Source organism: Corylus avellana, chromosome 7, assembly GCF_965113065.1.
Source record: "Corylus avellana chromosome 7, dhCorAvel1.hap1.2, whole genome shotgun sequence".
Lineage (NCBI taxonomy): Eukaryota > Viridiplantae > Streptophyta > Magnoliopsida > Fagales > Betulaceae > Corylus > Corylus avellana.
Window position 1 is genome coordinate 19394819 of NC_142496.1, and position 144179 is coordinate 19538997.

The window sequence follows — 144179 nt, forward strand, 5'->3', positions numbered from 1 at the left end:
GTCATGCCTTCTGCATCTGAGATTATTGATGGACGGACCGCTGAAACATTCGGACTAGGAGGTTCATGAGTTTTATCAGACATATCAACTTGCTCCCCCTCAACCTAAGGTTCTTCTTCTGCAAAATGCTCCTTGGTAGTTTCATCATCGATGACAACATTTACTGATTCCATTACTGACTTGGTCCTTTTGTTATATACACGATTGGCTCGACTTGTATTGGAATATCCAAGAAAAATTCCTTCGTCACTCTTTGCATCAAACTTCCCCAAGTTCTCCCTATCACGAAGAATGTAACATGCACTTCCGAAAACCCGAAAGTATTTGACAGTGGGTTTCTTGCCTCGCCATAGCTCATAAGGTGTCTTGGTAGTTGTTGGTCTGAGAAAAACTCGATTAACAATATGACATGCCGTATGGACTGCTTCTCCCCAAAAATGTTGTGTCAAATCCTTAGCATGTATCATCACTCTAACCATTTCTTGTATGACTCGATTTTTCCGTTCAACTACTCCATTTTGTTAAGGAGTTATGGGGGATGAGAATTCTTGTTTGATACCTTGTTGAGCACAATAATTTTCAAAACTTGAGTTCTCGAATTCTCTGCCATGATCGCTCCTGATCCGCTTGATGAGATAGTCTTGTTCATTTTGTATCTTATGAAACAAGATCTGAGCTTGTTCAAAGGCTTCAGATTTTTCTCTTAACAAAATTACCCATGTATATCGAGAGAAGTCATCTACGATCACCATAATGTATTTCTTGCCTCCCAAACTAGCTGTCTGTGTAGGGCCCATGAGATCCATGTGAAGAAGCTCTAAGTTTCGAGAGGTAACAATACCTGAGATCTTTTTGTGAGGAGTTCTAGTTTGTTTTCAAAATTGACATGGGCCACATTTTCCTTTATCAGCCTGATGAATCTTGGGTAAATCAGCTATGGCTTCTGTTTTTGAAATTCTGACCAGATCATGAAAATTTAGATGCCCCAACCGTTGATGCCACAATTCTCCAGTGTCCAGGGTTGCCTTATTGCATCTTATTGGAGAAGTTAATGAGAGACAATAGCAGTTGTCAACAGTGCGCTCTCCTCCCATCAACCATTTTCCTTGAGAATCAAATATGCTGCATTCTTTGTTAGAAAACTGGACCACTAGATCATAATCACAAAATTGACTGATGCTCAATAAATTTGCCCAGAGTCCTTCAACATACAGCACTTCTTGTGGAGTAGGAGCACCGGAAATTTTCACAATTCCTTGACCGATCACCTTCGATTTGCTGCCATCTCCATAAGTGATGCTTCCACCTCCTTTGCCTTCTTTAAGCTCTTTGAATAGAGACTTATCACCTATCATATGTTTTGAACAACCACTATCCAGAAACTACAAGCAAGAGTTAAGCACACTTAAGGCAGTATGAGCAACAAGACATAGATGATCTTTCTTTTTAACCCAGACCTGTTCCTTTTGAGGAGGAATTTGCACATCCTTGTCAATCAAATTAGACATATCTTTTATATCAACAGAATTTGACAAAACAGCTAACTTCTCACTAATAAGTTTCACTTGAGCAGTTAAAACTTTTAGTTGATTCCCAATTCCAGGTTCATCTAGTCTAGGAATATTCTTCTGAGACCATGATTGTTTAGCCCTAATTTGAAAACAGTTTGGTCGAGTATGACCTTTGACACCACAGTGAAAACAAGTAGGGATGAAGTTAGTCCTTATCGGAACTTTGAATTTCAACTTATTTTTCTTGGTCACATCTTCTGAACTTTCTTGAGGTAAGCAAGAATTCTCAATTGCCACATCTTTCATTTTATGTTTCACAAACATGATTTTAGAAGTGGTTGCAACATTTGAAGAAGATGAATGAACATGTTTATTAAAACCCAATCCAGTCCTATCATGTGAATGTTTCTGATTCCTTAACATTTGATTCAATTTATCACTAGAAAATTTCTTTAAATGATCATTCGAATCATTCAAGTCCTTTTCCAGAGATTTCACTTTAGCAATCAGCATGAGGTTTTCAGAAGTCAAAGTGTTTCGAATAGCTAAACATTCATCCATAGATTTCATTAATCTTTCTTTTTCAAGTTCAGCTTCTTTCAGATTTTTCCTATTCATCTTGTTCAATTTATCACATTCCACAAACAAGTTACTATAAGCAGTCTGTAAATCCACCTCATCATCAGATTCAATTTCAGATTCGTTTATCATATGAGGTGAGTTCACAGTCTTATAATAATTATCATAAGTAGTAAAAGCTAAATAATTCACTCCTCCTTCAACTTCTTCTTCGGATTTTTCATCATCCGATTCATCACTCTGAGTGACATTGAAAGCTTTACCTTTGGATTTTTTCAGATTAGCACATTCAATTCAAATATGACCCCGACCCCCACATTTATGACATTTTTGTCCACTAGTGAACTTATCTTTCTGATCAGTCTCTAAGTTCTCACGTGGATTACTTCTAAATTCACCTTTAGGTTTCACAGGAATTTTTGCGTCACGATTTTTAAACCTTCCATTCACAGGTGTAAAAAATTTTCTAAATTTTTTAGCAAACAGGGCAAATTCTTCATCATCCCCAGAATCCTCATCAGATGACCCACAAGAATTGACTTTAACATTTTTTGCTTTGAGAGCAATGTTTTTAGTTTTCTTGAGTTTGGGTAGAATTAGCTCAAAGGTCTGAAGAGAACCTACAAGTTCTTCTACTCTCATAGTATCTAAGTCTTTGCTCTGTTGTATAGCAACAATTTGGGGAATAAACTTCTCAGGCAAAGATCTTAAGATTTTTTTCACCACTTTAACATCATCCATTTTCTTTCCCAAATTAATGGTAGAGTTTCTAATGACACTAAGCTTTGAATAGAATTCATCAAAAGTTTCATCTTCCTGCATTCTAATCTCCTCAAACTGAGAAACCAACATTTGAATTTTTGAAGTTCTAACAACCTTAGTTCCTTCATGTGTGATTTCTAAAGTTTCCCAAGCTTCCTTAGCTATTTCACATCTAGAAATTCTAGAAAATTCCTCATTTGAAACAGAGATGTAAATAGCATTTATAGCTTTGTCATACGCAGTAGCATTATTCTTTTCCTCCGTTGTCCATTCAGGTATTGCTTTGTCTGGACGTGTCCATCAAGATTCAACAACATGCCAAACATTAATGGATTTAAAGTAAGCTCTCATACGAATTTTTCAAAGCGTATAATTTGTTCCGTCAAAGACGGGAAGAGAATTAGGAGCAACCGTAAGAAACATTTGATATGGAGTCTTGGATCACACTCAGGAAACAAAATTCCTTCATAGAGTGAACCTGCTCTGATACCAATTGAAAATTCTAAAACGACTCCAAACAACACCTATCCAAATGTCTAGGTATTTCACATAAATTATTCAGAAAAAGATCTAACCTAACAATTAAAAGATCCACCAAATATAGATATGAACTAAGCAATTAAGAACACAGATATTTGGTTACGAAGAGGAAACCCTTTAGAGAACTCTCTAAATGTAAAACCTCTCTGGGGCAGCCAAACTCAGGAAATCAATTCACTATAAGAAGAATCAGGAATACAAGAAGAATTACAAAACCTTTGACTCTTCCTCGCACATGACAAGTGACCCACTTGACTTCTACCTCAGTAGCCATTTTCAGAACATCTGGCACAATTTTTCTAAACGATTTCCTTTCACTGGAACTCCGATTAGCTTCACGTATTTTCTTTTCACAAATAATCTTGAACAATATCTCTCACTCTAAGCACTCAAATTTTTCTCACAAAATACGTACCTTTGTAAAGCAAAATAAAGTGTTTAAATAGAAAAAATTAATCCATCAGCAGCCATGTCCGGATAGGGCTAATCTGGGGTCCGGACATGGCTAGGGTTACATATGCGTAACCTAGTGATGTCCGGACCTCCAACTCTTGTGTCCGGACATCTCACAAAAATAAGGCTTTCTGAAAATGAGGTCCGGACCCAGCTTCTGGCGATCCGGACCTCTCCTTCAAAATCCAGTTTCTGGAAATCAGGTCAGGACCCAGCTTCTGGCTGTCCGGACCTGCTCGGTAAAAAGCTGTTTCTAGAAATTAGGTCTGGAGCCAACGTCTGGCGGTCCGGACCTGCTCTTCAAAGCACACTTGCTGGTTTTTGTGTCCGGACCCGGCTTCTGGGGGTCCGGACATGCCTCTAGAATCTGCTTTCTGAAACTTGTTGAGATGCTCATTTTCAACAACGTACATCCAAACCGAATGTGCCAAAACCTAAACTAACAGTATCCATATAATTAATTGCTATACTATATATATATAATATATACTCCTCTTTTACTCTGCATTATAAGAGCTTTTTGCTCTGCGATAAAATCCTCAGATTTCCGTTAAAAAAAAAAAATGGTTGTTTATAGACATATAGATATGGATCCATATATATTATAAATTACAATCGTACATTGACTGCATATTGAGTAATATAAATGTACGTATGATTTGGGTACTTAATTATGTGACTCAATGATTTCAAATACTTAATAATATTATTCATGTACAATGATAGTGTGATTTGTAGTCTTTCATTTATTTTTAACGGAAGGTTATGGCTATCTTTTATACTTATATGTCCCACAATAAAAATGTACGTGATCACATTTTTACTGTGGGAATATAAGTATAAAATTAAAATGTGGTTTCATTTTGAGTATTAATAGTATCTCACTTAGAAATATGCTATGCGTTCTCCTACTCCTGAGTAGATATAATTATGTCTAAAAACCAGGGATGGGAAATATTTTCCAAGTTAATTTCCTTTTTTATTTATTATTATTATTATTATTTAATTAAGATACTATAGTGACGTGGCACAAGTGGCATGTCACCATGTGCCACGTCACCCCATTGGTGACGTGCCAGCTGGTCACACGTCACCAATGGGCATTGAGAACGTGCGCCATGAGCTGGCTTCCTCTTTCTCTCTTTTTCTTTCTTCTTCCCTCTTTTTTCTTCCTCCCGCTCTACCTTCTTCTTTCTTCTTCCCTTTTTCTCTCTTTTTCTTTCTTCTTGTCTCTGCGCTCTCACGCCTAGTATACCCCCCAACTCCCTCTTCTCTCAGATGGGAAGAAGAAATAGAAAAGGAGAAGAGAAAAGAAGAGAAGATAAGAAGAAAAGAAAAAAAAAAAGAAGAGAAGATCTGCTTCTTTTTTTTTTTTTTTTTTTTTTTTTTTTTTTTGCTCCTGGGTTTGGGTTTTTGAAATTTTTCTGGTTGGTTTGGTTTGTTTTTTCAGGTTAAATCCATTTGGGGAACGGACATCCTCTACTCTAATGGGTAATTTTTCTGTCATTGGTCTTAGCTTTCGAATGTTCTTTGCTCCTGATTTTGGGTACTCTCCAACTCCACACAGTGAGTAGTAAAATTTGATTCCAAGTTCAAAACTTTAGATTTTGTTTACATTTGATTGATCTATTGTTGCATGCACAGATGGAAGTTCCTCCATGATCTGAAAATTATTCATGGTTAGACATGAATAATTTGTCGAAAAGAAGCTGCCTCTCCAAATGCAGAGACCAGAAAAAAAAAAAAAAAAAAAATCAAAATTCATGGTCAGACTGCAAATCAAAAAATCAAAATTTAAAACAGAAAATACGATCCTCTAAAATTGAAAAGAAAAACAAAAAAAGAAAAAAATCCAGAATTTTTTTTTTAATTATTATTATTTTTAATAATTTTTTAAACTTTAGTAACGTGTGATTTTTGACACGTCACCCTATGGTGACGTGTCAAATCTGACACGTTACTAAATTTTTAGTAACGTTGCAAGTTTGCCACGTCACTAAAGGGTAATGTCTCAAAAATCACAAGTTACTAAAGTCTCAATAGTGACACCAAGTTTTTTGACCCGCCACATACATTGCTAATGACACATCACTAACGGGTGGTCAATAAATCTTCAATTTTTTGTAGTGATAATAAAAGTCTCAGTATTCTATATTATCATTTTACTTATGTTTCATTATTCTTTAAAACCCTCATATAATATCTTAATTCCTTGAGACTAATAAGGGTATTTTATAATTTTCAAATATTTAGTTTTTTCAATTGTTACATCCCACTATCCTTACAGAAATTTCCTCCCCAAAATTTGCTAACCATCTCATAGATATAATATTCAATACTCAATCATGGTGTTCACCTATCTACACTTTTTACTTAGAAATGCTATGAGGAAGTCTCCAAGGGGTAGCTCAATCGGTTGGAGACCACGTTTTATGAAGCGAAGGTCACTAGTTCAAATCTCTTCTCCCCCTCTTATGTGGACATGTAAAAAAAAACAAACAAAAAAAATGCTTTGAGGGAGAAAAAAGTTACTTTTCAAGCAATCCTTTCATCTTCGCACCTAGACTCCTCAAACTAATAAAACAGTAAAAGAAATTCAATTTACATAAATTTGTTATAGCTCGTTCGAACAAGTACGAGGCTCATTCGAACAAGTAAGTGGCTTGCTCAAACCTGGTTAGGGTTTCACTATCTACTAACTCGAATTCACAACATCCTCCGCAGTGCGTTCGAACTTAACTTTGGATGAGTTATCGAACGAACGCTTCTATGAAGATCTCATTCATACGGGACTTCGGACAAGACAGAGAATGGGTCATTTTGCCAAATTGATATTCCTTCTACCCAACTCGATCTCATTCGAACTTGACATCGAACGAGTCTTCAGACGAGCAATTTTGCCAACTTGATATTCCCATATGCATCGAACATAACCAAGGACGAGGATATGAATGAGCTATCATATCTTCATTAAACCACCTCTCGTTCGAACGTGATATCGAACGAGACTGCAGACCAGCAATACTGCCAGTCCATTATTAAGTAATTATGATTAAAAATTTCCAATGGCGGAGCCACATTAGGATCTAGGCCTCAAAAGTTTTAAAATTTCGTATTGAAAATTTCAATTGAGGATTTTCATATTCCATCAAAACTGAATTGCTCTACTATTTGCCGCACTAAAATCAAGTATTTATCATTGTCTGAGTGTTTACATACACCTATTTGTTATACTCTGCTACTACACCCACTAAAAATAAAGCAATATCAGAGTGATCGTAAAAACTACCTTGGTAATTAATGGTTTTCAGGTTACAACATCAAAGTAAGCAATGATCATTATGTTCTAAAGAGTGTATACTGCAATTTTAGACACTTTATTTTTGTATTTTTGCGTGTTTTTTTTGTACTATAATGTCTACACTACAAGAAATTTGGTCATTAGCAACCAACTTATTAGCGGCGACCCCAAAGTTGCCGCTAATGAGAGGCCATTAGCGGCAACTTCATTGTCGCCGCTAATAGCGGACGCTAAATACCAAAATAGTTGATATTTAGCAGCAACACTAATAGCGGCAACATGTGTTGCCGCTATTTACAACCCATCAGCGGCCACCTTACCAAGTTGCCGCTGTTAGGCACTCAATAGCGGCGACTCGAGTTGCCGCTATTTAAACACAATTAGTGGCAACAATCCATTGCCGCTATTATGAGCGCAACAGCGGCAACTTCAAAAGTTGCCGCTATTAGAGGATCAATAGCGGCAACTTTGGTAGTTGCAGCTAATCGTCCTGACAAAAAACAAATAAAAAAATACTTGTCCTAATAGCGGCAACATAAAGTTGCCGCTATTAAGGGCCTAATAGCGGCAACGTTAAAAGTTGCCGCTATTGGAGGATCAATAGCGGCAACTTTGGTAGTTGCCGCTAATCGTCCAGACAAAAAACAAATAAAAAAATACTTGTCCTAATAGCGGCAACATAAAGTTGCCGCTATTAGGGGCCTAATAGCGGCAACGTTAAAAGTTGCCGCTATTGGAGGATCAATAGCGGCAACTTTGGTAGTTGCCGCTAATCGTCCAGACAAAAAACAAATAAAAAAATACTTGTCCTAATAGCGGCAACATAAAGTTGCCGCTATTAGGGGCCTAATAGCAGCAACGTTAAAAGTTGCCGCTATTGGAGGATCAATAGCGGCAACTTTGGTAGTTGCCGCTAATCGTCCAGACAAAAAAAAATAAAAAAATACTTGGCCTAGTAGCGGCAACATATTGTTGCCGCTATTAAGGTCCTAATAGCGGCAACTTTTTAGAGATCAATAGCGGCAACTTTGGTAGTTGCCGCTATTCGTCCAGACAAAAAAACAAATAAAAAACTACTTGGCCTATTAGCGGCAACATAAAGTTGCCGCTAATAGCGGCAACTTTCAAGGTGGCCGCTATTAAGTGCCTAATAGCGGCAACTTTAAAAAGTTGCCGCTATTGATCCCTCAATAGTGGCAACCTTAGTATTTGCCGCTATTTACCACTGAAAAAAAAAAATAAAAAAATAATAATAATAATTAATTAATTAATTAATTAATTAATTAAATTTTAAATATTGGGGCAATGCTAGTGACCTTACATATATAATAGAAAAGATTATTTACCAAAAATTCACCTCCAATAATATGTCATTATTTCTTTTATATTAATTATTGGTGAATTTTTTCTATTTTCTATTCTTATTTTTTATAAAAAAATCAATATTTATTTTTTCCTTTTAAAGAGAACAAATTCTCGTATTAATTATTATTGAAGTTTTCTATTTCTTATTCTTATTTAAATGTTTGATCGAACAATCGACCGATCTTAGTGAATTAATTCAATTGATCGTGATAGGATCAAATGATCGATCAATCAAGGTGAATTAGTTCGATTGATCGTGATAAGAACAAATGATTGATCGAACATCCAATTGATCCTAATGAATTAGTTCGATTGATCATGATAAGATCAAATGTTCGATCAAACATCCGATCGATTTAAATGAATTAGTTCGATTGATCGTGATATGTTTAAATGATCGATTAAATATCCGATCGATCCTAATGAATTAGTTCGATTGATCGTGATAGGATCAAATGTTCTATCAAACATCCGATCGATCTAAATGCTTTAGTTCGATTGATCGTGATATATTTAAATGATCGATTAAACATCCGATCGATCCTAATGAATTAGTTCGATTAATCGTGATAGGATCAGATGTTCGATCAAACATCTAATCGATCCTAGTGAATTAGCTCGATTGATCTTGATATAATCAAATGTTCGATCGATCTTACTAAATTAATTCGATTGATCGTGATAGGATCAAATTATCGGTTAAACATCCGATTGATCCTACTGAATTAATTCGATTGATCGTGATAAGATCAAATGATCGATCAAACATCCGATCGATCCAGGTAAATTAGTTGGATTGATCGTGATAGGATCAAACGATCGATCAAACATTTGATCGATCCTAAGGAATTAGTTCGATTGATCACGATATGATCAAATGATTGGTCAAACATCTGATCGATCCTTGTGAATTAGTTCGATTGATCGTGATAGGATCAAATGCTCAAATAAATATCCGATCGATCCTAATGAATTAGTTCGATTGATCGTGATAGGATTAAATGTTCGATCAAACATCCGATCGATCCTAGTGAATTAGTTCGATTGATCATGATATGATCAATTGATAGATCAAACTGGATATAATTGAAGGTTTGTAAGCTTTTTATATTATCTTAGTGCCTTAGTTATATTGATCTTATATTATCTTTGGATTTTGTATTATTTTATAATTAATTATAAGATAAATATCAACTTAATTATTTTTATCATAAAAATTTATTAAACGAAATTTTTTAGTTAATAGTATAATAATAAGAACATATTACAAGAGAAAATTTTTTTAAAAAAATAATAATAATAAATAAAAAAAATTAAAAAATTGTAAGTATAATTTTTTTATAAAAAAAAAATACCTCAAATAGCGGCAACATATTGGATCGCCGCTATTTGAGATAATTAGCGGCGACTGTAGTCGCCGCTATTGATTGTACCAAATAAAATTAGCCATCTCTGAAATTGGCGCTAATTTTCTGAAATTTTCATACAATTTTTTTTTTTTGTTTTCTGACTCAAAGTTCCAAAATCACTCTCTCTCTTGGTGCCGGCACCAGTGGCGCACTCGTCACTGGTGCCGGCCACTTCTCTCTTTTCCTTCCGATCTGATATTTTCCCCGTTCCCTCCGTCATCCATGTTCGGATCGTAAGCTAAGAGCATGCCCAGCGAGTTCGGCGAAACCCATTCGTAGCCAAATTTTACCGGGTGAACTCAAAAAACCCCCCCTACAGCAAGTTCAGACAAACATATCTCGCCATTTCTTTTCTTGACATTCTTAATTCCAGGTCATTCTCTCCCTCTTCGCGCAGCTCTGTTTGGTTCTATAAAATTTTGTTTGTATTCCTTTTTATGTGTCTTAATGGCCTTACAGTCTCTGCGATTTGGTGTTTGATTTTAGTTTTGGTTGACACTGCGTTGCTGCTCTGCAAAACACCGGTGGGAACACGACAAAAATACCAGTCCGTAAAATCTCTCTCTTGTAGTGGTTAGTCTTATGCAACCTCTACTGGAACCTGGTAACACATTTCGGATTTAACGTTGATAGCTTTGTCCCCTATGAATGTTTGGTACAATAAAATTTTACTCTGTATTGGTTATGTCTTTTCATTTCTGGGACTCTCTCTCACTCTCACTCTCTCTCACTCTCTCTCTCGATCTCACTCCGAGAAACAGCGAAATCAACAAGACAGGAAGAGGAAGAAGAAGAAGGAGAAGGAGAAGATAGACGGACCTAGATCGAATCGAATCAGATTCGACCCACATACGCACATCCTCCTGGTATGTACGTGGGTCATTGTGTATTTTCGTGTTTTGGGGCTGTTTATGGATCTGGGTCTTTGTTTTTGTCCCCTGTAATTTTGAGTTGAGCTTGCATATGTTGTTTTCTTTTCTGTGAACATTGGCTTTGACGGTGAAATGATGTCTTTTTATATGGGTATTTTATCTTTCGGCTAATTTTGAATTACCTCATATGGGGTTTCCTTGTTTGTTTTTTTCTTAATGATTATTGGTGATCTTCAAGGTGTTTCTATATTTTGGTTAAAAATTGAGGGATGATTATACTTTAACATGAGTGCCACTTTCGTCCTGACATTTTCAATTTTAAAATTAGTCGTTGGATTTTAGATTTGTGACAAATCAATCATTTTATTAGAATTTGTCTAGAGAAAATCTAAAGTATGAATGCCGATTTGCAGTAGATCAAGAGAACCAAGTATATCGAAGATTAATGTCATTTGTTTGAAACCGCTTTTGGAGAGAAGGATCATCATCTATTCTCTATTACCTTGGATTTTACATTTGTTAAAAAACAATGATGCATTAGTCTACAGCTTTACAGGCAATTTAGCTGAGTTTTTTAGTTTGCTGGGGAGAAACTTAGAGGTATGGGTTTGACGGGATGAAAATCCAGAAATCTTTCTATAGTATCTCTGCATTTTTTGGTAGTTATTGGTAGTAAAGAAAAATGCAAATATCAATTTGCAGTAGAGCAAGAGAACCAAGTAAATCTAAGATTTATTAACTGTCATTTGTTTGAAACCACTTTTGGAGAGAACAATGGTCGGTCACCTTCAGACGTTTTCTTGCCATTGGAAGTCTCTCTGTATTTAGGGAAATAGGAGATTTTGATGCTTTTCTTTGTTTTTATTCTTTTCCAATGTTAATATTTGATTTTTGTCAGTGGGTTTGGTGAATCTGAGGGGAATCAGATTATCAACAAGTTTGCAGTGAGATCACCGTCGAGTTCAATGATTGCTCTAAATAACTGCTACTTTCATGCCCTTAAATACACCACCCCATGTGAATTGTGTATTGACATTCCATGTAAATGCTGTGGAATATCATGTGATTTGTTTTGTTTTGGCAATTACAATCATGTGTTCTTTGATGATGTTACTCTGCTTTTAGCTTCGGGATTCAAACTTTATCCTACACATAATCTGCAATATGATTTGCTAAATAGGTTCAATCTCTGCCATCATTGCTTTTAGATTTGCTATATGATTTGTTATTCAATTTTTGAAGCATCATAATGGATGCAAGCCCTAGAACTTCGGTCTAGGTATTCACATATTTAATAAGCCAACGAGAATCCTCAATTAGAAGCTTAGCATTGGCAATTCTTTTAGACCAAGACTTTGAAGAATTTTTAACCCTTGACAGGATGAAATCTCATGGATACTCTCAGGGCCTTTGCTTGCCCCTTTGCCTCCAACATTTGGCAAAGCCTTTTCAGGGCTGAAAAGCCTTCAGACCTACAAAGCCTTCAGACCTAGCTCAATTTTTAACCAACAACTGAGCTGGCATTGATGAAGGTGTTTATACCAAAACTCAACAAATCATTCTTACTCTAGGCAGGGTAATAAATGTGTAGGGCATCTTTGTAGAATGTAAGAGTAATCACTACCAAGCCTTTGAGTAATGAATTGTATGATTGAGCTCACTTTTGCCTATTCAGCACCAGAGCATATGTTTTACTTCTTAGTGAGTTGAATGGTAAGTTCAAACTAGACGCATGCATGCTAGGATGAACTGAAAAATAGACACCCTTCCTATAGCACCCATAATTGAGGATTAATAGAGATTTAATATGCATCAACATAACATTTTTGCCTTCTGCACCATTGCCGGTATCCTCTTGTAATTCAAACTTACTTTGTCAACAGAAATTCAGAAGCGTAATGAGACAAAAAGCCTTTTCATTTCTAATGTATTTTTATAAGTTGAAAAAAGAAGAATGACTCTTTTGGACAAATCTGATGTGTCTTTAATAGAATAAGCAAAGAATGAAGATGTATTTTTTCCCCTAAAAGTTGGATCAACATAGGTGCTAGTTTTGCTCATTCAAATTCCATGGCTACTTATTGCATTAATTGTGCTCAAAGACAAGAAACTTCATCAAGGAAAAAGTAAAAGATGTTACAATATGTCAAGGAAATATATTTTAATCATTACAGATAATTGCATGACAAATTACTTAGAAGCATATACCTGCTGTATTTAATGCTAAAAGAAAAAAATAGACACCAATGCAATATACTACTATATTTATCCAGAAGAGTGTTCCAGTTGAACTGTATCCTACATTTTCAAGAACTGTAGAGTGGGACAATCTGTAAGCCCATATCAATAACAACATTTAGCAAAAGCAGGACCACACAAGGAAGAAGTCTAGTTCAACATGCTACTCCCAAGCGGTCAAAGTAGTGGTCAAAGTAGTGGTTCGACATGTTTATCAAGTTGAGTAAACATTGCAAGAGAGTAATATTGTTATATAACAATATTTCATTTTTAAGTGTATACAGGATGGTACGAGTGGAAGATGTGTAAGGAGTTGTGGCGCTAAAGGACTCAAATAAAGATGGGTACGTTAAATTCAATTTAATACTAGAATAGTTCATAACTTATGGTTTCAGGTAACAATTTAATTCTATTTCTCCTATGCTTGGATCCTGGGAAAGAGTAACAATTTGTTGTTCTCCTATGCTTAGTTTAAGGTAATATTTTGTTTTTGTTTTTGTTTTTTCGATTTTCACTGCAATCATACAGGGGGAGAGATTTGATGCTATTGCTTCAACTCAGTTATTATTTATTTTTTATTTTTGGATGAATAAGCAACTTCATTTTGTATTTTTGAATTTATTCCTAGGATTTGGGAGGAAGAAGTCATTTATAGCTCGCATTAGGTGCAATTAATAAGAGTTTGTGTTGTTTTGTGAATTTTGAAATGATCTCTGAGTTGATCACAGAGTATGAATTTCTATGTGAACACTATTTCTATGTAGACGAGGGTCTCAAGGCTTTAGATAAACTTACTCGTGTGGACTTGTGTGAACACTATTCCGAACAAGCTTCTCTATGGCTCTCTTATTTTCAGTTCTTAAGAGACTTGTCTGGACAGATGCGAACACGTTTCCGAATGAGTGTCTCGGTGGTTCCTTATAATACTGGTCGTCTTGGCGTTAAAGGACGAGTTTATGATCCTTTGTATTTCACAACTTTGACGGATTTTGACATTTAGTCCTAATTACAAACCTACCCCACCAAGTGTTACTTACATGCACTTGTTTTGAACACCAAATCAGCCAAAAAAAACCTAACAATTTACTAAAAAAAAAAAAGCAACTTGCATTCTGGAAATTTGTGAATTATTTGAGAATTTTGTTTTTATGCTTCCAAATTCAATTTCTACACATTCAGCTATCTCTTTATCTCATTTGTTCTAACACTAGAACCTTATTCTTTTCTTAATAAAGACATTCTCTTATCCTTTTCGTATTAGATCATCATTCTATTAACCTGCTTTGCTTTTCCTGGTGAATTAATTCCCATCGTATGATATGAACAGGTGAAGCTTTGACTTGAATGGTTATTTTGAGCTTGTCATTCAATTACCAAATGACTGCTGTTTACAGTTGCATAACCTTTTTTTTTTTTTGACAGCTGAACTGGTTGAATCTGCTGTTCAGGGCCTGAGAGAAGAATTTGGGGAGCAGCATGTGTGGGTACCTCCACAGGGACTTTTGAAAATTTTCTTCTGTTTTTGCTACCACTGTCATTTTTCCCTTAATGTTTTCTCCCTGGCTTAAGCTGTTGTTTTACTTCATGCTGCTGATTCTGAATCACTCCTTTCTTCACAGGGTACTAAATGTGATGTTAAAGACGGACAGGATTTGAAGGATTTAGTTGCATTTGCACAAGGAGAACTGAAATACATTGACATATGGGTATTAATTCTAGATCTTTTCCTCTTTGTTACTCTATTTGCTTAATGTTAAATTCTAGTTATTTCTCTTAAGCTGGTTAAAATCATGGGTTAGTTTTTCTTGCTGATTATAAATTTGTGCTTGGTGTTAAAAATGATTTTTAGCTGGATATTTATGGGTTTACCGGATAGTTTGAGATTTATGACTTATTCGTATATAATGACGCATACTGCTATCTATGGGTATAGGATTACTTGCTGAATGACATGAAGTTAGCCTGAACAGTCTTTTGAACAGTTAGAGGAGCATAAATCTTTCGAATAATCATGAAGAACTGAAAGATGATAAGTCATAGTCTAGCAAAATAATCGGTCAAGAAAATAATTCTTCAGCTAGTGGTCCTCCGTATATGCTTTGTTTTTCATGGTATTGAGTGGGATTGTATTTTTTTTTTTTTTTCTTCTTTCTCTTAGGAATCTCACAGTCATGGATTAGGTGTGTGTTTGATTATGTGTTTATATACCTGTTGGGCCTCTCCACCTACAAACTTAAGCTTTTGGGTTAATGCTTTAACATGGTATTAAAGCTCGGTTTGTTTGTTCTTGGACTCCATGTCAAAGGCCTATTTATCTTTGTTTTCATTTTGATTGGGTAATTGGACGAATTTGTCTCTGTTTGGAATGTTAGTGTATCCACAACTCTTGATTGCGTGTGTGCTTTATATGGGTTAATGTATTTTGTTGGCCTCTTGAACCACTAGTTTAGCATTTGGTTTAGATGCTTTAAAACTTTCAATTTTGCCCATTTTGGATCGATGCTAAGATTCAAATTGAAAACCCACTTGTGAATGAGTTCATCCAAAATTGCTCTTTTTCTTTTTTCTGTTACTGTTTTTTAACTTTTGATGTGCTACTTTGAGCAGATTTAGTTCTGTGTTTACGACTTACCCTATGTTGAGAATGATGCAGATTAATAACGCAGGATCAAATGCATATAGCTATAAACCACTGGCAGAAGCTTCAGATGAAGATCTTATGTGAGCTTCCGTACACTTTTCTATCCCCTGTTAATGGCCAGCTTCTGAGTTATTTATAATATGGACTCTTTCTGTGCAGTGAAGTTGTAACTACAAACACCCTTGGTTTGATGATATGTTGCCGAGAGGTATAATTGTTTTTTCTTAAGTGGCCTGTCGAAGATATATTGTCACATGTGCATGTTGACTGATCCTTCAGGCAATAAAGATGATGTTAAACCAGCATCGAGGGGGTCATATTTTCAACATTGATGGGGCTGGTTCAGATGGAAGACCAACACCTAGGTACCCTTTTAGCTTACTTCAGTGTTACTCTCTAAACCAGCTAAAAAAATTTGATTGCTATTTTGTCTTTCTCATGCTGCTGCTTACCTTTTGCAGCCTATTAGTTTGGTTAGACAATGCACATAATATGATGGTCCTACTAATCTAATGATGCCCTTTCTTTTTCTTTTTTTTTCCTGGGGGAATAGTTAAAAATATCACAGTAAAGAACATGGAGGGGGTGATATATGATGTAATTTGATTTATTTTGTTTACAGATCCTCTATAAGACTTGTTAAAACCTGCACCTCGGCATTTAAGTAGGTGTTGGTGGTTACCAAGTTGATATGGTGAGTTGGTGTCCCCAGTACAGACTTAATATCCATCTAGGTTCTGTAATTACCATTGTTAACGTTCATATTGGCTATTGGTTTTCTAGGGATTTGACCATCATTTCTAGTGGGAAAGTTGTCTCTTGTCAGTGTGACTGTGATGTGTAGCACTACATTTTTCCATTTATGTACTAATCTTTGATACATGGCATTTGTAAACAAGTATGTCCCCCAGAAAGCAGAAACATATGGTACATTTCTGCTGATCCAAATATATATGAAGCTTAATGTTCAGCTCATGTTCATTAAAGGGCTTTTCTTTGATTCAATGAAAATGGAAAAGAAAGAATTTCTTAGTTGTTTTCATACTGGGAGAAAATTGTGGGGAAAATTGTGGCAAAAGCCAATTATCCACCCTATGGGATTGATTTCCCCTAGGGGCCTACGGGAAGGTTTACCAACGGTCGTAATATCGTCGATTTCATTGGTCTGCATTTTGCTCTTTCTCATTACATTATTATTATATTATATGGTACGGTTGCCAAAGTATGATATATATATATATATATGCTTAATTTTGAATACTTTCTCACATTACAGCTGAATCTCTGGGATTCGTTAATTTCATTCCACCCTTTGCTACTGCTAGAGGCAGGGAAATACTCAAAGGTGTCAATTATGCATCTGGCCGTGCGGGAATTCGCAACGAAACTGGACAAACCCAGGTACGGTAGCATGCATGTTATAAGTAGAGACAATTGTAATACTGTTGAGCAGAAACTTCACCAAAATCTCCTCAATTTTCATGCGTTTTGAGATGGGTCTACTCCCATCTCTTTCTTGGTCTATTATAAACTAGTTGACAGGCCTTGTGATTTAGCAGTTAATATGTACCTTGGCATATAATTGAAAAGCTTAAGTAATTTTATATTTTGGATTGTGTATTACCATGGCAATCAAATCTTTAGCCAAAGTCATGTAACCTTTGCCATAGAAACTTCTGTCTGCCTACCCCTGTCAAATGTAGAATAGTATTTAGGTAATAAATCATGATAAATTACTCATTTTCACTTTTAATTGTCGGTTCTAAGTGGTGGTGTGTGTAATGTAGGTTATGGATATTATTTTTAAAGATACAGATAAAACTTGGCTTGTAAAATTATTTTTTTCATCAAATTACAAACTGATAAGATTGTATTGAAGTTACAAACCTCTTCCTTTCATGCTTCTATGTTGCTTAAAATTGACTGAATCTTGATTGCTGATTGACTAAGATTAAATAGAAAGTTGCACTCTTCTACTCCATGAGGAGGTATATAGCTGTTTGAACATGACCCTTTTTCAGTAATGTATTTTTCTTGTATTCTTGCTTTTGAATAATGTTATTCTGGAGTTTTTTCTTTCTTAGTTCAAGTGTGTAGTGTTTGCATATATATATATATATATATATATATATATATATATATATATATATATATATATATATATATATGTGCTTTTTTTCTTTTTCTTTTTTTTTTCTCCAATAGCGGCGACCCTTAGGTTGCCGCTATTGAGTTTCTATTTTTTAATTCATTAGCGGCAACTCCTAAGTTGCTGCTAATTACAGACAAATAGCGGCAACTTTCAGTTGCCGCTAATGATAGAGGAATAGCGGCAACTGTAAGTTGCCGCTATTGACCTTTTCCATTTTTTTTTTTAATTTTCTTACTATAGTCGCCGGTAATACTGGATAAATAGCGGCAACTATGGGTTGCCGCTAATGATAGAGCAATAGCGGCAACTCCAAGTTGCCGCTATTGACTTTTTTTATTTTTATTTTTTTAATTTTCTTATATCATTAGCGGCGAGTTTATGTCGCCGCTAATGACATACAAATAGCGGCAACTTTAAGGTTGCCGCTAATGATATACAATAGCGGCAACCTTAGAACCATTTTGAACCATTTTTTCCGGCAAAAAAAAAATGTATTAGCGGCAACTCTAAGTCGCCGCTAATGACATACAAATAGCGGCAACGTTGAAAGTCGCCGGTATTTAGCTTCACCGTCCACTTACTACCAACCACCAAATAGCGGCCGCGGGTCGCCGGTATTTGTGAATAGCAGCAAGTTTTTCCTCATTAGCGGCAACTTGGAGTCGCCGCTAATGACCATAATTTTTGTAGTGCTACGTGTTAGTTTACTTAATATATCAATTTTTGTACATATTTATGAATTTTGATAAATATAGTATTTGTGATACATATATTATGTTATAAACTAACTATTTCATTTTTATTTCGAATTTTTTGTATATAGCAGAAATATAGTACATGAAAAGAACAAAACAAATAAAAAAAATAAAAAGTATTTTGTCATTACATTTTAGTTCATCCCCTCAAACATGAATTTATGGCTCCGCATGTCAGCTACTTACGCATATAAAGAAGTTATTCGGTTGAAAATATTACTTGGTGAATTGGGCCAAGCAATATACAGTGATTGTTCACTATGATAGACATAGTGCGTTGCATTTGGCGAAAAAACCCTATATTTTATGCATGGACTAAACACATTAATGTTCAATATCACTTCATTGGCGAAACAATAGATGATGAGTTGATCATAGTGCAGAAGATCTATGAGAGTATTGCAGATATTTTGACAAAACGTGTAGCTAGCAAGAGAGAATTTTGTGTGGGGTAGAGCTTCTCTCGGACCTGTTATCACTTAACGGATGCAGCATGTACGTTGTGGTAATCTTGAAATGTTAAAATCCTAATAGTTTTAGGATTAGAAATCCTATTATCTTTTTGGTAGGATTGTGTATCCTCTTAGGATTAGAGTCCTATTTTTCTTTATTGTGAATCCCAATTTCCTTTTACCTATTGAAAAACCTAATATGACTCCAAACAACACCTAGAAGGGGGTTAGGTTGAATAGGTGTAAGTAAAAAATACACAAAATTAAAATATTAAACAATCACAATCAATTATTCACCAAAATATGTAAAACAATAAATCAAAGAGACAGACATTTTGGTTACGAAGAGGAAATCATTTAGAGAGCTCTCTAAAATGTAAAATCTCTCTGGGATAGCAAAACCCAAGAAATCACTAAATCAGTAGAATAACGAGAAATTACACAATGTCGAAGACTTACACAACCTATACACTTGACACTCATTTGTACTAGACAAGCGACCCACTTGTCTGCTAACGTAGTAGTTCTCCCAGAACTTCTGGACTGTTCCTTCTACGTGATCTCCCTTCACTGGAATTTCGGTTGACTTCAATTGCTTAATCACCAAGGACGATCAACTGATCATTCTAAGAGAAAGAATTAATGTTCTATAACAAAGACTCTCTTAGCACAAAACTTGCGAACTCTAGCTGCAGAATTCGTAGTTATACAGATCTGTAGAGATCCATATATATATAGACTAAGATTACTTTAATATACATATTCTTGATTGCATTATGTACAGATATTCTTGATTGTATTTTTCTTATAATTGCTTGTCTTGCATAATATACACTTTTTTCAACTCTCTTCTCTTCCTACATTGTTAATGTTTTGGTTTTGAAGTTTAACGATCTCTAAGAAGGAAAAGGAAAAAAAGTTTGCTTTTATTTATTTCTTTGTCTTGGGAAAGAACCATTCCATAGGGAGGAAGTTATCTTGCATATTTTGTTAGCGTAAAGATGTCAAATCATTGCAAGTGGTATTATACATTAGGAGTATATTATCTTTCTGTAAAGCATATGATTTTAAAGATATCAATTTATATATGAATCATGGCGTAAATGACCCAGTTTACGCCCACCAACCAAAAAAGGACAACTCAGCTTATTTCAACTTACAAAATGAACTTAACTCACCAGATTATACCATCTGCAAAATGAAACCCATCATTTCTCTCTTCAGATTTTCGCATGCACCCACCACTCATCCAGCTAGAACAGGCCGCCACCCATGACCAGCCCGATCCTCCGCCCAACCAGCTTCAAAAATCCAACGCCGCCCAGCCCACTGCATGGCCGGTGCAGGCCGCACCCACTGCCACCCACGACCAGCCCGATCCTCCGCCCAACCAGCTTCAAAAATCCAACGCCGCCCAGCCCACCGCATGGCTGGTGCAGGCCGCACCCACCGCCCTCTCCCAACCGGGCGGAACAAGCTGGCACCCACACCCAGGCCACTCCACCCGTCCAGCCGCCTGCCATCGCCCAGCCTGAAATCGCTTGTTTGATCCCCTGTTGGAAGGCTATTGGAATCTTGGGTGTGGGGCATGTTTTAGTTGCGATGTAGTTTGTATTCTTTGATTCGAAATGGGTTGTTGTACATGGAGTTATAAAGGACACAAGTGTGAATAAGCTGACATCTGCTGGTTGCAGTGTGAAAATTTGTATTTGCCCAATCTGGGTTTGCCCGATTCTCAGATTTTTACTCTTTTTCTTTTTTTTTTTTTACATCAATTTGTAGTGCAAACATGTGATGGAATTTGTGTAGTTGTAGTGGATTGATTTGTTTTGTGATTATAGGTAGCAAGTCCACATAGATTTCTCAGATTTTGTCTCTTTTTTTGGGTTATTTTGTTGCTGGAATGGTTTTTTTCTAATTCCTTCGGCCGGAGCAACGGTGGTGAACCGTCGGAGTAGCTTAGCGGGGTGGGCTTGGCAAAGCTGGGCGGTGTGATCTTGGCAGAGCTGGGCGGCGTGGGCTTGGCAAAGCTGGGCGGGGTGGCGTTTGGAGGTGCGTGGTTTGGGCAGTGGAGTTTGGCATATGATCTTGTGCATCCAAGCTTATTTTGTAAGTTGAGATAATCTGAGATAGCAACATTTTAGTGGAAGGCAGAAAACATGAGTTTTCTGCCTTGACCGTATAGCAGCACCTCTCCTTTTTATTTATGTAATTATTAGAAGTTTTCCATGTTAAAGAGTGTAGAACAATCCACCTCAGGCCAACAATTGATGGGTATACAAGATGAATCATCTATCCATTCTATTCAATTTTGTTGGGTTTTAGAATATTTGGTTCGAGTTGGATTAATTCACTATGGATGGAAAGCGACTACCCATAAACTTCATGAAAAATGTTTTACGTTCCTTTTACATTGCTTTGTATTTTTATTTTTATTTTTCCTTGAAAGCTGTTTACATGTTAGGAATTTGCTTTTTTGGTTTTAAGATTTATTGATGAATGCTGTGGGATTTGCTTCCTGAGTTCTAAAATTTGCTTATCCAATCTCAAGTTGAAGGACAAGGCTTGATTGAAAAATGACCATCATACTGATAACCTTTGGATAATAATATACTCATTTGGATTATTATTAAAAGTTTCTGTTCATCTGCTTGTCGCTAGTTTCTATACATTTTCAAACACTAGCTGTGGGTACTAATGTTGTTCTGTACTGTAGTGTGGTGTGGTTTAATGTATTTTCATTAGATCTGGTTCTTTTATGTCCTTATTGTAGGAAGCTGAGCTTGCTAGAGAGAAGACAAATGGACACAAGCTGGACAGGTCTCATATTTTTGCTGTGAACATATGTCTTACAGAGTATGGTTTGAAGGGCAGCAGGGGAATCTTTTTGAAGACTAGTTAATCTCAATAACTACCAAGTGTTACTAGGATAAGAAACTTTTCTTCTCTTTTCTAATGAAATTCTTCTTTATTGACACTTATTTTGTGCATATGTACTTGCATAGCTATTTTTCTTTAGGTATAGTAGGACTTGGAGAAAAATAGAAATTCAAAATACAAATCTTTCTAGACCTGTCACATAGAAACAATTGAGATTATAATGTGATCTCCTGCACAGTTTTTATTTTCAGATTTTAAATTTTCCTTTTCAATAGTTATGTGAGCATAATATATATATATATATATATATATATATATATATATATATATATATATAATTTAATGTAAATCATATTTTACTCAAATAGGGTGTGAACATACTTGTATGATGTAAGAGTTTAATGGTAAGTTTGGCCTATTATAACTACTATATATATAAATAAAATCCATAATTAATTAATTATTATTATTTTCTTTTTTTTAAAAAAAAAATTCTCATATCATTAGCGGCGACCCCCATGTCACCGCTAATGATAGAGGAATAGCGGTGACTCTTGGTCGCTGTTATTGATCCTTTTTTTTTTTTTTTTTTAATTTTCTCATATTATTAGCGGTGACCTCAAACTTGCTGCTAATGATAGTGGAATAGCAGCGACTCTTAGTCGCCACTATTGATTTTTTATTTTTATTTTTTAAATTTTTTTCATATCATTAGCAGCGACCCTAGGGTTATTTCGAACCTATTTTTGCGGTGACAAAAAAAGTCATTAGCGGCAACTTTAATGAGGGGTCATTAACGGCGGCCCTAAAAGTCGCCGCTATTTTGCATTGCGTCCGATTACTAGCGGCAACCAAATAGCGGCCACTTGTCTCTGCTATTAGTAAATAGCGGCCATTTTTGGGTCAAATTCGAAGCTAATGACCAAATTTTTTTATAGAGTAAAGACCCCTAGTCTAATCAACACATAATCTATTTGAAAATAGACTTAAAATACACGGGGTGTCCGGACGGGAAGTAAGCTCATCCAGACAGAACTAGGTAAAAAACGCTAAACCCTAGTTCTCTAGCATGGCGCTTCCGGACGGCTTGCAGACGAGACTCTCGGGTTTTCTTGTTCAGTCATCTCGTTCGAACGGTTTGCAGACGAAGTTGCATACGAGGCTCTTGGGTTTTCTTGGTCAACCATCTCGTCCAAACGGTCTTCAAACGAAGTTGCAGACGAGGCTTCGGATTTAACCATTTTCTCATTCACACACTGCATACTTAAACCGAACATGTTAACTACAAGTATTTTATTCACTCGAATCCAGCCAAGGCAAAAATAAAACTAACACATATAAATAAAGTTCATTTAAATAGGCTACTATACACTCATTGTACTATATAGATAGGTTGAAGTTTTACAGCGACAAAGAAAGAGGGGAAGCGAAGCACACAATATTTTTTTGTCAAAGTTTTCCTTCCAACTGGGTTGGAGCAACATTCTTCAACCTAATCTATACATGTGACATGTGTCCCTTAAACATATAAGATGCACATGTTTTTTTAATAGTAGGGACAAAGTTAGAATAAATTTTATTAAAAACCCATGTGCATCTCACATGTTATTAAAAAAAATGATACATGTCACTTTTATAAACTAAATTGAAGGAAATTCTTCTAATCCAATTTAGAGGGAAACTTAATCCATATTTTTTTTGGGTAAAGTCCATATACTCCTCTCAAACTACCACTAAATTGACAATGTCCTCCCCAAACTTTCAATTGTGACAATGTCCCCTCCAAACTGCCAAAAATTTGACAATGTCTCCTTCAATGCTAGCAAAAAGACAAAAATGATCCTAAATATTTGTCAATAAGACAAAAATATTCCAATAAATTCAATATATATATATATTTTAGAATTTCCACTCCCTTTTCATTAAAAAAAAAATTAAATTTAGTTTTTTTTAATTATTTAATTTTATTAAGGGCATTTTCGTCATTATGGGAGACATTGTCAATTGGGCAATAGTTTGAGGAGGGTTACGTGGACTTTTACTTTCTTTTTTTTTTTTCTTTTTTTCTTTTTTTTTTTTTAGTAGCAAAGAAGAAGAAACACCGTTATTGCCATCCTGTGGACATAGCCAATCTCGCCGAACAACATTAAAGTCTGGTGTTTTAATACTTGTTTCTTCTTCTTTGTTGATATTTGTGTGGTGTCAATTCTAACAAATGGCTCATGTTTCTCTTTTTCTCAATTAAAGCTTATAATCAATACTCAACAGCTATGATGAAACAAAATTTGCTTGCTCATAACGTCTTTTTAGCAGCACAGGCATGCTGTCACAATCTATAATTGATCACATAGTTATGTTGGTCTTCAAGGATAAATGCGTAATAATTAAAAATAAATAAAATGATTGGCTTCTTTTTTATTTTTAACACACAATGTTCAGAAAAATTTGCAGGCATGCTACTTGGAATCAAATTAGAATCATGGCTTTTTTTCTAAGAAAAAAAAGGCAAAGAGATCAACAAAGTGACGTAACCCTAATAATACCCGTTCGTTGAAAACCAGTAACAAGAAAAGCCTAGATAATGGTTCAATGTGCTCCATTCAGTCTAGTTGAGCCAATAACTTGACACAATCCCATCAAAACATTAATAAAATCGAAGCTAGTTTACACTAATCAATCATGAGAATTTTCATTGCAGAGTCGGACTCAAATACATTACTTGGATAAGAGACACAGAAAGCAGAGAAACATGCCTATTGTCATAAGCAGAAATCATACATCAAACATAACTGATTTTGGCTACTCTATTGTTTTCCTTACTAATCAGATTTCAAACCCAAAAGCCACAAGAAACATGCCTCAAGTTTTCCACTCCTGTGAACAATTCTTTCCTTTCATGGCATATCAAATTTTCAAATTCTACCATGATAAAATATATGTATATATATATATATATATATATATATATATATAAAGCTGCACTAATATGTTACACATTCATTCATGCATAGTACTCAAAATATTCAAAAGCCCAGAACTTGTTGGGAGTGAAACTCTCATCACATGGCCAGGCATAATGTTAGAAGTTCTTCACGAATTTAAATATTACAGGAATCCTAATTGATCTTCCAGTATCACCGCCGACTGCGCTGGAGAAAAATGCTACAAGAATCAAGACCTGAAAATGTTCTTCAGATGCCCTCTTCTCAGAACATGTATACAAGTAAATGGGAAAAACAAACCTCCCTGCCTCCTGGGCTCATCAATCATCCACCAAAAACCCAAGCACTGACTCCATAAAACAAGACTAAAAATTCAGTCAGGGAGCTGAGAATATCTGTGAATGATTGTCCTGTATTTACAAATTTGAAGAGAATCCACAAACAACCCAGCTACTATCTTCTAATTTGTCAGTCAGTTGAAACTAAACCTTCAACTTTCCTAAATATCTGTTTTCCAAATGCTACCATTAACATTGCAGTCATCAGAATTCTCGAGGGCTGCAACTTTTGCACGGTATGCTGCTGCAGCCACAGCACTGTTTACCCTCTGAGCCTGAGGAAGCTCGCAGGCTTCACTGACAGAAGCAAATCTCAATTCAGCAGGAGGAATGAAACAGTCTACCGAAAGCCCGGGGACATTGAAAGCCACTTCCTCGATTGTCCATGCTTCTTCCATCCTGGTTTTAGTGTGGCTCATTGCTGTTTCTCCAAACCTGAAAAGAGTTACTACTGAACGACCCGAGTGAGCAATCATGACTCCCTCAACAGGCCTGTAATCATCGAGGAAGGAGTTGATTGTGGTCTCCCAGTATGCAGCATCGCCTCCATTGTTCTGAATGCGGGTCAAATGGGAATCTTCCAAGTGCACAAGAAGCCCTGTTTTCTGGCTGAAGTAGCCGAACAAGACGTGCCTTATGATCTCGGCCGGTCCTTCACTCCTGGATTTCAATGTCAGAGGATCTGCGCAGAGCTTGAGGATGAAGCAATCCTCTCCATTGATCTTCTTCTCTCCAATGCATCTTGCATTGGTGAACATGCTTGCAGTGGTTCTGGGGTCAAGTCCCTGAAAAGGAAAATATATAACTTGTCAGATATGGTGGAAAGCACTTGAGGAAACAGAGAAACAATGGGTAATTATGTACAGGCAGATTGACCTGAAGTGCTCTGCGCAAGGGTCTAACAGGCCCTTTTGCAGCATGTGCACCAAGCCAAGGTGTGTGCCTCCAGACAAGCTTCCCATTGCAGCCAGCGTGAACCTTGCTGCCACCAAGTGCAAGCTCCACATACCACATATCTGGATTCATCTGCCAAAGGACAAACCCACCCGAATCTGCAGCTTTGGATGAATTCTTGCTCCTTACTACCCTGTTAGCCGTCTCAAACTCAGAAGCTATCATCCTCACCTTTCCCATGGCATAAGCATTGTGAATGGTGTTCTGAAGCTTTTGCCCTCCGGAAGCCGCTGTGTACTGCTGCAATATGTACTGAGCCGATGAACTTTCCTGCAAAAACACCCCACAAAGTCATGGGTTTCGTTAGCTGAAATAGGAGAGAAATCCTCCCAAATCGTCAGGAAAATGTCCAGAAGACATTCATCCACAGCGCTCAATTTTGTATGCTCTATACAGACATCAAATGTTCAGATTTCACTACCAAAGCTACGAAATTAAACGCTTCAGATTCAACTGGCAGGACCAATTTCCTTGAAAAATGTATAGCGTATATAGGCAGAAGCTCAAAGAAAGTTGATTAATGTGCAACTAATTAAGCTTAACACTTGAATAAACTATACGAATGATTGAACACAAAAAGAAAAGATTAGGAGCTAACAATTGGGGTGTCTTTGATGCTAAGGTGAGGGAAAGGGTCGGCCGTGCTAACGTGCACCGGGGCGAGCGGTGCACCCAAGACTCCCAGCAAGAGCCTCAGATCCGAGCGTTTGTAAGCAGCAGAGCAAGAGACGGAAGGGGCCCGCGAGAGCTGCCCCCTCTTCATCCACTGGCCCCACCTCCCCTCCATCCTCGAATCTTCTCCGTCGGTCCCGTCGGGTCCCTCCTTCAACGGCGACAAGGCCTCCGCCGGCCTCAGACTCCCGGATCTCGCGATCAACGGCTCGGGCGGCGCCACGTGGTGGGCCTTCCTACCCCGGCGCAGCAGCCTGGACATGGGGGACGCACTCCTCGCCGGGCTCTTGGCCCTAGACCTCCCGGGAGACAGCCCTCTCACCACCTCCTCCTTCAGCGCCGAGAAGAACCCCTGCTTTCTCTCCATTTCTCACGACTCCGACAAAGAGAGCCAAGCGGCGGGGAACGATGACAATGAGCGCGAAATTACAGTGGTCTGAAGCGCAACTAAGAAGCGAGAGACAGTGAGAACAAAGCTCACTGAAAAGCTCCCAGCGAGTGTGATAAAGCAGAGAGTGTGGGAGACGAATGCCGTTTTGAAGAAGAAAATCGGCTAATGACATGTAGGCCAGTAGATTCATATTCCTACGACTTTTTTTATTTTATAAAAAGTATAAATCAAAATAATAATAATAATAAATTATTATTATTATTATTATTATTGTCTATTTATTTTTTCTGTTGGTTGGATCGGAGGATTTAGGGCCCCTGACCCCTGTGGTGGGTGGAATATATATTTTCTCGTGACTAAGATGAAACGGCGCCGTTGGTAACGGTCAAATAAGTATTAAACAATGCGGGGTTTGTGTATGGAAATTTAATATAAAGCAATCGTAGTGCGGAACTGCAGATTAATGATGGGCTGTCTGTTCAGTAATCAGCATGCTAAGCACGCGCTGTAGACGGGTGTTTCTTTTTCTTTTTCTTTTTCTTTTCTTTTTTCAACAATTTTCTTCTTAGGAAGAGGCAAAAAGATTGCAATCTATCATTTTTGTCTTGTAAAAAGATAAAAATATTACTTCTATAAATTTGAGAAAAAAAAAAATTAAGTAATCAACGGTGATAAAGACTCACAAGTTTTGTTTTTTTTTTTTTATTCTATTTTTGATATTTTTGTCATTTTTAAAATGTTGGGGGGCATTGTAATTTTTTGGTATTTTGAAAAGAACATTGATATGTGTACTTTTTTTCGAAGATTTATAATGAATTCTTAGGAAAATATTTTATTGAATTCTCAAAAAAGAAATGTTATTATTCTCTCCTCTCAAAATTTGTATGATATGGTTATAGGGAGTGAAATGAATAATAATTTTAGCTAAGATATATTCCTATAATTTGCATATATTTTTGTATTAGTGGTAGATTACTTATTTAATATAAAAAAAATTGAAACAAAAATTTTAAGTAAACGGTCCTTTTTTCTCAATCATGTCAACAGTTTGATTTAAAGAAATTGTTGTAATCGAGTCGAGCTTTAGGATTTCAAGATTGGGTTGTTTACAAAGATACTTATTTGAGTCGAACTCGAGTTCGAGCCGAGCTATGAAATGTGTGTTCAAGCTCGGCTCGTTTAAAATTCAAGCGAGCTCGAGCTCAAATTTGAGTTCTTTGAGAATGTTATTCGAGCCGAGCCGGGCCTAACTCGAGTTGGCGCTAAGCTATTAAATTCTTTAATATATGATCTTAGCAAAGTTCAAGCTTTAATTTTAAAACAACCTCTAGAAATTTATCTATAGTATAAATATAAATATTAAATAATTTATATTACATATATTACTTTATAACTAATATACATACTTAAATTTATATAACTAATTTATATATATATATATATATATATATATATTTTTTTTTTTTTTTTTTGACATGTCCGCACAAGAGGGGGGAGGGGGATTCGAACTAGTGACCTCCACTTCATAAAGTGTGATCCTAGCCGATTGAGCTACCTCTTGGGGACATATATATATATATATATATATATATATAAACAAGCTAACGAGTCGAGCAAACGAACTAGTCGAGCTTTAAACGAGCTGAGCTCGCGAGCCTTTATCAAGTTTTCTTGAGAGAGTCGGATATATATCATTTACTAATCGAGCGGGTTTCTACAATATTGAGCTCGAGTTTGAGTCAAGTTAAACCGAGCGGGTATCAAGCAGGTTGTTGAATGGACTGATTTATTTACAGTCTAAAAGAAATTAATATATATATATATATAATGATACATGATTAGAACACATAATCATGATCAGATCTTTCACGAGTAAAAAACATGATTTGAGTAAATTTGTAAAAATAAGAAAATAGATAAAAATATATATATATACATTTACGACACTAACCCTCCAATTTTATTTTCTTGTTTTTTTAATGAGAAAAACTATTTTATTTTCGCGTTGACGCTAAAAGCGGGTAGGCACCATTGCACCAACAATTGGTTGGGCGGTCGGAATTGCGTCCCAAATAGAAATATTGTGATATAACCAAAAACAATTAGGTGCCTCAATCTGTGGGCCACTCACCAGATTTTGGAAGCCTGCTGAGAGATTTGGTAACCATGTGATGGTGGATGTTGATGTATCGGACGTACCTGAAAATAAAACTCCTTCCTGCAAGATATTTGTTTGTAAGAAATAAACTGTTAATAGTGTTTTTAGTGAAAACTACTTTAATATACAGCAGCAGTAGCAGAAGTTAATAGGTTTTGAATCGTTTATAATTTTTTTTTTTAGTAAGTTCGTGAGATTAAATTGAGAGATTTTGAAATTTTAGGAGTTTGTCAAATCGGGTAGAAGTTCAAGGCTCTTCAGTGAAGTTATCTCATTTTTTTTTTACCCACCTTAAATCAAAATACTCTTACCAATAGCTCGAATATCAATTGTTAGAGACAAAACATTCGTATCAATTACAATGGACACCAAATGAGTCAAAAAAGAGTAAATTAATATACTAGAATAAACGTAAATCATCAGTGGTGGTGATAGAGTAGTTTTAAGAAAATCTCTAAAGTGGTTAGGCATGTATTAGGATGAGAGTTCGACTTTCAAAATAGGTGTATTGAGTCTTATTGATGGTCTAATGAGGTTGAGTCAGACTATGACTCAGTCGAATTTGAGAGAGCGTCTGCGGCTCTTACCATCTAGGCTGGGTCAAACTATGACTTAGTCGGACTTAAATGAACGCTTACAATTTTCACATTCTAAACTCTTACTATGTAATTCTCAACAGATAAGTACTACTATTATGCCAAAGTAAACTAATTAGAGTTGATCTCTCCTGTCTGCTTTTCCATCATAGAGACGGAGCGTACCCATCTTATTATTAAGTTCCAACAAGAAGAAGGCTTTCTATTCCGTGGAATGGGTGGATTGTGGGGCCTCAAACTCGTACAAAATTGACTAAGAGTGTCACAAATGTATGTTATTCTTTAAAGCCGACACTCGACAGTACCTAAATTGAGTAGAGCCCGCTTTCCTCTCTCAAAAAAGCAATCCCATTTGCTATGCTGCTTCCCAATCACGTCGCTAATCACGGAAACACAAGTTTTGTTTTGTCATTTTTTATTTGGCTTACTAGTAATTATTATGCGACTGCAAGCCAAAGTTGACTCACACGCTATCTACATATAGAGATAGAGGGACTGCATGTCCTCCTGCCTCTTGCAACGTTTCAAAACAATGCAATTAAGCAACTTCGACTTTCTTTTCTCCCTCTTGAAAAATCACCCCCAGACAAAATGTTGATTGTCAGTCACGAAAATGAGATGGAAATTTCCCAATACCACTTCACATATTGGATAAGAATGGTCAATATGGGGACTTTACTCTTTGCCCAAATTCTACTTTTAGTTTCAAAAGTTTTGACCATAATTAGGGAGGATAGTTTGTGTGAAAAATCGTCGGTCTTAAATGTCGGGTGTTAGATTTGAGTCATGTCGAAGCATTGGTGTAACAATCCGCTTCATGTAATATAATATCGTTCGCTTTGGGCCTTAGCTTGCACGATTTTGTTATTAATTTTACCCTTAAATGTTTTATACCATTTAGAGAAAACATATTTATATTATTATATATAAGCACATTTCATTTTTTACACCCAATCAATAGAGGGTGTCAAAATGAGTATAAAATTATATAGGTCAACGTTAACTCAATCCATTTAATAAAGCTCTTCAACCCACTAATTTCGTATTAAATTCATTTTATCAGCCTACTTAAATGCGCTAATTGAGCTCGAGCAAGAGTCTTTGGCCATTATATTATTGGTTTTCCTAGTTTCGACTAGAAGAAGGTGCGGCAGCTGATTTATGTTTGTATTCTTTACGAATCAAAATGCGCGTGAAGAAAGCCAAACCACATATGACCTCGTAATAAATAAATAGGAAAATGTGCAGAAAGATTGGTCAAAAAATCCATGATGTCGCGACTATCCCACCAAAAAGAATCAAATTCTAGCAGATGCGATCATGGCCCTACATGTGGTTCCAAAATCCCATTTCTTTAACAAAAAATAAGCTAATTTATTCAAAAATGTTGTCATTTATGCTTTGTTATTCAATTAACCATCCATATGAAGCTAAACTTCTAAGGGCTTGGGATTATCTAAGCCAACAAACAAAAAAACAAAAAAAATACTGGTCTCTTTGATAATATCTTTTTTTTTTTTTTTTTTGCAAAACTTCAAAAAGCCACCCTAAACTTCCAGTCGTTTTGACAAGCACTCCCTGAATTTTCAAAACTCTCACTTAGGTCCCCTGAACTTTAGTTTGCTCTCTTTAGACTATTTTAACGTTAAAGTCAAACAATTTGACTTTTTATACCCATTTTACCCTCAACTAAAACTACGTCGTTTTGGGCTCCAAAACTACACCATTTTGGGCTTCAAAACTACATCACCACCCAACCCAAAATGACGTCGTTTTGAGCATAATATTAAAAAAAAAAGGGGAAACTTCACTAAGGCCCCCTGAACTTCCGACCGATTTTACAGACCCCCCCTGAACTTCAAAAACTCTCACTTAGGCCCCCTGAACTTTGATTTTCTCTCATTTTGGACCCTTTTAACTTTTTATACCCATTTTACCCTCGACTAAAACTACGCCGTTTTGGACTTAAACAAAACTACGTCGTTTTTACTCCAAAACTACACCGTTTTGAGCTTCAGAACTACATCACCACCCAACCCAAAACGACGTCGTTTTGGTCATTAATATTAAAAAAATAATAAATAAATAAAATAAATTAAAAAAAAGAATTAAAAAAAAAAAGAAAAAGAAATCGGGGGTGGCTTCAGCCACCCCCTTGGCCAAAATGGGGTGGCCGGACCACCCCATTTTTGGCCAAGGGGGTCGCTCAGCCACCCCTGGCTGGTCTGGGGGTGGCCGGACCACCCCCTTGGCCATGGGGGTGGTCCGGCCACCCCCAAAAGGCCGAAAAAAAAAAACGCGGGTGGGGGGGGGGGGGGGGGGGGGGATCGTGGGGGTGGCTGGACTACCCCCAAGGGGCTGGGGGTGGTTTCGGCCACCCCATACGACCGGTATGGGGTGGCCGAAACCACCCCAGCCCCTTGGGGGTGGTCCGGCCACCCCCAAAGCACCCCGATCCCCTTTTCTTTTTTTCTTTTTTTGGGCCACGGGGGTGGCCGAACCACCCCCTTGGCCATGGGGGTGGTCGAACCACCCCCAGATCGGCCAGGGGGTGGCTCCAGCCACCCCCTTGGCCAAAAATGGGGTGGTCCGGCCACCCCATTTTGGCCAAGGGGGTGGCTTCAGCCACCCCCGATTTCTTTTTCTTTTTTTTCTTTTTTTTTTTTTTTTTTTTTTTAATTTATTTATTTTGCTTTTCTTTTTTAAAAAATAAAAAATAAAAAAATTAATGCATAAAACGACGTCGTTTTGGGCTGGGTAAGTGTTGTAATTTTAGGACACAAAACGACGTAGTTTTGGGGAAGGGTAAAATGGGTATAAAACATTCAAAACGACGTAGTTTAATGTTAAAAGGGTCCAAAGTGAGAGAAAATAGAAGTTTAAGGGTCCAAAATGAGAGTTTTTGAAGTTCAGGGGGGGTCTGCAAAAACGGCCGGAAATTCAGGGGGCCTTAGTGAAGTTTCCCAAAAAAAAAAAAAAAAAAAAACGAAATCGGGATGGCTCTTGGCCAAAATGCGGTGGCCGGACCACCCCCATTTTTGGCTAAGCCACCCCCTGGCCGGTCTGGGGGTGGCTGGACCCACCCCCTTGGCCATGGGGGTGGTTCGGCCACCCCCAAAAGGCCAAAAAAAAAAGGGAGGGGGGAGGGGATCAGGTGCATTTGGGGGTGGCTGGACAACTTCCAAGGCCAAGGGGGTGGCCGAAGCCACCCCATACGGCCGATATGGGGTGGCCGAAACCACCCCAGCTGTAGTGCCCCAGAATTTTCAAAGCTATTTAAATAGATTATTTTGATAATGATGTTATTTTAATATCCATTGTAGCTAAGGATTTTAATTCTTGGGAAATTTATGAGAGTGGTAATTAGAGAATGGTAATTGGTGAAATAATAGGATAGTAAATGGTAGGTATAAGGATGGTAGAATAAGAAGGTAGAATAGTATAGGGTAGGTAGAATAGTATAGGGTTGGTGAAATAGTATAGGGTTGGTGAAATAGTATAGGGTTGGTGAAATAGTAAAATGAGGGTATAATTGTAAATTGAAGGTAGAATAGTGTTTCATTTTCTCCTATAAATAGAGCTCTTCTCCTTCACAATTTTCACCACTCATCTCCTCTCCCATCTCTTGCATATATTCTTCCTTCTTCCGCTTTTTACTCGGTCTTTCTTCTTTCTAAGAGTGTTTACTCAGAACAGAGAGAGAAAGGGCGAGACCAAGCGCTACAAGAAAGAAAGAACACAAGAGATAGCGGACTTTAGAAAGTAGTTTCAAAAGATATACTAGTGGTGTTAGTTATATTGGAGCAACTAGATTCCTTCATACCACTTTTAGCTTCAGTCTAGAGGTAAGTAAATTCACTACCCCTTCTAAAATTACTTCATGTCATGCTATTTATTCATTCTTTAGTAAATTGTAAATGATTATTTTATTTATGTATTATGAAGTTATGTTGCATGCATGAAGGATTTCTAAAAGAATTATCTAGAAAGTTTCTATTTATTTAAACGCTTTCTAAGCACAACAAGTTTATATTTGGAAAAGTTTTCATTTTAAGAAAAGAAAGTTGAGAAATAATGATGATTATAAGAAAGAAAAATGATGATAAACCCTCCTACATGTTGCCTTAAGATGCATCAAAAGAAATACAAAGAAAAGTACAAGCGATGAGATAAATGTTTATGAAATGGGGGCACATGTATGGAGGAGAGTATTTTTGGCCCCAAGATAAGTAAGAATGAGAAAGAGTTCGGTACCGATACTCGGATGGAGGCGAAACCACTGAAGGAGGCTATGCCAGAAGGTGGTATTCCATCAACATGACCGTTGAGTGCACCAAGAAAAGAGTTAATTAACGGTCGGGCATGGCTGAGGCCACAGTTCAGTGCCATGGTCACAAGGACCCGCAACCCTCGTACACAGGGGTAATAGTGTACATGGGCCTTATTATGAGAAAATGATACTATATTTTCAACGAAGATATGCTAAGATGATTTACAAAGATTATTTATAATGATGCATTATGATGATGATTTATAAAGATGATTTACAACGATGATTTATTACTAGATGTAATAGTATGTATATGTTACGGGAGATGCAACCGTACGTACATATATTATTATCGCTGGATGTATATTTATTTGTGAAAACGATTTTCAAAACTGAGAACAAGGAGTAAAACTATTTATGGTTGTGGATTTTACTTGCTGGGCCCCCTTTGGGCTCATTCAGTTTTATTTCTTGTTTTCAGGTAGAAAGGATGCTGGAATAGGAGGCTGGAATGGGGTAGGAATAATTATTAATTTTCAAAGTCTTTTCATATAAGTTATTGTAATGATATGATATTCCGCAACTAAAATCTAATGTTTTCTAATTTCGCTTGTAATAAAATCTCTTGAAAAAAAATGTTTTACGCATTTATTGTATCTTTTAAATCAAGTACTCTGATAGACCTTATAGATCTTTGCAAGAATTTTTGTTGAAAAAGAAGAAAAGTGGCAAACTCAGTCTTAACGGACTGGGGATGTTACAATTTTGGTATCAGAGCAAAGGTTATAAGGTTCTGGCAGACTTTTCAAAAAAAAAAAAAAAAAGGGGGGGGGGGGGGGGGTTAATGAGAAGCCACATTCCGGCCAAGTAGAGTGTGCATTGTTGTGTGGTCTCTCATAAATGATGCATGAGCATTTTTCTAATGGTTAATTTTTTGTTAAAAAAAAAAAAAAAAAAAACCAAAAATCATCTTAGTGTGATTAATTTGGAGGATTTTATTATTGTGATCATGTTAATGACGAAGATGAATTTTTATTTTATAGATAGGTTGTGATCTATAGTATCTGCCTATTTGGATTTGCGGCAGTTTTCTAGGGTATCGATTGATAAGGGTATATTTTAAGGTGTCTCGAGGATTTAGAAAAGATTATTGATCATGATTTAAAAATCGTATGATGATTTTATAAGATTTAGGTTACGAGATGATTTGTGTAATTAACTTGGTAACAAAATGGTTTTATTGATTTAGGTTGTGAGACAAATGGTGTAAGTGACTTAGTAACAAATGGTCTTATGGATGTCGGTTGTGAAATGATTCTTGAACTAAATTAATGATATAAGAGTTTATATGAGTTTTTGGTTTGGTCGATGAGAATAATGATACTATGATTAATGTTATAATATATGGATTGATGAATAAGAATTACGTAGTGGCATGAAGTGAATGCCTAAGTATTGCAGGGATAAATGCAAATGAGGTATACCCTAGAATCTATAAGATATTTTGATATATAAAGTTGTGGTTTAAGGATTTTGATATTTTCAAATGATTGTGATGACTTTAAGGTACAATTCATGAAATCTTTGAGGTGATTCTTAGAATTTGAGGTGCTAGGTTTTCTGTAATTGAGGTAAATTATATTGAAGTGATGCTTAAAGTTTTAAGGATGAATTAGTGCTCCTAGGTTGTGGATAATATTTAAATTTTGAGGCATTAGTGGATATGAAATTATGAGAAATTTTAGTTACATGCCAAAGCTTTTGATATAATTTTCTTTTACTAAGTAAAGATAATGGATTATTATTCTTGAGGTAAATTGAAGCATAAAGGTAAGAGTTGAAAGACAATATAATATAGTGATATAATATAGTGACATGATCTAAATTTTCTCTTATAAGATATATGTTCAATGATATTAAAGTATTTTAGAGGTTGATAACATGTGATGGTGCATACTTAGATGTTTTATGGAGTGATTAACTTTTTAAACAGATTGTTTGTTTAAAAGAAGTTATTATAATGACAATATGATTATATAATGAATATTGAATGAGTACTGAATGATTACGAAAAGAAATGTTTGGAAAACAAGCTCCTTATAATATTACATACCAGTGTCCATCAAAAAAAAAAAAAAAAAGAAATTTGTTGCATAAAGAGACATGTGGTAATAATGAGCAGATGATTCCTCAGAGCTGCTCCAGGAAGATTATTTCTGCATAGAGAAAACCTAGTATGAGCAGAATCATATATATTTATATAATTGAATTATCAAAGAGAATATTTATTTCTAATGAGGTACCTGACTAGAGCATGTGCGGAGAGACTTGCAACACCCCTGAACATCGACCCGGAGTTTTTCGTGCTGTCGCTGGAGACGTTCGGTATTCTTCTCCATTTCTAGCATCTTTGGTCCCAAGTATTCTGCGTAAGATAACATCATCTTTTTCAGCTGAGTATTCTCCTGCTTCAAATCCACGTGTTTTCGTTTGTAGTATTTGAGCAGTCGCTGTAAGACCCCGATTTGGTTTCTTGAGACTTTCAGCTCAACATTTCTGGCACTCAAACGTTGTGCCATGTCAGAAACTGAAGCAGCACCTTGGATACTGAATGCCAATGAATTATTAATAGCATCAGTATCCGACCTATCCGCTAAGAATGTTTGATCCCGTGGAATTACAAAACCTTTGGCCACTGCTACAGCAGTAGAATCATGGAGCATGACAGAATCGTGAATAGTGATAGGACGATTGTCAAAGACAAAAGTTGGCTGCCATACGTTAGGATATGCAGCAGGTTCATTAGGGTGTGTAACAGGTACGACGGGATGAATAGCAGACACTTCAGGAGGAACAACAGGCACCTCCGATTGCACGTCAGGCATAACAATGGGTTGTGCTGCAGGAGCAACATTCAAATCGAGGTTGTTAACGGATGATGATGATGCTCCCATATTTAGGAGAGTAAGGAAAAATAGTTGAGAATACGAAGAAATTGGGAGAGATGAAGTACTGAGAAGAGACTAAGCGTTAGGAACTGAAGAAATTTTTGTGAAGTTTCTGGAAGCAGCAGACGAGTAGCCTTAAAGAAATTTTTTCACTTCAAGTGAAATAAACAGTAAACAACAAAGCGTTAGGCGACCTCGGGCCGCGATGGAAATTTTGTCAAAAGATCCCGTGGAAGTAGAATCTTGTCTCCTGTCATAAATTCGACTGAGCTCATTTTTCAAACCCACTTTTCAATCAACGACTTCAAATACCATGCGTGGGCAACTGAATGAATTGTCATGCCAACGCGCACCACGCGCTCGTTCATTATCCAGAAACCCTTCATATAAATTCACACCTCTTTCTCCATTGCAACGCATGCCTTCTGATCATACTCCTTCACCTGAAATCTTCTAATGACCTTCCATACAATGAAAGCTCGACTTTTCCTCCTAGTTGAGCGTATCCTCAAGAGAAAAATGCAGCCTCACGACTTGATTCACAAACCCAACTCCTTATACTCTCAGTAGTAAACCATTGAAGCAAGATTATCGTTGATTATGTCCTGCGGAAGTAAGATTATGCTTGATCATGCTTCTCAGGCTAAATAGCTCTCTTTTCTTCTCAGTCTTCGTAAATGACAGAAGAGAGAGAGCATCCGATGTGGGTATTTTGAAAGTCTCACATACATGCCATGTCCTAAAATGCTTTTCAAATCTTCATTTCTAGAAAGCAACAGGACTATCTTTCTCTCTTTTCTCTTCTTGACCTTGCAAGACCCAAGGGAGAGAAATCATAGCATGTGTACTTTGGAACTTCCAGCCTGGAAACTTACCCATATCCTACTTTGCTTGCTTATCAATTTCATCTCTAGAACGCAGCAAGCACAATATGTATTAGTCAAGAATGGATGAGAATCTTACATTTGATGTAATCGTGTATTTCATTTGAGTTGAAATCATAATTACGAGTTTCTATTGTTGAGTTATGATTTATTAAGTAAAGATGTAGTACTGAAAGATTTTCGCTGATATTGTAGCATCAACACAAAAGTTGGGATGAGAAAATAGAAACGATTGTGTATTTAGAATGAATCGAATTATGATGTCACTTCTGAGGTATATTCATGTAATGATGTTTGAATGTTGGTGCTATTTACTTTTACAGGTTTATGATGGTGAGAAGTTAATAATTATTAGAGCATCATATTAAAATTTCGTATGCATGATTTGGAATACTGAGATACTAAAGAGAATATAGGCAGGAATGATTTTTACACTTTTTTGATAAATTGATTAAATTAGATCGAGAAAATTATTGCAGGCTTGAAATGATGACTATGATGTTTGGAGGTATAAACTATTGATCACATGATTTATTAATTTGATGTTTAAACCTTGATTGTAGACTGTTGATGAATAACTCGATTGTTGTTATTGAGGTTGGAAAGAAACAATGGAAAAGATTTTGAGGTAAGATTTTAGTGTGAATTGATGAATGATTGCAGAAATCAAGACTTTAGACTGTGAATAAGATTTACTCCTAGTAGAAGGAGATAAAATTTCAATATGATAAAAGGGAGTAGGCTTTGATGAAGGATTGAAAGGAATATTTTAAATCTGAATCCCTCAACTTGAAGATTGGACGATAATATTATAGGTTTTAATTTCGAGGACGAAATTCTAATAAGGAGGGAAGATTGTAGTGCCCCAGAATTTTCAAAGCTATTTAAATAGATTATTTTGATAATGATGTTATTTTAATATCCATTGTAGCTAAGGATTTTAATTCTTGGGAAATTTATGAGAGTGGTAATTAGAGAATGGTAATTGGTGAAATAATAGGATAGTAAATGGTAGGTATAAGGATGGTAGAATAAGAAGGTAGAATAGTATAGGGTAGGTAGAATAGTATAGGGTTTGTGAAATAGTATAGGGTTGGTGAAATAGTAAAATGAGGGTATAATTGTAAATTGAAGGTAGAATAGTGTTTCATTTTCTCCTATAAATAGAGCTCTTCTCCTTCACAATTTTCACCACTCATCTCCTCTCCCATCTCTTGCATATATTCTTCCTTCTTCCGCTTTTTACTCGGTCTTTCTTCTTTCTAAGAGTGTTTACTCAGAACAGAGAGAGAAAGGGCGAGACCAAGCGCTACAAGAAAGAAAGAACACAAGAGATAGCGGACTTTAGAAAGTAGTTTCAAAAGATATACTAGTGGTGTTAGTCATATTGGAGCAACTAGATTCCTTCATACCACTTTTAGCTTCAGTCTAGAGGTAAGTAAATTCACTACCCCTTCTAAAATTACTTCATGTCATGCTATTTATTCATTCTTTAGTAAATTGTAAATGATTATTTTATTTATGTATTATGAAGTTATGTTGCATGCATGAAGGATTTCTAAAAGAATTATCTAGAAAGTTTCTATTTATTTAAACGCTTTCTAAGCACAACAAGTTTATATTTGGAAAAGTTTTCATTTTAAGAAAAGAAAGTTGAGAAATAATGATGATTATAAGAAAGAAAAATGATGATAAACCCTCCTACATGTTGCCCTAAGATGCATCAAAAGAAGTACAAAGAAAAGTACAAGAGATGAGATAAATGTTTATGAAATGAGGGCACATGTATGGAGGAGAGTATTTTTGGCCCCAAGATAAGTAAGAATGAGAAAGAGTTCGGTACCGATACTCGGATGGAGGTGAAACCACTGAAGGAGGCTATGCCAGAAGGTGGTATTCCATCAACATGACCGTTGAGTGCACCAAGAAAAGAGTTAATTAACGGTCGGGCATGGCTGAGGCCACAGTTCAGTGCCATGGTCACAAGGACCCGCAACCCTCGTACACAGGGGTAATAGTGTACATGGGCCTTATTATGAGAAAATGATACTATATTTTCAACGAAGATATGCTAAGATGATTTACAAAGATTATTTATAATGATGCATTATGATGATGATTTATAAAGATGATTTACAACGATGATTTATTACTAGATGTAATAGTATGTATATGTTACGGGAGATGCAACCGTACGTACATATATTATTATGGCTGGATGTATATTTATTTGTGAAAACGATTTTCAAAACTGAGAACAAGGAGTAAAACTATTTATGGTTGTGGATTTTACTTGCTGGGCCCCCTTTGGGCTCATTCAGTTTTATTTCTTGTTTTCAGGTGGAAAGGATGCTGGAATAGGAGGCCGGAATGGGGTGGGAATAATTATTAATTTTCAAAGTCTTTTCATATAAGTTATTGTAATGATATGATATTCCGCAACTAAAATCTAATATTTTCTAATTTCGCTTGTAATAAAATCTCTTGAAAAAAAATGTTTTACGCATTTATTGTATCTTTTAAATCAAGTACTCTGATAGACCTTATAGATCTTTGCAAGAATTTTTGTTGAAAAAGAAGAAAAGTGGCAAACTCAGTCTTAACGGACTGGCGATGTTACACCAGCCCCTTGGGGGGTGGTCCGGCCACCCCCCAAGTGAAAACCTATAATATTATCGTCCTCGAAATGAAAACCTTAATATTATCCCCAGTCCGTTAAGACTGAGTTTGCCACTTTTCTTCTTTTTCAACAAAAATTCTTGCAAAGATCTATAAGGTCTATCAGAGTACTTGATTTTAAAAGATACAATAAATGCGTAAAACATTTTTTTTCAAGAGATTTTATTACAAGCGGAATTAGAAAACATTAGATTTTAGTTGCGGAATATCATATCATTACAATAACTTATATGAAAAGACTTTGAAAATTAATAATTATTCCCACCCCATTCCGGCCTCCTATTCCAGCATCCTTTCTACCTGAAAACAAGAAATAAAACTGAATGAGCCCAAAGGGGGCCCAGCAAGTAAAATCCACAACCATAAATAGTTTTACTCCTTGTTCTCAGTTTTGAAAATCGTTTTCACAAATAAATATACATCCAGCCATAATAATATATGTACGTACGGTTGCATCTCCCGTAACATATACATACTATTACATCTAGTAATAGATCATCGTTGTAAATCATCTTTATAAATCATCATCATAATGCATCATTATAAATAATCTTTGTAAATCATCTTAGCATATCTTCGTTGAAAATATAGTATCATTTTCTCATAATAAGGCCCATGTACACTATTACCCCTGTGTACGAGGGTTGCGGGTCCTTGTGACCATGACACTGAACTGTGGCCTCAGCCATGCCCGACCGTTAATTAACTCTTTTCTTGGTGCACTCAACGGTCATGTTGATGGAATACCACCTTCTGGCATAGCCTCCTTCAGTGGTTTCGCCTCCATCCGAGTATCCGTACCGAACTCCTCTCATCTTTACTTATCTTGGGGCCAAAAATACTCTCCTCCATACATGTGCCCTCATTTCATAAACATTTATCTCATCTCTTGTACTTTTCTTTGTACTTCTTTTAATGCATCTTAGGGCAACATGCAGGAGGGTTTATCATCATTTTTCTTTCTTATAATCATCATCATTTCTCAACTTTCTTTTCTCAAAATGGAAACCTTTTCAAATATAAACTTGTTGTACTTAGAAAGCGTTGAAAGAAATAGAAACTTTCTAGATAATTCATTTAGAAATCCTTCATGCATGCAACATAACTTCATAATACGTAAATAAAATAATCATTTACAATTTACTAAAGAATGAATAAATAGCATGACATGAAGTAACTTTAGAAGGGGTAGTGAATTTACTTACCTCTAGACTGAAGCTAAAAGTGGTATGAAGGAATCTAGTTGCTCCAATATGACTAACACCACTAGTATATCTTTTGAAACTAATTTCTAAAGTCCGCTATCTCTTGTGTTTTTTCTTTCTTGTAGCGCTTGGTCTCGCCCTTTCTCTCTCTGTTCTGAGTAAACACTCTTAGAAAGAAGAAAGACCGAGTAAAAAGCGGAAGAAGGAAGAATATATGCAAGAGATGGGAGAGGAGATGAGTGGTGAAAATTGTGAAGGAGAAGAGCTCTATTTATAGGAGAAAATCAAACACTATTCTACCTTCAATTTACAATTATACCCTCATTTTACTATTTCACCAACCCTATACTATTCTACCTACCCTATACTATTCTACCTACCCTATACTATTCTACCTTCTTATTCTACCATCCTTATACCTACCATTTACTATCCTATTATTTCACCAATTACCATTCTCTAATTACCACTCTCATAAATTTCCCAAGAATTAAAATCCTTAGCTACAATGGATATTAAAATAACATCATTATCAAAATAATCTATTTAAATAGCTTTGAAAATTCTGGGGCACTACACCCGATCCCCTTCTTTTTTTGACCAAGGGGTTGGCCGGACCACTCCATTTTGGCCAAGGGGTGGCTGGAGCCACCCCGATTTCCTTTTTTTTTTGAAAAAAAAAAAAATTAAAGCCTAAAACGACGTCGTTTTGGGCTGGGTAAGTGTTGTAGTTTTCGGACACAAAACGACGTAGTTTTGGGGAGGGTAAAATGGGTATAAAAAGTCAAATTCTTTGACTAAAAGGGTCTAAAGTGAGAGCAAACCAAAGTTCAGGGGGCCTAAGTGAGAGTTTTGGAAATTCAGGGGGTGCTTGTCAAAACGGCTAGAAGTTCAGGGGGGCTTTCTGAAGTTTCCCCCTTTTTTTTTTTTTTTGCTCTTTTTATGCCAAAAAAATCAAAATATTAACAAATAACTTTCCTAACAAAATACTCACAAAAAATTCAAAACTTATTTTACATTTATGTCACATCTATTAAAGTATCGATAAAGTATTGATTAGAAGATTAAGTTTACATACTGTTATCAGCTTAAACTTTTGGGGCAATTAGTAATTTAACATGGTATTAGAGCAGATGTCCTAAGTTCAAAACCTGACTCCGTGAATTTACCTAAATTTAAATTAAATAATTCACATGTTGGAAAGCTTGAGCTCACACGTAAGTGAGAGTGTTAAAGTATTGATTAAATAATTAAATTTACATCTTTCTATCAACTTAAAGTTTTTGAGATAAATGATAATTTAACAACATCACACAAAACCACTAATGTCTATAGCTCTTGTTGACACCGCCCGCTCCACCATGTGTTCACATGTGCCACCCCGGCTCGTGTGTAACACGCACCGCCTCTTTTTGGTCCACACGTCACATCGATGGCTTCCCTACTACTTTCTCACTGGATTTCCAAAGCATGTACCTTATTTTTGACTTTGAAGAACCTCATATTTGGTTGTAGTTCCCATTTTGGTGTCTATTAAGCTTTCATTGTCGAGTACAACCCTCATTGGACAACTTGGTGAAGCTTCTCTTCGGTGGCTCAAATCCAACCTTCTTCAATGCTATTTCCCTTACTGTAGAGTGTCCTTTCGCTTGTTGCAATTTTTGGTATATAGGTAGTTCCGTTTTTGGAACATTGCTTCTGCAAACCACTCTTTGTGACGACCCTAGTTTACCAAATGGACCGAGTAATTTATTTGACCAATTCACAATAGTTGTTTTGAGACTCTTGTTTTAGTTTCCCACCCTTTGTTTGTAGTTTGTTGTAATCTTCCCTTTCTCCTTCTTACCGATTATGATCCTTCTTTTATCAACAAACAATTTTATTTATTTTGGATCATCCATTTCTCTCAATAATACTATGGATTGGCTATGTCTAATTAATGCCCCCCAAAACTTAATTAATTAAGGTAATTAACTTGGATTATTACTCATAGTGCCTCCACACTAATTAACTTTCTAATTAGATAGAATTACTACCTTAAACACTAATTATCATAGTAAAATACACTGAAAAGCGGAAAACAATGAATTGAGTTGAAATATTAAGTAACCTCAATATTATCATTTATCATCAAATATAAAACACAGAGCTTCCAAGAGATTGTAATTTACAATGAACATATTGTCTAAACGAAGCTATGCAAACCTACACAAGCTTTTCACTTAGTGTTTTCAATCTTGCGAATTGCTCAAATCCACCTCTTCGATGACCTACTAGACTGTCTCTAAGGGGTAGCTCAATCGGCTGGAGACCACGCCTCATAAAATGGAGATCACTAGTTAGAATCCCCTCCCCCCTCTTGTGTGGACATGTCAAAAAATAAAATAAAAAATGATGACCTACTAGACTGCAAACCACCGAAATGCTTTACAAGTGAATTAAAAAAGCAACAGTGTAACTCAACGAGTTAGTAAGTAAATTGTCACAAAACTTGACATACAACGAGCCTTATTTCATGGAAAATAAGCCATCAACTTTAGTAATTGAGAATGTCAGGGTTTTACAAAACTGGTAAGTGTTGCATCTATTAATATGCTAGTATCAAACATTGAGTTTGCTTTGAGAATGCACAATTCCATGGACAATTCACATATTATTTTAATGCAAGGAAAATCATACGGAATAAAGTATTTTAAGTTGTGTACATAATTACTCATAATCCATAACTTTATTCCATATAGTCTAACTCGAACCCTAAACCATTTATTGATAGGGTTTATGATGTCCCGTAAAACCTGTAAGTACAACACCGATGCTCCAGTAAAGCATACATACCGTCATCAACAAGCAATCCAACCACAACCAGATCCGATCGGGACAAAGTTTTTCTTCCAACTCATTCTATGAAAGTACTAACTTCTATTTAGAATTTCTTTTGTTCTTTTATATATATATTGAGAGAAAGAAAAAGAGTGATGGATATCTTTTGCTTGAGGCAACCGTCAGAGATAGCTAAAGGTACTAGTCCCATCCATGAAGTAGATTGAGTACCTAATGAGACTTACAATCCACCAAGTCAAAAAGAGAGAGAGAGAGAGGTCCCTTGAAATGGAATCAGCTGCCATTGCTTCCTCCAATTGAGAAAAACACCTTGAGATTTCATATAAAAATAATAAATACCCAATTATCCACAGACTCACTCCACCTTTTTCATTAAAAGATATCTCCAGTTTCCCGATTTGAAGACTATGATCTCTACCGGTTAATAGAGAAGAAGACAAATATTGCTTTGGGCCCGGCCTTTCTTTATTATTGATTTGTGGGCCCTTCCCACCACCTTTAATATCGGCGAATGGGCCCCTTCACCAGTGGTTAAATTTTTTCTTTATTGATATGACACGTCAACATGCCTAGTTGCTCAACCGTTGCTATCCCCATTTTCCCTCCGGAATGTCTGGCAACCAATTGGATATTATTGGTTGTTGAACAATTTTTCTTTTTTTTTTTAATAGATTTATTTTTTTATAAGTACACCCAAAACAAATTACAAAAGACAGCAACAAACAGAAGAAAACAAAAACAAATATAAACTTAATAACTGAAAAATTCAAGTTAGATAGACAACTAGCATCTAAAATTGCATATTATTGGTTGTTGAACAATATATATATATATATATATATATATATGGAAAATGCTAGGTGTTCTTTCTAGTGTTCTTCTGACTGAGATGTGGCTTTTAAAATTACTAATAGATTAAAAATTAATAATAATAATCTCAAATTCAACAATAATTTTAAAAGTCACATCACAGTTGGAAGGACACCAAGAGAACACTAAAAAAATGCCGTCATTTCCCTATATATATTTCTTTTTTCTTTTTATTTTAAGCATTTACATCAGACTAACCAAAATAAATGAATGAATAAATTGGTTGTTGAACAATTTTTGTTTTTCCTTTTGTTTTCATAGATTTTTTTTTATAAGTACATCCAAAACAAATTATAAACGACAGCAACAAATAGAAGAAAACAAAAGCAAACATAAGCTTAACAACTGAAAAACCTAAGTTAGATAGACAACCGACAACTCAAAGCACTAAAAGAAAACTAGAAAGGTGGAAGTCACAAGTACGATCAACTCAACCATGCATAATATGTTGTTTTGCTCAATTTTAATTAAATATTTGTTCAACCCAACAAAAAAACATGAACGTGTTATGCAAAAGAGAACCCTTTCTAAATTATTTTTTTAAACTCGTTGTGGTACCTAATTTTGCCTAGGCACGTTGGATCTACAGTAGGATCTAGGTTTTCAATACCCTCTTCCTCTCACAACAAATGATTTGTTTTCCTTTTAAACCCACATAATAGTTTTCAATAAATAAATGTCTATTAACTTCACTTGGATTTGAACCAATTATTTTTTAATTTTAAATCCGTATTTTTTTAAGCTTAAAAAAAAAAAAAAATCATTTTTGATGTCATTTGGAAACTTTTATCTTATAAAGAGAGATAAATGACTTCATACTCAAGTCATCAAATTCCATATGTCTTCTAAGACTACAACTAAGTGCCAAAAGTTGAGCAAGTTTAGGAACTTTCGACCAATCAAAACCTAATGTTTAGTGCTTTTTTAGAGGCCGAAAGCAAAAGGAGGAGAAAAGAAAAGAAAAGAAAGCTTAGTGATTTCGTACCGGTGGGTTTAGGCGCATAGGAGTGTTTTGGTCAACTTTAGCATGCCATTGTATATGAGGAACAATATATTCTAGATCCCATAGCCATTATTCTACATTTCTATAGAAGATTTTAGTGAAGCTTATTAGTTATAAAATGTCTAAAAAGTTACAAAAACAGAAAATTATATAATCCAAAATATGAAGACCATAAAGAAAATCTAATTTTAACAGCGAGCATACCACAATTCTATAGGTAATCTTTAAAGGCGGAGAAAGCAATCGAGAATACTGCCAACAAAGCTAGTTGTAGCGCTCACGGTTGATGTTGTGGGCATCAATAAAGGAAACCCGTTTTAATTTCGCTCCTGACCAATTTATGAAAGATCTAAGAAAACTAAGAGGTGTACAATAGTGACAGAGACCAAAAAACCCACCAAAATCAAATATTTTTAACATCCAAATGTAGTATGGGATTCTAATTAATTTATATTTTATTCATGAGGGCGTGTTAAATTACACGTTGTTCTAAAAGTTTAAGCTGATAAGAAGATGTATATTTAATTACTTAATCATTAATTTAATATTATCCCTCACGTGTGAGTTCAAATTCCCTTTTAATAGGTGAGACCCAACACATAGAAAATTTAATTTAAATAAGGGTAAATTGACAGAGTCAATGTTCAATCCTAAGACCTTTGACTCTGATACCATGTTAAATTACCGGTTGTCTAAAAAACTAAAGCTGATAGGGAATTGGATCCTCTCTATTTCATTTGAATGAGAGAATATCCAGTTAATTATAATGGAGGGTATTTTTGTCCCATAAAAAATTATAAAGACAAAAATACCCTTCCACTATAACTAATATTCTTCTGTTTCACTGATAAAAAGATGTAAATTTAATCATTTAATCATTAGTTTAAGAGGGCGGACCAACACCTCATTTGGAAGTGTCACAACTCACAAGCCCATTTGGTGGGCCTTTTCAATTGGTCTAACAAGTTTTCAGTACACCATAAATTTAGGTTGTTGATGCCTTTTGTATTTGTCTCTCCATTTTCATTGAAGTTTCTTTTCAAAGTCCTTGGTCGTTGGGGGCAGTATGGCTATGATCGTTTAAAGATTCTTCTAGCTCCCCAAAATTGTGACCCAATTGATGTACGGCCCCTTTGGTGAAGAGGACTCTTTGAATTTGTATTTGTAGAATTTCACGTCCCGTCTTTCTCCCGATCAATTCTTATAAATTTACTATTGAATTTGTAAAACCTCACGTCGTACATATTCGACGGGGAGGACCAAGAACATGTCTCATGATGCAAACAAACATCTATTTGTTTTTATTTTTCTAGTGTTTTTATTTTTGTTTTGTTTTTTTGTTGGGCCCTGATTTCCATTGTAGCCTTTCAATCATCATTGGAGCCTGGAGGTCCACATATCCTTCAGTCTCTCTTTGAAGGCCTGATGATTGATGGGACGCATCCTGTTTACAATACAATGGTCATTCTTATATTGTCCTTGTATATAGTATATTATAAGGATAAAAAATCTGAGGATTGAATTATTCTAAATTTATTAATTTGATGATGATTGAATTACCCTAAATAAAGAAATTTGATTAGGATTAAATAAAATTTAAATAAGTTTAAATTATTTTTAAGCTCTATGCATAAAAGGTTATCAAGCAATAAGAGTGAGAAATTCATAATAAATTAAATATAAAAGTATAAAATAAATTTTACGGATGGTTCGGTGTTATACATTTACGTCTACCACTATACAAATGATTTGAATTTATCCAAGTCCAATCTAATTTTAATCAAATCCTTTTACTTAGGGTAATTCAATTCTCATCAAATCTCTAAATTTAGGATAATTCAATCCTCATTTATAATAAAAAAAATTATATCCTTATCATATACTCTAAAATTAAAGAAATTCATAGTAAAATGAAAATAAAATTCAAAGCAGAATAAAGAAAGAAATTGAGACAAAAGATTTTACGGGTAGTTTAGCATTAGACAATTACGTCCACCATTAGTAAAGAGCTAAAGTGCTACGTCTTGCTCTTAGTACTTGATATCATTGTGTACAAGAGGCTCTATTTATAGAGCTTTCTAATCATTTGAATTTATTACTTGATTTTCAGCTTATTGTTGTTAAACGCCACTAGCATAATTTAATTTTCAAGGTTTCAAATGCCTAACTTGGTAAGAGAGTCCATCCGTGTGATTTTTTTTTGGCTCATGCGATCTAAATGCATCAATTTAGGAAATTAATTCACTATAAAAGAATAAAAAATTGCAAAAAGTTCACACTTACAAAACTTTTGAAGTTAATACTCTCTTATACTAGACAAGTGACCCGCTTGTTTGCTACATAGTAGTTTTCCCAGAACCTCTTAACAATTTTTCTACTTGATTTTCTTTACCGGGACTCCAATAAGCTGAAAGCTTTTTGTGAAATCTAGAGATGTGTGGTTTGCAATAAACAAATTTTAAGACTTACGCCAATTTTCCTTGCTCTAGAGCAGTAAATTAATAAAAAATAAATAAATAACAAATAATACATAAAAAAATCTTCTAGGCCCACGCAGATATTCCCTTCTGTTGGGTGGATTCTCATAACATAGGAAATTAAGAATGGGCCCTTAGTAATGAGATGGGGACCTTTCAACTTTATTGGATATTCTTTGTTGTCAATGATTTTTTGAGTCAAATGCCACCTCTAACCTCAGAAGAGTAGGGTTGTTGGGTGAGAATGGGAGTCAAATCCTTTAGGGTGTATCAGTAAATTTACAAAGGAAACCAAAAATTACAGTTCCCTGTTAAGGTATGTTTGGGTGGAGATTTCCTATTGCGTGAATGCATTGGAAAATAGGTTTTAAATGACTTGCCCCTTTTGGGTAAAGTGATGGTCCCTCCTATGTTTAATTAGCTATAATGCATCTTCTCTATCATTAATGTTGAATTGGCCGGTGAATGGTGACTCAGATTATATATTTGTGAAAAACCAACAAAATATCAGTGCCCAGTTGCCCACCATACAGCTATTGTCCCTGCAGTGTAAGCTGGCAGAGGGATTCTTTCATGAAAGAGACCAATTTCTGCTGTGAGCTGGTGATACAACATTTCGACTGTAACATTTTTTTATTTTACACTAAGATTAATATAATTCACACAATTGGTTCTCTCTTATCTAAACTCTTGCAAGAGTTGGACGGGAGACGACCAATAAGGCGAAAAAGAATCATTTTTTGAAGGCAATGAAGAGTCGCATGAGCCATTTAAAAAAATAAAAAAAGTACGTCACGCAATTTGAACACACATACCGAGCTGTGGAGTTGAGCTTTTCTTCTTGGACTGAAATTGAGTTAATAGAAAACTCTTCTAATTAAGTCTTTAAAAGTATCATGTTTAGAAATTAAAAATAATAATAATAATTGCGCATGCTAATAAACACATGATACTCTTAAAGACGGGATGGAAAGAATTTTTCTACAATCAATTTTTGTCCAATTATATATATTGTGCCATAATGGACTTGGTGAAGGCCTGAGAAGGCCATATTTCTGTCTAAGAGATATGGTCTTCTGCACAGCAGCATGTAGCCCACAAGTTTTAACCCAGGGGGAATTTTTTTAAGGGATATCAAAGGTTGGGCCTAATTTGGTTTCCTTTGGCAAACTAATTGCGTGTAGTCAACCATAACCTCATCCATTGAATTAAACTGGTAAGAACCCTCAACTCTATCTGCTAATTATTTCATGTTAGGTTTATAGATCGTATCAAAAATTGTCCACCCTTATGTCGGGTTCGGATTATGTCAAGGCTTGCTTATAAAATAATATAGGTCAATCATAATCCAACCAATTTAATTAAACTAGTCAAAACTCTCCACTTTAACTTGTTAATTTCGTATTAAATTCATTTTTACTAATCATAAGCTGTGTGAAAAATTGTCGGTCCTAATTAAGCAACCCCAATTGCTTTTGAGGCCAATTTGAGCAAGCTGGTATCTAGTACAGTACACCAGGCATGAATGGAAACCAGCTCAGCAGAAGTGAGTGAAAGGGAGGAGAAGGCAAAGAAAATTGAAACATCTGTGTAGGGTCGTTTCTGGTACAAAGTATGGAAAGCTTCAAATTAACCAGCTCATGCTTGTTTCATCTTTGAAGCAACCGGAATCCAAAAGAATTTTATAACATTGTCAACACAAAATCAAACAAGTTTAGTGCTTAATAAGTTTGTCACTGACTGGGGATAGCCTTACTTAGAGGAATTATTACATGCACCAAGTGTTCATGGCCTGGGAATTTGAACAAGTAAGTAAACGCCTAGGATGTATTAAACCATCATTTGTGAAAGGCTTATAATTGAATGATATTTTAAAGGGTTTTTGGTCCCTTAAGCTTTCAGCAGGGCCTTGAATAGATTATTCATTGCCTCATGTACCATTAATTGGGCCATGTTTTGTTTGGCTTGAGTACATGTGATGATTCTAGTGCAAATTATGAAGCTTGACCAGACTCAAGTTCTCAGCAAGTTCCTAACATGAGCACGACAAGTGGGACTAGGTTTTGTGTAGAAAACACCTGCCTAAATGGAAGATCACAGACAAAATAAAAGGAAAAAAGTATTTTATATTTTAGTTGACTAATTAATTAGGATACATAATGGAATGTGGAATTAAGGCATCAGAGACGACTATGATCACTGGCTCTTGAATTAAAATTTTGTTTTTATACCATATAAAAGTTTAATATATGTCCCCAAGAGGTAGCTCAATCGGCTAGGACCACGCCTAATGAAGCGGTGGTCACTAGTTCGAATCCCCCTCCCCCCTCTTGCGTGGACATGTCAAAAAAAAAAAAAAAAAAGTTTAATATATAATGGCATGTGCATTTTGGTGAAATATACATTTTTCTTAAAATATTGGGATCTATTCGTTTTTGGTCAAGGTAGTTTAGGGTTTTGACAAATAGCTCTCTGAGTATTAAAAAGTGATTAATCACTCCATATAGTAATTAGCAAAAACAAGAACAAATTAACTCATATCATTAGAAAAGTTGGCAAAATCTATTAATATATCACATTCGAACAAATCAGACTGACTAGATTAGGGGTAGCCGAACCATTCCCACATTAGTGAATTCTATTAACTTTTCTAGCAGCCGTGATTACTTTGGGGATTTTTGTTGCTTATCCTATGGAGTACTGATTAATAACCTTTTAAAAACTGGTAGAGCGAGCTATTTGTCAAAAGTCTAATAAGGTCCAAAGCTGCATTTATTCCTAAAATATTTTTGGATGTGATTGAAACAGTATGTTCCATTTCTTTTTAAAAAAAGAGTTCAAATTTGGGGATAAAAAATATTTAAAATTAATCGTAATATGAGAAGTTGAATGAATAAATAATTGAGTAAAGTCCACTTAATCTCCTCAAATTACCACCCCAATGACAATCTACCCCTCAAACTATCAATTGCTACAATTTACCCCCAAACTACCAAAACAATGACAATGTACCCACAATTTAAAAAAAAAAAAAAAATGACGAAATTACTCTTACTATAATAAAAACAAAAATACTAAAAATTAATTTTCTTTCAAAATTTTAATGATATTTTGTTCTTATTGAAAATTTTATAGGGATAATTTCGTCATTTTGCTAACATTGGGAGATACATTGTCATTGTTTTAGTAGTTTATGGGGTAAATTGTAGTAATTAATAGTTTGAGGGGTAGATTGTCATTGTGGTGGTAGTTTGAGGGGGTTAAGTAGATTTCACCCTAAATAATTTTATTCTTAAAAATTTTTATCTGTCTCTTTTTATCTTTTCTTTTTTTAAAGAATATAGAATAAAAAAAGGCGTGGGGGTATGGATTGATTGACCAGTTCCATTTCCATGGGCAGGGTTGTGTTTTACCTTTAATATCGACACGTCACGTGACAAGGCACACTTTATTAGGCAAAAGGCGGGGCCGACCATCCTCCTTTTCTGCACCGCGTTCGTGCAACTCAGTGAATTCCAGAGCATTAATTTAATTATACATTAAATCTATTAATCCAACAAAATTAACGAGTGAGGAAATCCACGCTGAATCTTGGCATTCCCCATTTGAGTATCATGAGAAACAAATGTCCAAGCCAATCGCTATTGATCGATGGGGTTGCTACCACTGGTCTGATATCATCAAAGATGTCAAAGAGATATCACAGTTGGGCTTCTTTATTAGGTTCTGCCTCATGTATCCCACTCAACATTGACCACTTTGCCAGCTAAAAGATGCCATGCATTGCACACTCTCATCAACTCATCATCTCTCATCAATATCATTTTCTATCTCATCAAAAAGCTTCGTATGTATACAAGCCCACGGTTTTGGTTAATACCACAAGATCGATTGTTCGAGTACTCACTCAACTAATATACGGTTTTTGTAGGCGGAAATTTATCAACCTTACCTTGAACGATTCTTCTTCATATAGAGAAACAAAAAAGCTTTGAATACCGTTGAAGCAAGGTAATACAGCTATGAAAGCATGACATAAAGAAAAATAATGGTAGAGTAAATGGTTTGGTTCTTAGCGTATTAAAGAGTACTACTATTTAATAAACTGTTATACAATTAAGATGATGTGAATATTTAATAAACTGTTATACAATTAAGATGATGTGAAGGTGATGATCAGCTCTTTTTTTTTTTTTTTTTTTTTCAAGTTTTAATTTAATAGTTGATTTTTATTACAATATCATCAAGTTGTATGATAATCAGAGACGGATTTAGGGTGAGACCGGTAGTGGCCCTGCCCTCCCCCGCAATTAAAGAAAAAAAAAAAATTTAAGGCACAAAAAAAAAAATTAAGGTAAAAAAAAAAAAATTTAAGGTATTTTTTTGCCAATTAGTCCCTCCTAAAAATTTTTTGGCCTTAGGTCCGTCATAAATTCAAAGCTGGCTTCGTCCTTGATTAAAATGATACAACAGTTTACTAAATAACATTACTCTACAATGAAATCCATCTAATAATTAATTTGATAAAATTAGATGAAAATCTGTCAAGCTTGTGCGTGGAAAAGGTAGGTTGAAATCTTGAAGCTTCCGGTAACCTTCAGCATTGAGATAAGACAAATTTAAGCTGCCCCTTGCGTAGTAGATGTTAATTAAAAAGGCCCAATGAACAGCTGCCACACCAACAACTATGTCAAAATATTTTCTAAATAAAGACCAAGAATCCCTCTTCACAAGACGCATTAATATTTGGATTCTAAAAAACAAAACCATGCTTTTACAGAGTGTAATCAACAAGTTGATATCTTTGTTTATTTATTTTGCTTCCTAACTTTTCACCTGCCCCTCCCTTTTTCTCACTATAAATACTCCTCCATCTCCACGTCTTCACCACCTCACACACACACACACACACAATTCCTTCCATCCAAACATCTTTTTTCCCACATTTCCTTAACACCCAGAAACATGAAGCTCGTTTCTGCAACTTTTGTGCTCCTATGTCTTGTCATCATCACCTCCTCGTTCTTCGAGGCCACCATGGCTGGTTCAAGTAAGATCATGCATGCCCACTGTGTTTAATTTCTTGGGCAGGATTTAGTTTGTAAACTAATTAATTATTTTGATCTGTTTTTGAATGTGAAAAATGAAGGCTTCTGTGACTCCAAGTGCGGGGAGAGGTGCGCGAATGCGGGCGTGAAGGATCGGTGCTTGAAGTACTGCGGAATTTGCTGTGACAAGTGCCAGTGCGTGCCCTCTGGGACTTATGGGAACAAGGACGAGTGTCCTTGCTACAGAGACCTCAAGAACTCCAAGGGCAAACCCAAGTGCCCTTGAAATATATTCAATCAAATCTTTCTCTCTTTCTAGGCTCATGGATGTTGGAATGGACCGTCAAAATATATTAGCGACAGTTAATATTTCATTATATATTGAAGAAATAAATGGGGGTCCTGCAGTGTGAGTGTTTGTTAATGTGATATATATATATATATATTATTCTTTGGTTATAAAATATGCTCAGTGGATGATCTATGTATCTGTACTACATTTTCCAGTAACTATTATCACAATAAATTACTTCATTAATTGCGTTTTACCAAACAATACTTTGTCTTTCTCTACTTTCTTCCCTTTCTCTCCATGCAGAGTAAGGCACCGACAAATTGCGAGTACGTCAATACTTCAAAATATATATATATATATATATATATATATATATATATATATAGAGAGAGAGAGAGAGAGAGAGAGAGAGAGATTCAGACGCTGATATTCACTAAAACTGAGCATTGTTACCTTTTAAAAATACTGAATAATTACTCCGCCGAATCCACGGCCGGAGAGATTCAGGCGAATTAAGGAGGTTGCTTATCATGCTTGGGTGGCTTGCAGCCAGCTGTCATGCTTGTACGTAACTCTAAATTATGGTTCTTTTTAAAAGTTAGCTCTTCTTTTAGTGCAAGGGTAGATTTAATACTTTGTAATTGTGAATGAAGATATAAATATAAGTTAGAATTTTAATCAAAATTTATTAATTTTATGTTGAGTTCGTATTAAATTTGAAAGTTGTGTTAAAAATTAACTACCTTAATAAACAAGATATATTTTATAGGTTATGTTATATTTTGTGGATTTAGTGAAACTGAGAAAATTTATTTTACAATTTAGATTATATTTTGTGGATATAATGATATTGCTGTATGATAATATTATCATATTATTTAAAAATTTTAAATAAACGAATGAACTATATACATCGTTAATTACAATAAAATAGTTTTTGACGGGTATCTCAATTGACTTGAAATTACACCTCATAAAGCGAATATCACTGATTAAAAAAAAAAAAGTTAGAAAAGAAAATAGATTTGGGTTGTGTACCGTTATAATTATATTATTGTATTGAGCTGGTTACATGCGCGGCATTTTCACGTGCGCTGTACGACGTAACAGCCACTTTTGTTTGTTAGTGGTTTGCTTTCTACTTTATGTTGGCCAAATGGCACATTCCACGTGGCACTCCTACGATCTAAAATTTAAAAAAGTCGTGGACTTTAGTTGATCCACCCACATCTCTCTTACTTTCACTCCCTCTTACTATTCTTTCTCTCTTTCTTTTCTTTCTTTTTTTTTTTTTTTTTTTTTTTTGGTCTGAGATTATGATGAGGCGCTGCAATTTTTGTGTTTTTGATATTAAAATCTCATTTTTCAATTTTCTAATTAAAGTTATCCATGTTGTCAGCTATTTGATGGAAACAGTTAGATGCACGCTTAGAATCATATCACAATCAAATTGAATCTAAGTTTTGGGCTAAAGTTTTTATTAATTAAAAAAAGGCTTGCAAGGTTTCCATCAACAATACTCATATTTTATTAGGCTCGACGCTTATATCGTATTTTATTGGACTCATGACCTACAAGGGGATGTGGGTCAAAGTCGGACTTCAACCCATAAGTCTTTTTCTCCACTAGAGCTAATCCAATGACCTAAAAAGGACCCAATGTAAAGGGGTGCCTACCAAGGCCATTTTTCAACCAAAAAGATCATTGGGAAGTTGCTACTACATTGCCATAAAGATGTCGGACAATCACAATCCCGTAAAATGACATAAACGGAACCTGATAATCCGATCGAACATGACCACACATTGTGAGGCTTGGCACAATGAATGTGCCATAGGAAATTTGAAACAAATTTTGTATATATCAAGTTGAATGATTATTTAAATTTCAACTAGGTTTCTTGAGCCCTGACAAGTCACCATTTCAGGTATTTGCAACTATTAATGCACCTTGAAAGCACCTTTGGTACATTTGAGAAGCAAGGTCATGCATGAGAAACCCTATAACCCGCTGTGCAAAATGAAAAGGGTGGTATCACATCATTCATTTCTCTCGTTTTCTTTTATATTGCTTGAAGGAAGGTTCACTCTCTTCTAAAAGAGACCATAACCCAAGCTAAGGGGAGGACAACATACCCAATGGGATACATTCACCCAAAAACACAAAATCAAAAGAGGGGGAAGCCATCTTGCTCCCTTATTAGAAACCTTGGAAACTTTTTTTCCTCCTCTTTCTATCTCTCCTTTCCGCTCGACAAAAACTTTTCAACCATATAAAAGGGATTGGTCCACAATCTCCAAGCAAGAGAAGAGAGAGAGAGAATTCCCCATCTCACCCAACTATAAACAGCACCTTATTTTTTTCATCAATACGTAGCCTTGGTAGATTCATTAATATCGATTTGAGGTTATGTCATTCACTGCTGCAAGACTATAAAGTCGCATCCCCTCTTCCTTAATCACTCCTTATTTTCTCAATTCTATGTCATTATTCGGATCAATATAAAAGCTATTTTCCAATTGTCAACACTACAGTTGTTATTAGAACTTGTTATTGTTGTTCTTTTTACCATCATTACTAATACAAATTATCAATATTATTGTTATTGGAATTGTCAATTTTTACCACTAATGGATGAACAACGTGCATCTACCATTATTGATGGACGTGCAGTGCGTATTTACTATTATTTCTGAACGCACAACTGTTATTAATGTTAGACATTTAGCTACTATTACTAATGGATGCACAACATGCGTCTACCATTATTGATAGATGACGCATTAACTATTATTGTTGAACGCACATTTGCTATTACTGATGGATGCGCATAAACTATTATTGTTAAACGTGCATATAATATTTTTACTGAACGCACAATGCGCATATACTATTACTACCAACGCAGAACTACTACTTCTATTCGACACATAGCGCACATCCATTATTACTATTGAAAGTGACATGGTTATCATCCCTAAACACATTAACATGGCTATTGTTGAAACTAGATGTATTATCATCACAAATGGAACAACCATAATCATTGTCATAGAATCTATACTTATCATTTATAATGGAAACTGCAATTGTTGCTATTGAAGTCATGATTATCACTATTGTTTGCAATTCAAATGAAATGTTATTGATTGCATTCATGTGAGTTTTTGTGTCTAGTGGGATTTTGAGCTTGAATCTTTTGCAGGCCTATAGTGTCCCGGTAGCCACCAACTTCCTCATTTGGCATGAGTTCTAAAGATGGTCTTTCTCCTCCGCTAAGATGGCCGTACAACTACCTCTCTAATTTTTAAATTTTTAACTTCTTACAAGTAATACCTAAAAAAAAAAAAAGCATGTACTTTGTGAAAATATTTTTATAAAAAAGGCGTGAGGAGTTTTTCAAAAACTGTCGTGTTTGTTTTTTGAAAAGTATTTTATGTTTTTTGCTTTATTTGTTGAAAAGTATTTTATATTTTTAGTCCCTCTCCCCATCCTCTGTTGTAATATGCGGGGAGAAAAAATAAAGACGAAAAGCAAAGTTGGCTTGAAATCATTTCAATCTCATTTAGAATTGCTTTTTTCTGCCAAGTAAATTACACAAATATTATACTCGCAATAGCACCAATAATTCTTAGTAGCATTAGAGATCCAAAGAAAAGGATTGCTGTCTTCAACTAATAAGTTTTAAGTAGCTCCATAGATGGACCAAATATATCTTGTATAATGAATATACTTTGTAATTGGTTTTACTCCATCAAAATGTAGCTTTCTACATGTATTAATATCCAAAACTATGAGCATTTCTACTACTTTTCTTTCTACTTTCTCGTTTTTCTTTATCAGTGTACAACAATGGAGGAAGCGCAGATTTTATCTCCAGGAAATCATTAGCTTGAATAATCATTATTTAGTCAAATTTGAAGCTACCTAGCACAATATTTCCTCCCTAAATCAACAAAAAATTTAAGAAATCTATACACTATAAATCATCAATCGCTGGAGAAGTTTGAAGTGGCTGAAGCTCTTGCTCTGGTACTATTGCACCTACAGGCTCATATGAACCATGCTCTCGTTTTCTACCTCTCCAAATCAACCATGCCCCAAAAATTGATAGTCCAAGAACCAGGGTAACCAAAACTCCAACAGCAACTGCCCAATAGTTTTGTTTCCACCATGTTCTGCAATTATCCAGAGGATTCCAATTGTGAATATGAAAAGAAAATGAAGCAGAAAAATCTGTTTCAAAAACCGGGGAAAAGAATCTCTAGCACTCTAGAAACAATGCCAATATGGTTGCAGATATTGATAGATTAATAAAAGACTAGATATGAAAAATAAATCATAAAATTAATATAAACTTCACAAAGAGAACAGTTAACTATTTAAGCTGCTAGATCAAGGTGCTCGGTCTAGAGAGAAGTATATGGCATTCACATATTTAATTTTTGGTAAAGTTCACTTAACCCCCTCAAACTACCACCCTAATGACAATCTACCCCCCAAACTACCAAAACAATGACAATCTACCCCCACTTTTAACAAAATGACGAAATTACCCTTACTAAAATAAAAACAAAAATACAAAAATTTAATGTTTTTTCAAAATTTTAAGGGTATTTTTGTCTTTTTGAAAATTTTATAAGGGTAATTTCGTCACTTTGCTAGTATTGGGGAGTACATTGTCATTGTTTTGATAGTTTGTGGGGTAAATTATTGCAATTGATAATTTGAGGGGTAGATTGTTATTGGGGTGATAGTTTAAGGGGAATAAGTGGATTTTACCCTTTAACTTTTATAAAGAACTACTACTGATGACAGACCAAGTCTCTCTCGTTTATATGGGAAGTCGTAGGCAATCCTCGAGATTTGCAAAGCCAACAGTAAACAAAGAACTTGCTGTTTACGGGTACCATTCACAATATCTAGACAGAACCTCTGAATTTTTAGCCTTCTAGCATGATTTCAATTCCAGACATTTCATAATCCTTAAAATTGTCTTCTGAACAATGCACTCTCTGATCCAGTACCTGTTATATCCCACCTATATTTATTGACCGGTAAACCCAATCTCCAAATTCAAGGACTGTCCTATATATATCATTCTCTCTCCCTCCCTCTTCTTCTCTAGGATACATCTTTATTTCTAAGTAAATTATTAAAAATGCATTGCCTGATAAACTTTGTTTAGAATTTTGTTTTTTAAAGCAATCGTATTGCATTGTTAAAGAAAAGGAAAGAAACACAAAAACAAATAAAAAAACCAGACAAGTCCATCTGTATTACTTCTACAGTATGACTTTCCTAGGAGAGGTCATGGAGTGGGAGTGAGGCTGCATGGGTGTTATATGGATTTCCTGGATTTCGATTTGACCCTCACCAACAATGATTTTTTGTTATTACCGTTTACAGCAATGATGAATAATATGGAATCGAAAAGAGAGAGTTGAGACACAGATTTATGTGATTCGGCAAGATGCCTACGTCTATAGAAGAGTGCAGTTATATTTTACTATTCGATAATTTAGGATTACAACATAACATATTTATAGGAAAACCCTAGTTACAAGTATTTTAGAAAACCCCAAAATACCCCCACAACCTATTTGTTCCCAGGCCCACGTAAACTAATTACACCCAATGAACCAGTAGTTTCAGTATTACTCTTTATGCCTGAGAGAATATAAGTCATTTGTTCCAACACATTTCCTTGATATTGCATATGCTGCATTTGGATGTAGGAACTTGAAGTAACGAATTTTTATTTTTAATACTTTGCCTAATTTGCTTGAATGAGATATGAAAAAACACTCCTGATGTAGTGATGTTAGCAAAGTTCCTAGATTGATAAGAGCCTTTAATTTCAAAGAAAGGTGTTATCTAAGATCATTTGCCAAATGCTTTCTTAAAGCAAAAGCTTCTATCTTTTTTATAATTTCTTTCTATGCTACCTAATAATTCTAGGCCTTCATGCGTTGTTGACAATATTCAAGCATTTTATGGTAGTGACTACAGTCCAAACCCCTCTTTGTTCCAGATTCTGAAATCCAAGAGCAATATAAAATATTTTGCTTCTAAAAGAGCTTTTTAATTAAAGACTCTGGCCTTCATTAGTTAGAAATGATGAGATTCCTGCTTTGCTACACATGAATCTGGATCCAGTGGTAAAGGATAAGCAGAAAGGAAAAAACCATCTATGTAAAGTAAGAAGAAAATAATAACTAGAGAAAATGAAAGAACATACGGCTTTACTGGAGGCTTGACGTTCACTTCAACCAGCTGATAACTTCCAAATTTCTCAGGAAGCTGCAAACGATGTTCCTTTAGGCGCTGAATTATGCTCTGCACAAATATAAATACGCATTAGGTAAAGCACTATACTGAGTTGATGGAATGGCTACAGTTGCATGTACTTCAGATCATGAGTAGCATTACCATTGCTGTGGAATTAGATATGTAATCAGCAGATTCATCTGGGAGGATAGCCCATTTGATAAGGGAAACGTTTTCTTTATGGATGAAATTCAATAAATGAACCTGAAATCAAACAGAGGGCATTACCAATAGATTAAGTTAATTTGACATACAACTTGCCATAACAAAGAAACATTCAAAGAAACTGGCACGCCGTAATAATGGCTGGACACAAAAGGTGAAACTAAGCTGGCTGCAATAGGTTTGGTTGGATTAAGTTGAGTGCCTGTTCATGGCTATACCCCCAACTCCAATCCATTTATTTTAAATTGGGAAGAATCCACATATCCTTCTAAAACTACTATTCAATTAACAATGTTCCCTCCAATATTTCAATTAGGAGAATGTCTCCCCCAAATTACCCAAAAATTGCCAATGTCCCCCCTAAGGCCAGCAAAAAGACAAAAATGACCCTAAATTTTGGTAAATAAGACAAAAATATCTCTATAAATTCAAGAAAAAAATAATAATTTTTTTTCTTTAAAAAAATAATTTTTTTTTTTAACAAAAGTTTCCACTCCTTTTTTTCTTTCTTTTTTTTAATTTTATTAATGGTATTTTCATCATTATGGGGGACATTGACAATTTTTGGTAATTTTGGGGAAACATTGTTGCAATTTAAAGTTTGGGGCAATGATTCACAGCACACGGTGTGCTTAGCACGCCTGTGCCATTTTTTTTTTTAATTAAAAATAAGTTTTTTTGCACGCGGCGTGCTGTGCTGTTTTCATTTACCCTAAAATTTGTGGCAAACATTGTCAATTGGGTGGTAGTTTGAGGAAAGTTTATGGACTTTTCCCTTTTAAATGAAAACTTCAAACCACATGAGATCAAGAAATGCAGAGCTAGCCTTTTCCTAGTACATTCAATTTATTTTCCACTAGTATATTCAACTTAATTTCCACAAGTATAATATATATAATTTTTTTTTTTTATATATATATTCAGTTAAAAAAAAAAAAAAAAAAAACCTCTGCTGATGACATTAGATACAAACTGAGAATTGAGATTCTCTTGAGCTACGTATCAACAACTGCTAAAAGACGGGACCAAGAAAAATTAGTTTGGGATTTTTAGAATTAATACAATTTAAACCATTAATAGTTGAGGGGAAAGGGTAACCAAGTAAACTCATATAAAAGCACTTGAAAAGTCCAATTTGAATTCCTAACCCTAAATTATACAGTATAAAGTTTCAAATAAGTGCTTTAAAATAGAAACATCTTCAATAGAAAATCTTAAACCATGCCTAGAGGAAAAATAGCTAAACTATACCTGTGAAACTTTAACATCCAGTGCATGAGCGATAAACTCTGTAAGCTCGGTGAAATTTGGCTTCATATTAGAGTTGTTGATGCTAAGCATCATATCAAATGTAATCAGTCCAATTTGAAATTCACCTACATATGAGATATGGTAAAAATAACATCAGACACATCAGTCTAAGTGGCAACATAAAAGCAAGTTGCGACTGTGTAATAACAGCAAAACTTTCAATGCAAAATCACATAAAACCAACTAAAAAGAGAATCTTGCTTATAATAATAACAGGAGAGAACAACAAACATACATCAAGGAGAATCTTCAATTCAATATTTTTAACTACAGAAGAGTTCATCTAATTTTAAATTGCAAGAAATAGAAGCTCAATATATTGCAAATCATTGCAACAGTTAAATGTCTAGCAAGAACCTAAAGAAATAATTGAGGATACATGTCTGAATTTGAAAAGGCAACATAAAAAGGTATGTGCATGGTTGAGACTTACACTACCTGGGGAAACATTTTGAGGCATTCCATATGGGGCTATGGAAGGAGGCAATCCCGTTGGAGCTACGGTTGGAGGAATTCCTACAGTTGTATTCTGGCTATGGGAAGCCAAAGGAGATGGGGGAGGAGGACCAAGGTAATGCAAACTCTTCCATAGTTCAGAACAATTAGTTTTCCAGAAGCCAACCTTATCGTTCTCCCGATCATAAGTCACAAGGGTATTACGAACAATAATCCCTGTCACAAATCAAGAAAAATTAACAGAGATACCCTTTGTGTGGAGAGAGATGGAATTATTGTTTGACTTCACATTAGTCAGCACAAGCAGGTTTGAGAAAAAATGGACTTTTGGTCAGAACAAATGCGAGAACTAATTGCAAAATAAGAACAACATATTCCATACAAAATTAAACATACCTCCTAGAAGAGTAGTCGCATCATCTCCATTTGGAAAAATTCCAAGGCAATATGCACCACTAACCTTTGTATGCTTTAATAACACCAAGAAGAAAAAAAAAAGGAAAGAACAAACAGAGTAAATATACACGTGTGCTTAACAACATTTGAAACAATAATAGATTGTACAAAAACAACCATTATTCTCCCACCAGGAGACAAAACTCAAGGAGAGTAGTCAACTTACCCGGAACAAGTAGTTCTCTGGAGACAATGACAACTTTTTTCCATTGCTGAATACCATATCAACCTGAGGAAAAGCTTTCGATAGTTGGGAAACATCCCTAAGCAAAATGCAAGCAAAGACATTCAGACGTAATTTCAGGGCAACCAATAAGAAACAGGTGCTTAAACTCAACTTATGTCTCTCTAGTTTTAGTAGTACCTTCCAGCACCAGAAAAACAAAAATCATTAAAATTTGGATCTGGACCGTGAATTTGTTTGAGGGAACCAGTTTTCTTCATCACCTGTGTATCACATATAATTCCCATCAACCAAGTATTCAATACTATTCTATGCAAAAAGAAAAGTTGAAAGAGCTAAAGAAACAAGAATTTTGGGTCAGGTAATCTACAACTGAAAACCAATTAGCAAAACACGAGAATACTTGGAGTAACTGGTTTTAGTCAATGACAGTGATAGAAGAATTTAGTGTTAGATCACAGCACACAACAGCTTCCAACTGTTAAAAGGTATCTTCCTCAGTAGAGCACTTCACAGCATCAACAGTTAGGGTACAGGAAAGCAAGCTTTATTTTCTATAGAAAAAGTGTTGGAATTCTTATAATTCAAATCTATAGTAAGCCGTATCAATACTCCGTACCACACACATTCTTGTTCTACATTGTAGAAAAGAGTAATTTCTTGTGCCTGTTTGGTCTTCTAAACAAACTTGCTTTACTTGTATAAAGGTTACCCGTATATACAAAACTCATTACATCCTAAAATTGAGACTTTTACATCCTTACTCTTTCCTTTGCCAGGCGAATGAATTTGACTATAAAAGTAAATACACTATAAGAGAGGATGAAACCCAGAGCCATAAACTCTTACAGCATTCTTAAATGCGTGGAAAGCTTCTTTTGGAAGGTAAGCATATGTAGTTCCACTATCCAGGACTGTTCCATGCTTTCCATCAAAGATTCTTGGGCTTAACTTCAATGGCTTCCCAGCAACATGTATTTCCTTCAACTCGATATTGTAATATGGGCTGTTGATATCCCAATACTAAAGCATACGTGTGAGATGCACAAAATGGATTCTAACTATAAACAAATATTTACTTATGATGTTTCTAAAAGTATTTCACCTGCGAAAAGGGTCTGAATGGGTAAATACCATATCAGGGGGAGAAGAAATACCACCAAGAATCATGGCACCCCCGCCTACCTCCATCCCACCATAACATAATGAAAATGAGTCACTAATAACACCCTTGTCAACAAGTTGATCCATCACACTAAGCCGACCACGACCCAAACCCATTATGCCATCAGCGCGTTGGGTGTAAAGATCACCAGTTTCCATGTTTTCACAACCAAAAACAGCACGCTGGGGCACAAGTTCACTTTCATTGCCAAAGGAAATGATGTCCTCACCAAGCACGCCACTGCTAGAGCTCATTTCAGCATACCGTCTCTCGTAAGTGCATTGACGTTCAGCACTGTCACAGTTACAACTAATACTGCACTTTATTGGTTGATATGTGCTAGACAAGTCTGGTTGGAACCTCGGATCCTGGATGTCAACATAATATTAGCTTTAACCATCTTCCACTAAATTTTGCAAACAATATATCAATTAATCAATCATTCACCAAATTGAGAAAAATAAGAAGTCTATCCACAACATCAGTGACCATCCATTTCCAAAGCTTATTTCAAAGTCTACAGGCAATCAAAACAAAAAAAAAAAAAAAAAAATCATATGAAACTTGAATCATTTTATCATGTACTAACTAGTATATGCTGATAATTATGGCTTAAAGGCTTTCCTAAGCCATGTGCAGAGATCATGATTCGCTAGTCTACAAAGAATAAAATGCTGCTTACAGCTTATATAAGAAAAATAAAGAAAGAAAGAAAGATCAATCTGATGGATAATCATAAATTGCAAGCTAGCCAAACAAAATTACAAGCCCTAGATAACAGAGAAAGCAATTGCCATCAATAACTAAAACGAACAGCATTAAAAGCAAAGCCAAACCTGATGCATCCCACAGTGTCCACAGTCAGAGCACGGAACGTACGTCACAGTGCTTCCCGTATCCACAATAAGTGCGAATTGCTGTGGAGGGGACCCAATCCACAGCCGCGTCGTATAGTAACTGCAAAACCAAAATCCACAAATCTCAACGATAATTAACACCAAATTAACAATGAAATGGTACATATTAGAATGCAACAAAAAAATTAAATCAAGAAAAAGAGCAATCCGGAAAAGATTGAGAGAGTTAGAGAGAACCCGTTGGATAGGAGATCGTCGTAGAGTCTCATGCGAGCGTTGGGGGGGGCGGAATTCTGGAGATTCCGGCGGCGATTATGATGATGAGAATGGGAAAGATTAGGGGAAGAGAGATAGAGGGGAAGAATCATGGGCCTGAGCGAATGATCGGAGGAGTGGGTCAAGTGGTGGAGGGCGGAGGAGAGTCCGATTAGGGACCAATAGACGAGCAGCGCAGAGGCGAGTAGGTGAGCCATGGCTCCACAGAGAGAGAGAGAGAGAGAGAGAGACGATGGAGACGAAGGAAGAAGATGGGCGTTAATCCTAACCGAGCCGTCGTCTCATGCTAATAAAATTCTTCTCCCCCAATTTTTTCTAAGTCAATGGATAATTAAGCATGATTTTAATAATTTCTTAGGCTAATTTCAGAATAAATATTGAATTAATTTTTTTTGTAATTTTTGTCATGAAATTCAATTTGATTGGACCAATTGTTTTGCATCCATTCACTATTTTAAAAGGCTGCCCTCCTCCCTTGCTGGATTTATATGTTTCTTTTAATCCATACTTCTTTCTTCTTTTTATTGTCGTTAAATATTTCATTACAATTTACGGCGTTTTACTCGTACGAAAAATCAACATTTCTATATAATTTTATATAATTTGAAAAGTTGCGCAAAAGAGAAGGAGACATACAGCGAAAAGAGTTGAAGGATTTTAATTGAAGGTAGGATTGAAATCTTGTATAACTATTTGTTCGTTTTGCTTGTAATTTGGGTAAGTAATTATGAAATTGTTCTTATGGAACTCACTTCGGGGCAGGTGTTTGGCCGCTCTTGCTTTATAAAGGTTATATGGTCAACTAAAAATATTTTTAAGTTGACTAATATTTTATGCTATGTCAAATACTTAAAAATAGAAGAAAAAAAACTTTCTTTTAAAAAAAATATTTTAAGCCGAAATAAACGGGCTACCACCTTTACACATATATATATATAAAAAGGAAAATGCTTATTTTGGGGTGCATACCAATCCACACTTGAACTTAGGGTTTAAGCGCTTTATTTGGCTAAATTTTAGGGGAAAATGCAGGATTAGTCTATGTAATTTATCTAATTTACAATTAGCTTTATGTGGTATCAAAATAAATTTAGAAGTTTATGATACATGCCCAAAAAATAAGGGTTAAATACCTCAAACCCCCTAAGGTTTAGCAACTTTATTTTTTCCCCTTGAGGTTTCACTTTTATCACAGGACCCCCTTGGAGTTTTGATAAAGGCCAATTTAGTCCATCCGTTAGTTGACCGTTAGTTAACCGTTAAGACTGACACGTGGACCAATCAGATGTTGACACGTGGCACATATTTAATTTTTTTTTTTTTAAATTAACAAAAAAAAAAAAAAAAAAAAACTGGGGGTGGCTCGGGCTCCAAGGGGGTGGCTGAAACCACCCCCAATGGTGGTTGGGGGTGGCCGAGCCACCCCCAGTGGCTTTTGGGGGTGGTTTCGGCCACCCCCAAATGGCCAAGGGGGTGGCTCGGCCACCCCCAGTTTTTTCCTTTTTTCTTTTTCTTTTTTTTTTTTTTAAAAAAAAAAAACATTTTTTTTGTTAATTAAAAAAAAATTAAATAGGTGCCACGTGTCAACATCTGATTGGTCCACGTGTCAGTCTTAACGGTCAACTAACAGATGGACTAAATTGGTCCTTTATCAAAAACCCAGGGGGGTCCTGTGATAAAAGTGAAATCCTAGGGGGAAAAAAATAAAGTTGCTAAACCCTAGGGGGGTTTGAGGTATTTAACCCAAAAAATAATTTGGTCCCTACAACCAATATTCGTCCACTAATTTAACCAATTTTGTTGACATTTACTTAAATCAGATAAATGTCGCAATTTTATTAGATCTGACCCTATCAGAATCTATTAAGTCAATTAATGAAATTTTATTGTAAGGACAAATTTTTTTATTTGTTTATTTTTGGATACCTCACAACCTCTAATTTCATTTAAATACCACAAAGAGATAATTACAAATCAGATAAACTATAGAAACTGATTTTACATTGTTTTTCCTAAATTTTATGACATCCGGGACAATGAAATTTAATCAAGAAGAAAATGTGCCGGGGAGATAGCATCAAGAGATGATGAGAAGACAAGGTGACGTTGATAGACATAGAAATTAAGTAAATGCAGAAAGTGCCCAACTAAGACCTTAGAATTTACTCACAAAAAAAAAAAAAAAAACCCTTAGAATTGAAGTATAGGGGTTTCTTAATTCCTGGGAATATGAGTTGCAGCATTCCTCTTGGCAAGGATAATTACATACATGTCTTCCTACGGACATGTATAAGTTTGCAATTTTTAAAAATACAGTTAAGTGATTGGTAAAATTGTGATTTAGCCTTTAAAATTGCAGTTTAGCTTTTAAAATTGCTCGTTTTAAAAATAATAATAAAATACATCCGCGTTTTCAAATTGCAATTTTTAAAAAATGCAATTCCAAACAATTAATTTTATGAGATTTGGTTTAAAATTGCATTTTTTACTTATAAAATCGTAATGCCAAACGCACCTTAAGATTTTGCATTATCAGAATTCTCAATTTGATTGGCGTATTGTTATTGGCATTAAAAGAATTCTCAATTTGCTTCTTTTTTTAGAAGAAGATAATCAAATAAAGGCATAGAAGTGGAGTGATAATGTTAATGCAACATAAAGTGGCTGCACTTTGTATGGTCCATACTCCATCATCATCATATCTAAATGCTTCACACGGGCTCTATATATATATATATATATATATATATGACAATGTATCCACCCAACGAGCCCCGCGATGAAAATGTAGGCCTGTTCGGGTTGCAGGTCCAAACTGCAAACCTTGATGAGCCGAGTGACCCTATTAGTTATATGTTCGAATCATTACGAGGAACACGGCAAAGAGGATACATGCCATTCCACGCGATTTAAATTGTCTCATCGTTCATCACAAGGAATCATGCGATGTCCTTAATTTGTTAGTGTGCACGTGGAACTACACGATAATGGTGAATGGTTACATCCTACCAGAAGGCAAAGAATTCAACCTCACTACTTAGGGCCCGTTTGGAAGTGCGATTTCAATAAGTGCGATTTTAAAAATTACGTTTTTAAAAATTGCGTTTTTAAAATCGCTACTTTTTCAAATCGCACAGGCGTTTGGTAAAACATACTAAAAAGTACTTTTTTTATCAATTGAGTGTTTGGATAACATTAGCATATAATTGCGGTTTCATGACCAAATTACCGATAAGGATGACCAAGATAGAGAGGATGAAGCAAAAAAAAAAAAAAAAAAAAGAGAAAAGAAGGGTTTTATTATATTTTAGGTGGGTATTCTTGGTATTTTTTCCATTCCCATTCTAAAAAAGGTAACTAAATATCTTTTTAATAGAAATCGTAATTTTGTTTTAAATTCGCATTTTTTCAAATAAGCACCCTCTGATCAGCTTATGGAAATCGCAGATTTTTTTGCTATTTTAAAATTTGCGTTTTTAAAATCACAATCCCAAACACCCTAAAATTGCGATTTGATTTAAAATCGCAGATTATTTTTTAAAAAACGCACTCCCAAACGCACCCTTAGCCTGGGTCGTACCTTACCTACAAGTGACACGTGGTAAAAGTCGTACCTCATTAAAAGACGTGAATTGAAGGCCACGCCTGACCCGGATCATACCTTGTCAAATAGGGGTGTCAATCCGGTCCGGTTTTTCGGTTTTTGGCCAAAACCGGGAACTGGAACTGGGGTACCCCAATTCTCGATTTTGAAAAACCGGAACCGGAACCGGGACCCCGGTTAACCGGGGTCCCGATTACCAGACGGTTCTGGTTTTACCCGGTCCGATAACCGGTTTTTAAAAAAAATTGGTTTTTGGGCTTATTTTAGGTATTGGGCCTAAAATAACCCTTTTTTTTTTTTTCATAAGTTGACCCATTTTTTTAAAAATCTATTGGTCTTTTTGTCTAAATTAAAAAAGCTTTGTTGTGATTGTTCCAAACAATTAAAAAATAAACCTAAAAAAGTCTAAAAATCCTAAAAAATCAATGTTTTTGCCTATTTGGGCCTTAGAAATAAAAAATTATTTTTTTAAAATACCCTAAACTTAAACCTAAGTGTAAAAAATATTAATATATATAATATATATATTAATATATAAATATAATAATATATAAATATTATTAAATAAAATGGAAACCCGGTTCCGGTATTCCCGATAAAAACCGGGTACCAAAAACCGGTACCGGAACCGGGGTACACGGTTTTTGGAATTTTCAAACCGGAACCAGAACCGGGTCCCCGGTTTCCCAGTTTTCCGGTTCCGGTTCCTCAGTAATTTTTGACACCCCTATTGTCAAACGATGACACCTAGCTAAAGGTATACAACGAAAAACACTCCATTAATTAAAGGAAAGGCAATCACTCCAAGTTAGGGCCGGCAATTTTGACACGACCCGCGAACCCGACACGAACACGACACGAAAAAACAGGTATTGGGTTTGGGCTAATCGGGTTCGGGTCGTAATCGGGTCTACCCGATTAAGACCCGAAAATTTCGTGTCTGGCGGGTCGACTTGCCGGGTCTGACGGGTCGACCCGTTAGACACGTTACTGTACGGGTCTGGTGGGTTGGCGGGTCGACCCGCCAGACCCGGATTTATTTATTTATTTTTTTTTTTTTGCCTTGCGGACTCCTCATGTGTAACTTTAAGACTTTTTTATTTTTTTAGTTTTATTTATTTATTTATTTTTTTAAGTACAGACTTTAAGAAATTAAGACTTACTTTAACATTTTTAGCCTTTGGGAACAAGGAAGTCTGCTTCAAGAAATAAGTTAATACATAATTACCAACAAAAGAGAAAGCCAACAAGAAAACTTAGATTTTCATTGTTTAAATTAATTTTTTAACACTTTTGTTACATGTGGGACTAAATAATAAGTGGACTATTTTAATAAATGAACTTACTTGTTTTAACTTTTAACTTTTAAGTTTAGGTGAAATTATGAGTTTAGTAATTTCTTTTGGAATACAATTTGTCAATTACAGTCACTTTCCGATATATATATATTTTTCTTATCCTTTATTAAAGCCTTTAATCTCTTGGAACTCAATTTTTTGTATTGAGTATATTGATGTATTATTGTATTAGTATTATTATTACAATTTTGAATTTTTTTTATTTTTTTAAAAAAATTTATAGTTTAAAGTAATCGGGTCGTGTCGGGTCGTGTCTACCCAATTAGACCCAGTTATTTTAAACGGGTAAAACGGGTCGTGTCGGGTTACCCGGCTATTTTCGTGTCATAATCGTGTCAAACCCGATTACCCATTTAGCTAAACGGGTCGTGTCTGGGTATAGGCTAATCGTGTAACGGGTACCCGCGGGTCGTAATCGGGTCGTGTCAGGTACCCATTTTGCCACCCCTACTCCAAGTATACACATTCAACTCCCTCTTGCTAGGGTATTCTCCCTTTTTCCTAGCAAGCGGTCTCTTCACAAAAATCTTTCTTAACTTAAGCATCGAAATTTGAAAATATCTTTCTTTGGCAAGCCTTCAATCTTACTTTTCCATATCTTTTGCAAGTATTCATTGCTTGAGGCTAGTCGTGCAATTATCTGCATTATCAGTACCATTTAGGAGAAAGATGGATAATGTAAAGCAACAATTCACAACTAGAGAACAAGAGAGAAAAGGGGGCAATTATCAATTTAGTTTCTATTATATCAAAAGTGAATAATGATTTTCAATATTGTTTCCACTATTCTTTCATAAATAATGATTAGGAGTTAAGACATACGCAGTTAAGGTCTTGCTTTGTTTGGCAAAGTTTTTTCCTTAGACATTATAGTTGATGTGAAAAAAAAAAAAAAAAAAAAAAAAAAAAAGAGTAAGAATGTTTTGTATAAAAAAGTGAAAAAGTGATATGGAAAAGCAAAAAAAATTTATTTTGTAGTAATTTTTTTATTTGAATAATAATAAAAAGTGAATGATGTGATATAAAAAGTGAAAAAAGTTAGAATATTTTGATGTTGATTTTTTAAAAAAATGGTGGTGAACAATTACAAAGGAAAAGGAAATGATTTGCCAAACAAAACCTTAATTAAGACTAATTTTGAAGATGGTATGAAATCGCACCCTACGTTGATTTAAATTTTTTGGGAAACTTCACTTTAACCACCTGAACTTCCACGCGATTTGACAAACCCTCCAAACTTTCAAATCTCTCAATTTGGACCCCTGAACTTTCAATTGCTCTCAATGTTGACCACTTCGTCAATTTTAGCCGTTAAAAATACGACCAAAATATCCCTGATTTTATATATATATATATATATATATATATAGAAAGGTTTTGGAATTAACGGTAAAGTTGAAATTTTATATAAAAGTCAGGGGAATAAAGGTCATGTAATGTTTAAAATCTGATAGAGGGGTCCACATTGATAGCAATTGAAAGTTAAGGGGTCCAAAGTGAGAGATTTGAAAGTTTGAGGAGTTTGTCAAATCGCATGAAGATTCAGGGGGCTAAACTGAAATTTCCCTAAATTTTTTTTTTTTTTTTTTTTGGGAAACTTCACTAAGGCCCCCTGAACTTCCAGCCGATTTTGCAGACCCCCCCTGAACTTCAAAAACTCTCATTTTGGACCCTTAAACTTTCATTTTCTCTCACTTTAGACCCATATGTTAGTTTTTAATGTTAAATGCCCATTATACCCCTACCCAGCCCACTTGAAATTCCAAAAATGCCCAAAACTACAGCACCCACTCTAGCCCAAAACGACACCGTTTTGGGCATTATTATTATTATTATTTTATTTTTTTTTTAAAAAAGCAAAGAAAAAAAAAAAAAAAAAAAGGTGGAGAAGGATCGAGCTTGGCCAAAATGGGGTGGCCGGACCACCCCATTTTTGGCCAAGGGGGTGGCTGAAGCCACCCCCTGGCCGATCTGGGGGTGGTCGGACCACCCCCTTGGCAAAAAAAAAAAAAGGGGGGGATCGGTGCATTTGGGGTGGCCGGACCACCCCCATGGGGTTGGGGGTGGTTTCGGCCACCCCATACGGCCGGTATAAAAAAGTTAAACCGTTAAATCTAACGTTGAAAACTGACGGAGGGGTCCAAAGTGAGAGAAAATGAAAGTTTAAGGGTTCAAAATGAGAGTTTTTGAAGTTCAGGGGGGGTCTGGAAAATCGGCCGGAAGTTCAGGGGGCCTTAGTGAAGTTTCCCTTTTTTTCTTTTTTTCGGGAAACTTCAGAAAGCCCCCCTGAACTTCCAGCCGTTTTGGCAAGCACCCTCTGAATTTCCAAAACTCTCACTTAGGCCCCCTGAACTTTGGTTTGCTATCACTTTGGACCCTTTTAACGTTAAAGTCAAATAATTTGACTTTTTATACCCATTTTACCCTCAACCAAAACTACGTCGTTTTGGACTCCAAAACTACACCGTTTTGGGCTTCAAAACTACATCACCACTCAACCCAAAACGACGTCGTTTTGAGCATAATATTTAAAAAAAAAAAAAATGACGAAATCGGGATAGCCACCCCCTTGGTCAAAATGGGGTGGCCGGACCACCCCATTTTTGGCCAAGAGCCACCCCTTGGCCAGTCTAGGGGTGGCCAAACCACCCCCTTGACCATGGGGGTGGTCCGGCCACCCCCAAAAGGCCAAAACAAAAAAAACGGAGGGGGAGATCGGGTGCATTTAGGGGTGGTCCGGCCACCCCCAAAAGCACCCGATCCCCTTCTTTTTTTTTTTTCTTTTTTTTTTTTTCCCCAGCAACCCCCGGACCACCCCATTTTGGCCAAGGGGTGGTTGGAGCCACCCCGATTTCTTCTTCTTTTTTTTTTTTTTTTTTTTTTTTTTTTTTTAATATTTTTCTTTTCTTTTCTTTTCTTTTCTTTTTTTTTTTTAAAAAATTAATGTCTAAAACGACGTCATTTGGGCTGGGTAGGTGTTGTAGTTTTAGGACACAAAACGACGTAGTTTTGGGAGAGGGTAAAATGGGTATAAAAAGTCAAATTGTTTGACTTTAATGTTAAAAGGGTCCAAAGTGAGAGCAAACCAAAGTTTAGGAGGCCTAAGTGAGAGTTTTGAAAATTCAGGGGGTGCTTGTCAAAACGGCTGGAAGTTCAGGGTGGCTTTCTGAAGTTTCCCCATTATTTTTTTAAGATGTTGGCAGCTAGCTCTGCAAGTTTATTGATTTAGTATTTTATTTGTTCACTCATCTTTACAATGGCCCACTTGAAATTATAAACTATTTTTATGATCCACTTTGTTTATAATATCTCATTAGAAACATCAAAGGGATTTTGGTGATGCCAAACCACAATTATTTCTTTACACATGAGACTGGGTGGATCAAAGTGATTGGCCGATATTGAAAACTATCTTAGGTTGATTTATTAGGACCAAATTGGACCTTGATCATAATTTGTTGAAAGAAATTATATTAATTTGCGTATGACTCATTATGTTAGGTTTTTAGTGTTGGCTAATTCGGTGCTCAAAATATTTTGATGTAATTTGGTTTTAGACAAAATGTTTTGATGAAGTTTGACCGAATGTTCCATTCTAAGCGCCGTTCCATGTGTCTTTCAAACGAAAGAATTCTTGAGGGATCCGTTCTAAGTTCCGTTCCAAGTGTCGTTCGAACGGAAGATCTCTGGAGAGGTTCATTTCAAGTGGCGTTCGAACGGATGAAGAATGAAGTCTTTCCCAAGAGCTTCGTTCTGTTTGGCGTTTCAAAGATCATTTGAACAGAGGATAACCCAAGGTCCTCGTTCCAAGCTTCGCTCCAAAGGTCGTTCGGATGTGCCGCTCGAAAAAACCATGTTTTCAAAGTTTAACCTAGTAATGTTTGAACGGACCACTTACTCGTCCGAACGGATTTTCGATTTCTACAATATTCTGGAATTAGGTCCCTTTCTTGCAACTCAAGATTTTCAAGTCTTTTTAAGGGGGCTTCTAAGAATGAAATTGTAAGGAGATTTTATTATATATCTCAGTGTGCTAAGAGAAAGTTTTAGACCTAGAGCTTCAAGTTAGTGATCTCTTAGAGTTTTGGTTATTGCTAACCACCGAGATATATAATACATGAAAATCTGTTGAATCCCTATTGGAGTTCCAGTATAGAAGATCAAGAAGAAGAATTGCTCAGAGATTCTGAAGCTACTACGGTAAAAGACAAGTGTGTCACTTGTCTTGGTACGAGAGGAAGTCTGTTACAAAGGTTTTGTAAGTGTGATTACTTGTACAACTTAAATTATTCTTAGTGGATTGATTTTCTAGGCATGTTGTCTGTAAGTGGTTTTACTTTTGAAAAGTTCTTCAAAAGGTTTCCACTTCGTCACCAATATATATGTATCAATTATTTTTTTGCTTTTTATATTTTGGTTATTGTTTGTTTGTGGTTAATAAATTTTTAATTTTGCATTATATTAGCACATACTAATTCAACACCCTTCTAGGTATATTGGACTCGTGTTATATATTTTCACATTACATTATAAACCGAAAACTACACCTTGCTGGAAAACACCTTAGATTTTTTGAGAAAACAACAATCATTTGTCTAAACATTTCTTCATAAATATTTTTCACTGAACTTTTTAACAAAACTTTTGACTTGCAAAATACACCTTTCTCTTTATCATTAACTTATTGGGATAAATCATTTTTATCCATGTGGTTTGATGTTTTGATAAATAGCTCCATGAACTTTAAAATTTGATTAATTACTCTCTAGGGTAGGCAAAAAAAAAAAAAAACAAACAAACAAACAAAAACAAAAACAAAAACAAAAAACAAAAAACAAAAAACAAAAAAAAAAAGAAGAAGAAAAAAAGTAAATTGTTCCTATTGTTAGAAAGTTGACATAATCCATTAATATACCACATCAATATTAATTATAGTGTGGCACGTGTCACTTAGAATAAATTTCTTTTTTAAAAAAAATTAAAAATTAAAAATTAAAAATTAAAAATTTCCCCTATGAGCTCGGACTTTGATGGATCAAATTCATACATTATGAGCTTGGACTTCGATTGATCAAATTCATAACATGTAGTAAGGTTGTCCTCTCCGAGGATATCTGGGTCGTAAAATTATGAATCAATTTTTTTGAAAAATGCTAGGCTTACAAACAAATTATATACATATATTTATAAATCTATGTAAAATTACTTTCTTTTACTTCTTTTAAATTATATACATATATTTATAAATATATAAATGATTGGTATCTATAATTTGTTCATATTTCTCTCATATTCTCTTACAGATTCAATAGACCAACCATTAGATTTGTGAGGCCCATAATTGACTTATGTGGGATTCACATAAGTTCACAAATCTAATAGTTGATTTGTAAGATAATATGGGAAAAATATATGCAAAATATTGACACAAATTTCTCTTATATATATTACTGCTTATGCATTTTTCTTTTCTTTTTCTTTCCTTTATACGTAACATGAAATCCATACATAGTATAATTTTTCATCAAAACATATAATGCATAATTTGGAAAAAATATTCATAAATCAATCCATGTTAAACATTCTAACGCCCCCAAAATTAATTAACTTGAAGTGTCACCGTAACGACCCCAAACTTATTTAATAAGTAAATGGCAAATTTTTCTTCCAAACTGGGTTGAAGGAATTTCCTTCAACCTAATATATAAAAGTGTCATGTGTCTATTGAACATGTGAAATACATATGTTTTTTTAATAGTATGGACAAGTTGGAATAACTTTTGTTAAAAACTCATGTGTATCTCATATTTTATTAAAAAAAAGGACACTTGTCATTTTTATAGACTAGGCTGAAAGAAATTCTTCCAACCCAGTTTGGAAGAAAACTTTGTCCATAAGTAAATAGCCAGAAGAGTTACATAGATCCCTTAATTAGAAAACGCGAAGGAAGAAAGTAATCAAAAAAACAAGTATACGGGTCCTCATCAGCTTCTTCTTGAAGCTGGCTAGAAGCAAATATAAGCTTACCAAGAAATATACTGATAGATAATATTAACACAAAAGGTTGGCATCACCCCAAGAGATGGTGTCACACCAACAAGAGAAGAGAATCACACTCAAAATAAGTTTTGCAAAATAACTATTCAATACTTTTATTGAGTACGGTGGCTTTTAAAATCACTATTTGATCAAAATCTAGTAGTAATCAATGACAAGCACAATAGTGATTTTAAGAGCCACATCATTCTTCGACAGATACAAGGACTTATAACATTATTCATAAATAGTGCCCACTTATTAAAAGATGTAAACAAACTAACAAAAAGAAAAACGACTCCTAAGACTCCTAACAACTAGCTGGCTGCAGACCCAAGAAACTTCCAAGCAAACAAGAACTCTTCATGATCAGCTACTTGCGCAACAGTTGTGAGATGTGGATAAACTACAAGCTTCAAATAACAATGAACTAGTTGTAAGCATGATAGTAGTAGAATCATGTACCGCCACTACGTCACTTCTTCTCTTGCAACATCTTTAAAATTATCACAATTATGAGTAGTAATACAAGGAGGACTAGAGTCCTCTCAAATGTGATGTGACTTTTAAAGTCACCAATATATCAAAATTCAATAATGACTATTTCAAATTCAATTGTGATTTTAAAAGACATATTACATTTGGGAATACTCTGGAGAACTTTAGTCATCTTTATATCATTACTCCACAATTATATGTGTGAGTCCACGACTCAACAAGTTTAAGGAAACTGACAATTTGTATTAGAAACCCTTTTTTGAAAATACCTCTAATCTTTGTTTTCTATGAAAATCCTACATTTTTATTCTTTCTTTGTTTTGTAAATACATAAAAAATGAAATAACAAATTTCAATAACGGGCTAGGTAACCCAAACAAAAAGCCACTAAACCACAATATTAGACAAGGTAAACAGGGAAAAATAATAATAATAAATAAAAAAAAAGAGGCAATATATCAAATAAATAACATGGGCCTATGATTTCTTGGCACGAAGACCAAGAAAATGAATCACCAATTAAGGCAGTAATATATGGTGTGTCAAAGATGACACAACCAAAAGGTCTTGGAAGGAGCACGAAACTGTATAGGTTCCACAAACCTCTCCAAACCCCAAAGGGTGGACAAGAACAAATGATGACAGGGACTCTTAAATACGAGGATCAAGGTAATGCAAACTCTTCCATAGTTCAAAACAATTAGTTTTCCAAAAGCCAATCTTATTGTGCTCCCTATCATAAGTCACAAGGGTATTCTGAAAAATAATCCCTGTCACAAATCAAGAAAATTTAATTGAGATACCCCTTCGTGTGGAGAAAGAGAAAATTAACTAAGAATAACATATTCCATAAAATTAAATAGTCGGATCATCTCCATTTTGAAAAATTCCTAGGTAATAGGCACCACTAACCTTTGTATGCTTCTGTTAGAGCATTTTTTGGTCTAACAGTCTCCTATTTGTGAGATCTTCGCGTTCTTTGAGGAGTCTTTGATCTTCGATCGTCGGCCTCCTACAAAATAACAAGAGCATCAAAGGGGTCCCCGGGCCTTTGCCGGATACTCTCTGATGCTTAAGTTAGCAATCATATATAGAGTCAAAATATAGCATGAGCTAATATAATACTGAGAAGTAATTGATCGACCCTCCCCTACCTGATGCCTTGAGTTCCTTTTTATAGGGTTTTGTTTGTGTAACCGCTCACTCCATGTTCTCCCTTCTAGCGATTGAGAGATATTGTGAGGTAGTAGAGAGATAGTGGAGATAATGGAGGGTGGTTGAGAGATAGTGGGAACCATAACGGATTTTATCCCCAACAGTTACCCCCCCCCCCCCCCCATTCCCATGGTTGACTTGTCTAGCTAGTCGGGCATCAAGACTCTTATGTAAACTCGGGAAGCCCTGGAGCTCTCGAAGCTGGCCCTTCTAAGGCTAAAGACTTGTTAAAAAAATCTTTGAATAAGCTTAAGTGAGAAAAAGGTCTTTTGCTCAACTTTATTGTCTCGCTTGTTCCCTTTTTCTTTTCACAATCTTAAAAATAAAAGTTAAGAGTTTAATTTTTGTGATTGCTTGGCAGGATGCTCGGCAGAATGCTCAGCCTCGGGAAAGCCCCTTTGAACAATCCTTCTTTAGAGTCTTTATGTTCTCGGTTTTATTTCTCCGAGGTAGTTTAACCCTTGAACAATCCTTCTTCAGAGGCTTTATGTTCTTAGAGCATTCCCAATGGAATAGCTAAATGTTACTTTTATCTAAAATGACTCTTCAAATGTTTAAAAAACCTTCTACATTGGATTAGCCAAAAGAAAATGTAAAATAGATATTTGTTTAGGAGAGCTAAAAAAAAAGCTAAATGTAGCAGCACTTTTCAAGGGAGCTGTTTTATTTTTTATGGTTTCTCTCACCTATTTTCTCTTTTTCCCAAATCTTTTCCTACTTTTTTTCTGCATGTTCTCTTTTTCCCAAAACTTTTCCCATGTTCTCTTTTAATAATATTTTAATAGAATAGATAGAAATATCGCTAATCGGATGTAGAGACATTTAAAAATGGCTTAACTAAACTAGATAAAAGTGAGTTTTGAGAAGCCATTTTACATAAAAATATGGCTCCTCCATTGAGAATGCTCTTAATGGGTTAAGCTTGGAAAGCGCTTTTACAACTATATTTTTGGAATGTTATCCTCGGGAAAGCGTATTGGCTATATTTCACTGAGGTTAATCTCAAGAAAGCGCCTTGGCTATATTTCACCGAGGGGTTCAGCCTTAGAATTAACCTGCGTGGAGGTTTTAAATTCTTAGTTGGGCTGAGTTTGAATAGCGCCTTTACGGCTATATTTCACAAATGTTTATGCTCGGGAAAGCGCCTTTACGGCTATATTTCCTGACGATTCTTTTTGGGTAAAGTGCCTTGTCGGCTATATTTACCTGAATATTTCACCTAGTGCTTGAGGTGTTTGGCATTTTATGGCCTCAGGAGTGCTTTCACTTCGAACTCCTCGAGATGTTGCGCTCCAATTCCTCAACATCCAACTACCTTGTACGGTCCTTCCTAATTTAGAGCTAGTTTTCCCCTTAGCTGGGTCCTTGGTGGCAATGGTGACTTCGGTTCTTGACCTTTTGACTGAAGTGCTGAACCGCTTTCTCCTGGTATACTGCCATGGTTACTTGGGGCTGGCCCCGCTTCTCTTGTAGCAAGTGAAGGTGTAGCTTGAGGCCTTCATTGTTGCACTTGGGCTGAAAGGTCTTTACGCGGAAGCTTCTCGATCCAACCATGGCTAGGATGATTGCTTCCCTTGAGCTCACCAAGCCGTTTTTTCAAAATTTTGAAGATGGTCTTCAAACCAGACACCCCCATGCTTTTCAAACCAAATAGAGCCCTAATGGTTTTCTCCTGGTTGATGAACTTTTCAACTTTGTTCATAAACTGCTGAAGAGTTACCAACGTTGGTCCCTCTTCCTTGTTGAGCATACTTGAGGCAAGGGCACATTGAGAAATCTTTGGCAGATAAGGACGTCTTGCATCTCTATCGGCAAGTTGCCTTGACAGTTGAGTTGAGCTTCATAGATTCAAGTATTTTCGAAGTTTGACAGTCGCAAGTTATTGAGCTTTCGATGCTCGGGCTTTCTTCCTTGGAAATTTTTTCTCAAAGATATGACTCTCGGGATCCTCTTCCTCGGAATTGGGACTCGGGATTTTTCCTAGGAATATTTTCTCTTCGGAAATTCTTCTCCTCGGAAATTTATCCTTGGAAATTTTCTCCTCGGAATTGCTTGGAAATGTTTCCTCGAAAATTTTCTTCTCGGATTCCTCGTAAATTGTCTTCTCGGATTCCTCGGAAATTTTCTTCTCGGAATTTTTCAGGATCTTCTTCCTCAGAATTGTGACTTGGGATCTTCCTCGGAAATTTATCATCGGAAATTTATCCTCAGAATATTTTCTGTACAAAATGAGAAAAAAACCAATCAAGTGCATGCATCCAAGCAATAGAAGTGACCTGGCAAAACATGATATTTTTACCATTTTTTTATAGGATGCAGTAATAATGAATTGAACATTAATAAACCTGGGGACTTGTTTCTTGGAGGGGTTGACTTTTTGTGCTTTATCAAAGATATTCTTGGGCACACTGTGCTTGGAGAATGTATTCTCTCGGTGGTGACCTGTGAAATTTGGCGATGGCGAGGCCCTGCAACCATAGGCGAGGGCGAGGGAGAGGCTCGACGAAGCTCGGCAGGCTCGGCGATGGCGAGGCTCAACGAAGCTCTGCAGGCTCAGTGATGGTGACCATAGGCGAATGTCGGCCATAGCGAGGCTTAGCGATGGCAAGTGTCGGTGAAGCACGGTCATGGTGTGGCGCAGCAAAGCTCGACCATGGTGAGGCGCAGCAAAGCTCGGCCATGGTGAGGCGTAGCGAAGCTTGGCCATGGTGAGGCTCAGCGAGGAGCATTTTTTGGTCTAACAGTCTCCGATTGGTGAGATCTTCGCGTTCTTCGCGGCATCTTTGATCTTCGATCTTCATGCTCCTACAAAATAACAAGAGCATCAAAGGAGTCCCCCGACCTTTGCCAGAGACTCTCCAATGCTTAAGTTAGCAGTCGTATATGGAGTCAAAATATAGCATGAGCTAATATAATACTGAGAAGTAATTGATCGATCTCACCTCTACCTGATGCCTTGAGTTCCCTTTTATAGGGTTTTATTTGTGTAACCGCTCCCTCCATGTTCTCCCTTCAGGTGATTGAGGGATAATGTGAGGTAGTGGAGAGATAGTGGAGATAATGAAGGGTGGTTGAGAGATAGTGAGACCCATAATGGATTTTATCGCCAACAGCTTTAATACACACCATGAAGAGAAAGAAGGAAATAATAGACTAAATATACATCATTTTGTGCTCAGCAATATTTGAAACAATAATAGATTATACATAAGAGTAATGCTAGAAACTTTATTTTTAGCCCACAATTATTTTACAATACCGATCATGAGTCGGTCTCAACTAACCCTTAGATTAATCATTGTTAAAAAAGAAATCTAAAGAGTGATTGACACTGTCACGTCAACATTGTGAAATAAAAATGTAACATATAACATTACGGTATACAAAAACATCCATTAATGTTGGATGTTTTTGAGAACACCCACAATGAAAATGTGACAGCCATACTCATTTTTTAAAAATAAATTAAAGACTACAAATCACATTATCATTGTACATGAATAATATGATTAAGTATTTAAATTGTCAATGAATCACTAATTAACTTTTATCATTCAATTATATATTATATAGATACTTATAATCATAGATATAATTATATATTGTATACCAATTAATTATTGTTATAATTAAAATGCATTTAATTTAATAATTAATTAATTGCCTATTGGTGACATGTTACGTTGACATATCACCAATTGGTGACGTTGGCATGTCACTATATTGGTGACATGCCACTTTGGCACGTCACCATATTGGTGACCTGCCACTTGTGGCACATCACCAAAATATTATTTTTTAAATAAGAAAAAAAAAAAAAAAAAAACAAAACAAAACTGGCTTTTAGTTCGCTCACTTGGTTTTTAGAAATAATATCTACTTAATACTAGGAGAACACCAGCCATACTCAGTTTTTGAATTGTCATACTAGCTCATTTTTTGAGAACACCACAATGAAAATTTGATAGCCATACTCATTTTTTAAAAATAAATTAAAGACTACAAATCACATTATCATTGTACATAAATAATATGATTAAGTATTTGAATTGTCACTGAATCACATGTTTGCGAACGTTAAACGAGTATTTTTCAAATTATCATTTTTTGTTCTATTTTTTTATTAATAAATATAATTTTGGCTAATGAAATAAAAAAAATAAATACCCAATTAATCATTATGGTGTGTAAAAATCCAACATTAATCTATACAATTAATAATTAATATACAATTATATATATATTTTTTTTAAAAAAAACAAGAAATAAAGCAATGAAATTTTGCCATTAATAATCTTTATGCCTCTTAAAAAACCGGTTTTTTTATTAGTTTTTATTAAACGACTAAACCCAAGCAACTTAAGTTTTTTGGAAATAGTTTTTTATTATTTTTGATTAATAATGCAATGACATTTTTTTTTATATATTTTTTTATCTAGTTCATCTAGTTGATACAATACTATGTCATATACATATTAAAGTGATTAAACATAATAATACATAATAGCTTGATTTGTATTATTTGTTTCTTTATTTGATTTTGAAATTAATAATACTTAATTTATTTAATAGTTTATATATGGAAAACTCTTTAAATATAATGACTGATTTTTTTAAGTAAAAATAGGTTCACTCTTAAAAAAATCGGTTAAAAAATTATGCATTAAAAAACTGGTTTAATTAGCCTTTATAATTAAAATGCATTTTAGTAATTGCCAATTGGTAACGTGGCAGTGTGGTGGGTCACCAATAAGGTGACATGTAACTTTGACACATCACCAATTGGTGATGTGCCATTGTGACAAGTCACCAATGAGGTGACGTGCTAGAGATGGAACCCTAGCAGAGAGTGCGCTTGGGTTCGATATAGAAACAAAAAGAAAATTGATGGGTATTTGTTGATATTGCTATGATCGATCTATTTTATGTGATTCTTTTAGGAATTTTTCCTACATTTAGACAATGACAAAAATTTCCTCCAAACCAGTCTGGAGGAAATATCTTCAAACCCATATAAAATTGTGCTAAGTGTCTATAAATATTTAAAATACACATTAAATTCTTAATCTCATTAATAACATTTTACTAATTTAGACTAAATTTAATGTGACTTTTAAATGTTTACAGACATTTGACACTATTTTACATGGGCTGGAGGATATTTCCTCCAGACCGATTTGGAGAAAATTTTTTTTTTTTTTTTTTTTGAGAAAGGGAACATACCATACTCATTCATTGATAAAAATTGCGGGCATAAAGCTCTTACAAACAGAACAAAAATCTCTGAAGTAAATCATAACCGAAGTTAAAGATACGGTCATCAACAACAGACCAAATCAACCATAACAAAAGCATCTGCTAACCTATGACTAATTATCAGGTTTAAAAATCAGATGTGTATCAAACAGACATCATCTAATGCATAGGTAGCGCTTATTCCTCGGCCTTGAGAGCAGAACCTCTCAGTCAATACTCATCCTCCTCGACCCGAAAGTCAGGATACAGTTCAAATTTCTATCATTTAGAAAATGAAATGAAATTTAGACAATTAATTGCTAGTGCTTTAATCCCCCACACCCTTCCCCCGCATTGAAAAAAAAAAAAAACGAAAGTCTTAAAGCATTCTTAAATGCAAGAAAAGCTTATGTTGGAAGGTAAGCATTTGTAGTTCCACTATCTAGGATTGTTCCATAGTCTCCATCAAAGATTATTGGGCTTAACTTCAATGGCTTTCTCAGCAACACGTATTTGCTTCAACTCAATATTGTAATATGGACTATTGACATCCCAATACAAAAAGCATACGCATGAGATGAAATGCACAAAATGAATTCTAACTATATATATATATATATATATATATATATATATATTTATTTATTTATTTATTTATTTTACTTGACCTGCGAGAAGGGTCTGAACGGGTAAACACCATAGCTTGCAGTGTAGAAATACGACCAAGAATCATGGCACCCCGCCCACATCCATTCCACCAAAACATAATGAAAATGAGTCATCAATAACACCCTTCCCGACAAGTTGATCCATCACGCTAAGCGGACTACAACCCAAAACAATTATTCCATCGACGCGTTGGGTGTAAATCGCACTAGTTTCCATGTTTTCACAGCCAAAAACAGTGCGCTGGGGCACAAATTTACTTTCGTCGCCAAAGGATATGGTGTCCTCAGCAAGCACCCCACTGTTACGGCTCATCTCAGCATACAATCTCTCGTAACTACATTGTCGTTTAGCACTGTCACAACTGCTGCAATTACTACTGCACTTTAATGGTTCATATGTCTTCTACAACAACATATAATATTAGCTTTCAATCAATCTTCCACTAAAGCGAGGAGCAGGGGTATCGGTTCGGTCGGTGTCCATAGGTGCATTTTCGCCTACCGAATCATGAAAGTCGGCTAAGTTGATTAATTGACCGACAATAAATAGTTTCGACTTTTTTGATTAATCGGTTAGTCGATTAATGTTAGAGTATATGTGGGCTTGTCCCACATTGCTAATGCATGAGAGTTTCTCTCCCTTTGGCTTCTATATATTTAGGCATCCTATGTACTATCAAACCACTCAATAAAAGCAAGATGTAGTCTATAGGGTTTTAGTGTGCGGATGTAGGCATATTGCCGAACCACCTTAATCTTATGTCTCTTTCTCTTTATTTATATTTCCGCATTATAAAATCTTTCATGGTATCAAAGCTTAGTGGCGGAGCCAGACATTTCATAATGTAAAGGCCCTAAAAAAATTTTTCCACGTCCTAAAATTTTTTTTTGGCGTCCTACAAATTTTCTTCACCCTAAAAATTTGGTAATTCACACAATATATGCATCACAAAAAATTATCTATAAAAGTTCATAAATATGTGCTCAAATTGATATATTAGATATGTAACATGTCGGCACTATATCAAAAAGACATAATATACACAAAAAGTGGCTAGAACTGCACTTTACGGTCTCTTAGAAGTACAAAATCATCAAGTATCGAATCTAAATCGAAGCTCTCAGCAATTTCCCTTTCAATATAGAAAACTAAACTATTTGCAAGAAAATCATCCTCCGTGTTTATAAGATGTGCTTTATTTTGTATATATGTGGGCCATCTTACAATTATGTTAATTGCTAAACAAATTCAACTATTTATAATGGCCCAATGGATACCACACTGACACTACTACCACTAACATGTGTCATTCTCTTAATTGCTAAACAATGTCATAACACAATAGTTGAACAGCCTGAACATCATCAATATAACACTTACAGAATAAAAACAAGTAACCAGATTCTTGGGATTATGGAATACATTAGTGTCGGAGGCTTGCAGCTGTCACGGGTAAAAATCCAAGTCCCCAAATGGGCCAAATCTCAATCAGACTGATTGAATCAGTAATCAGTTCCTGACTTCCATTGCTGCCCTAAAAAGACAGAACAATATGACACCCATTCAAATAATAAACAATTTTTGGGTGCTCTTATTTCATCAAGGGGAAAAAAAATCAAGATTTAACGAATAAAATTAACCTTAAATCAATTCTAATTTTTAAGGGAACAAAGGATGCAAAACCCACTTGATATCTGATCTTCGGATCTTCACTCTTACAAGTTACAAATGCAATTTATTGCTTATCAATGATTATGGCTTGGAGTTGGAGTTGGAGCTGGAGCATCTCTGCGTAACTACGTCTGTCTAAGAGAGAGAGCATTTGAGAGCCAAAGGGATTGAGGGAGAGAGACGGAGAAGAGAAAGGGAGAGAACTCAGAGGAAGTGTGGCTGCGAGTGCATGAGAAAGAAGGAAAAGAAACAATTTTTTTTTTTTTTTAATAACTTGAGGGGCCATAGAGGATGGAGCAGACCAGCCAACAACAATAATTTTTTATTTCTTTATTTTTTCAATACTTAGAGGGGCCCTATGTAGCTGATCGTGTGCTCAATAGCTGGACAAGTACTCAATTTTTTTTTTAATTAATTTTTTTTTTTTAATTCCTTATGAGGGCCCTATGTAGTTGGACGAGTGCTCAATAGCTGGACTTGTGCTCAATTTTTTTAAAAAATATTTCTTGTTGTAACGCCCCGATATTTGAACTAGTAAATATCGAAGTTGTGACGCTGCAACTTTAGAAAATACAATCTTACAGCGGAGTATGTGTATTTTTTTTCTTTTTCTATGACCTAGGAATAACTTACACAATACAATTGAGCTGACTGAAATACCTCGAAGTGATATATTATTAAATAAAATAGAAATATGGTTTTCATTACAACATATGCACACACTAGGTGTATCAAATATATGCTACAGACGGCACCTAAATTATCATAGTAATATTTATTAAGTTTACACACATCACCATACATAATAAAAGCGATTAACATAAATGAGACTTGCTCCATAGAGTAAGCATAAATCCTGCAGCAGATGGTCTATCAACCATCAAAACCAGTAAAAGGACCATCGTCCTCACTTTCTATCCCTGCATCAAGATCTATGTAAATATGACGTTATCATATTTACATAGGCAAACAAGTGAGTAATCTATTTTCCTAGAGATAAAGACTAAAAAGACTAGTTTGAACAAGTAAGATTAAAGACTAAAATATATAATAATGAATGAGTTGTGAATGCAGCGTAATGACAGATTAGTTTGTATCTTATGATAATCTTTCTTCAGACCTCTTGTCATGAGCTCTCAGCTCGCTTACGTCCGTTATGTCCCTCACACTTTAGAGGTTTACCTGTTTGGTGCTGGCAACTACACCGCCCCAGCTTAGTTATATATTAGGCCTGTTGGACGGTTATATACCTCATCCATTGAGATACTGACAGTTCCTCGCGGCAATCCACCCAGCTTGTTCTTAAGGTGGCTATCTTATCAGCCAATTTTATTAGACACATTATGCAGCAGTTATATTGCAAAATTATATTCATAAGACAAAATAAGAATTCATATAACAATAAAACAAAGCTAGTACTCAGTAAGTATATCCATACTTACTCTCCTTAGTGTAGTATTCTGCTCCACTTATGCATATAATACATACATACAAACAATACTTAGTTCATTCTCTAATAATAGCATTGTTTAAAGACCCTCATCTTTTTATATTTATTTATTATCCGTCACTTCATCTTTACTTACTCATTTTATTATATTAATCTAAGATAGTCACTTATACTAGCTTTATGCCTGAATTCATTTTTGGTGACGAGGCTAAGGGCCAGTATCACTAAATACAAACTAGTATTATAAATAATATATATAAAACATGACTCATATTTCGGAGATGAGACCAATGGTCCGTACCTACCAAAGTATGAATCAAAATTTAAATGACAATAAAAGAAATGACTGAATGTAAATACTGAATTCATATTCCGGGGATGACCGCCAAAAATATGAATTAAAATTTAAATGACAATAAAAGAAATGACTGAATATAAATACTGAATTCATATTTTGGGGATGACCGCCAAAAATATGAATTAAAATTTAAATGACAATAAAAGAAATGACTGAATGTAAATACTGAATTCATATTCCCGGGATGACCGCCAAGAATATGAATTAAAGTTTAAATGACAATAAAAGAAATGACCGAATGTAAAAGCTGTAAAGTAAATAATATATAGATAATATCATAAGCCTTTAATTGATTTTGTCTACTAACTCATTATTATTAATTCACTTGTATCTATTACGCTATTTTACATTATACGCTTATTGGGTCTTTAAACAATTAAATGAGAACAAGTGATACAAGCAATAAATCATGATATTTATACAAGAAACACTTACCCAAAAATCCTTAGAAGTAAAACTCCACCAAATCTTCTCTAGGTAGCTAGTTTAGAAAAACACTTGAACACTACAAGAAAGATCTAAGCTATATGGTATTTGACTAGAACTAAGAAGTAAAATGAAAAGAGGAGCAAACAATTTTACTTGTTCTAAGATTGTAAAAACTTAAGTGAAAGTGAATTTAGCTTAGGCTCTATTTATAAGAGAATGAATGGTTAGGATTTATTTTTACATATTTGATCTAAGGGTTGAGATGTATTTAACCAAAAGAATGAACCTAGTCCATATTTCATGCTCTATACCAAATAGTATTTTCGTCCAAAATGAGGGCAGTGTATCCCGATCCATTTTTCAATGTCCAAACATACTCCGATTGACATGAAATTTTGAGAGTAGATAGAGGACACCGAGATAAACATTTTATATTTTCGGTTCAACTTCATCCGAGTTCGTTTGAGTCTATTTTGGCCTATACAAAGTTTCCGGTTCAACTTTAGGCTTTAATCTATTTGCATTCCCACTTGGCCACTTGCCTTATTAAATCATTATAATCATGATATTTACTATAACCCTTATTACTAGAAGACTTTAAGCTTTCAACAAAAGAGGCTAGCCTTGGTATCTTACTTTAGCAGTTTTAATCCCATTTAGACAGTATGAAAATTAAGACACTGCTTTTTAGTCTAAAAACTGAAAAACTTCAAATTAATTTCTGACTTCGCTAAACACCAATATAAATAATTTATTCACTAGATTGGGTTTGATTATGCCTATAAACATATTAGTGAAGCTAAATTTTTAGAATTGAAGTAATATACATAAGAGGTCAAAAATCAATGTAATATACCTTTAACACTAAATAGTTATTTAATATCATTAATCCACATATCATTGATCTAATTTATTCATTTACTCATTTAATCTATTTAATATTGTTTATATGAGAGTTTTTAAAATCTAGGTCGTTACACTTGTGGGGGCCGCGGCCACCTCTAGCCTACATGTGGCTCCGCCACTATCAGAGCTAATAGGCTAACGCTAGTTGTTAGATTCTGGGTTAATTCTTTTGTTTCCCTGTAATTTCTTAGGTCTTTTGTTTCTATTTCCCTGTAATTTCTTTTTTCTTTGTTTCAGATTGTTTTCACAATCACAAAAATTTTTGCAAATTTATTTTTGTTGTTGCACAGACGTTGTGTTTTCTGTTGCACAAAGTCTTTGGCATTTTCTTTTGCCGTTTTATTTTGGGTGTTGGTACCACATGTTTTCGCCGGTCAGAAAACATGTGGGGTGATTTCCACCCGTCACATTGGTTCTTTGTTTTCAGCCAGATCTGGAAAATAATTTCAAAATTTGTTCTACACCTTTATCGTAGCCCAATTTAGAAAAATAATTCCAGAAACAAGCTTGCGAGGTTCAAATCTACTGTTTTGTGGAAGATCCATCATGAACATCCCTACAAGCGTCACCACGCGCCACCTAGTGGAACTGCCGACCTCTTCATGGGCCGCCACTGTCCTTTGATCACCTCACTGATCGTACCATTCAATAGATCAGGTGCCGCCGAGTCCATAGCAGTTAAGATCAGCTAAAACCACCAATACACACTCCATCACACGCCAAAAGAAGGTTCAAACTGTTCTCCCACGAGCTCACGCACCACCATCGGCCACCACACACCACCATCAGGCAGTAGTAGAAGTAACCACCAGATCTAGAATCGGAGGCTGCCTATAACACTCTGGTCCCATATTGGAAAGATGAGAAGAAGCCCACATAGAGTTGATGATTTATAAAGATAGTCATGGGTGCTAAGTCTCACATTGCCTAGTTAATAGGTGAAACTGAGCTTTATAATGAATTCTAGGAAAGCTCCAAATTCACTAATTTTTTGGGTAAAAGCGCAGATGTGACTAGCACTTTTTCCTAGGTTGTTACAAATGGTATCAGAGCCACCTAGTCAAGTCCGGTCATGTGGTACTGGAGCACTGCATGACGTGGCCCTGATGAGGACGTCAAAAATTTAAGAGGGGAAGTTTGTAACACCCTGGTCCCATATTGGGAAGATGAGAAGAAGTCCACATAGAGTGGGTGGTTTATAAAGTTAGTCATGGATGCTAAGTCTCACATTGCCTAGTGACTTGGTGAAACTGAGCTTTATAATGAATTCTAGGAAAGCTCCAAATTGACTAGTCCTTTTTGGGTAAAAGTGCAGATGTGGCTAGTGCTTTTTCTTTAGGTCGTTACACTGCTGATCTATAGAACCTCGTTAGAATTATTCCCAACCGTCCATAGACGCCCCGCCATGTGCCACTTCTGTCAGTGGAGCCCTCCTTCACGGACAGCCTCCGGACCTCGCACACTGCCGCAGTCGTCCCGTTCCAAAACACCATCGCCGGTCCTTAACTAGAAGTAGATGATCTGCGTGTCCATGCTGAGAACATGTTGTCTGTACCGCTTTCTAGTTCGTCCAAGCCCCGACGACAACTTTCAACGCGCCCACGTGCCTCCTCAAAATGCTTTTCACCTCAAAAATAGTGCCAATATATATAGATCAAGGACAGCTGAATCCATATTCGCCAAGATCAGCCTCATCAAATGTACCACACGCCGTCTGGAAGAGTTGCCGGACTTGTAGTGTCCTTTCACGCGCCAAGAGTCCTATGCACGTGCAATTCGTGCCCCCAATGCAGATATGTGCGTGTTTTACACATGCCAGCCTGAAAAAGAGGAAGAAAAAAAAAAATACATTCTTGTTAGGACCAGGTCCACCCACTCGGATCCAACCTTTTGAATCCAATCTATTCGGATCAGTTCTTTTTGGGTCAATATGGCCTTTGTATCCAGCCCACTTTCAGGGTCCAATCCACTTTAGCAATACTCCAACACAATGCTTGGCCTAGTCCACTATCCCAGCCTGCTGCCATCGTCGTACTAATCGGCTGCCCATCTCTGGCCACATTTTTCGGCAAGAAAAAAAAAAAAAAAAAGAAAGAAAGAAAGAAAGAAAGAATCGGTTAAGAAAAGAAAAGAAAATAGCCCAAAAAAGCATGTTGGCCCAAGTAGCTATGAAGGAAAAAAAAAAAAGAAAAAAAAAAAAAAAAAACTCAAAAGAGGCCATAGTTGCCCGTATCGTTTTGGCCCTTTGTTGAACTCATTCATTTGATCTTTTCTTGGTCCTTTATTGACCTAGACCTATTTTTGGCCCATTGTTGTCCCATTATTTGGTGGTCTATTGTTATATTTGACATAGACCCATATTTTGACTTTTGTGTTATTGTTTAAAATTAGGGGCGTCAATACGGTTACAGTTAGCGATTATTGGCAAAAACCATTAACCGTAACCACCTTAGCGGTTATTAGATTTCACTACCCGCAACCGCTAACCGCTAGGCGATTAGCGGTTAGTAAAATAGGTAACTACCCGCTAACCGCTTTTTCAAAATTGGGCTTTTTTGGATTTTTTTTTTAATCACTGTAGCATTTTTTACCCTAATTTGTTTTTTGTATTTTTAGTTTTTTCTTGGGCCCAATTGCTATAAAAAGATCCCATATTGAAAAATCAAAAATATTCGGCCCCAAATTTATATTTACTTGTACTTTAAATATTAAATCATAACCAGTTAACTTTAAAAAAAAAAAAAAAAAAAAAAAAAAAAAAAATTCAACCCAACATATAAAAAAACCATCTTAGATCTAAGAATCTAAGATAATGTGATATATGTTTTCTAAGTATAAAGTATGAAAAACCTAATCGACTCCAAATAACACCTATTTTGAATGTATAGGTGTTTCACACAAAATTATGCAGAAATAGATCTGACCTAACAATTTATAATCAACCAAAACAGATATGCAATAATCAATAAAGAACACAGATATTTTGGTTACGAAGAAGAAACCAATTAGAGAACTCTCTAAACGTAAAACCTCTCTGGGGCAACCAAACCTAGGGAATCAACTAACTCAGTAAAAGGATTAGCTACCACTGGGAATAGATTAGCTAGTCCTATTCCTTTGTTTGGTTGTAACGCTGGAATAGACTACCTAATCCTATTCCTTCGTTTGGTACAGTGCAATATGTTGGTGAATGGAATTGTATTGTGATATTATTTCCTAAAATACCCTTATAATATAAATACAATTTATATTATTAAGGACTTTCATTCTTTTTTTTTTTTTTTTGAAACATAAACAATTTTACTATAATTTTTTTTTTTTAGTTATGTCATGTATATATAATTTTATATATATATACACGCTTGAACAGGTATAAATAACCTGTGTTCAAGTGTGTGTGTATATATATCAGTGTGATTTTTAATTCAGTTATATATATATATATATATATATATATATATAACTGAATTAGAAATCACACTAAGAAAGTATAGAGAAAGAGAGATGCGGAAACAGAATAAAAAAAAAAAAAACCCTAAACAGAATCAAAGAGAAACGATACAGAGAATCAAAAGAAATAAAAAAACAGAAGAAAAATAAAAAAAAACTCAGAAACGTTTTGGGTATATATATACACACACACACGCTTGAACAGGTATGAATAACCTGTGTTCAAGCGTGTGTGTATATATATATACGTTTGAACACAGGTTGTACGCTTGAACATAGGTTATATATATATATATATATAATTGAATTAAAAATCAAACTGAGAAAGTATAGAGAAAGAGAGATGGAGAAACAGAATTAAAAAAAAAAATTATTATTATTATTTTTTTTTAAAAAAAAGCCTAAACAGAATCAAAGAGAAACGATACAGAGAATAAAAAGAAAAAGAAAAAAAAAAAAAAAAAACAGAGAAACGTTACAGAGAAAAAAAAATCCAAGAAATAGAGAGAGAATGAAATAACCAAGAAACAAAGAAGAGAAATCGAAGAGAAGAGAGGGGGAGAGAGATCGCTTGCGCAAAGAAGAGAGATCGTTGCTCTTTGAGAGATGGAGATCGTTTTGCAGAGTCTCCTTGAGAGACGTGGGTGCTAGAAGGGTAGGGTTTTTGTGGGCAATTTACACGATAATTTTAATCCCACAGGAAAGGATTAGCTAAGCCACTCGTTTTTGAGTGGCTTAGCTAACCCCATGTATATAGGATTAGTAATCCCATGGGAATAACTATTCTCAGGAATAGAGTGTTACCAAACAAAGGACTAGCTATACCTAGTGTTAGCTAGTCCAATCCAAGGGTCTAATCCGCGAACCAAACGGGGGCCTAAAGGATTACAAGAAGTTCACACTTACAAAACCTTTGCAATTGACACTATTTTGCATAAGACAAGCGACCCACTTGCCTTCTACCGCAGTAGCCCTTTCCAGAGACAACTGGCACAATCCTTATACGTGATCTCCCTTCACCGGAACTCCGGTTGACTTCATTTTAACAATCAACAAGTAAAACAAATGATCACTCTAAGAGAGAGAGCTATCGATCTATATCAAGACTCTCTTAGCACATGACGGCGAACGCTAGATGCAGAATTCGTCTATTTCTCTTCTATAAAGATGTATTTATAACATTTACAAAACCCTAGACCTGGGTCCACATTAAAAACACGTTTTGGGCAAAAAAATCTACGAGGTGTCCGGACAGGTTAAGTGCCTGTCCGGAAAGGGCCTTGCGGAGGAAGAAAAAACATGTTTCTGGAACTGCTGCCCGGTCAGGCTGTCTTGCTGTCCGGACAGCCTTGGCAGGACAAGAATTTATGTTTCTAGAATTGCTGTCCGGACAGGGAAAGGGCCTGTCCCGACAGGGCTGCAATGGAGGAAAAACTGCATTCTGGAAATGCTGTCCTTTCATGATTAATAGCTCCGATCGATGAGCGTTTGTGGTCTGATTGAGTTGAAATTTTTTAGGGATGTTCATGACACGTGAATCCTCATTATGAAGGGTGGAGATTGGATTCTGAGCATTCTATATTAGTGTTTGAGCCCGTGAACAGTAGCCTCTGCATTTTGGAACGAAATGAAGCCAACAAAAATACTTACAAAGTATCTAATGAATAATAATACTTTGATTCAATTATGGTTATAAGTAACACATTGTTTAATTCAATTGTGATTATCATTGTACATGAATAATATAATTAACTTTTAGACTTACGAGTTATATCATATTATATATGTATTATTTGTTATTATATAATCATATGATTTAATGATCAATTCATCATATGATATAATCATATCAATTATATTTTTTGAAATGAATCATATCAATTATAGTGATAATATATAAATTACTAAAATTATAATGATAATACATTAATACTTCAATTGTGGTTATAAGTAACACATTGTTTAATCTAATGACAATTACTTAATTTGATATTATACGAATCACATTATCATTGTACATTAATAATATGATTAACTTAAATAAAGTATTTGAATTGTCATTGAATCATATGATTAAGTATTGATCTTATACATTTATATTATTCATATGCATATATGTATAATTATAATTTATAACATATATAGACTTAAAAGGTTATAACATACATTGGAACTAAGTCTCTAAATACTTAATTGTTGTATTAGTATGAATTGGTATACTTATGAGTTATATCATATTGTATATGTATAATTTGCTATTATATAATCAAATGATTTAATGCTCAATTAATCATGTGATATAATCATATAAACTATAGTGATAATATATTAATACTCAAATTGTGATTTAATTATCTAAAAAAAAAATGTGTGATTTAATGATTAAGTAATTATGTTATATGTATAAATATTATTATAATTATAATTATAAAAATATATTATATAAAAAGGCGGTTAGCAGTTACGGCTAGTAAACCTAATAACCTCTAATTGTTAACCATTAGGTGGTTATAGAGGTTAGGCGGTTAGTGGTTAATATGGTTAAGCGGTTAGGAAACCGCCTGCATTGACACCTCTATTTAAAATCTAAGACTAGCTTTTGTGGTATTGTTTAAAACCCAAGCCCTTTTTTAGCCCATAGTTGGCTTCATTTTATGGCCCATGTTTGGCCCATTCCAGACAAAAGTTGCCGATGTTGAAATCCCGTCCATAATAATTGAAGTTCACAACCGCCGATGTTTCAAATTCCGGCGCCATCAACTCCAGCCACCTCCCTCGGCCGCCATCGCCTCCAACAAGTTTCCGGCCACAATCTCGGTCTTCGTCGCCGATCAAGAAACAAATTCAAGATTTCACAAGTCTCTACCTTGAGTTTGAGGGGAAATGTTCAAGTATATGTGGGCTTGTCCCACATTGCTAATGTATGAGAGTCTCTCTCCATTTAGCTTCTATATATTGAGGCATCCTATATACTATCAAATCATTCAATAAAAGCAAAATGTAGCCTATAGGGCTTTAGTGTGTGGATATAGACATATTGCCGAACCACCTTAGTCTTGTGTCTCTTTCTCATTATTTATATTTCCGCATTATCAAATCTTTCAATTAATAGGTGGTCGGTTAAATGTTGATTGCAAGTTTTTATGTTAAGATTTATCAACTTCTTTGTAACTACAGAATCAGTAAAGCATATATATAAATCTATAGAACACGGACCCAAAGGACAACCACAAATCAACAGGACAAAACAATAAGGAAACCTACCAAATAAAATTCAAAATTCACTTGAAAAACTGGTCAAGTGACAAAAAAAAAAAAAGTTTGACCTCCTACCAAACCAAACCGAAGTCAAAATATTATTTTTATTCCGCCTACCGATCACTGTAAGTTGGATGTCAGTTGATGACAATATGGTGACGGTAGGTAGGCGGTTGACAGACTTGTGGTAAATGGTTAATTAAAAGCAAAACCGAACTTGATGCATCCCACAGAGTGTACAGTCGGAGAACGGAATGTACGTCATAGTGCTTCCTATATCCACAAGAAGTACGAATTGCTGTGGAGGCGTCCCAATCCACAGCTGCGTCGTATGGTAACTACAAGACCAAAATCCAAAAGCCTCAATGTACATACGGTCGATAATTAACACCAAATTAACGATTTAATAAAATAATCCAAAAAATATTAATAGAGTTAAAGAGAACCCGTCGAAGACAAGATCGTCGTAGAGTCTCATGCGAGCGCGGGGGTGGACTGAATTGTGGAGATTGCATCGGAGATGATGATGATGATCAAGATGGGAAAGACTAGGGGAAGAGAGTTGGAGAGGGAGAATCATGGGCTATAGAGAATGATCAGAGAGTCTATTAGGAATGAGAAGACGAGAAGCACAGAGGCTAGTAGGTTAGCCATGGCTCGAGATGGAAGATGGTTTGGAAGAGAGACTGAAAGAGTCATGCATTGCCTTCCTCACGTAAATACTTAAGAGATGTCTCTTTTGATTGTAATATCTATACAAGTAGTACTGTAGAAGTTGATCAAAGTCTTGATGATTGGTTGACTTTGGAAACTATCTTATGTAGAATTAATAGGACCAAATTGGAACTTGTTAATATCTTATTGGTTGTGAAAAAAGCACAATAACCCTAAATAACACTTGGAGAGGTGAATAGATATTTCAGTACCATCCTGAAATATCTTATTTGAACTTGTTAATGTAATATCTCAGTACCACCCTGCCACCTTGTCCTAATTGTCCCTATAATACGGTCAATAGACATGTAGCACTATCTAGGATCTGGATCCCTTGGAATTCCAGATTCTTGAATTAGAAGATTAAAGGTCCAAATTGTGCCACGTGGCTAAAACCACTTTCCTCCCAAACCCACTGTTTTTAGATGCCAAAAGACTGTCCCTCCCAAAACCCACTTCTTCATCATGTCTAAAAAAGGAAATCCCAGCTTTACCCTTCTTCTTCCTCTGCCTGTTCTTCCTCTTTTTCAGAAAACCTAAAGAAAAAATGCATTCGCTGCTGCGTCTAGGCTAAAAAAAAAAAAAATTGAGGTGGAGGCGCTGCTTGAATCGCGCGGGCTTTCTGCCGCTTTTGGTGGACTGTCGCTTGTCAATTTTTCGTCGCCTGTTCGTCTTTGTCTGCGTCTGGGCCAAAAAAAAAAAAAAAATTGAGGCGGAGTCAAATCCACACTCAAAATCCAACGCCAAACACCAATACCAAATATCCTTTCAGGGTGGGTTCTTTGATTTGGGTTATTGTGTGCTTTTTTGAATTATAAGTTTTCTGAGTCATTTTGTATTGAGGCAATTTCTTTTTTTTTTTTTTTTTTTTTTTTTTGACACTCAGATTCAATACTTGGTATTTTAGTTGTGTGAATTGAGTGATGTTTTATAGTTTTTTTTTTTTTTTTGAGAGAATTGAGAAAAAGAAAATTAATCGTGAGAAAATTTGTTTGTTCCGGACTTCATGTTTGCTGGTGTTTTGACATGTATGGCAAAAAAAAGTTTTTTATTTTTTTTTATTTTTTTATTTTATTTTATTTGTTTGCAGAAATGTCTTAGCATTAAACTTAGCATTAATTCATGAAATGAGTTGTTTATTGTGGTTTTGGATTATACTTTGTATGTCTTTTTGGATTCATTTCAGTCTCTTGCAGGAAGTTAGTTGTGGGTTTTCTAAGACCAAGGAGGATGAACATGTGTGGGACACTTGTAATTGTTAACCAAGACTCTCACTCGCTACAGAAACCTACCTTCAAGGAATTTCTCAACTCACAACCACAGATGGATAATGCTGCTCATATCAATCACATCTCATAGTGCTCATCTCAATGGCATCTCATAGATTAGATAGGATTACTTGTATACATTATATTGTTAATTTGTATTTGGATTAGTTTGCCCCCCTTGTAATTTGGGGCCTTTGTCAAAACTTTCAACTTAATGAGTTCAAAATGTATGCAAGAGGTGCCTTCTTAAAATCCTGTTTTCCCTATGTATCACATTGATTCTAGTAAGTTTCTTTTTGTCATTAAGCAGGTCACTTTTAGTGGAAACTTTTTCTCAAGTAACTTGGAATACCATCTTAAAGCTCAATATTATGTCACTTTCACATTATAACACAATAATTAAGTTTAAATGTTGCATCTAACATTCTCATACATTAATTATCCCTCACAAGAACAAGACCAAATGGTAATGAGGAATGCAACATTTCTCAAAAATCAAAACACATAGTCCCAAAACAAATCTTTTTTTTTTTTTTTTTTTCCTCAAACCAAATCTGGTTGCCTTTGGAACAACAAAAAACCATCATCCAAGCTCGCACCACCACAGCGACCTGATTAATATTTCCAAGTGGCGATAGAGAATTCAATGTCCTGAACATGTTTCAAAACCAAAGTTAATTTTTCAAATCAATAAGAAAATATTGACAAATTTATATCCAATAGTAAGTTTGTTACGTACCATGAAAATTTATGACGCCCATATTTGCATTTGTGCTATCAGCAAGAGAAGTCGTAAAATTGAACCCATTAGTTCCCTAACAAAACATTGTGATTAAACTAGTTAGCCTAATATGATATGCATTATTGTTTTCAAGTCTAAATGAAATGTTTTTTTACCTGACTAGTATATGCATTATTAAATGGTCTGTTATCAAATCGCAATGAATTGTTATCAAATGGTCCCTATATAATCACATAACAATCACAAAAACACATTTTTTTCTTCTTGAAAGAGTAAAATGGTGAAATGTTACCGGTGGAAATTCAATGAGATTGATTTCGCATCTATGTTGAAATGATTCTTCAAATGTTGTCCTTGATACCAAATAAGGCACTTGATCAATGTGCTATATTATAAAACAAAATAAAATTTTATTAAGAAAAGCCACAAACAAATAATGCATTTAGACATATCATACATTTGTAAAATGATTTTACTATGAACTCAAATAATGCTTACCTGATGGGAATGACTTTCTACATGTGAGTTAGAGTTGACATCCTGAATGTTGAGTGAGCAATTAATTTCCTGCCAATAAGAAGAAATTTTAATTAATCGAATCATATTATATATAATAAGTTGAGATGAACACAAATTTATAGAGCTAGAATATTACATGTGATGACTTTTTTCCAATATTATCCTTTACTGTAATTTTTGTTTTCTTCCTTGATTGCTTCTCAACCCAACCTCTGAATCGTTTTCCTCCCTTCTGACCTTCTTTCTTCTTGATCCCTTTGACCGTTTCAAGTAATTTCTCAATAGATTGGGTATGATTTGCAATTTCATTGTCATCTGACAATGATAATTGAGCTTCATTATCAAGACTAACACGTGAAACATTTTTAATTTTTTGAACTTGCTTTTACGTTTCTTTTACCATCTTCTCTACAAAAGCATATGCATCTTCATTATCAGCTGCTTCGGTGGCTAATCCCACTAGCATTGGACACAATCTTCTATATCTTTGTGTAACATTTAAATTCACACCATTTTCCACATTCATCGTTGTAGTATTTAAGATGTATTCACTCTTTGCTTCTCTTGTCCACCTCTTCAAAATGTATGTACTAGGAATCATCTTTATATCAAGCAAGTCAAAAATCTTCAAAGCATGGCAACACAAAATTCCAAATGTTTCGAACTTTCTGCAACTACATGAAATTATCTTATTGACATGGTCGCATAATACTTTATACTCTCTAGTTTCATCAAAAATACCAACAACATATTCATGCACTAATTGGCTATCATTGCGATGTTTAATTACTATTGCTGATGCATAGTCATACTCATCATGAAAATTTTTAAATATCACAGGAGTATATGTATGTGATGCCTGCTTCAACATAGGGGAATTCTTCAATGCTAATGTAGGCAATTTTTCTCTAGCATGAAATTTAGCCTCCAATTCCTTATGTCGCTTTTGCTCTACCACCCGCTCAAAATGTTGAAAAAATTCCATCATACTCAAATCTGATTTTAAGTAAGCTTTCAAATCACTATTTATACTTTCACTGAGTTGAGTACTTCACACACCTAAAGTAAAGGCATTCTTCATGTGACACTTGGCCCATTTTGTCTTTAATTTGTATATACCGTTCAACCAACTAACTGACCCAACATTATACTGCTCAATCATTTTGTCACAAGCTTCTTCAAATTCAGACTCATCGTCATACTCAAACATACAAGATTTAAAGTCTCGTAGGAAATGAGAATCATCTTTCATCAAATTCCCTAAATGCTTAATGCCATTTTGCATGATGTGCCAAGTGCATAATCCATGATAGGTTTCTGGCATCACCTCACTTAATGCCTTTGCCATTGCAACATCTTGATCAGTAAAGATTGATTGAGGCTTTTTACCCGCATGTGCATCTATGAAATTTTCAAAAAGCCATTTAAATGACCCTATTGTTTCATCATAAAGAAGTGCTGCCCCGAAAATCACAACCCCTCTATGATGATTAAAACCAGTAAAAACAACTAGGGGTCTTAATTCTTTATTAGTGCCAAATGTAGTATCAAAGGTCATCATGTCACCAAAATAGACATAGCCAACAATAATTCTTGCATTAGCCCAAAAAATGTTAGTAATTTTTTCTTCAGCATCTAATTGAACTGCATAACGAAACGATGGATTTTTATTAATTTTTTCCTGAAAATACTTCAATAAGCAACTTGCTTCACCATATATCAAGTTCCTTTGTCGTCTTGTCCGAAGATAGTTTTTTTGATCAAGCTCAGTATATCCAAGATTTGCCCTCCCACCAGCCTCTATACTCATCAGTGCATGTGTTGCCTTAGGAGAAATTCCAGAAGCACATGCCAGGTCAATTTCAAATGCTTGAACTTCTGACATTTTACGATGCGACCTCATCATATAAGCAGTTTCTTCAAGATGCAGAATATGATTATGTTCAGCTACAAAATCATAAACCTTATACTTTCCAGTCTCTCGTACTAATGAAACATGCAATCGTACAGGACAATTAGTCCTTACTTCATCTCGATGACAAGTGTAAAGATGATTTCGCTTGTCTATTCCTCGAACACCTGCCTTACAACAAGTAAATCCCCTTGTTGTTACTTTTCCATCTAGCTTACTTTTATTTAGAAAACCTTTCCTTACACCATAACCCATTTGCTTTCCATAGTTTCCCCAATGATTCCATGCATCCCCTAGAGTATTAAATTCCAAACCAACTTGAGGTGTCCAATCTATGTGGGTATTCACATTTTGAGAGGAATCGCCCGCGATGCCATCCATCTTTTTTTTTTTTGTTTATTTGTTTTTTGGTATAAAGGTATATTGCTGTCATTCACAAAAATTAAATGAAATCAAAATATGCCAACATAACATTGAGTGTGATCTTGGAAGAACAACGTAAAAACTTTACACAGAAAGATGGTGACATATACCACCATAAATAAAACTAACAATGTATAAGAAAAAATACCCTTGCACCATTAACAACATTAAAATATACTGTGAACGTAAAACTAAATTGCAAGTAAAAGATGAAATAAGAAAGTTATCCTAATGTAAAGACCCTAATACAAAAGAAACATTAAAATCATGTTTTCACTAAAACTCATCTCAGGGAAACCTAAAAGCTCATGCACCAATCAATGACTTTTGCCAACTAACTTGCATTTAATCTAATTTCTCAATATCTATCAGAGGCCCTCAGGCCACATATCACGGTTGCATAGTAATAGTAAATGGTACATTTCCTAACAAATACACTCACCAACTTGCATTTAATCTAATTTCTCACTATCTATGATTCAAAAAAAAAAAAAAAAAAAAATCTCAATATCTATCCGAGGCCAGTATCATAACTGCAGAGTAATAGTAAATGGTACATTCCTAAACAAATACACTCATGGAAATACCATAGACCAAGTACCTTTTTTTTTAGAAACCTTAACGTCCTCAAAGAAGCTAGATTTTTCTCAGAAGTTCTTCTGCAGATGCTTTGGCGTTCTCCAGAAGAGGAAGAAATTGATTTTCTCTACATGTTCTACTTTTTCCAGAGCAAGTACATAATCAATGTTAATCCTCCCTGAAAGAAAAGAAGCCTTAGATGCAGAGGAAGAAATGTCTAGATGTGAGGAAGAAGAAGCCTTAGATGCAGAGGAAGCAGCTTGAAGAAGAGGAAGAAGGGTAAAGCTGGGATTTTATTTATTTATTTATTTTTTTTTTTCAGACGTGAGAAGTGAGTTTTGGGAGGGAAAGTCTTTTGGTATCTAAAAACGTGTGAGTTTTGGGAGGGAAAGTCTTTTGGCATCTAAAAACAGTGGGTTTGGGAGGAAAGTGGTTTTAGCCATGTGGCACAATTTGGACCTTTAATCTTCTAATTCAAGAATCTGGAATTCCAGGGGATCCAAATCCCTATCTAACACCCAATAATGATTGTAGGAGGCAAAGAATTTGGTACCATTACCTTGCAAGGCAGTACTGCATTAACGAGCGATATCTGGCAACGGTCATACCTCATTAATATAGGACGTTAGCATAATGCCTTGCCAAACCAGGGTCCTACCTTATCATTGAACAATACTTGGCCAATGTCATGCAAGGGGACCAGACACTCCGCGAATGTGAAGGAAATTACCCATTCCAAGTACAATATTCATTCGCAACACTATCATTCTTGCATTCTACTTTTTTTCTTCATCTAAAATTTCTTTATTGACTTAAGTATCAAAGACATCATCTATTTAAAAACATGACTATTTGAAATTCAATTCTAAGATAGGGCAGAAAGAACTTCTCCACCCACCAAATAAACAAGCTTGTGCAACAAATCCAAAGCTATAGGTGAGCTTAGGGTTAATTGTGTTTACACCAAATTCTGAATACCTCGGCTTCTTTATCCCCTCCCCCCCCCCCCCCCCCCCCCCAAGCTTTCTTGGAGCTCAATGGGGTTCTCTACAACATGACAGTATGTTTTTGTTTCATCGCCAACTCCTTTCACGGTGGATAATAACCCTTCGCAACCGCTATTCACACTTATCCACATATGTAGATGCAGATAGCAGTTTTATAGTATGCAGATGTGGATGGTAACTGAATCCGTATTCCCTTTATTCCCTTTATATATAATATATAAATTATATATATATAACCCTTTTTTTTTATTGTTTGCCGGTAATGTCATTTATGTTTGTAGGATTTGAAATTTATGTTTTTTTATATTTTCTAGATTTGTAATGTTGTTGGATTTCACTGCTGAAAAACCCTTATGATTTAAATGTTTTATATGTTCTTCTTTTATTATTATTATTATTCAAATATTTTTTACCTTCACCAACTATAGATAGATGATACAGGAAGCTAAATAGCGTATGAGATAAAAATTTCATAGCAAAATGATTAGCAAGTATGATATAAATAATAGTGTTCAACTATAGATAATGCCTTTTTATATTTACTAGAAGCAAGAATTACAACTTCAAGATAAAATGCTTATTACCTCATATGCGGATTGGATAATAATCGTATTAACCGCAATAACCACACAGATGAGGATAGTAATTGCATGATGTAGATGCGAATACCAAAAATCATTTATTCACATTTTGTAAATGCGGATGCAGATATTGCTAATAACCGCATCTGCATCTACATTTTCACCCTTATTCCACAGGCAATCGGTCAATGTTTCCAAGCATCCACTATACTACAAAAAAAGTTGTTATTTAGCAATGACATTTTCTGGACGCTAAAAGTTCAATTGTGGACGTTATTGATAAACAATGTCGACACGTCGACACTGATAAGTTGGACGCAAATGCTTCGACGCTGAAGGTCAATTGAAGCTCATTAGCGTCGACTTCCAAAGTCGACGTTGATAATAACCCAACATCATCCACATATGTCAACACTAATAATATTTTGTACTGAATGCTATAGAGCTAGAACTAAAGCTATAGTGGACGTTGTTGCTCCATCATCAATGTCGACTCAAAGTGGATGTTGATTATTGTGCAATAGTGTCAAAATTTGTCGCCACTAATAGTATTTTAAAATAAATGCGTTGATGGTGGACCATCAACGTCCACACAAGGTGGACGTTAAAGGTCCACCATCAACTTCCAAACAAGGTGGACGTTGATGGGACACCATTAGCATATATCCACATTGTCGCCTCTGAGGCCCTGACAAACTAAAAAAATAAAACATTATTAGCTTTAATTTTTAATTTTTAATTTTTAATTTTTTTAAATAAAAAAAAAAAAAAAGAAGCAATTTCCCTGGAGTGGTTTGAGCAACATAGTACTCAATGAGATGTGAAGCAAACAAATGGAGAGGGATTCACAATCCAAAACCGTAGGATTACCACACAAGCGTGATTTTCATAAAATTACTTCAAATACAATGAACTAGAATTAAAAATCATGCTTTGAGTCAAGCTATATAATGTATCATATACTATATAATGTACAGAATGCTTGAAGTCAAACAAAGTATCATACTATATAATGTACAGAATGTTTGATAATTACCACACAAGTTTTTCACTATTTTTTAATTTTGTGCGACATTGTCACACATGAAATTGACCTTCTATACAGCATAAATAAACAGGAACAGAAGAATGCAGGACAACATTGCTGGTTTGACATGAATTCCGTTAGTTTTATCAGACTCTGGTCAATAGCAAACAATAGTTTTTATGAGACATGACCACTTTTCGATTTTTTATTTTTATTATTCTGATGGAGGGTCAATAGTGTCGCCTAAAAGTAGAGTTCATAATAGGTCATCAGCGTCCACAATTCAATAGTGTCGCCTAAAAGTAGAGTTCATAATAGGTCATCAGCGTCCACAATTTTGTAAATTTTGTAGACGCTGATACTTTCTGATTTCTGATTTTTTTTTTTATTTTTTATTATTCTGATGGAAGGTCAATACAATCTCCCAACAGCGTAGATGCTAATAATAGGTCATCAAAGTCCACATTTTTGTGGACGCTGATACTTTTTTATTTTTAATATTTTGATGGAGGGCCAAAAGCGTCGCCTAAACGTGGACGCTGATAACAGGTCATCAGTGCCCACTTTCAATAGTTGACGCTAACTTGAGAAAATACATCAACGTCAATATAAAAGTGGACGCTGATAGTGAATTATTAGCGTCGACACTAATAGTTATTTGTGGCTGCTAATTGTTTTCTCACCTCAACCCCTGAGCGGGATAATTTCCCATTAGGATATTAGCATCGACATATTAGGTTTGACTAAAAGATGGACGCTAATAAGCGCCTTTTAGCATGAACTATAAAAAGTGGATGCTAATAAGCACCTATTAGCGTCCACTGAACGCTAATAATGTCGCTGCTAATAGGTGTCCACTGAACACTAATAATGTCACTGCTAAAGAACAACTTTCGTGTAGCGCGTAAGATCCTAAGTGTCTTAAATGATTTAAGTGCAATCTTAACCATGTGTCTATAATCTCTTGAAAATCCTACCCTTGCAAGTTTATTTTTAAAGATAAATCCTAGTCAAAGTTTGTATCATTTGGTATCAATGATAACCACCAGGACAAACGTAGGTTGTCAATCAAATGGATTGTGACTTTGTAATGGAGGCACAAAGGAGATGACCTATAGGTTGAATACTATGTATGTGTATAGTATTAAGTTATTGAATACTACCAGATAAGTGGAGCCACCAAAAGAGAGAGTTACCATGACTTAAGTGAAATTGAATTCTACCCAAAATTGATATCATTCACATCCATAAAATTTATCAGTGCGCTTACACTTAAAAGAGTAACTCCAGTAAGTTGAAGCAAATGTCATGAAAGCGTTTGGTCCTTAATGATGGCTTAAAATCACGGGACTCATCATTCATGTGTCTGTCTTGGACGCCAGAAAAATGTGTAAAGAGAGAGCGAGAGACAACAGCTCTGCAGAATTCCCTTCATCCTATTGTATTGATCCCTTCAAGGGAACAAATTGTTGCCAGTTCAACTATGGTACACAATAAGCTGTTACATAAAAAAAAAAAAAAGGAAAGCATTTTAATCTATCTTACTGGGGAGATAAATAAGCACACTGTATCTTGTACAGCAAGGGTAACTCGTCCTGAGAGGTTGAATCAATGCTACAGATATCCTCTGAAATGTAGAGAGAATATCATGGACCGATCAACTATTGGAATGCAACTCCATGAAGCTCCATCATGCAAAAAGTACAGTTAAAGGCAAATGCTTGCAATTGTATGTATCTGTATACTCACATTCGAGACGCTCTAAGGTTAGAGGTGGTTATTTAGAAGGAATGCTTCACTTCTGAAGAGCAGATTGATGACCCTCTTGTGCTACAAAGCAGCTCTATTCAGCAGCAGCGGCATGCTTAAGAATTTTTTTTTTTACTTTCTTGAAACATATATAATATTTGTTGAGATCAGTTCCCAGTGTAAGCAAACCTCTTGGACAGTATGGTAATCCAATCGGGAGGAACGGCGCCACTGCGTAAAACCAGATACACAATAAATGCTATATATGCAGCTGTGCCAGTGCAGACCACAAAACCAAACAGCAGTCCCTTAACTTCAGATACAAAAAAATCTAGCAACAGATACCCATTGATCACCATTACCAGTGCAGCCACAGTCCATGCCACCCTCTACAACATTAATTGACAAAGTATTAGAAGACAAAAAATTGATAGAAACGAAAGATTTAATCTCCATATATTTCCTTTCTGTCAGTAAACAAAAAATTGAGGGAAAAACTCTAACTGGCATACGAATGACAAGTTGAGCATGTAGTCTGAGGTTACATTAGTCACAGTTCTCTTTTTAAAGTTAAATCATTAAAGAGACAAGATTGCTAGCCCTGTATTATCATTAGCTCCCTCTCTTGGAGAGCCTTTGTTGGTAACCTTCTCTTTTTCCTGTTTCCTCCCAAGTATATAAATGCTCACCAATAAATACCCACCTATAGATGACTAACCTCATCTTTTCTGAACATTCCAAATCTCAACAGAGTAGTTGTTTCCCTCTTTAGCAGTATGACCTCCAGATTTAGTTAATATTTACTTCCTCCTAATAAGATCCATTGTACTTCTATTTGGAACAATATTGCAGTATATAATGCAAATCAAATGGCGGATATTCCTAACAACCATTGCATGCTTATTATGGACATAAACTTCATTGAAAAAGAGGCAAAGGACCAAAGTTATCACCCAGATATTCCAAAATCTATGACCTTATCTCTTTTTGATCCATTGTATGTCTAGTTGCAACCATATTGCAATATATCATGCAATTCAGATGGCAGATATTCCTAAAACCATGGCATGCCTATTATGCGCACATAAACTTAGTCGAAAAAGAGACAAAGGACCAAAGTTATCACCCAGATATTCCAAAAATCTATGACCTTATCTCTCTGTTATCTACAATTTACTGAGATTGGTTTTAATCTCATTGTGCCAAGCAATACAAGTAAACTTTTAAGTAAATAATAATAAAAACTAAAAAGGAAAAGGGACCTAGCACCCAAATTCACAAAACATGAGACCACCTGCCTAAACCATGGTATACAATCATCTTCATTTCAAATGAAATTAATAGTATTTATTTTATGGTCAAGATTAAAATTTGGTGTATCTAACGGTGTACATGATGTCATATTATTTAAATTTTTTTAAAAAATGCCAACATTGGCTTCATGTACGCCATTAAATGCACCAATTTTAAATCCTGACCATAAAATTAATAGTTTTCAAATGAAATGGAGAGGATTCTTGTTTCCCATGGTATACTTGCATGCAAACAGTAATCAACAAATCAGGTTAACATGAAAAACACAAGCTCAAAGAAAACAAAACTCGAAATATAAATACGTACTTCTTGTTAGTGCGTTTACAAATCTCTCTAGTACAGTCCTAGATGAATTGCTAACTTAAATTTGCGTTACCAATAGAGATGTGAGTAGACAATACAGTTTAAGATAAAACTTAATTGACATTGAGAATCCAAATGGAAAATTAATTCGATCAATACATATATCAATAGACATATTTTACGTCAAAAAAAAAAAAAGACAAACCGGAATCATAATGAGGATCAAGTACAAGAATGAGCAAGCAAGTAATTAGAACTGTTTCAAGAGAAATTTGAAACAAATAACAGTTGATGGTTGTTTTGACATGAGAAGCAATTTCTTAAGTTTGTCCTTTTTCTCTTAGTAACTTTTTTTCCAAACATCAAAGTTGAATTTGTCGAGTATGTGGTGATCTAAAATCAATTTCAACCATAACTGATTCAAGTAATAGACTAAATAGATGCCTCATTGTTTACCCCTATTGTTAAAAGCTTGAGGCTACAAGGTCTGAAACACAACATATGGCTGTCAACACAAAAGTGAAAAATAGTATGCCCAAAATGACATAGTAGTAAATTGTCCACAAAAGGCCAAAGGGGGCTGCCTTCCAAATTGCCTATTCTGGAGCTTAAATTGGCATTCCTACATTCCTTGCTTGAGGGGTCTACGGCTTATGGCAGTGTTTCTACTAATTCTCCCAAGTTTTTTTTTTTTTTTTTTTTTTTTTTTCAAGTGCGGAAAACCCAGGACCACCAGAAGTGGTAGGATTTATTCTCATAATAAAATATAATATGTCGAAATTTTTTGCTTTTGTAGATTTTATTGATTATTTAAATCTCAGAATGTGATTCTTTAGGGAACCCCTCTGTATACCTCCTGTACAATATTCTATTTTTCAATGACATATTAATATTATTTATCAACAAGAGAGAGAGAGAGAAAAAAAGAAAAGAAAAGAAAAAAAAAAGTGTAGTGAAGCTCATGAATCATAACTTACCTCAAGAACAGGCCCAATTCTGAAGACCCCCATGACCTGCTCATTGGCCACCAATGTAAGAAGGGGAATAAGTGCAAAAGGAATCTGTATTGACTGAAGCACATTAAGCCACTCATTCAAGACATCCAACGAATGCTCAGATGTATTAAATACAAGAGCTACGATGATAGTTGGCACAATTGCAAAACTCCGTGTGATCAAAGCCCTCAGCCATTTCTTAAGACGGAGGTTGAGAAAGCCTCCCATGATAAACTGTCCAGCATAGGTGCCAGTTATTGTGCTACTCTGTCCAGCCGCCAATAGCCCAATACCCCAGATATAAAGAATTGGGAGTCCTCCTCCGTACTTCTCCTCAAGATACTTCCCTGCATTTACTAGTCCAATACCATGGGCTTTTTCAGTACCATAAAATCCCTTGGCAAAAACAGCTGTGACAAACAAATTGATCATGAAGGAGATTGAGAGTGCAATCGATGCCTCAATTGAATAGTAGTTGAGTGCTTCTTGAACCCGGCCTTTCCTGTTGGGATCAATCTTTCTTGACTGTACCAAAGCAGAGTGCAAGAATACATTGTGAGGCATTATGACACATCCCACAACTCCCACAGCCTGCCGAATTGTTTTTGAGCTGAGTCTTGGAATCAAAATGCCTACGAGGAGGATCAAATTCAGTTAAATTCTACGGCCCCGGCCAATGATGATACCTGATAAAAGAAACACGCTGACTGATTTAATGTCCATCAAAATAATATTCAAATTTTTACCCATTAAAAGTTCTTTCCCATTGGGTTTTGTGTCCGCAAACATCCAGGCGAATGATAGAGCCATGGTCGCAATGAGAACCGCAAACACAGCTTCTAGCTTCCTCACTCCATAGTTCTCAAGAAATAGAAACATGAAACTGTCCATCACAGAAACAACCGAAAAAAGCAAATCAACCTTAGCTATGAATTGAAAAAAACAGGGAAGGGTGTCAATTCCACTTCAAAGTTCAACACCCAGAACCCAGAAACAAAAACTACAAAAAGGAAGTCAAAGTTCACAGTGTTCATGTCAACCACATTACATTTCAAGAAACTTCACAAACATGCAACATTTGAAGAATAAAAAAAAATTAAATTAAATTAAATTTGGCAAGACCAATGAAAAAGATTACCAATCGGACGCCGTAATAATGACTCCGGCCCAAAGCGGCAAGAACCCGTTGCTGAGAATCCGGATAGCGATGGCACTCCCAATCACCTCCTGAATATCGGCGCCAATGAGGGCCAGCTCGGCCATGAACCAAAGCACCAGCCTGGCCCAGTTGGGGTACTCGTCCCTGCAGAGCTCGGCCAGGTGGCGGCCCGTGGCAACCCCGACCCTGGCTGAGAGAAGCTGGATGAGCAGCCCCATGGCCGTCGCCCACATGAGCAGCCACAGCAGCGAGTAGCCCGCAATCGCCCCCGCCTGCAGATCCCCCTCCAGATTACCCGGATCCAGGAACGCTATACTCATCAGAAACCCCGGCCCCGTGAACATCCACAGCTTCTTCCACGAGAACGGCGGGACCCAGGAAGAATCCACGCCCTCCGTCTCCGACTCTTCCCCGTTGGCGATCAGGATCTTCTCCCGCGCCTCGAATGCCACCTCCTCATCGTCCGACGCCGATGCGAAATGGGACTGCAACAACCGGTTCGCTTCCTCCTCGCCCTTGGGCACCTCTTCTCGCGCCTCGGCGCTCATGGTTTGCTCTCTGCTGCAGATTAAGCAGGAGAGGGTGATGGGGATGGACTCGTGGCGTGCGCGGGCGCTGGATTTATACCGCGTTTTGCGGGGGTAGGAAATGTACTACGATGGTGTCCAGATGTTGCAATGCTCCGGTTGGTGCCCATAGGGAGATTGACACGTCTGCAGGGGGTGCGTGGCTTTCCAGTCATTTTCCACGAAATAAAAGGAAGGGTGAGCCTGCAGAAGTGACTTCTTCCAAGTGCCCCAACCAAATGGAATTTTTGTGCCAATTGTTCTTCATGCGTGCATTCAGGTAATATTGTAAATGCCATAATTTTTTTTTTTTTTTTTTTTTTTTAAGCAAACAACATGAACATAAAAAAGGTTGGATAATCCAATACTAAGTCTTAACACAACCAAATTAGTGCTAAAAAAAAAAAAACATAAATTAAAATGAAATGAGCCAAAAGAATGACACCGCTCTATGTATTCTGGGCACAAAAGTATTAAAAAAAAAAAAAAAATGCTTTCCAATTAAGATAGTTTGTGTTGAGAAGAAAAGCATAAAAAGTTTTACTACAATAATATACATATTTAATACAAGACATTTTTTCCTTCTCTATTTTCTAATCCTATTGGGTAGAGTAATTCTAGAATTAGTCATTCCATAGGTTAGAGTAGAGACAATTTTGAACAATTTTTCAATGATGGAATAAATCTCTCAATCATTTTCAAACAAATTTTTCAATCCAATTGCGTTTGCTTTTGTGATATTTTTTTACGGTAAATGTTAGGTTTTCTCTGAGTATTCTTCTAGTCCTAAATGGATATTATTTTCTAAAATTCGAGTGAGAAAAATAAGGGCCACTTTCTTTTTTGCTTTTTAAAAAAATAATATTCACCTAAGACCAAAAGAACACCTAGGCTACCTAGCATTCCCTTCTGTCACCCTTGCACTTTCTCACCAAATATTTATAATGAATAATGCTATTTAGTAGACTCTCATATTACGGCCATACAACTATGATGATGTGACAGCGAATATCAGTCATTAATTTTTATTTTTACAAGTTCTTTTTGATCCAAATGTTGATTTTCACTGTTACGTCATTATAGTTGTATGACCGTAGTATGAGAGTCTATTAAATATCATTTCTCATTTTTAATAGTGTTAGGTTTTGGGTTGGCCTAATTCAATGACTTGTCTTGTAAATGTCCTTATTGTTGTTGTTTTTCTTTTTGTTTAAAACTTTGGGAAATAGATTTTAGGCTCTAAGAGGCTCATTGAAAAAGCTCACTGTTTTCCTGTCAGAATGAGTCATGTAACAGGGAGTTACTGGTTTCCTGTCAGGAGTGCTGTTAGGACGAGATATGTAACGGGGAATTACTGTTTTCTTGTCAGAAGTTGCGTCAAGACGGAATATATAACGGGGAGTTACTGTTTTCTTGTCAGGATCTGCATTAGGACGAGGATGTGACGGGAGTGAAACTGAAGCTACTATGTTCTCGTGAGGAACCTCGTCAGGACGGGACATGTAACAAGACCAATGTTGAAGCTACTGTTTTCTCGTACGAGGCGGCATTAAGATGAGACAAGTGACGAAGAGGAGACATTTGTTCTTCACATTAGGACGAGACTGCTTTCTCGTTAGGACGTGGATTTTTCAGATCTACGAATTTGGTCTTCCCGTCGTAACGAGAAAGTATCCTGTTAAGACGTGGCGACGGAAATGTTCTCATATTTAAGGAATTTCCTGCTCCGTTTTCTACAGACTTTTTGGGCAGTATTTTCTCTGTGTTTTATTGATAGAAGTCTCAATTTTTCTCTACGGGTGCTAGGTCTCGGGAGATTGATTCAAGAGAGGACGTGATATAGCTTTGGGCTGTCCTTTTCTCTTGATTGTTGGCGTGTTGCCTTGATTCGTTTGATGAAAAGAAGATTGTAGGTTTGGTGAGCTTGAAGAAGGAAGTTGTAACGCCCCCAAAATTAGCCTTGGCTAACCTAAGAGGGTTATTGGCAATTACCCCAATTAAACCAACTTGTGGCTAAAAGGGAAATTACCCCTTTAAGCATTATCAGAGTTAATGTATAGGAATGTGAAATAAATCTGAGAAACTATTGAATTATCAAATGGACAAGTATATTCCTCGAAATTAAAACATGGAGCAACTAATAATAATGTAAAGCAAACCTGATAAGAGCATGAGAATCCTACGCAAGGTCCGTAGTGGCAACTGTGCCACTCTTGAGTTCTAGGAGCATGCTTCCTAAAAGGGTAATAACAGTGTAAGTCTAACAACTTAGTAAGTAAACCTTACAATTAGTATGATTGAGCCAATTTAAGCATAAATAAACGTGCAGTTTTAATAATCATTTAAAAAGATGTATTGTCTGTGTTAATACACCATAAAAGTATTGTTTGGTTAATAAAAAATGGGTGTACTCCCGGCGGCAATCTCCTAAGTATTTTAATGCAGGAAAAATTAATGCTTTATAGGTCATAACTCTCATGTATGGTCTACTCGAGATATTACCTATTCTCAACAGAGTTAGCGCTGTCCCGAGGTGCCTGTAATCTCCAGCCATTTTACGCTGCCGTTCATCCCATTAGTGGCATAACTGAGTTTGACCTCGGGTGGCTCACACCACTAATGATGTACATCCTATAGTGACCACCCATTAGGGAATGGTTGCGCCTTGGTCATGAAACCATTGGATCCAAAGCCCTCACACACATACCTTTGACCATAGAATGAAGTCTATATAGTAAGCCTATGGCCATTATTCCACACGTGCCGGTGCCCATGTCATACAATGCATCTTATCAACTAGTTATTAAAGCAGTTACCAAGTGATTACAAAAATGTAGACATGCTCATATCATACTCGTGGTCAGTCAATTGGCATATCTCACGTTTTTAAGAAGTGTTCGTAAGTGTTTACTTACCTCGTACGCTCGTTTGAATCCTCCGACATTGCTAAATCCTGCTATAACGGAATATAACACACCGTTACACATAGTACTAGAGGATCCTTACGAGTAGGATACTAGGTTAACCTAATATAGGGGGTTACTAGGACCTAAGTTGCACAAATGGGGCGAAGGCGGATATCTGACCTTCTGACCGTATGTCCGGGTTCGAGGAACGTACGTCCGGTCAATGAGTAGGCATTTCGGTCGAAAGCTCTTAACGGAGTTTCAAGGCTCCTATGCAATCTAGAGGCTACTATAACTCCTTCTAGGCTACAAAATAAGCACATGCATCGTAAGAAAACTCAACATAAGCAATCAAAGAAACATTAAAACTCTTTTCTTGATTTTCGTAGAAAAGATTGCAAGAACTTTAACATGGTGCCATTGCAACTCAAAACATGCAAAAAGGCTTTAAGGACGACAACAAGAGGATAAGAATGGTTAAGAGATTACCTTGGAAAATGGCAAGAGTACAAGCTTTCTTCTTCCTCTCTCTCAATTCTCAAAACTCACAAGGCACTCACAATGGGTGGTTACAGAGAGCCTAAGGGCAAGATGATGACTTCAAAGGGGTGGTGGGGGTTTGTATTTATTGAGGAGAAAAGCTGGAGGTGCTCGCCAACTATTCTAAAAAGTAGGGGACGTCCAGTACTATTACACATTGGTTAAAAGAGTTCAGTGTACGTTCTGGGTATTATCCAAGGGTTAACCCAAAAGTAGCATACGTCCAGTGGTCCCCAGGCATACATCCGCGCTAAAAACAAGAGTATACGTCTGCGTGGCCCCATGTGTATGTTCGCGTGGTCCCCTATGTGTACTATTGTCAGGCATACGTCTGTGTGGTCCCCCGGTGTACGTCCGGTACTAAAAACAAGAGTGTACATCCGGCAACCCTAGTGTACGTCTGGACAAAAGATTAAACTTGGGTTTTACTTCAAGGCTCTATGGTTAAGTGTGAGGGCTTTTGAAGCTGAGATGACTTAGAGTTTTCTGTTTAGGGCTGATTTAAAAAGCTATTTGTTGAGTAAGGGTTTAAAACTCTTTTTAAAACAATTTAAAAAGTCGGGGGTATTACAGAAGTCTACCGAAGGATCGGTGAGGAAATGCACTCCGTGAAGATGGTCAGGGGAGACAAGCTAGGACACTTGTTGTTCTTACTAAGTTTAGAAGTCTTCAAGATTATGAATATCGTCTAGTCTATAACTCTGAATCTTCATATAGTGATTTCTCGGGTTTGACTGCTCCGAATTGGTTTTTACCTTTGAGGTGCTCAAAGAGTTTTCCACTTCATAAATAAATCGTGTGTTGTGTTTGCAGTGTTGTTGACATTCCGCTGTGCTTGTTTTAATTTGTTACTTGTGTAGTTTGTTATTTTTATTATTTGGCGATTAGAGGTAAGCACGATCCTAGTAGATCTATCAAATAGAATATAGCAATCTCTAGGGGTGGGCACAGGTCGGATCGGGTCAGCTATCGATCATATCTGCCACCCAACCCGCGCCTTGCGGCTTTGAAAAAACCTACCCGTAACTCAAATGCAATTAACCTTATCCATTGGGTTTCAAGTTTTGCGGGGCGGGGCAGGGCGGGTGTTATGGATTTTGTAGTGTTATTTTTTCACCGTGAATCACACACCAAAATCCAACCCATCAGCCAACATAATTAACCCTGCAAGTCTGTTAGTGAGAGAGCTACTGCAACCCAACATAATCAACACTTCCCACACAGAGAGAGAGAGAGATACCTGAGAGTTGAGGTGGAGCAGCGACTGGCAAGAGAGAGAGGGAGCCACAACTGGCGAGGGAGAGGGAGTGGCGAGAAAGAGAGGGAGGCTTGGCTTTTTCTAGAAGGAGGCGGAGAGAGAGGTGTGAGAGAGAACCTAGAACTAGAAAAGTAGGGTTTTTTCTTTTCTTTTTGGGCTTATTAGCAGATCGGGGCAGGTACCTGCTTCCCAAAATTGTTTCTACCTGAAACCCGCCCCGGCCTGCATCGGTTTGACGAAATCCAACCCATTTTAGCAAAAAAAGATCACCAAATCCGGGCGGACCGAGGCAGGCTTGCGGGTTGGCGGGTTTTTGCCCACCCCTAGCAATCTCTCTCTCTCCCTCCTTATGTTTTTATTATTTTTCCTCCTCACTTTTCCACATCTTTACCAAACATATATAGCCTCCGACTAGAAAACAAGTGTAATCCAAAATTTTGGGTAATTCCAAAAAGGAAAAGATACGTTACATTGGTAGTTTTTTTAAACAAGTTAGTTGTTTTCGGATAAGAATTTCTTACAATTTTAAAGAAATTATAAAATTTTAAATTATGTAAATTAATTAATTTTTTTCATCAAACAACCTGAAAATTTATATTTATTTAAAACGTGGCATGTTACCAAAATATATATATATATATATATTTTTTTTTTGGTAGAAAATCAAAAGACAACTTTTAGCTCTAAACTTATTTTACAATATTAAGCGCAAGAACCTAACAAATATATATATATATATATATATATATATATATATATATATATATATATATTTGTTAGGTTCTTGCGCTTAATATTGTAAAATAAGTTTAGAGCTAAAAGTTGTCTTTTGATTTTCTACCAAAAAAAAAAAATAAAAGAAAAAGGTCTATTCAAGAGTGAAAAGGACATTTTTTTGATTGCCTTATTAACATGTCACCCATTTTTAGTAAGCCATGGCCACCCAACACGTTAGAAGTCTACAAATTCCTTTTATTCCTTTCCAATTCAATAATTTTTTTTTTTTTGGAAAGAATTCAATAATATTACTGAATACTAAGGAGCCTTCCAATAAGAATAATATGTGTCCCTTTTGTTATTTTACCAAAATGAAACATGGTCCAACATGGTCCCTAGAGTCTAGAGCAAATGAAATTATTTAAATTATATATACTAGGAAAAAAAAAAAAAAAAAGAAGAAAAAAAAAGGCAAGCTAGCTTATCACTTAAGCAAATGCATGCAACTTTCGTTCCAATTCTAGTAAATTTTTTTTGCTTTGATTTATCATTCAATTGTCAATGTTTATCCATTAAATAAATAAATAAAACCTTTATTGGATGACATAATAATACAGATAATACTCTCAAGTTCGAGTTTGTTGAGTTTTAATATATATGTTTCTTGTATTCTTTCATATACTCTTAAAAGGTATCTAATTATTTCTAATTGAATTAATTCGATAAGAAGTATCGAAATAATGATTGGGTAGACTGGATCACAATATTAAAATAAACATCTCTTCATACTTATATTGATTTGTAATGAATTTCCAACTAGTTAAATTCTAAATGATCAGTTTTTGGCAAAATTCAGTTTTCCTCATCTATTTCAACCCGACTTGTGCAACACTTCAATTTGGAGAATACTCTTTCATATTTTGAGAGTAATCCTCTATTTGCCTTGGGCAGTTAGAGTTTTTTCTCTACCATATTTGTTATTTTCTCTCTTTCCTAAACTTTTTTACAGCTTCAATCACTAGCCTATCATAACCATTCTAGTTTTGTCCGATGTCCAAAAAAAAAAAAAAAAAATGCTAAGTGTTTTTTGGGTATTCTTCTACTCCTAAATTGATATTATTTTCTAAAAATCGGGTGTTCAAAATAATGGCCACTTTCTTTTTTACTTTGTTTAAAAAATAATATTCACCTAGCATTCCCTTCTTTACCATTGCACTTTTCTATCCCTATTAAGTAATGTTATTTAGTAGGCTCTCATACTACGGACATACAACTATGATGATTTGGTAGCGAATATCAGTCATTGACTTTTATTTCTATACGTTCTTGTTAATCCAAATGTTGTTTTTCACTGTCATATCATCATAGTTGTATGACCGTAGTATAAGAGTACTAAATATCATTTCTCATTTTTAATAGAATATAGCAATCTCTCTCCCTCTCTCCCTCCTTACGTTTTTATTATTTTCCTCCTCACTCTTCCACATCTTTACCAAATATATATATATATATATATATATATATATATATATATATATATTCTGAGTAGAAAAGCGCGTTTAATCCAAAAATTTGAATAATGCCTAAAAGGAAAATATACGTTACAATGGTAGGTTTTTTTAATCAAGTTAGCTTTTTTAGATAAAAATTTCTTACAATTTTAAAGAAATTATAAATTCTTAAATTACTAACCTATCATAACTATTCTACTTCTGTTTGGTGTCAAAAAACAAGTGTCTGTTTAAATAAACTTAATCCTCAAAAAATTATAACCACCACTGAGGAACAAGAATTCAATTCTTGCAAAGATATTTTAACAAACCAACAAGAAATTAAGGGAAAAAAATGTGGAAACCCTAAGTATGGATGCTTCAATTACTTTAGAAATTGTGGGTCATCTCATTCATCTAATTGTCTAATTAATATGGTAGAGTCCATCGCCACCCTGACATCCAATTGATTTGTAGGCGAATTATAATCGATCCATGCCTGAATTACCTGACCACTCGTCAAATTAAAGGGGACAGGAATAGATTTGTTGGATATTATGCTATTGATGTCAACGGCAACATGGTTGTTATCGGTTTCACCCAAAGGGGTGGCCGGCCACCCCCAATTTTTTTTTTTTTTTGAAAAATATATAATTTTTTAATCTTTTTAATTTTTTTTAAAAATATTTTCTTAAAAAAATTAATTATATGACACGTGGCAACATTTGATTGGTGCTGACATGGCGTTCTGTTAAGTTTTGGACAGAATTTTAATGGAGGTACCATTTCTGTCTTTATAAATAATTAAAAAAAAAATGTCTCTTCAAGTGTGAAAGGAAACTTTTTTGATTAGCTTAGTAACATGTCACCCATTTTTAATAAGCCGTGGCCACCCAACACGTTAAAAGTCTACAAATTCCTTTTATATATTCATTTCTAATCCAATAATATTAATGAGGAGCATTCCAATAAGAATAACACGAGTCCGTTTTGTTTTTTAACCAAAATGAAACATGGTCCAACATAGTCCCTAGAGCAAAAGAAATTATTTAAATTATATATACTAGTACTCGGAAAAAAAATAAAAATAAATAAAGTTGAACAATTATTTAAATTAGTCATTCCATAGGTTAGAGTAGGGACAATTTTGAACAATTTTTCAATGGTGGAATAAATCTCTCAATCATTTTCAAACAAATTTTTCAATCCAATTGCATTAGCTTTTGTGATATATTTTCAGTTTTCCAAGTATTCTTCTAGTCCTAGGTGTATATAAATTTCTAAGAATTGGGTGAGAAAAATAAGCGTCACTTTTTTTTTTGTTTTTTGTTTTTAAATAATATTCATTTAGGACAAAAAAAACACCTACGATTTCCTTCTTTCACTCTTGCACTTTTATGTCCCTATTGAATAATGCTATTTAGTACTCTCATACTACAGTCAAATAACTACGTACGATGATGTGGCAGTGGATATCAGTCATTGATTTTTATTTTTACAAGTTCTTGTTGATCCAAATGTTGATTTTCACTGTCACGTCATCATAGTTGTATGACCGTAGTATAAGAGTCTACTAAATATATTTTCTCTTTTTTAATAGAATATAGCAATCTCTCTCTCTCTCTCTCTCCCCCCTTACGTTTTTATTATTTATCCTCCTCACTCTTCCGCATCTTTACCAAACATATATAGCTTCCAACTAGAAAAGTGCGTGTAATCCAAAAATTTGGATAATGCCAAGAAGGAAAATATACGTTACAATGGTAATTTTTTTAGTCAAGTTAGTTTTTTTAGATATGATTTTCTTATAATTTTAAAGAAGTTATAAATTCTTAAATTACTAGCCTATCATAACTATTCTACTTCTGTTTGGTGTCAAAAAACAAGTCTCTGTTTAAATAACCTAAATCCTCAAAAAATTATAACCACTGAGGAAGAAGAATTCAATTCCTACAAAGATATTTTAACAAACGAATAAGAAATTAAGGGGAAAAAAATGTGGAAACCCTAAATATGGATGCTTCAAATACTTACTTTAGAAATTGTGGGTAATCCCATTCATCTAATTGTCTAATTAATATGGTGGAGTTTAATGCCCCATGGAAATCAATTAACTGGTAAAAACGTCCATATATATTTTTATATAAGACAAGAATACCCTAATAAATTAAAAAAAAAAAACAAAAATTATTATTTTTAAATGGGATGTTAATTCCTGTGACATTCCAAATTCATCTACAGCACAATCTCTTAATATTTCGTAAATGAAAATATTTGTAGTGTTTCATATCTTTGATTGCATGGGATGGATCATGGATCCTCGAGTGGACAACACCAGGCATAATGGCCCATGGGAACCTAATTTGTAATGAATTTAATGATGATGGAGTTTTTTTTTTTTTTTTTTTTCTTTATTATTTTGTTTTTGCTAGTTTTTTTTTATTATCTTTTTCTTTATTGCTATGATGAACCATGTAATATGTATAGAGTTGAAAATTGCTAATCTTTGTGACTGTTTTTATTGAATGGCAATTTGTTAACAATTAAAAACATGATGTTTTTATCATATTTTATTTTGTGGAATCTACTGAATCTCAATGGCATTGGTATTATTATTACATTATTTTTTCTATTTTTCATTCAAATGTGTCGGGTTGTGTCAAGTCGTGCCAACCCAATATGACCTATTTATTTTAAACCGGTCGTGTCGAGTTACACGGCTATTTTTCGTGTCGTGTTCGTGTTTGAATGTTCAACCTGTTTAGCTAAAAGGGTCGTGTTCGTGTTTATGTTAATCGGGTCACGGTTCATAATCGTGTCAAACTGCCAACCGGTTTTGCCACCCCTAGGGAGAACCAACAAAGGGATAATCCCAAGCAGATGCAATGACTAAGCTGCATGATGGATCACGAGTCCAAAATTCTTCAAATCTAAAAGGCCTAGGGAGAGAGAGAGAGAGAGAGAGAGAGAGTTAATGCAGCTGTATTTAGGATGATTGCATTATGATTTGATGTATGAGTAGGGAGATGCTTGATGGAGAAGTGGGAAAAAAATGGATCCATTGAGTATAGGCAACAACTCTATCTAGACGTTCCTTAATAAGATAACGACCTTGCCTCTTATTTGACTATGTGAAAGGATTACCAAAGAACCCTAGGTCAGTCATTCCAAATGTGTTTAGAAAATTCTGAAATTGATTATTTGAAGAACAAGCGTAAGGCCGGCCTTCTAATTTTTCAGACTGATTAAGGATCATATTAAAATTTCCTATACAAAGCCCAGGTCCATAAAATCCTTCCCATCATGCATTATTGAATCCCAAAAAGCGAATTTATTTTTCCTAATTGGTGGTCCATATGTACAAGAAATTAACCACGGATTATTTGGAGGATCAGAGTAGCACCAAACATTTATTGTATTAACAGTGGTCGAAATACATTCAAGATCCACGCCATTGTGCCATGCTAACAAAAGACCTCCTTTAGTACCACAAGGAGGTGCATGGGCCATCAAAAAAAAACCAAGACAATTTAGAATTGTAGCAGCAGACAGAGGTTGAGTTTTAGTTTCAGACCAAAAAACGATATCAAGAGAATACTTTCGAACCTTACCCCTTAGACTACAAATTGCAAAGGCATGGGATAGCCCTCTGTAATTCCATGCTAGGAGCTTCATGGTGGGGGGAGGTGGCCTAATTGGGCCAACCTCCATGAAATTTGAAACAGCAAGGACTTGAGTAGGAGTGGATGGGTTTCCCAGCTCATTATCCAGAATAGCATTATTGAACAGCCTATGTTGTCTTCCCATGAGAGCTCTGAAAAACCCGAGAAACAATTGGACTTGTAGCAGTAGTCCCACTCATTCCATTATAATTAGTGCTTACAACAGTTATGGCTAGATGAGGAGGCATCACCAGTTGAGAAATGGAATTGGAACTATGCCCATGTGTATCATGAAGAGGGCTGACCATGAATGCTTTAACTGGGCCCCTTGGAGGGAAAACATTCTTCAACTCAGTTAAAGATAAAGTAGCATTTTCCATACTAGACAGTGAATCCGAAGTTGTGCTTGGAATTAAACATTGTTTTTTACGAAATGCAATAGGAGTATCATCTTCAGATAATGATAATTTTGCCTTGCCTTTTGCTCTAGTGGATAAATAGGGCCCTTCAAGGATAGAGGGGGAGGGTGTAGTAGGAGGTGAAGGTGGGTGTTGTATAATTTGAGGGAGGAAAGATGGGGCTAGAGGACAGGAACGAGTAATAGAGTAAGGATGAAACCGAAAGTTGGAATGGGAGTGAGTTGGAGTTTTACAGTTAGAGGTTTGGTTTTTGGTTTGGTATAATTATGGTAGAAGGCCTTATTTGGGGAATTAAAAGGTTGTGTTGGTGATGGGCTAATTTGGATGGGAGATGGTGGGTCTGGTAGGCTAGTGTTATTTGGGGTATGGGCCCAAGTAGATAGGAAATCTCTAAGAATTGTTGGGCAGCTAAAAGTTGATGGAGTATCCAATAAACCTTGGATATTTGTGGGAGTGGAATCCAGCTGTGGTTGAGTAGGGGCATAGGTGTAGAAAAATGGATAAGAAAAAGTAGGGAAATTAGTTAGAGGCTAAGGGCAATGTGTCTCTGAAGATGACATTGGGATTTGTTTAGGATTACTTGTATCCATAATCTGAAAATTTGAGAGATGTGTTGGGGACTTCCAGTAAGGATGCGACATGGAGGATTGCTGGACAAGAGTGGGCTTTGAAGATTGTATCATAGCCACGTGAGGAGCTGGGGATGGAGGCAAGGGAGACACAGAAAGGTCCATGGGATCTGCTACCACGTGTTGGAGCAACTAGCTAGTGCAAGGGACAATCTACATGTGGTTGGAGCTTGATCCTCCAGGAGAAGTATCCACAAAGGTAACAAAAGGAGCCCTAGACATTCCCCTTGATGAGACTCCATATTATGAATCTTCTTGTTTAGTTATAGAGACCATTCTAGGACTGGTATTGGAAATTGCTCTAAGAGGGATGGCATATTGTTCTTTAGTAAAAGGAGTGGGAGTTTCTGAGCAAGTACCCTTTTTGTGACCAATAAGACCACAAGGAGTGCAATAAGCCGCCAATCTTTCATATTTAAAATTGACCAAAAGAGGCTTCTTACCTGTGCGAGGAAATTAGCCCAGAGACATCATCATTTTCTACTTCCAGCAGACGACCCAATCCCTTGCCTATTCTAATGGCATTCTGTATGGTCATATTTTGATGGGGAAGATTATGAACCTGGATCCAAGTGGCCTTGAAGAGGAACCGTGAAAAGGAACTTATTTGGAGCCAAAACCTCCAAAGACAGAGGGGCTGCAAAGTTCAAAACAATAGCCAGAGTAAAACTAACAAGTTGAGTGTTGAAAGGCTTCAGAAATAAGAACTTACCTTTGAGAGCAAAGGCCTCTTGATTGGGAGGAACATTAGCTAGATCGTCTAGTTGTTCAGGATTATCCCAACCTAATGCTTCAGTTTCTTTAGTAAGAGCGTGAAGTGCTTCTTGAGGGTTGAGATTCTTGTTCATGGTGAAGGCTAAAGAGAGTAGAGAATATATGGGAGTAGATGAGAAGAGACGTGAGGGTGAAAGAGAGGGAAAAAAAGGGAATACAGTAAAGGATCAAAAGACAAGAGTCTTAGGGTTTCCTTTCCATCAGGAGAGGAAGAGAGAGCTCAAGCTGAAACAAGAGTGAGCGTGTTTCGGCAAGTCAAATAGTTTGTTGAAAAAGTTTTACTCGGAATTTTTTAGTTTAGCTAAAAGTATGACTTTTTCGGATTTGAGGAGTTTTTGCCTAGAGAATGATAGATTGTCTTAAGGACCAATCGCTCATTGTCAACAACGTTCATACAGTCAACTAGCATAATGTCTAAGAGTTTAATGTTAGGATTGTTAGGTATGTTTAAGTCTAGACGTGTGACTAATAATATAATCTTTCGCAGACGTTGGAATTGGTAACTTCTAAAACAATTACCAAGAAAACCTTTTTATGACCATTGGGAATTAAGCTCACATGTATATTTGTTGTCACTATTTTACATTATCCTATTTTATATTTATCAAATATATATGCTTATTACTCGCATGAAATACTTTGCAAATGTTGTGAATTATATCTTTTGGGTAAATGGAGTGCTTGGAACAGAATGTTGCTTCATGTGAGTTTTATAAGTGTATACATGTAGAATACAATGATTAATTGCATCGTATAACATAACTTTCATATATGAATGACAATTATGGGCTTATTATTACATGATTTTGACCCATAATTAACTAGTTAGATAGATTATTTGAGAGTTATTTATGTTGTAAATAGATCTTGGGGGCATTATAATGCAACCTTGCATGAATGGTGGTGAGACCTTACGACATCAATAGTGGTGTAGGTCACTCGAGGTCGAACTTGTTTGGGCCTCTAGCAGTAGCATACTATGTAGCTCATCGTGGTACTAATATTGTATCAGGGGTTTTACGAAAAGCGCAAACATCATTGTAAGAGGATTAAAGGTACAAATAAATCATATTGAGTTTAATTATTACACATGTGATATCATAACAAATAAACATATGATTTTTTCTCTTATCATTTGACATGAACCTCGTTGCATAATATTGCATATGATGTATTAAGTTTTTTATAAACGGATAAGTTGATTGCATGATGACATGTTTCCTATGAGTTAATTTATTAAGTTCTAGACTTATACTTGATCTATTAATTTCACCTATAAAATATCATTGTTTTACAGTTGAGTGTTCTTTAGAGGATGGCGCTTGGGGTGCTAAAATAGGAAGATGTCAACGGATGACATATCTAGATTGCTTTGCTTAGAAAAGAAACTAGATTGGTTTATGAGACGGCCCTTGAGCTAGTAGCCATTATTGAGGTTCTCTTTAGAGAGTCGTTACCCATTTTTTTTGTATTTGATATTCTAGTGACATATCTAGCTAATGAACACAATCTAATGGAAGAAATCCAAAAGAAGTTGTTTAGTAACCGTATGAACCTTATAGATTTGATATCTTTTAAATAATTGGATAAAGTCCATGGGTAATCCCTCAAACTATTATCCAATTGGCAGTATTCTCTCTAAATTTTTAATTGTACAATATCCACCAAACTTCCAAAACATTGGCAAAAAGATAAAAATGTCTTTATAAGACAAAAATACCCTTATAAATTCAAAAAAAAAAAAAAAAAATTTAAGAAAAACAAATATTTTAATTAATATATATATATCGGGTTGCTTCGTTGCCAGACCTATCACGCATGCACGATGTCTTCAATATATCGATGTTGAGGAAATATATTGCCAATCAAGACCATGTTATCAAGCATGAGCTTTTGAATATTCAAGAATGATTGACCTATGAGGAGGTACTCGTATGGATCATGGACCACAAGGAGCAAATATTGCACACCAAAAGGATCCCCATAGTCCAGGTTAGGGCTGGGCAAAAACCCGCCCAACCCGAAGACCCGCCCCGCCCCGCCCCGCCCCGTGCGGGTTCAGTGTATATTTTCGCGGGTTCGGGTTGAAAACATCAAACTCGGTCGGGGCGGGGCGGGTTTCGGGTTTACTAAAAAAATTTATGCGGGTACCCGCCCCGCCCCGCTCCTAAAACACCCAAAAAAACAAATTTTGGAAACCCTAGACACTTAACTCCGTATCCCATTCACTCATTAAGGATTCAGCCTCTCTTTCTCCCTTTCGGCGACTTCACGGTGGTTCACCCAGGCTACCCAGACTTGAGACTTGATTAAATCATACGCATGCATGTCCCACTCCCCCTCTCTTTAAATCTTTGCAGTACTGAGTGGGCTCTTCTGCAACTCTGCACTATTTTATATATATATATATATATATATATATATATATATATATATATTGTTTTTCTTCCTATTTCCTTTCTAGCCACCTCTTCTTTTCTGTTCACACCTCTCGATCTGCCATTGGATCGGACCCATCTCACTGAGTCACTCTCGAATCTCGCCTCTCGATCTCAGATCAGAAGGGTTCTCTCTCTCTTTCTTTTCTGTTTGGTACTTGGGAAAGATGAAATTATATGAAGAAAGAATTGTTTATATTTTTTTCTTTTCTTTCTTTTTGGTCAGAGTAAATGGGGTTAGAACTTAGATTTTCAAGAATCTGCTATATGTATTTCAGTATTTCTATCATATTTTTAGTACTTCTCTGTGCTAGAAAACTCTGATATGAGCTGTGAAATAAGTTCTGCAAACTTGCAAAGGTCTGATTATGCTGGGTTTCTCTCCCTCTCTCTTTTCTGTTTGGTACTTGGGAAAAGATGAAATTATACGAAGAAAGAATTGATTACAAAAATGCCATGTGAATAAACCCAACCCGACCCGCAAACCCGCAAGACCCGCAGTTATTAAACCCGCACCGCAAATATCCGACCCGCGCGGATCTTGGTCATTGGGCTCGGGTGGCGGGTTGAAAAAATCCAAACCCGCAAGTTGCGGGTCGGGTGGAAAAAAGCCCATTCCCCGCCCCGCCCCGACCCGTGCCCAGCCCTAGTCCAGGTATTGTGCTGCAACCACGGAATTGAAGAGGCATCATTTGAAGTGGAGCATAATATGTGTACTCGTTACCTGCACTTTTTCAAGGAAGCTTGAGATCTTTTGTGGCGACGGATGATGAGGTTAGGGTTAATAGTGTTTTGATTTGGTTTAAGTACATTAGGACTCTTAGGAGTTAGTTCTAAGTCCCAAAGTACATGAAAAATAGGATTTTTTTGGATACTTGGGAAGATTATGTGCAGAATGATCAATAGGTGTCTTTGAACGATTTATCAATGCTTCTCAAACCATAAAACCGATCGATGCCCCTTAATGATTGATTTGTACCACAATGAGCATAACGATCAATAGGTTGCCTTGATTGATTTGTGTTGTTGTTCGCCAAACAACCCCATAATGTTGCTTTGATTATTTTTATTGTGAGGTGATTAGCTAGTAATTGCTATCTTACTATACGAGTTGTCCTGTTAATTACCAATTAATTATAGTTGAAAGCGTTATGAGGTCGGACAATGGTAATTTAATGTACATTATAATGGGTGATAGTTTGAAGTGCACGTGGAATGAAAAAAAAAAAAAAAAAAAGAAGAAGTGGAAAACAAAATCATTGAACGAGATAAAATCATCAGAAAGGATTCATGGAGTCATTGAAACTTAAGTCCCTCGGAAACAAAAGCAACCCGAAGTCCTACCAACCAAACAGTGTACTTATAATACTGGTGAACAAAATGGTAAAACCCTAGTAGTAGAATGATGGTGATAAAGCCTCTCCTCCTAAGCCCTAAGCCCTCTCGCACCTGATCCTCCTAGCAAGTTGAATGTCCTTGGTCATGATGGTGACGCGCTTGGCATGGATGGCACAGAGGTTAGTGTCTTCGAACAAACCAACCAGGTACGCCTCCGCCGCCTCCTGCAATGCCAGCACCGCATGACTCTGGAACCGCAGGTCGGTCTTAAAATCCTGAGCAATCTCACGGACCAGCCTCTGGAATGGCAGCTTCCTGATCAGAAGATCCGTACTCTTCTGGTACTTGCGGATTTCTCTGCATCATGATTCATATATAATTAGCACCCACGACGAAACCTTAAATTCATTGTCACCCATCAAATGATGGAGAGATAACTTACCGAAGAGCAACAGTTCCAGGGCGGTATCTGTGGGGCTTCTTCACCCCTCCCGTAGTTGGGGCTGATTTGCGGGCAGCCTGAAACAATATTCATAACAAACACTTTATTCAGAAAACAGAGCAACAACCAAATAGGAAACCCAAAACCCAAAAGTTACAGCCAAACAAACCTTGGTAGCGAGCTGTTTCCTAGGAGCCTTGCCACCGTGGGACTTGCGGGCAGTCTGCTTTGTACGGGCCATCTGTAAAATTAAAGCGCTCAAACTTACAATCTTTGACAACTAAATCGATTACGAACAATGTAAACCCTAAAACCGCAAGCAGCAAATCAAATCAAATCAGGCAAGCAATTCTTGGAAATTTGAAGAGACGAAGAACAAAACAAAAAGCAGAGGAAACGGCGAGAGAGAGAGAGAGAGAGAAAAGAAGAGAAAGAGAGACGCTTGCTTTACCTCCAAGTGAAGTTGCGTCTTTGTGAAGAAAAAGCTGCAAAAGATTTTGGCTGAGAATCGAACGAGAAAGGAGAAGCTCTGAACAAGTGTGAGGACAACGGGAGGTCGTGCCCCTTTATATAGGGCGGGTGCACAGGCACTTCTGTCTTGTTTTCCTGGTGCTCGATCGAACGGTCAAACGTTGGTACAATTGTGTTTTTTATGCCCTCAATGAACGGCTAAGATCTGTATTTTCGACTGCGCTTTGGATTGTGCTTTCTGGATTGTGTGTTTTTGGTGATCAAGCTGCGAAACCTCAGTGAGTGGAAAGCAGCGATAGATTTCAAGTGGATAAGGGAGAACAAGGAAGCGGTTGCTGCCAACATAAAGAACAGGAACTCCATTGCTAATTTGGAAGCTGTGCTGCAACTCTATGACCAAAGTTGAAAGAATTTGCATTGGATCATGACCCAGGAAATATCGGCGCCAATGAGGGCCAGCTCGGCCATGAACCAGAGCACCAGCCTGGCCCACTTGGGCACTTCTTCTCGAGGTGGGACTGCAACCACCGGCTCGCTTCCTCCTCGCCGTTGAGCACCTCTTCTCGCGCCTCGGCGCTCATGGTTTGCTCTCTGCGCGCTAGCTGCAAATTACGCAGGAGAGAGTGATGGGGATGGGCTCGTGGCGTGCGCGGGCGTGGGCGCTGGATTTATACCGCGTTTTGCGGGGGTAGGAAATGTACTAGGACGGTGTCCAGATCGATGTTGCAATACTCCGGTTGGTGGCCATAGGGTGATTGACACGTCTGCGGCGGGGTGCGTGGCTTTCCAGTCATTTTCCACGAAATAAAATCGAGGGTGAGCCTGCATTCCAAGTGTCCCAACCAAATGTAATTTTTGTGCCAATTGTTCTTTATGCGTGCATTCAGATAATATTGTATAAGGGTTTCTGACTAAAACCAAATGCTATAAATTTTATTTATTTGTTTTAAGCAAACAACATGAACAAAAAAAAGGTTGGATAATCCAATACTATGTCTTAACACATCCAAATTAGTGCCAAAAATAAAACACATAAATTAAAATGAAATGTGCCCAAAGTATGACATGCCCTATGTATTTTTGGCACAAAAGTCAAAAAAAAAAAAAAAAAAAAAAAAAAAAAAGGTTGCCAATTAAGACGGTTTGCGTTGAAGAGAAAAGCGTAAGGAGTTTTATTACATAAATATACATACTTAATAGAAGACATTTTTTCCTTCTCTATGTTTTTTAATCCTCTTGGGCGGAGTAATTCTAGAATTGGTCATTCCATAGGTTAGAGCAGGGACAATTTTGAACAATTTTTCAATGATGGAATAAATCTCTTAATCATTTTCAAATAAATTTTTCAATCCAATTGCGTTAGCTTTTGTGATATTTTTCACGAGAAATGCTAGGTGTTTTCTGGGTATTCTTCTAGTCCTACGTAGATATTAATTTTTAAGAATCGGTTGAGAAAAATAAGCGTCACTTTCTTTTTTGTTTTTTTTTTTTTTAAAAATAATATTCACTTAGGACCAAAAGAACACCTAGCATTCCCTTCTTTACCAAACATATAGCCTCGAATTAGAAAGCACGTGTAATCCAAAGATTTGGGTAATGCCAAAATGGAAAATATACGTCACAATCGTAGTTTTTTTAATCAAGTTAATCCTCAAAAAATTATAGCCACAGAGGAACAAGAATTCAATTCCTGCAAAGAAAAACGAACAAGAAATTAAGGAGAAAAAAGTATGGAAACCCTAAGTATGGATGCTTCAAATACTTACTTTAGAAATTGAGGGTGATCTCATTCATCTAATTGTCTAATTAATATGGTGGAGTGTAATGCTCCGTGGAAATCAATTAACTGGTAATTGACTCCAGGGTATTGTTAATTTTCCAAATTTGTAATTATCTTTTGGATTTTGAAATTTCGAGAATGAAATTCTTATAAGAATGGAGGAATGTAACAACTTGCTCTAAGATTAGGATTAACAGTGTTTTTATTTGGCAAAAGTATGTTAGCAGTTAGTTCTAAGTCCCAAATTATAAGAAAAGTTGGATTTTTGCATACTTGGAAAGATTATGTGCAGAATGATCAATCGGTGTTTTTAAACGATTGATCAATGCTTCTCAAACCATAACAATTGATCGATGCCCCTTTAACAATCGACCGGTATCGAATGAGCAGAATGATCGATAGGTGCTTTAAACGATTAATTGGTGCATTCTGCATCAAAATAAGAAAATGCATGTCATCTCAGCATGGACTCATGGGAGAGAGTCTATCTAAGGGTTGTTGATGACCCTTAGCTCTATTTTTGCTCCCCATTCAACAAGGGAACCCTAGAGGAGAGAGAGAGAGAGGATAAGGCAATATTTCTTGGAGGTTTAAGGTTTCTACCTTCAAGAGAGGTAAACCATATGAATAAAGCTTCTTCTTCTTCATCTTTTTTTTTTTTTTTTTTTTTTTTGTGTGTGTGTATTAATCTTGTTTAATATGTGTTTAGTGTATGTTCAGGAGAAGCTCTAAACAAGTGTGAGGACAACGGGAGGTCGTGCCCCTTTATATAGGGCGGGTGCACAGGCACTTCTGTCTTGTTTTCCTGGTGCTTGATCGAACGGTCAAACGTTGGTACAATTGTGTTTTTTATGCCCTCAATGAATGGCTAAGATCTGTATTTTCGACTGCGCTTTGGATTGTGCTTTCTGGATTGTGTGTTTTTGTTGATCAAGCTGTGAAACCTCAGTGACTGGAAAGCAGCGATAGATTTCAAGTGGATAAGGGAGAACAAGGAAGCGGTTGCTGCCAAAATAAAGAACAGGAACTCCATTGCTAATTTGGAAGCTGTGCTGCAACTCTATGACCAAAGTTGAAAGAATTTGCATTGTATCATGACCTAGGAAATATCGGCGCCAATGAGGGCCAGCTTGTTATAGTGCTGATGATGAGTGCACTGTAATTAAGCTTGTAATAAGAGAGAAAGAAAGTAAAAGAATGGAAAAGAGAAAGAATTGGGAAGATCTTTATTGAACAAGCAATTTCGAGGATTGCTTAACCTCCATAAACATTTCAAGGATGCTCTACCTCCAAGTTCAGAATGAACTTACAACCATCAAAAGCTAACCTTACAAAATGAAGAGAGAACTACTTATAATTCTCTTACAAGCTTACAACCTCGTAACTGTCTTACAACTTCCTTCTAACATCTAACAGACTTAACTACTACTCTTCTCTGGAAGTTACTGCACGTGGAATTATCTTCACACCCTGCCATCTCAGCACATCATCATCCAGCTCAGCATCATCTTCACAGCTTGTGACAATACTCTTCCATTTCAAAACACCTTGCCCAGAAGGTGTGGATAAGCCCTTTTCAAAGCTTGAAATTCCTCCCAAGTGGCATCCTCAGGAGATTGCCCTGCCCACCTGATGAGAACTTCAGTGATTGCATGATTGTCTTTAGCTCTAGACCTTCTGGCCAACACAGCCAATGGTTCAGGCTGAATAATTCCATCTCCATTCACAGGAGGTAGTGTAGGAATAGCAATATTACGGCTCCCTAACTTAGGTTTGAGCTGGGAAACATGAAATACAGGATGTATCTTAGCATTGGAAGGCAAACTCAGTTCATAAGCTACTTCCCCCACTTTCTTAATCACTGAGAAGGGCCCATAAAATCTAGGAGATAATTTTAAGCCCCTTCGAGTACTCAAGGATCCCTGTCTGTAAGGCTGCAACCTGAGATACACCTGCTGTCCAATATTTAAAGTCCTTTCTGACCTCCTTAAATCAGCATATTTCTTCATTCGCTGTTGAGCATGCTGAAGATTATGCTGCAAAAGGGTTAGAATTTCCTCTTTAGACTTCAAAATCTCATCCACGGCTGCCACTTGAGTAGTACCTGGCACATAGGTTAGTAACCTAGGAGGTAGTCTCCCATAAACAGCCTCAAAGGGGGTCATCTTGATGGATGCTTGCCAAGAAGTGTTATACCAATACTCAGCCCAAGGTAACCAAGTTATCCACTGCTTAGGCCTATCTTGAGCAAAGCACCTTAGATAATTTTCCAAACTCTTATTCACAATCTCAGTCTGTCCATCCGTTTGTGGATGATAACTTGTACTCATCTTAAGTGTGGTTCCCTGCATTCTAAACAGCTCTTTCCAAAACACACTTGTAAAAGTGGGATCCCTATCAGACACAATAGAAGTGGGCATACCATGGAGCTTAACAATGTGACTCACAAACAATTGAGCAACTTTAGATGCAGTATAAGGATGAGCTAAAGAAGTGAAATGAGTAATACTTAGACAACCTGTCCACTACTACCAAAACTACAGAATGTCCATTGGAGAGGGGCAAACCTTCCACAAAATCCATGGAAATATCAGACCAAATCTGAAGTGGAATTGGAAGTGGCTGCAGCAACCCAGCAGGAGAGGTGTTCTCATGCTTATTCTTCTGACAGACCTCACACTCCCTAATGAATTGTTTAAGGTCTTTTTTCATTCCCTTCCAAAAGAAAACCCTTTTGGCTCTCTGCATTGTTCTCTCAAACCCATAATGCCCTGCAATAGGATCACTATGAACAAAAGATAAGACTTGAGCCTTAATGATTGGATCCTCCCCAATACAGAGCCTGTTTTTATAAAACATCAAACCCTCTCTGTAAGCATACTTCTCAGCATTCAACTTATTAGTCAACCAGTTAGTAACAAGCTTCTGCATAAGTGAATCATCTTTATAATGAGTTTTCAACCTAGCCACCCAATCTGAAGTAGGTATTGATAAAAGAGCAATGGAGACCCCTTCTGTCCACCCTTCTCTCCTAGAGAGAGCATCTGCCACTCTATTTTCAGTGCCCTTTTTAAATTCTACTGTAAAATCATACCCAAGCAACTTGGTTATCCATTTCTGTTGGAAAGAAGTTCCAACCTTCTGTTCCAGCAAGAATTTCAAACTTTGTTGATCTGTTCTGACTACAAAGCTTTGTCCCAACAAGTAAGGTCTCCATTTCTGAATTGCAGTCACCAAAGCCAGGAGCTCCTTCTCATAAGTGGACATAAGAAGAGCTCTCCCCTTCAATGCTCTGCTTAAATAAGCTATGGCCTTATTGTGCTGCATTAAAACTGCTCCTATCCCTACTCCACTTGCATCACATTCTATAACAAAGGGTTGAGCAAAGTTGGGCAATGCTAAAACAGGAGCATGAGTTAGTGCAGTCTTTAAGCTTTGAAAAGCCCCCTTGGCAACCTCATCCCAAGTAAATGCATTCTTTTTCAACATGGCAGTTAATGGAGCAGCAATAGATCCATATCCCTTGATAAACCTTCTATAGTAACCTGTCAAACCCAAGAAGCCTCTCAAAGCTTTTATGTTGGTTGGAAAAGGCCACTCAACCATAGCTTGAATTTTTCCTGGATCAGCTGTTACCCCATCTGCAGAGACAATATGGCCCAAATAATCCACCCTTGCACATCCAAATTTACACTTTGACATCTTGGCAAATAACTTGTGTCTCCTCAAAATGTCTAAAGCCATGTATAAATGTTGTCTGTGAGTGTTTTCATCCTTACTAAAGATGAGAATGTCATCAAAAAATACCAAGATAAACTTCCGGAGATAAGGTTGGAAAATATGATTCATTAGGCTTTGGAAGGTAGAAGGAGCATTAGTTAAACCAAAAGGCATAACCAGAAACTCATAATGACCCTCATGTGTCCTAAAAGCAGTTTTAGGAATATCCTTTTCCACTACTCTGATCTGGTGATAACCAGAGATCAAATCCAATTTGGAAAAAATTGTAGATCCAAACAGCTCATCCAACAATTCATCTACAACCGGAATTGGAAAACTATCTTTAATAGTTACCTTGTTGAGAGCTCTGTAATCCATGCACATCCTCCATGTTCCATCAGCTTTCCTCACCAAAATTACTGAAGCAGAGAAGGGACTGGTGCTATGTCGAATTACACCAGATTTCAGCAAGCCTTTTACAATCTTCTGAATCTCCTCCTTCTGAAAAAATGGATACTTGTAAGGCCTGACTGAAACAGGTTGCTCCCCTTCTTTCAAAGTAATAGCATGGTCATGTGATCTAGCTGGTGGAAGCTCAGTAGGAACTTGAAAAACATCCTTAAATTCTTCAAGAATATCACTGAACAAACCCTCTTCCTTCTTTTGAACTTGCTGCTCTTTATGTCCTTCATCATTGATAAGCTGTAGCATAATTCCTTTGCTGTTTTTCTTCAACCACTTTTTAGACTTCCCATCCACAAAAGTTAAGGGAGGACCTTGCTGCAAACCCTTCAAACAGCAATTCACTTCACCCAACTGAAACTCCATAGTTAAATGGCCAAAGTCCCATAAAATTGGACCCAACAATCTCAACCACTGTATGCCTAAAACCACATCACACCCTGCTAATGGTAGAATATACAAATCCACCTTAAAGTTTGTCCCTTGAATTTTAAGACACAAGTCTGAACTTCTCCCTGGACTTCTAACTGTTTGACCATTAGCCACCTTCACCATAATAGCATCCCTATTGGAGCTCACAATTCCTAGTCTTTCAGCTAACTGTGAATCCACAAAATTGTGAGTACTCCCTGAATCAATGAGAATAATCACCTGCTGCCCTTTCAAAACTCCCATAATTCTCATTGTTTTGGGATTTAGAGTTCCTGTAATAGCATTGAGAGATATCTCAGGTTCTGTATCCAAAAAAAATTTCCCTGGATCCTCCTCTTCTTGGTCAGGAGTAGTCATCTCCATAACCCTTTTCAGCCCTTCCACTTCTTCAATTAAGAATAGCTTAGGCACAGCACATACATGACCTCTACTCCATTTATCATCACATGAGTAACATAAACCTTTTTTCCTCCTCTCATCCATTTGGGCAGGAGAAATTTTCTGAACTGGAACTATTGCCTTAGGAGTATCATTAACAAACCCATTGGTCTGATTGGTACCTCCAAAACCCCCTTGATTTTGCCTTGGTGCATTATAAAACTGCATTCTAGTCCCAACTGAATTTCCACCCTTATTGGCTGCATAACTACTCTCATTTCCCACTCCTTGATTTCTCCAAACAAGTTTCCCTGATCTGCTGTTAGTTGCAAGACATTCCTCCTGAATTCGTGCCAAGGCATAAGCATCATTCAAGGTCTTGGGATTAAACATTCTCACAGGCAATCGAATGTCATCTCTCAAACCCCCCAAGAACATACTCAGTTTGTGAGAATCAATCAACAGTAAGACTCTATTTGCCAATATTTCAAACTGAGTTTTATATTCATCTAAAGAGCCAACTTGTTTCAATTTAAATAGGGTCTCCATAGGATCATCATATGCCCCCTTCCCGAATCTAACTTGAATAGCAATCAAAAAATCATTCCAACTAGACAGATTATTAGTATTTCTTAAGGCTTGAAACCATGATAAGGCCTTACCTTCCATGTGGAATGCAGTAATCCTCAACTTCTGCCTTTCTTGAATGTCATAAAATTCAAAGAATTGCTCGGCTCTATAACACCATGAATCTGGGTCGTCACCATTGAAAGTTGGGAATTCCAACCTAATAGCCTTAGTGTGAATCTCATCAGCACCTTTTCCCCACTGTTGAGCAACCCCACAACCAGAAACTGTAGCATCCCCCTCCACATTCTGGTGAATAGGCTGCTTCTCTTGCTGTTTGTCCTTGGCCAAGATTGATGTCATCATTCCCATCAACTTATTCAATGTTGTTTTCATCTCAGGAATATCCTTCATATCCTTCCTTAGCTCCAAAACTTCACTTTGGACTTCTTTTAACTGCCGGCCCTGCTCCCAGAGTGTATCCTCTGCCATTGTAACACTATTTTTTTTTTTTTTTTATGTAACGAAGGAAGAGAAAAGAAAAGAAAATATACGAACCAAATGGATCAAGGGCTTTGATACCACTTGTTACAGTGCTGATGATGAGTGCACTGTAATTGAGCTTGTAATAAGAGAGAAAGAAAGTAAAAGAATGGAAGAGAGAAAGAATTGGGAAGATCTTTATTGAACAAGCAATTTCGAGGATTGCTTAACCTCCATGAACATTTCAAGGATGCTCTACCTCCAAGTTCAGAATGAACTTACAACCATCAAAAGCTAACCTTACAAAATGAAGAGAGAACTACTTATAATTCTCTTACAAGCTTACAACCTCCTAACTGTCTTACAACTTCCTTCTAACATCTAACAGACTTAACTACTACTCTTCTCTGGAAGTTACTGCACGTGGAATTATCTTCACACCCTGCCATCTCAGCACATCATCATCCAGCTCAGCATCATCTTCACAGCTTATGACACAGCTCGGCCATGAACCAGAGCACTAGCCTGGCCCACTTGGGCACTTCTTCTCGAGGTGGGACTGCAACAACCGGCTCGCTTCCTCCTTGCCCTTGAGCACCTCATCTCGCGCCTCGGTGCTCATGGTCTGCTCTCTGCGCGCTAGCTACAAATTACGCAGGAGAGGGTGATGGGGATGGGCTCGTGGCGTGCGCGGGCGTGGGCGCTGGCCGCTGGATTTAAACCGCGTTTTGTGGTGGTAGGGAAATGTACTAGGATGGTGTCCAGATCGATGTTGCAATACTGGCCATAGGGAGATTGACACGTCTGCAGGGGGGTGCGTGGCTTTCCAGTCATTTTCCACGAAATAAAAAGAAGAAAAGCGTAAGGAGTTTTACCTCATAATATACTTATTTAATACAAGACATTTTTTTCCTTCTCTATTTTTTAATCCTATTGGGTTAGAGTAGGGACAATTTTGAACAATTTTTCAATGATGGAATAAATCTCTCAATCATTTGCAAACAAATTTTTCAATCCAGTTGCGTTAGCTTTTGTGTATATTTTTTCCCGGAAAATGCTAGGTGTTCTTCGAGTATTCTTCTACTCCTAAATTAATAATATTTTCTAAAAATCGGGTATTAAAAATAATGGCCACTTTCTTTTTTACTTTTTTTTAAATAATAATATTTACCTAGAACCAAAATAATACCTAGCATTTCCTTCTTCACCCTTGCCCTTTTCTATCCCTATTGAGTAATGCTATTTAGTAGACTCTCATACTACGGCCATACAACTATGATGATGTGGCAGCGAATATCAGTCATTGATTTTTATTTCTACAAGTTCTTGTTGATTCAAATGTTGATTTTCAATGTCACATCATCATAGTTGTATGACCGTAGTATAAGAGTCTACTAAATATCATTTCTCATTTTTAATAGAATATAGCAATCTCTCTCTCTCTCTCTCCCCTTATGTTTTTATTATTTTTCCTCCTCACTCTTCCACATCTTTACCAAACACACACACACACACAGATATATATATATATATATATCTTTTGACTAGAAAAGGGCGTTTAATCCAAAAATTTGGATAATGCCTAAAAGGAAAATATATGTTGCAATGGTAGGTTTTTTTAATCAAGTTAGTTTTTTTAGATAAGAATTTCTTACCATTTTAAAGAAATTATAAATTCTTAAATTACTAGCCTATCATAACTATTCTACTTATGTTTGGTGTCAAAAAACAAGTCTCTGTTTAAATAAACTTAATCCTCAAAAAATTATAACCACCAGTGAGGAACAAGAATTCAATTCATGCAAAGATATTTTAACAAACCAACAAGAAATGAAGGGAAAAAAATGTGGAAACCCTAAGTATGGATGCTTCAACTACTTACTTTAGAAATTTTGGGTCATCTCATTCATCTAATTGTCTAATTAATTTGGTGGAGTGTAACACCCTGTGGAAATCAATTAACTGGTAATTGACTTCATGGTTCGTCTCCTACATCCCTTACGAGACAAGACTCAGGGATCTTAATCTCTCTTAAACGAGAGAATATAACAGAAGACTTTAAACTACATGAATATAAAGCAATATCTAAATACCACAAGTATAATTACCAGAGTAAAGATAAATACCATCACATAGATAAATCTTCAAGTGTATTGGTCAATAGACCCATCGTCAAAATATACATATTACAGGCCAAAAGATAGCTGGGATTGAGAAAACAAAATCAACGCCTAATCTTAAGTAGAGCCAACATAATGAGGATTTTTATCATTTATGCCCGTATGGTCACTTCATCACCCCACATGGACTTCAGCCATACCCGGTCCATGTCCTAAAAAATGACCTGGTTCAAGTCCTGGGCCACCGCCATTATTTTGTCTGAAGACTTGTTCCTCTACCCTAGCAAAACCTTGTTATGCATAATGGAGATGGAAAATAAAATTGAGAAATAATACACACAATACCCACGCCATTAGTGATGAAATCCGTTTGGTAAAGTATGTAACATTTTAGGTATGCCAGTTATCCATGAATGCTATATATATATATTACATGCTATAATCATGAGAATTAGTAATAATTCAACAATATGGTCTACACGAGGCACTGTCCCCAAGGACCTGTAATGCAATGTCGGTGCCCCAACTATCGTATGCTACCATCCATTACACTAGCAGTCCAACCGAGTCTGACCTCAGGTTGCCCACGCACTACAAGCAATATGGTCTTTAGCGACCAAACCAATAGCGGCGACCCCAAAGTCGCCGCTATTGATGGGTCAGTATCGGCGACTTTTTTCAGTTGCCGCTAATGACCCATCATTAGCGGCGACAAGAAAGTCGCCGCTAATAGTTGCCGCTTAAAACCAAAAAAACAATTATTTAGCAGCAACAATAATAGAATAGTCACCACTATTAAACATCATTTGTGGCGACTCAACGGTGTCACCGCTATTAAACCTAAATAGCGGCGACTAGGATCGCCGCTAATAAGATTAAATCAGCGGCAACCCAATAGTTGCCGCTAATGATGGTCATTAGCGGCGACTTTAAGCTGGCTGCTGTTGACATTGGAAAAATAATTAAAAACTATCAACAACGGCCACTTTTGAGGGTCGCCGCTAATGAGTGATTATTAGCGGCGACTTTGGGGTCGCTGCTAATGACGTGATAAAAAATAATTAAAAACTTATTAGCGGCGACCCCATGGTCGCCTCTAATGAGTATCAACAACGGCCACTTTTGAGAGTCGCCGCTAATGAGTGATCATTAGCGGCGACTTTGGTGTCGCCGCTAATGAAATGATAAAAAATAATTAAAAACTTATTATCGGCGACCCTAAAGTCGCCGCTAATTAAGATAAATAGCTATTTACTCCTGAAAAAAAAAAAAAATAAATAAAATAAAATAAAATAAAAATCCCAAAAATTCACCTCCGATATTAATTATTGGTGAATTTTTTCTATTTTCTATTCTTATTTTATATAAGAAATAAATATTTATTTTTTTCTTTTAAAGGAAACAAATTCTCCTACTAAATATTTATTTATTATTATTATTATTTTTTTCTATATTATTATTGAAGTTTTCTATTTGTTATTCTTATTTAAATGTTTGATTGAATAACCGATCGATCTTAGTGAATTAGTTCGATTGATCGTGATAGGATCAAATGATCGATCGAACATCTAATCGATCCAAATGAATTAGTTCCATTGATCGTGATAGGATCAAATGATCGATCGAACATCCGATCGATCCTGGTGAATTAGTTTGATTGATTGTGATAGGAACAAATGATTGATCGAACATCCGATTAATCCTAATGAATTAATTCGATTGATCGTGATAAGATCAGATGTTCGATCAAACATCTGATTAATCCTAATGAATTAGTTCGATTGATCGTGATAGAATCAAATGTCCGATCGATCCTACTGAATTAATTCAATTGATCGTGATAGGATCAAATTATCGATCAAACATCCGATCGCTCCTAATGAATTAGTTAGATTGATCGTGATAGGATGAAATGATCGATCGATCAAATATCCGATCGATCCAGATGAATTAGTTCGATTGATTGTGATAGAATCAAATGATCGATCGATCAAGATCGATCAAACATCCGATCGATCTAGGTGAATTAGTTCGATTGATCGTGATAGGATCAAATGATCGATCGATCAAGATTGATCAAACATCCGATTGATCCAGGTGAATTAGTTCGATTGATCGTGATATGATCAAATGATCGATCAAACCTCTGATCGATCCTAATGAATTAGTTCCATTGATCGTGATAGGATCAAATGATCGATTAAACATCCGATCGATCCTAATGAATTAGTTCGATTGATCATGATATGATTAAATGTTCGATCAAACATCTGATCGATCCTAGTGAATTAGTTTGATTGATTGTGATATAATCAATTGATAGATCAAACTGGATACAATTGAAGGTTCAATCGAATATTCAATTGAACTGTAAGCTTTTTATATTATCTTAGTGCCTTAGTTATATTGATCTTATATTATTTTTGGATTTTGTATTATTTTGTAATTAATTATAAGATAAATATCAACTTAATGATCTTTATCATAAAAATTTATTAAACGGAAATTTTTAGTTAATATTATAATAATAAAAACATATTACAAGAGAATTTTTTTTTTAAAAAAAAACCCTAAATAAATAAAAATTAAAAAATTGAAAGTATAATTTAAAATATATATATATATTTGAGCTCATTAGCGGCGACTAAGGTCGCCGCTATTGAGTGCGCATAAAAACTTGGCGCCATCTGTTGGCGCGATTTCTTAAATTTTCAGACCTTTTTTTTTTTTTTTTTTTTCGACCCAAATAGCTCATCACCGTATTTTTCAGACCTCCCTCATCACTCTCTCACTCTCACTCTCTTTCTCTCTCTCCGGCAAACGTTTCTTTCTCTCCTGCAGCTCTCTTTCCAGCGCACCTCTCTCTCTTTGGCGCACTCAACTCTCTCCGGCACACTCAACTCTCTCCGGTAGCTCGATCTCTCTCCGGCGTACCTCTCTCCGGTATGAGTTTCTCCTAAATGCTTGAAAACCTTAAATGCCTCTCAGTACTCAAATAGTCAATTTCTTGAAGTTTAGCTTCTCTAGAGTGCTAGGAATATTTTGCAAACTCACTTATAAAAAGGAATATTTTGAAATCTCTTTGCAATTGTTACTCCCAAGTCTTATCTTTAACCATTTCCTATTTGATTGTTTATCCGAGTTTGAGAGAAAAATGGGAACATTGAGGTGTAAATATGTGGCTTAATGTGAAAGATTTTTTTTGGGAAAGTGCATAAATGGTGGATGAGTTTCTCCATTTAGGGCTTGCCTAGTTTTGTGTTGGCTAGAAGCCAAAGGCCTTTTAAGAAGATTCAAGAAAATAGAATACAGTGGCCTTTTGGAATTTAGAAACTAGAAAGGGAAGGGTGTTGGTGACATTCAATGTTTGGATTTAAAAGAGGCTGTAAATTTGTCTTAAAGAGGAACAAACTAGAAGGGAAGAACTTAAATCTAAGTTGGAAATGGCATCTTGATGGAGGGGTTGGGTTGGTGGCTAAAAATGAGGGTGACTTGCTTAAAGGAGATCATGTCACATGATTTTTCCATTGGCTTGTGAATTTCTATTAAAGAGTTTATTTTATTGGGTATTTCAAAGTTGATGGTGATCTTTTTACTAAAGAAAGTAGTGGTGAAGGATCAGATAGTTCAATTTTCAGAAGAGCCTTTTTAAAGAAACAATAGATTGAAGACCTGTGTGGAGGGTTTCCTGCCTAATTCAATTGAGAGAGGAGAGGGCGTGGTTAGAGTGGTCATTTGAAAAGGAGGTGGTTAGAGCTTTTTGAGGTACATGGAATAGGATGAGGCTTCTTGTCAGGATGGGTTCACTATGGCTCTATTTCAGCATTGTTGGAGAGTAGTAAAGGAAGATATTATAAGCAGTGGCGGAGCCACGTGGTACCTTGGGGGTGCAGTGGCACCCCCAAGGATTTTTTTTAAAAAAAATTTGTTTGTGAATTTCTTTGAATCTTGTTTTCTTTGAATCTTTTATTTTGTTTTATTTTCACATTGTAGACTTGTAGTATATTTTCTTCTCAATGTTCTGTTGAAATTGCACATGTTAGGTATGATTCCCATGATTTAATCTTGTCTCATTTCTTGTTAATTGTTATGCTTGATTCTGGTTGTGGTTGTGTTATACACATTGTTTGTGATGTATTTAGGTATGATTGAACGGATTAGCTTCTAGTGGAAAGCATCTATGAAATGGGCAATTTTTCATATTTTGGTAATTTGGTACCTATATGACTTAAACTAATGCCTCTTAAAGGACTGGAGAGAAGTGTTGGGAGCTTTTTGGTTTGATTGAATATGCTTGATTACTCTTAAATATTATCTATGACCTATTTGTAATTGGAAATGAACTTGGACTTGTAAATTCCCTTGCGAGGTTGAAATTATGTTTATAGGTTATTAAATTACTTAAAAAAAGAATAGTGTTGGTTGGTTGATTAATTCACTGATTAGATATTTTTCGAGTATTGAGGGTTGGTATATATATTTTTTTTTGAAAGTAGTTAATGGTTTGTGTTGTCACTGTTCTGGCATGTGCTGATATGAAATAGCAATAGGATATCCTAACTAAGTAAAAGCATCGACTTGGTTTTTTTACCCTTTTTTTTTTTTTTTTGGATGAAACCTTGACAGAACATGCGAGGGTGATTTTGTTACCCCAGTTTTGATGATATTCAAGTGTCTTCTCAATTTTTATTTTTATTTTTATTTTTTATGCATAATCAACATGGTTCAAACTATGCTTTTGTAATGATTCTTCTTTTCTCTTGGTTGGTGGTGATCATTCAACTATCTTGACCTGGAGAAGTTCTAGTCACTCTATTCTCTAAACTAACTAGTCAAAACTATAGATGGAGCTCTTTAAAATAACTCAATCTCAGACTTAATACATATCTATACATATTTTTTTGCTTCTCTTTGAGCTTAAATGCTATATTTGCTGCAGTCAATGGACTTGTTTACATGTAGTGTAGACTACTTTATGTTAGTGTCACCTATAACTTCTTATGACATTCATTTATTTTGTCAATAAGTTAAACATTGTCATCTTTGCTATATGCTTTTTGGTTGCCTAGCAATGTGTCATAAAAGATGACTGCAGCAAATACAGCATACATCTATACAATCATGAACCAAATCAATGGTTTGGTTGCTGAATATGGTTCCACTTCTGATAAGTCTTCATCTGAGCTTTACTGCCTTCTTTATCTTAGCTTTGAAATAGAAATAAAAACAGAAAAGACACAAGATGAAACCATTTCATGATTCAAAAGAATGAAGACAAAATCGTATGGTTCCTTGTAAAATTGCAGAACATTGATATATAGTTTTTTTCATAATATGTTGTTCCCATATATTGTCATCCAAATCAAAATATTCATCAATATGAAATTTTGAAGATGTCAGTTTCATTGCAGAAACTGACATCTTTTTTAAGCCTCAATGAAGACAGAGGTAAAATTTATAGAATGAAACCATTTGTAATTATAAAATTACAAATATCCGTTTTATATGGGCTTTGTCGTTTAATATCAAACCATTCCATAAACTACAAATTATATATATGTCACGCATGAAAGAAGATGCCATCTTTTACAACTACAAATAAAAGATGTCAGTTTCTTGCACAAGATGACATCCAATGATTTAATGTCATAACCCTTATGTATCTTAGATGTTGGTAAATAGTTCCATATTATAGAGGTAATGTTTATATTCTCTAAACACGCTTGTGATTAAATGTAGGGAAAGAGTAACTTGTGATAGTGACATCGAGATGGATAAGAGTTGGATGCAAGAACCTATTCGATGTTCAGATCGATATCTAAAAGGACTTGAAGAATTCCTTACAATGGCGCGTCCATGTGTGGATGTAAATGGTATTATGAGGTGTCTATGTCGTGATTGTGCAAATCAATATTTTCGTCATATTGAATTGGTGGAGAGTCACTTGTATCTACATGGAATTGATCACACATACACTCGATGGATATTTCATAGGGAAGAAGATCCGTGTAATATAAACGTGACTGCCAACTTACACACTAATACAAATGCGAGGATAGAGGAGGTTGATGAGATCAAAGAATTGTTAGGCGATGTTCAAATGGGGACATTTTTGGAAGCCAACATAGGTGAATCCTCTACAAGTCGGGGTCCAACAACTGACAATCACGAACATAGAACCGGTTTTGGTCGATTATGGGAAGATAGCATGGGTGAACTTTATCCAGGCTGTGATAAATTTACAAAAGTAGCTTTTATTTTGAAGATGCTTAATATAAAGACGATTTGCAACATGAGTAACAAGACATTCGATATGATTATTAAGTTGATAAAGGAGGCCTTTCCTGATGGAGAGACATTGCCATGCTCCTACTGAGCAGCAAAGCAATATTGCCGGGACTTGAGTTTTGGTTATGAGTCTATACATGCATGCCAGAATGATTGTGTGCTTTTTTGGAAGGAACATGCTGATAAAGT

The 144179-nt window shown here is 35.8% G+C and overlaps 6 protein-coding genes and 4 pseudogenes across 11 annotated transcripts; 4 read left to right on the plus strand and 6 right to left on the minus strand.

Moving 5' to 3' along the window:
• Positions 1–10067: 10067 nt before the first annotated feature.
• Positions 10068–16845, plus strand: LOC132172360 (chlorophyll(ide) b reductase NOL, chloroplastic). Of its 4 annotated transcripts, XM_088518339.1 has the most exons (10): positions 10068–10293; positions 10407–10493; positions 10682–10786; positions 13315–13374; positions 14453–14514; positions 14650–14736; positions 15684–15751; positions 15831–15879; positions 15951–16036; positions 16294–16845. In XM_088518339.1, the coding sequence occupies exons 4-10, from the start codon at positions 13371–13373 to the stop codon at positions 16337–16339; spliced, it is 402 nt and encodes a 133-aa protein (XP_088374465.1). In that variant the 5' UTR covers positions 10068–10293; positions 10407–10493; positions 10682–10786; positions 13315–13370; the 3' UTR covers positions 16340–16845. The 4 variants fall into 4 exon arrangements, with proteins under 4 accessions (XP_088374465.1, XP_088374462.1, XP_088374463.1 ...); XM_088518336.1 differs by lacking the exon at positions 16294–16845 and having other exon boundaries at positions 15951–16286; XM_088518337.1 differs by lacking the exons at positions 10068–10293; positions 16294–16845 and having other exon boundaries at positions 10485–10575; positions 15951–16286.
• Positions 16572–22154, plus strand: LOC148584633 (GDSL esterase/lipase At1g33811-like; annotated as a pseudogene). The gene is made up of 4 exons (XR_015912898.1): positions 16572–16598; positions 16705–16834; positions 16948–17072; positions 21804–22154. The product of XR_015912898.1 is annotated as a GDSL esterase/lipase At1g33811-like (transcript).
• A 2727-nt stretch (positions 22155–24881) lies between these two features.
• LOC132184174 (uncharacterized) lies at positions 24882–27371 on the minus strand. The gene is made up of 3 exons (XM_059597695.2): positions 26743–27371; positions 26067–26414; positions 24882–25975 (listed from the first exon to the last, which is right to left on the minus strand). Exons 1-3 carry the CDS (start codon positions 27181–27183, stop codon positions 25352–25354), a joined length of 1413 nt encoding a protein of 470 aa, XP_059453678.2. The 5' UTR covers positions 27184–27371; the 3' UTR covers positions 24882–25351.
• A 26641-nt stretch (positions 27372–54012) lies between these two features.
• Positions 54013–54630, plus strand: LOC132185045 (peamaclein). Its single transcript, XM_059598861.2, has 2 exons — positions 54013–54188; positions 54288–54630. The coding sequence occupies exons 1-2, from the start codon at positions 54104–54106 to the stop codon at positions 54470–54472; spliced, it is 270 nt and encodes an 89-aa protein (XP_059454844.1). The 5' UTR covers positions 54013–54103; the 3' UTR covers positions 54473–54630.
• A 3565-nt stretch (positions 54631–58195) lies between these two features.
• Positions 58196–65994, minus strand: LOC132184686 (aspartic proteinase 36). The gene is made up of 12 exons (XM_059598405.2): positions 65643–65994; positions 65385–65505; positions 64489–64916; positions 64233–64389; positions 63564–63646; positions 63366–63462; positions 63140–63212; positions 62726–62959; positions 62228–62352; positions 60914–61015; positions 60723–60820; positions 58196–58659 (listed from the first exon to the last, which is right to left on the minus strand). The coding sequence occupies exons 1-12, from the start codon at positions 65876–65878 to the stop codon at positions 58461–58463; spliced, it is 1953 nt and encodes a 650-aa protein (XP_059454388.2). The 5' UTR covers positions 65879–65994; the 3' UTR covers positions 58196–58460.
• Positions 65995–83854: 17860 nt separating this feature from the next.
• LOC132185142 (aspartic proteinase 36-like) lies at positions 83855–96398 on the minus strand (annotated as a pseudogene).
• Positions 96399–98443: 2045 nt separating this feature from the next.
• On the minus strand, positions 98444–101354 carry LOC132185141 (protein FAR1-RELATED SEQUENCE 5-like; annotated as a pseudogene).
• A 4443-nt stretch (positions 101355–105797) lies between these two features.
• On the minus strand, positions 105798–110728 carry LOC132183844 (metal transporter Nramp2). 2 transcript variants are annotated; one of them, XR_009440520.2, is made up of 5 exons: positions 110090–110728; positions 109698–109834; positions 108934–109583; positions 106340–106728; positions 105798–106217 (listed from the first exon to the last, which is right to left on the minus strand). XR_009440520.2 is itself a non-coding variant. In XM_059597297.2 (4 exons), the coding sequence occupies exons 1-4, from the start codon at positions 110656–110658 to the stop codon at positions 106507–106509; spliced, it is 1578 nt and encodes a 525-aa protein (XP_059453280.2). In that variant the 5' UTR covers positions 110659–110728; the 3' UTR covers positions 105798–106506. The 2 variants fall into 2 exon arrangements, 1 of the variants encoding a protein (XP_059453280.2); XM_059597297.2 differs by having other exon boundaries at positions 105798–106728.
• Positions 110729–126921: 16193 nt separating this feature from the next.
• Positions 126922–127813, minus strand: LOC132185139 (histone H3.3). The gene is made up of 4 exons (XM_059598953.2): positions 127741–127813; positions 127459–127530; positions 127290–127366; positions 126922–127204 (listed from the first exon to the last, which is right to left on the minus strand). The coding sequence occupies exons 2-4, from the start codon at positions 127528–127530 to the stop codon at positions 126943–126945; spliced, it is 411 nt and encodes a 136-aa protein (XP_059454936.2). The 5' UTR covers positions 127741–127813; the 3' UTR covers positions 126922–126942.
• Positions 127814–143456: 15643 nt separating this feature from the next.
• Positions 143457–144179, plus strand: part of LOC148584634 (uncharacterized) — a 2491-nt pseudogene continuing 1768 nt past the window's right edge.

Coding starts and splice junctions, on each gene's coding strand:
- LOC132184174 (XM_059597695.2), bottom strand. CDS start 27,183: ATGGAGAGAAAGCAGGGGTTCTTCTCGGCGCTGAAGGAGGAGGTGGTG. Junction 26,415..26,742: donor GCATCAAAGACACCCCAATT/GTTAGCTCCTAA, acceptor GTGTTTTTGCAG/GAAAGTTCATCGGCTCAGTA. Junction 25,976..26,066: donor CCTTGCGCAGAGCACTTCAG/GTCAATCTGCCT, acceptor TTTCCTTTTCAG/GGACTTGACCCCAGAACCAC.
- LOC132172360 (XM_088518336.1), top strand. Junction 14,515..14,649: donor TTGGGGAGCAGCATGTGTGG/GTACCTCCACAG, acceptor CTTTCTTCACAG/GGTACTAAATGTGATGTTAA. Junction 14,737..15,683: donor TGAAATACATTGACATATGG/GTATTAATTCTA, acceptor AGAATGATGCAG/ATTAATAACGCAGGATCAAA.
- LOC132185045 (XM_059598861.2), top strand. CDS start 54,104: ATGAAGCTCGTTTCTGCAACTTTTGTGCTCCTATGTCTTGTCATCATC. Junction 54,189..54,287: donor GGCCACCATGGCTGGTTCAA/GTAAGATCATGC, acceptor TGAAAAATGAAG/GCTTCTGTGACTCCAAGTGC.
- LOC132183844 (XM_059597297.2), bottom strand. CDS start 110,658: ATGAGCGCCGAGGCGCGAGAAGAGGTGCCCAAGGGCGAGGAGGAAGCG. Junction 109,835..110,089: donor ATTATTACGGCGTCCGATTG/GTAATCTTTTTC, acceptor TGTGATGGACAG/TTTCATGTTTCTATTTCTTG. Junction 109,584..109,697: donor TGGGAAAGAACTTTTAATGG/GTAAAAATTTGA, acceptor TCCTCCTCGTAG/GCATTTTGATTCCAAGACTC.
- LOC132184686 (XM_059598405.2), bottom strand. CDS start 65,878: ATGGCTCACCTACTCGCCTCTGCGCTGCTCGTCTATTGGTCCCTAATC. Junction 63,647..64,232: donor TCCACGCATTTAAGAATGCT/GTAAGAGTTTAT, acceptor TGTGATACACAG/GTGATGAAGAAAACTGGTTC. Junction 62,353..62,725: donor GCCTCAAAATGTTTCCCCAG/GTAGTGTAAGTC, acceptor TCTCATATGTAG/GTGAATTTCAAATTGGACTG.
- LOC132185139 (XM_059598953.2), bottom strand. CDS start 127,530: ATGGCCCGTACAAAGCAGACTGCCCGCAAGTCCCACGGTGGCAAGGCT. Junction 127,367..127,458: donor GGAAACAGCTCGCTACCAAG/GTTTGTTTGGCT, acceptor ATATTGTTTCAG/GCTGCCCGCAAATCAGCCCC. Junction 127,205..127,289: donor CCTGGAACTGTTGCTCTTCG/GTAAGTTATCTC, acceptor ATCATGATGCAG/AGAAATCCGCAAGTACCAGA.